Here is a 124,122-nt window from a genome sequence, read left to right as displayed (position 1 = left end):
ACATCAGAAAATATCTTTTAAAGACATTGTGGGATGAATAATATGAAGATTAAATTTAAATATCATTTTTACTTAAAAAAATAGATGGCGTTAAATAATTGAATGCATATTGTTGCTATATTTAATATCAAGAGCATTGATTAGTAAAATTTGTTAAATTATTAACTGTAATATATTCTCTAACTGTCAAATATGTCTGTAAAAGTGGAATTTTACCTAGTATTTTATAATTAATTCTATATAATAGAGTAAAATCAACTATATGTCTACTTATTTTTTAAATAAATTTCTTATAATTGTTTAAAATAAATTATTACCATGCTTTTATATTAAGGTATATACAATACATTATATTTTTAATTTATATAAACTAATAAAAATATATTTCATATTTGTTCCAGGCTTATTTTTTTTTATTAAACTATATATAGACTAAAGTAACCCGGCCGAAGGCCGGGGAAAGCGGGCCGAAGGCCCGCCCAAAAGAAGGTCTGGGGGCGAAGCCCCCAGTAATTTTTTAATTCCCTCCCCTTTATGAAAATCCTGGCTACGACTATGTTATACATGAAGCGCATACAGTAATCTTTCATCTTGTACTGTGAAAACATCAGTTTATAAGGCCTTTCTTAAATAAATCATTTAGAAAATAATGTGCATAGCCTAATATAAAACGATTGACAAGACAGGAAATGTGTGCTCGCAGTCAATCATTGATAAATTATTGTAACATTGAAAGCGTTTTAAACGGTAATAAAGAAATAGACCAGGACCAGACATTATAATTCTTATATACTATAAAAATAAGGATTAATTATCAATTACGGGATTGACGAGTGAAAAGGTCTCCCTGGTTTCTGATAATTTTAAAATAAATATATCTTGAGATTCATTATTTAAACTAAAATTCTGTTTTAATAATATACTAAAATTGTTTAAAGATTCATAAATAATTATTAAGTAAACATAACTTTTAAGATTTCAAGAAATTTTCTAATTATAGATAGCGTTTTACTAATGCTGATGAAATGTCTTTTAGATATATATATAACCACCCAGCGTCTACATGACAGGATTTAGTGTTGTTAAACGGCTCGTTCTGAGCCGATATTTAAAAACGGCTAACTCAATATTTTAGCCAGAAAAATAATGCCCAAGCCTCGAAATTTCGTTAATAGATGTTCAAACCTTTGTTCCTACTACAATCAAAATCTTGAGGCTTAGGAAATATTTTTCTGGCTAAAATATTGAGTTAGCCGCTTATAAAGATCGGCTCAAAACGAGCCGTTTAGCAACACTAACAGGATATTCACTGGATGTAAACCTCCTTCAAAAACCTTTGCCTACCCCCACCCCCCCCCCCCAATAATTCACGCTATCTTCGGCTGAGTTTTTACCTTTATAATTATATTAATACTCTTTTCAGAGAATTTATAAGGATAACTTAAATAAATCTATCTCTACTACCAACTATCAGTGGCGTCGCTAGGCGGGGGAAGGGGGCAGGGGCTCGAGCTCCCTGAAATATTTGAATAGCCCTCTGAAGTATAAATTTTTTTTTAATGGATCCTTAATATCCCCTTGAACTAAAAATAAATTTTTTTGATTTCCCACTGAATGATTTCTTTTATAATTCCATTAAGTAATATATAGATATAATTTTATTATTTAGAAATTAACAACTATTTAAATTTTTATTAAATGAATATTATTTTTATTATTAGATTAGATTAATACATATAAATTATATTTTCACTATGTCAGCTAGCAATCAAATTCTGTATTAAAAATATAATATCAATAACTCACTAAATATTAATTTAGCTTTAACAGTTGAAGTTTAATTGACTTTTATTATTTAAATTATTATTTAACCCTAATTAAATAAATATAATCATATATTATTTGAAAATTAACAAACTTAATAATAAAGTTAGCCGAGTTCATAATGACTAATCAACTGTATATTTATTTTGAAATTTTATTATCATACCTTAAAAATATTTTCAAGGTTCAAATAAGTATAAGAATTTTCTTTATAAAAAGTAAGTAGACATATGGTTTATAATCCTCTACTATATAAAGTTGTATATAAACAGGCTAGTTAACAGATCTTTTTAAAACGATCGAATCCCGATCACGATCTTTTCAAAAAAAGAGGATCGAAATCCAGGATCGACCTTTTTTTTCTATTTAAATTTCTGAGAAATTTTAGACCGATCAAAATTAACTAATATATGTTATAAATTTATTGTAATTGAATAATAATATAATATAACCGATGCAAAATTAACTAATATAAAAATAAATTAAATATGGTAGAAATTTATTGTAATTGAATAATAAATATAACAATTATAAAATATTTATTTAAAATTAAAATTAGCTTTTAATAATAAATTTTTTTCAAATTATCATCATTTAAACATCCGCGTCTTTCATTTAGAACATGTTTAGCTTTACTAAACAAGCGCTCCACAGGAGCGCTTGATGGCAAAGGTGTATTATATTCAATAAATATTTTTTTAAAATTAATATAAGTATTAAAAATATTCATGGTATCATCATTTGAATAAAAAAAATTTTTAAAGGAACAAGCATTTTGTACAGTATTTTTCCCAAAAAAAGCATCAATGTCATCCATACATTCATTTGAGGTATCCGCATATGGTTGTTCCTGCATATTTTCCAAATGGGCAACTAATCTTTCTTTTACCATCATATTTTGTGGCAGATTAAAATAAGGCCAATTAAGTTTAAATTTAGGGTGAATCATGGCTGCCAAAATGTTACTGTCTTCATACAGTGAAGGAAATCTATATTATGAAATGATAATTAATTTATTATTAAATAAGTGTTCATTTTATTCATATAAATCAAATCAAGTATCTGCAAAACTTAACCCTTTTAAATTTTACAGTCAAGTCTGGCACATCATCTGTATGGTATTTATTTATATTTGGGTCATATCCTTAATATACAAAGAAATTAACATTGTAATTTATTTACAAAGAATATTATTCAAAATATTAGCTTAAAATTCAAATAATCTAATAAATTTTTAATGTCTTTAAAGGCCCATTAATATTTTACTAGATATCAGAGGTTTAGTAGAACTGGCTTGTTAAAAATATTTTACTAAATTTGCCAATGCAATTTTTTAATATATTTTGCAGATATCTGATAATATAAAATAATTGCATAAAAAAATATTTTTTTATAAAGAATCTATATCTAGATTCTATTTCTGTAGGACCTGCTCAACTCAGGAATGTAATAAATTAAATTTAAACATGTTGACATTAAGATTATCATATATTAAAAATTTAAAAGAATTACTTGTAAATGTCTCTTTAAGTTCGAGGATGATATTTTGGAAGATGATATTATCTTCTTACAGAGACGGCATTTGGTGCTGATCATATTATAAGAGTTGCTTTCATCCATTTCACATAAAGTAAAATACTTACGTAATTTCAAAAATGGTAAAAGATTCTCATTCTCACTTATATCTGCTGTTACATCAATAGTATAAGCAATAGAATCTTCTAAATCTATAATTGACATTTACATTTACCTATTAAATTAAATATTAATATATTATTATAAATTTATATTAAATAACTTGTAAGAGCTCTAAATCTCGTAAAATTTAGGAAATGAATAAATATATCTATAAAATAAATTGTGGAATGGAAGTTGATAAAATATGAAGATAGATATTTTTTTTTAAATAATATTTTAATTTAATTTTCAAAATTTTTATTTTATTTATTGCTTTTTAAGTAAAAAATTAATTTTTAAAAAGATCGGGATCGAATTTTAAACAAAATGATCTCGATCCTCAATTTAAGTCAGAATCATAAATCTCGTAAAATTGACAAATATGCGATCGAATCCAGGATCGTCGATCTTTTGATTCTATCTTTTAACAACTCTGTCTATAAAATATTAGATATAATGCCACTTTTATAAACGTATTTCAGATTTGACAGTTATATAATATATTACAGTTAATATTATAATAAATTTTACTAATAAATGGTTTTGATAATAAATATAATAACAATTTGCATTCAAGTATTTAACGCCATCTATTTAGTTATAAATAAATTTTAAAATTAAACATTTTATTATTCATCCTGTAATAGATGTAATAAATTTGATATCTTTTCTTCTCTTCTTTTTACGTGTTTTTAAGAAAAATATTTTTTTCTTTTTCGAAAAACAGTCTTGAGTTAAATTTTTAATACAAGTATATTTTTGATATTATTACAAACTACTATTATTTTAAGATATAATATACCAAGGTGGTGCGACAATATATAAAATCTTAATTGTTTCATCATATCATCTGGTAATTTTATAGTTATAAAATGTTTCATTTCTAATATGGCATTGCCGTGTAACCAGGCTTCAATATATTTGCATAATTATTTCTTCCAAAGATTTTTAGTGTTTTTATTTTATCAATTTATCCAACATAATAAATTCTGATATTAGTTTAGATCGTGAGTATCATGGCTATTACTGGCAAATTAACCAGCATCCATTATTTGTGTTGCTAAGTAATTTAAGATTATTACTATAACGGCTGAGAGCATATAATTACATATTTTAGATAAACAATAATGGTCAACTGTGTAGTCGTTTATATATCATTTAAAATGGAAGATAATCTTTTAGAAATTTAATATCTTACAATAATTTTCTCAATTACTAATCTAGCCTCAATAATGTCATCTATATAAGAGGAAGCTCTAACCACCTATAGTTTTATGATTTGGATTGGTCGTTTATACTCTCTCCTACAAAAATTGTTGATTTGGTTTAGGCCTATAAATTTTTTCTTATTAGTCGATTCTATATAACATTGTCTAAAATGGATAGAAATACTAGTTTGATAACCTTTTGTCAATGTAAGTTGCTACGAATTATATTATTGCATTATGTGATTTTTTATATGCTAGTTTATTTTATATGCATAATATAATAAATGATAAATATGAAAATCAGAATAATTGTTCAGTCAAATTTTAAAAAAGTATAATATATTCATATAAAACCCGGCCGAAGGCCGGGCAAAAGCCGGCCGAAAGCCCGCAAGGGGTATCTTAAAATTTTTTTTAGTTGAGTCCCCTGAGTTTGTGAAGGCTAGCGACGCCCCTGCCAACTATCGATATTTTGTGAATATAAAGAATTTATTTTTTAGATAATAAATTCAATTAAAACCTCCATTATTTACAATGAATTAATTATTATGGCATTATGAGCTTGCTGATATATCTAAACCTTTTAAATTAAAAAGGATAGCAGAAAGTTTTATTTGGAAAACAATGTGTATAATTGTTTGCAATATATAGATTTGGTCGATAATTGTATTATAATATTTCTATAATAAAAGTAATAATTTTTACAGCAATAAATTTTATCCTATTTCATCTCAAAATTTAAAAGATAACCCCCAAAAAAATTTATCCTACCCCCATTAAAGCAGCCTACTCCCTCAAAAAAATAGGATGCAAACTGTTCCTACACCTCCCGCTCATATAGACGCTGTAACCACCTATTAGAAGATAGTAAATAATAAATATTTTTTAAAAATATAAATATTTATAACCAGAGGGGTATTGATTACAAAATTTATGGAGCCCCAATCAAGACTAGAATAATATTTTTCGCTCAAAAATTCGGTTTAACTTTATAATGGCTTCCAAACATGTTAAAAATGGAGCCATTTATCACAATCAACGTCTACATGAGTGAGGAATAATTGGAGACAACCATGCTTAAAATTTATATTGCGTGTACATACCATCCTTATCTTTCTTGAAGATTAGGGCAATTCATGTACATTCCAAAACTTTGTACATTTTTCCATAGCTCCATAGTGAATTTTTCTAAAAGACTGAGTTTGATATTGCAAAATGAAAAAAATAGCAAATAAGAATAATGTGCGTCACTTGCTTGTACTGATATGACATTCCGATATATATTGCTTTTACTAAAATTTATTTAAAATATTTTCCATAAAAATTTTTAAGATTTCAATTTGATTCAGAGCAAGCTCGTAACCAAATGGGGGAGGGGAACCCCCTCCTCCCCATTGAAAATTCGCCTGTTTTCATAAATAAAAATAATTTAATTAAGAATTTCCATTCCTCGTAATATGAAAAAAACTGGAAAAACAACCCGTTTGACGTTAATATTATCCAAAAATATTAAATTTTTCAATAAAAACATTCATTCACCTAGAGTTTGTCTACTGTGAAATTTCTAAATATCAGATTGTTCGGATTTCATCGTTTTCAGAAGTGGGTTCGGTTTTCCATTGCAAGTGGATGCTACAAGTGCAAATATCATATTAATCGAATTAGAATTTTAAAATTTAACATTTTATTTCACCAGAAGAATAATATATATTAAACTTTTTTCTTTTAGGATAAATCGAAATTCAATTGATATAATTATAAATCTCTCAATATCGTTAGTAATCAATTAAGACTTACACAAAGGAATTTAAACTTAAATCAGCCACTTCCCACCCTAAAAGTAATTAAATTATTCTAAAGTTCTCGGGTATAGGCTTTTGTTTTGCTCAACATTTATTTTCTTATCGTTGTGCGTACAGGCAGGCGCAGCCTGCCCACAAACGTGTAGAGGACTCCTCATTTTTAATTTTTCATCATAGATGGAAATGAGGAATACCTAACGTAGCTCTGTTGAACCTTCAACAATAGAGGGTATAAGCACTCTAAATCACGTATCACACATAAAATATTTATAAAATGAATAAACCTTAATGAGATGATAGATAAAAAGGCAATTTATTTTATGATTTAGTGTATTTCTAGTTATATCTATTATTATTTTATAAAATTCAAAATTGTTAGAAAATAATAATTATTTTTTATAATTATAATTATTAATAAATATCTATAATTATTTAAATATTGTTCCTCCATTTTCAGAAAAGAATAAATAGAAATACAAAACTTAAATAAGGCTGAGCATGAAAAAATTGAACAAATAAATAATACTTTCGATCAAATTAAATAACAAAATGGTAAGTATGTAATTTATGCTTAACTAAATTTTACATCATTATTCAGTTTCAGCATTTATAGAACTGATAAGATGATCAGAAAATTTTTACATGAAATTACTAGATGGCAAGATAGTAATGTGTCTTCAGATGCGATATCATTATTAAATTCTATAAATTAGACAAATTATTTTTACTAATTGCATTAATAAATTATTTTTCTATATCTCAATACTATGTAGCATATCAGGTCAATTCAGCAAAACTTTTATCGCGAAGCACTTTTTCGAGAAACTTTTAACGCGAATGTCGTTTACCGCAAAGGAATTTTATAGCGAATTTAATATCGCGAAACCAGTCCCGTGATTTTTTTTCCGCGAAACATTTATAGCGAAGACAATATCGCGGAGCCATTATCGCGATTTCCAAAACCTTAACCGTGAATTTATTAGAGCGAATACATTTTAGCAAAACTTTTATCGCAAACCTTTAGGGCGAATTTTTTACAGCAAATGTTTTTGCGCGAAGTCATTATCGCGAGCGCATTACCGCGAAACAATAAATATAATGCGAATGCATTTATAGGAAAACAACATAAACAATAATCTCTTTGTTATCTATTGTCCATTGGCGTAAGCAGCGGGGGGGGACAGGGGGACAAATCCCCCCCCCCCCCAAAGCCAAAAAATGCAGATGCCGGATTATATTTTTCAAAAATATTATTGTTAATATTAATTTATATTTGTTAATATTTATTCCTATCTCATATATATATATATATTTAATTACATTTATTTATCACATTCATCTACTAAGTTATTTTATCAATCAATTTCGATTTCATTCCTTGGCGTAATTTACCTATTATTTTCAAATAATATTTATCTAAATTTCTAGTCAAATAATAATTATCTCTGAAACTCCTTGTCCAACAGGGAGAAAGAAATTGCAAGCTTGTCCAACGAGATCGAGTCTCCGCCACAGTAACAGCTATTATGGAGTTAGAAGAGCCGATTATTAATGCTATTACTGAAATATCACAATGGCTTGAAAGAAATATTTCCTCAGAAGCAAGAAAATTATTGGATTCAATACTTATTCCAAATTTTTTTTCTCATTAGAATGTATTATTTAATTATACAACTATTTTATGTAATACTTTTCAAAAACATAACATTGACTTGATTAAGAAGATGAGAATAGCGGAGAGCATTTTATTAGAACTCAAGGAAATTAGAGCTAATGTTGTTGAAGAATTTCATATTTTATATGTTATTGTTGAGTCAAAAGCAGAGCTATACGTGTTTAATATTTGTCCCCCTCGACTTGCAGCAAGCAAGCTCATCGTCATAACATTAATATAGGATTAGTAGAAGAGTATTATAAAACAAATGTCCCCTCTCCCAACCTTTTTCATATGGTGATAGAAAAAAAATATAAATATTTGTTAGATTTTTATCATGAAGATGTTAAAATATCTTATGATACCTTATTAGCTGAATAACTATGATTAAAAGATTAACTATGGTTGATACAGTCCCAAAAAATGCTATGGATGCTTTTTATTTCAAACACATTTTAGATTATACTCCCAATGTATTAAAATGGTTATATATATATATTAGCTCTTTAGTAAACTAATGAGAGAACATTCTTTTATAAGAAGAATAACAGAGCCTTGTAGAGGTACCATTTGCAGGACACGGCCCAGATTTTTTTTAAAATTTTTTTCCGGCCCGGGATTTTTTTAAAAAAATTTTCAGGCCCAGCCCGGGTGTTTTTTTTTAAAAAAATTACGGGCCCGGCCCGGGTATATTTAAAAAAATTAAAATACGGTCCGGCTCGGGGGACGGGCCTGCAAGTCTGTTAAAAACATACCTATGAAATACAACATCTGAAAGTAGATTGAATGATTTGGATCTTTTGAATATTCATAGGCATTTAACGCCAAGCAAGGATTGATAATTGAAAAATTAGCTCAAAACATACAAAATACAATTATTCCTAAGAAACTTTTTGTGTATTAATTTATATTTCCAACATTTAAATTTTTTATACTTTATATATTTTAAAAGCTCAAAAAATTTAAATTTCAATTTTGGGTCATTTAAGTGATTCATATCATGGGTTATATTCACTTTATATTTTATAATTCACATTTATTTTATAGTTTTTCAATGCCGGTTTATATATATAATTTTTTTAATTCACATTAGTTTAAAATTGTGTATTAGAAAAGTTATTAATCCTAACCTAATAAATTTATGCTTAGTATTTTTAATTAACAATATTATTTCTTAAAAAAATTTATTTCCGCCCCCAGACCAAATTCCTGCGTACGTGCCTGCTATTGTCTATTAAGTAAGCATCTAACCTTAACCAATATCTTTTTGGGCTCTTCTCACTCATGGTTGTAAGTATGGAGGGGATATTTGGTTACCCCAATAAATTTACCCCCCTCCCCCTTAAACATAAATTTTTAAAATGTGCTTATGTCATAAAAGTCAATTTTAACAAATATTTTGAAATGCTTAGAAATTTTCCCAATCAAGGTAAAAAATAGTAAAAGCTAAGAATATTTGCCGATTTCTCAGATTATTCTTAAAAATTATTGAAGATTTTGATAAGTATTTTTTTAAATTTTCTCAGAATTATCTTATAATTTGGACACAGAATAATGATCAATTTGAAAACTCAAAAAAACATGCTTATACACTTAATTAAAATAAATAGTAAATATTTCTGAGCAATATATTATATTTTATAAGAAATTCAATTATAAGAAAATTAAAATTTTTACTTAGCAAATTATCATTTGGGAATTCGGTAAAAATTACTTTAAGTAGTTTTAATTCTAAGTAATTAAGGGAAAAAAATAATATATGCTGTACCACTAACCTAAGTTAAACATTACATGTTGGCTTAAACTATAGAATTAATGTATAAATGTTTGGCAAACTATTTAAGGCTGTGTCACAATATTAGATTTAGATTCCTATTAAATTTGGAACTAATATTTTACAGAAAAGATTATCTATAAAGATCGTAAAATCATACGATTCAAAATATTTTGAATTAGAAAAATCCCTTATTTCACGTAGATATAATTTATTTTTGAATCACCATTCAAAATTCGACGAATGAGGTCTATTATATAACTCTTGGTTACTGGCAAAACTGATTGATGAATTTTTATATATTAATGACTTCAGACAATAAATATTGTCGCAAACCAGATATCCATTTCGACAATAAGGAACGTGGTTTAGCTAATGAATTCAATGATTAATATAATAATAAAGCCTAGGTTCCTTTTGCGCGTTTTATAAAATAAAATTTTGAAGCAAAAAATATTTTATTCTAATTAATTTTATAAGTTTATTAAGGTTAAAAAAATTAAAAACTCTATCATTGAATAAATGTTGTACCTATTTTTTTAAAAATATTATTCAATTAATATGATCATAAAAATAAATGTTTCAAAATATAAGTCATTATTAGCAATTTGTATTGTTAATCGATTAAATTTAGTCTGCTAAAAGAGGACTAATAGTCAATACTCAATAGTCAAAAAATTAAAAAACTCGAGAGACTAAATTAGTCGATTAGTTGCCTAAGATGATCCATTTAGTCGGCTTAGTTGGCCCATTTAGTCGATTAAATCTAATTTTTGAGCCGAACTTGCATCACTGAATTGTCGGGGTAAATATAAATTGTAAACATGTTAAATTGGGATTTCAATGAAGATGAGCCATAGAAAAGTAACAATTGTCATATAAACTTTATTTTTTTAATTTTTTTGACCCAAATGGAAAAAAATAAATTGTAAACATGTTAAATTGAAATTTTATGGAAATGAACCATAGAAAAGTGACAATTGTTATAATCGTTACTATTAAACTTTTTTTTTAAAAAAAATCATGAACATGTTAAATTGAGATTTTCGGGAAAGATGAACCATATGACAATTGTCATAATCGTTATCTTTAAACATTTTTGAAGCAAATGAGTAAAAACATATATTATAAACATGTTATAAAATTTCAGTGAAGATGTACCATATAAAAGTGACAATTGTCAAAATTGTTATTTTTAAACTTTTAAATTTTTTGAAGTCATTGAGTAAAAATATAAAGTGTAAACTTGTTAAATTAAAATTTCAATGAAGATGTACCAGAGTAAAGTGACAATTGTCAGAATCTTTATTTTTAAGCTTTTTAAATATTTTGCTTAAACGAGTGAGTACACGCCCGCCCAACTAAGGGGCGGGAGAGTAAAATAATTTTATAAAACGGACGAGCGGGCGGATCAAATAATTTATTTACTAAATAAAATATTTTATTTATTAATACAATATTATAACTAAAAAACCAATTTATACTCTTTAATAAAATATGTTTAAAAAAATGTTCCTGTAAAATAAAAATTTTAATAAATATAGCATTCATGGCAGCATGGTGCTTGGTGCATCCGACAGTTACCTTTTTTCGGTGCCCACAAATTGTTATTATCATACGCCTCAATTTTGATAGGAAAAATGCAAATAGCACGAATAGATTAGGGTAGATTTTATCTTTCTTCCAATGGGTTAATTTCTAATATGTCCATATAGTTTTGACTTAATTCTTAATTTTTACAAAGTGTCCTAGTTCTGATGACGATAAAAAATATTTTAAATAAAAATTAAATAACAGGAAAAAAAAATTATTATTTGCAAGCGTATCTAAATATACTAATTTGGATATTTGTCAAATACACTATGTAAATCGTATACGAATGTGTTGTAATCTTTTATTTTTTTACTTTTATTCCACATCTATAAATCACTTTACAAATTTTAATAAACTATTTTTTCATTTTTAAAAATCTTTTTAAAGAATTTAATTTTCGAATCGAATGTTTTGATGAATCAAATCGAATAATATTTTTTTATTTTTCTATTGACTATAGAAACATAAACAGTAGTAGCATAAAATTAAATTATAGCAGAATAGCGATGTTTGACATAACTGTTTCTAACATGTCATATTCATGTGCCTTTACTTTTTTCCACTTAGTACAAAAGTTACTTTATAAATAGTATCATCTTTTATTATTATTACAATTTATATGTTAAGTGATAGATGGGGGGGGGGGGTTAAGCTTTCGTTGATAAAAAAAATTCTAAGACAGACAACAATATTCAATATTTTATTGGGTTACAAAACTAATACCAATACAAACCAAAATATAAAACTAATACCACTTAAGCCAATCTCAATAACTGATAAATTCATCTAAAAGTAGAGATATATACATGTTTAAAAGCAATGTCAATATTATTTACAATTATACGTCATTACCTATTGATAATATATTTTATTAACCCATTCAAATAAATAAACCAATGACAAGTTAAAAAATATATAAACGATGTCCAAAATAACATATATTTTAAAAAAGTAAAAATAAAAATTTAATTAATGCAAATATTTTATATTTTTAAATTTATTTCGGGTAAGTGTGAAAAATATTTCCTTATATATCTTACCCAATATCGCCGGGGTGGCCTAATGGGTAAGATGTAGGCTTGGAAACACGAGTGTGAACAAGGACGCGGGTTCAATCCTGGTAAGAACCATAAAAACTTTCAAGTTTTTCTTCGATGACTGATGTGTAAAGACATATGGTATGATGAATTTCGGAGCTTAGAGATGACACCCCGGTCACCGACAGGCCTGGACAGCAGGGTGCTAAGGATACCTGTCCAATAAACAAAATGAAGGACACAAATGAAAATATTAATATGAAAGCTAGGGCGTTCCCTCCATGCGACGCGCAGGGTGTAGACCTCCATCCTGTGAAAAAGTAAAGGTCAAAGCAAAGAAGACATGACTGGCAAGTTTGAATATTGGGACGCTTAAAGGTAAGACGAGGCATCAATGTTGAACAAGAGACGAAATGGAAAGGACAGAAAACTTTGATAATTGGAGATGGGTATAAATTGTACTATAATGGACTTGTTAGCAATAGGAACGGTGTCGGCATCATCCTCAGCCAAGATCTAACCTCTTCAGTAGAAGTCAACAGGATCTCTGATAGACTAATGAAGATAAAACTCTGCATTGGTCAATCAATACTACACATCCTATCAGTATATGCTATTCAAACGGGTTGCAAGGAAGAAGAGAAAGATGACTTTAGAGCTATCCTTGATGAAGCTGTAATGGAAATCCCTAAGGATGACCTAGTCATAATTGGTGGTGACTTAAATGCGCATGTGGGGAAAGCAAGAGATAGCTACAAAAGGCATCATGGTGGTTTTGGATACGGAGAAAGAAATGATGAGGGAGAGCACGTACTGAAATTTGCGCAAGCCTTTGACCTTGCCTTAACCAACACCTACTATAGGAAAAAAGACAGTCAATAACATATGAAAGTGGTACTAGGAAAACACAGATAGATTACATGCTAATCTCTCGCAGAAGATTAAAAGATGTAATAGACTGCAAAGTCATCCCAGGATATCGCCGCACAACACAAGCTACTAGTCATGGATTTGCACATCTCAAATAAATCCACTCAAAACAAGATAAAACTGGAACCATGCATCAAATGGGGCAAATTAAAAACAATGACAGAGCCTTTGCAATCAATGCAAACATTGAAACAATAAATTGCTCACAAGTCAGTGAAAAAATCTGGACAGACCTTTCATATAGATTAATAGACACTGCAAAATCGACGCTAGGCTTGACAAGAGGAGGCAACAAATCACACAAAGAACTATGGTGGTGGAATCAAGAGGTACAAACCGATAAAAAAGCCCTTTATAAAATATGGTACAAATCCAAAAATGCAGATGACAAGTCAAGATACAAAAAATCCAAGAGATTAGCAACAAAGGCGGTGGCTAGGGCCAAATCTATGGCATACGATGACATGTACGAAGATCTACATACCAAGAAGGGCAAAATAAAATATACAGATTAGCCAAACAGCGAGAAAAGAACTCTAGTGATATAAACGGAGCTCCGAAAGTAATCAAAAATAAAGATGGGAAATTGATAATAAAGGAAAAAGAAATAATGAATAGATGGAAAGAATATTTTCAGGAGCTTCTCAACTTTCTCCCCTTGTCAAAACCTTGTACAAATAATCACAAAAACAACAAAGCTAGGGGTCCAGACGATATTCCACTCAACTTTCTCCCCTTGTCAAAACCTTGTACAAATAATCACAAAAACAACAAAGCTAGGGGTCCAGACGATATTCCAATAGAAAGCCTTAAAGCACTAGGAGATGATGGAATTACATCTCCTCACAAATCTGTACAATAAAATACTTGGAAATGAAGAGGTTCCCCAAAAATGGAGGAAGAGCTATCTAGTTCCTATCTTCAAAAATAAAGGGGATCCACACAATTGTCAAAATTACAGGGGCATAAAACTAATGTCACACTGTCTAAAACTATACGAAAAAATAATAGAAAAAAGATTAAGAGATATAATCGAAATAGGAGAGACACAGTTTGGCTTTATGCCTGGAAGATCAACAACCGATGCTATCCATGCAATTAGGCAAATGAATGAAAAATACAGGGAAAAGTACAAAAAGCTACACATGGTCTTTCTCGATCTAGAAAAGGCCTTCGATAGAATCCCAAGAAAACTTATCTGGTGGGCGCTACGCCACAAAAAAGTTCCCGAAAAATATATAAGAATAATACAGGATATGTATATGGGACATACAACAATGGTCCGTAGCACAACAGGTACTTCAGCAGGCTTCACAATAGCCGAAAGAGTTCATCAAGGGTCAACTCTCAGCCCACTTCTCTTCATTACAGTAATAGATATACTAGCACAGTCTATACCTCAAACAGTCCCGTGGAATATGATATTTGCAGATGATATTGTGATACTTGCCGAATCCAAGGATGAAATGAAAGAAAGGTTAGTGAATTGGATAAATATCCTAGAAACGCACGGATTAAAAGTAAATAGAGAAAAGACGGAGTATATGGTGATAGGAGGAGATGAAACGGAGAGTATTGATATAAATGATTGGCAGATATCCGCAATTGAAAGCTGCAAATATTTGGGCTCCACTATACAAACAAACGGCACAATAGAAAAAGAGATAAAGAATAATTAATCAAGGGTGGTTAAAGTGGAGATCTTTATCTGGAGTGCTATTTGACAAAAGAATCCCACACAAATTAAAGGTATATAGTTCGGAAACATGGCCAACCAAAGAATCAGACGAGAGAAGTCTACAAACTATGGAGATGAGAATGCTGAGGATGATTGCTGGGGTAACAAGAAAGGATAAGGTGCGCAGTACAAGAATACTAAATAGTTTAAAGGTAGTGCCCACTAAGTTTGGTAAACAGACTTAGGTGGTATGGGCACACAATGAGAAAGCCTATGAACTACATAGGAAATAAAGTTGAAAGTTTGGAAGTGATGGGCAAACGTAAAAGAGGAAGGCCAAAACTTCAGCCAATATAAAGAAGTATAAAATAGATAAAAGAGATTGTATGAATAACATAAAGTGGAGAGAGATGTTGAAGGAGCTTACCACCAGAAAAGGTGAAAGCTAAAGAGGAAAAAAAAATAAAATATATAATTCATAAATGTTAAATAACTTATTTTTATGTTTTTAATTTATTATAAATTTATCTACAGTATTTGATTTTTTTGTGCAGGAATCTAAAAAAGTATTTATAAAAATTTTAACTTACATTGCCTATGAGATAACCTTAAAAAACTTATTTAATATTATATGTATTTATTATGTAAGTTTGTTTTTGTGCAGGAATCTAAAAAAATAGTATTTATTTTAACTTACATTGCCTATGATATAACCTTAAAAAACTTATTTAATATTATATGTATTTATTATGTAAGTTTGTTTTTGTGCAGGAATCTAAAAAAATAGTATTTATAAAAATTTTAACTTACATTGCCTATGAGATAACCTTAAAAAACTTATTTAATATTATATCTATTTATTATGTAAGTTTGTTTTTTGTGCAGAAATCTAAAAAAATAGTATTTATAAAAATTTTAAATTACATTGCTTATGAGATAACCTTATAAATAAGTTTTTTAAGGTTATCTCATAGGCAATGTATAAAAGTATAAAATGAAAGGCTGCATTCATAGTGGAGACGGATCCGTTTTTACATCCGTTCCGTCAAAAGTCAAACTCATTAAAAATGATATAAATGTTCATAGACTATAAAAAAATTGTAAGTAACGTTATAACGCTCTATAAGATTTGCTGGATCAAAAAGTCAAAATGTTTTGACTTCAAAATTTGCCGGATCCGTTTTTAAGACGGAAGGTATCGGAACGAAGCACTATGAATATATATATCATTTTTAATGAGATTGACTTTACGGATGTAAAAATCGGATCCGTCTCCACTATGAATGCAGCCTTACTGATGATGATGGTATCTTGTCTATGATGGCTTTTCTCGATGTGGTGTCGTTTTTTTGATGTAATTTCCTTGCTCGTAACTTGCCGTAAATAACTGGAAATAAGATGTGTAAATTGAAAGTATAAAATAAAATTTACTAATGATGATGATGTTTCTCGATGTGGTGTCGTTTTTTTGATGTAATTTCCTTGCTCGTAACTTGCCGTAAATAACTGGATATAAGACGTGTAAATTTAAAGTATAAAATAAAATTTACTGATGATGATGGTATCTTGTCTATAATGGTTTTGCTCGATGTGGTGTCTGTTAAAAAATATATCTAATTATTTACTAATGATGATGATGATGGTATCTTGTCTATGATGGTTTTGCTCGATGTGGTGTCTGTTAAAAAATATATCTAATTATGTTAATATTGTAATTATATTTATATTATTATATGTTTTGTAATTCAGTATTGTTTTTTTTTGAAAATGGCGGTTCGATTTGGTTTATGAATGCGTGTTTGATATGGTTAAGCTATGATGATTTTTATTGAATATATATATTATAGATTTGAATTCCTTAGCTCTTGTAGGATTATCTGCAAACATTTTTTTCATACTAATGTTCCTTCCTGCCTATTGCCTCAAAATACTTCTGAAATGCTTTCCATGATTTATAGGAGATTAAATCCATTTTGCTAATATGATCTAAATTGGCTTAAAATTGCTATGATAGATAGATAAATTATAGATATATAGAAAGAACAATATATTTGACATCAATTAAGTCAAAACATTTACATTTCCACTTTGAAATATAATGCTATTTAAAATAAAATATAATATTATAGATGTCGCTAAATAATATGGAGATTAAAACTACAATTTAGCATAACTTAAATACTTCAGAATTTGTTAATATTAATTAAATATTATTAAGAATCACTCTCTATTTAAGTAGGACAAACGTCCTATAATTAATAAAGAAGTTGATATTAACAAAATTATAATTGACTATTATCAGGTACAAATAATTGACTTGATAAGGTACGAATTTCTTTAAAGAATTCTATTGGCTAATCGTGTGACACAGTATATTTTAAGCCTTATTGGCTAATCGTGTGACACAATATATTTTAAGCCTTTTATTAATATAGATATTTTTATTTTACTCATCTTCAAAATCTCCAAAATTTTCATAATAATTGAAAAATAATGAATATGATTATTATCACTTTTCTATGGTTCATCTTCCCTAACATCTCAATTTAACATGTTTACAATTTATTTTTTTGCTCTTTGTAAAAAATAAATTCAAAAAGTTTAAAAATAACGATTATAAGATTTGTCACTTTCTATGGTACATCCTAATTTAAATTTAACATGTTTACAGTTTATATTTTTACCAATTTACTTCAAAAATATTCAAAAATTTAAAATTAACGTTTTTGTCACTTTTTATGGTACATTTCATTTAAATTTAACATGTTCACAATTTATATTTTTACCCATTTGCTTTAAAAATATTCAAAAAAGTTTAATAAGAATGATTATGACTTTTTATGGTACATTCTCATTTAAATTTTAATTTAAGATGCTTACAATTTATATTATTACCCATTTGCTTCAAAAGAATTCTAAAAAGTTAAAAAATAAGGATCATAACAATTGTCACTTTTATATGGTTCAACTTCCCTAAAATCTCAATTTAACATGTTTACAATTTATTTTTTTTACTCATTTCCTTCAAAAAAGTTAAAAAATAACGATTATGACAATTGCCACTTCTATGGTTCATCTTCCCTAAAATCTCAATTTATCATTGTTGCAATTTAATTTTTACACCGAGTATTCAGTGATGCAAATTCGGTTATAAAATACAATTTAGTCGACTATGGGTCAACTAAGCCTACTAAATTGATACTTTAGTCGACTATCGATTAATTTAGTCGCTAAAGTTTTTAGTCGATTTCCTCGATTAACAACACTAAAGAAGTATCACGATATTGACATCATGATACTAAATTCGCTAAAATATCTTGGCGATATATTTCGCGAAATAGTTTTCGCTAGTCTTCGCAATTTGGGTTTCGCGATAATGACTTCGCTATAAAATTTTCGCTGTTATTGATTGGCGATAAAAGTTTTGCAATAATGTATTCATTTTTACAATAAGGGGTTTGCTATAAGAAATTAGCGATATTGTCTTCGAGGAAAAGTATTCGCTAATGTGGATCAGCGACAAAAGTTTCGCAAAAATGTGTTTTGCATAAAAGTTTCGCGGAGTTGACATGGAACTCTATGTAGAAATCTACAAAAATCAAATTTAGATTTGGTTCAGATTGATTGGAAATATATACGAACGTATAAATAAAATAAGGATCAATGTAGATTCATATATTAATTATCTAGACGTTGATTCTAAAACTAAATTTTATAGCATTTAATTAAACCTGGTCTCGCATCTAGATTATTAAGATGAAATAAAAATGTTGATTCATTTAATGAATATTATAAAATATTAATTTTCATCCTATTTTTGCACACCTTTTTATCGCAGACATAAGAAAGCCACGTTTTTAACATTCTTCAAATTTTATTATCTAAAGACTTTTCCGCATTTTCTGATGCCATTATTGGTAAATAAATATTTAGCTAAATTTTATTCCCATGATGATACAGAAATCAGTTTAATCAGTGAATTTGAATTGTGGTATAAATATTTACTGCTTTTGGTTATTTTGTCTGAGCATGCAAATGATGGGCTCAATCGCTGTAAGGAAGCTTTGGCTCAATTTCCCAATATTTTGTTATATTCTTGCATGTTTGTCTATTACAACATGTACGAATGAAAAGATCTTTTCCAACTTAAGAAGGTTGAAAAGATTTACGAAATAGTACTTTCAAATCTTGGCTAAATGGTTTAGCTCTTTTAAATATCCACAGAAATATGATTCCTATGACAAATTAAATTCTTGATAAATTGGCAAACTCCCAATATTATAATTTAATATTTAATTAATTTTTTGTATAATATTGTATTTGATAAGAAGTTATAAAAACTTACTATTTTCTTGTCAATGTTATATACCCACTACAATTAGTATATTCAATAAAAAAAATTCTACTTATATTATGTGAGAATTTTCTAAGCTTTGGCTAGTTTTTAAAGCACATTTTATAAAAATAAATTACATCATTTAACTTATTTTACATTTACATAATTTTTTATTAAATATAATATACATAAATTAAAATAATAAAAAATTGGGTTATAATTATAACCTTTATTTCTTTTTATATGAATGATTTTTAGTAATCTAGTGTCAGTCTTAGAGTAAAAAAAATAATTTGAGGTGAAAATCTTATTACAAATATTATTGTCAAGGTTTTTTTTTGTGCGATAACATGGTTATCTTTTTACCGAAAGCATTACAACTATTAATGAAACTTCTGGCATGAGACCCCAATAAATTTACAAAATACACCTTATACCATATAAGTTGGTCCACCTAAATATCTAGATATTAATATTAAATTTCTTTTTATGTTTAAAATCCTTTTATGTTGTTATTCAAATATGAACTTTAAATCTATTAATAATATGAAAATACACAATTAGTAAATGAAACTATAATATGCTCCGCGCTGAATATAACGCGATAAATTTTGGCCACGCCGAATGGACATGTAATCTTAAAAATCGCTCATTTTATTAATGAACGATTTATTTTTTTCAAATGGATCTATCCAATTTACAAATACTACAATCTAGAAATCCTAGTTTGGTATATTTTAAAGGAATTAATTATTTAACTCAATTTTATTAAGAGGATATGGTAAGAGACCTAAATAGCGAGCATCAAAATAGCGAAAAATGAGAATAATCACAATAATACTCACCCTAAATTCATAGTGAAAAATTGTAGCGCGATTGCGATCGCGATTTAGACGCGATAAATACAAAATACAGTAAATATCATATCGCATTCATAGTTATCGATCGCGCGATTTGAATCGCAAAAGCAAATCGCCGCGATTTTTTCAAAACACAAATCATTTTGTGTTTATCGCGAGATTTTGAAATAGTGCTTCGTTAAATACAGATTTTGGTGAACATAGCTCAAAATCTTTGATTTTGTGCTACTTTTAAATTTAGCGCTAATTTTTTATTAATTGAAATGAATTCAATGACAACCTTTTATGATGATATAGAACCAAAGGATCAAGTTAAAATTATGATTATTTAAATTTAATTTTTTTTTAGAAAATAGATAAATCTTTATTTATTCTTTCAGTTAAAGAATATGAGTGCTTATATAATAAGCACCATCATTTATATAAAAATAATAATTACAAGAACAAAGTTTGGGTATTATTAGCTGAAGAGTATAAGACGACTGGTAATAATTATGCATACATATTATATTTATAAATTTTTAGTAACATCTCTCAAATCTCTGGAAAAATTTGAGAGATTGCTTCATAAAAGAGAGACAAAAATTAGTTAAATTGAAAAGTGGGTCAGGGTCTGACCATCAAATCACCTGGTCTTTCTATCATGATATGCTATTCATGGTAGAAACCATTACACCTAGGTCTCAAAAGTCCTCTTTAGATAAAGAGGACTCTAGTTCTATAGAGGTTCGTGATATTTTTAATGAAATGACAGGGGAGAATGATTGTAAAATATAGCATTTTAATTGAAAATATATTTATTATTTAGGTGATTTCATTGATACTGACAATACATCAGATGTTACAGTTATTAATAAAGATTCTGTAACACTAAATCTTAATGATTCTGGTAATTAATATTCTCTAAAAACTTATATTATTTATATTTAAGAATCTATACCCTGTGTTGCATCTTGTTCGTATTATAAAAATCCTAAGAGAAAGAATAATCATGGGTAATTTATATTTTTTAATTTTTTGATAACTTTTAAATAGATGAATACAGGGACATAATTAAATTAGAAAAAGAAAAAACATTAATGAAATTGGAATTGCTTAAAAATAAACCTATTGAATATGTATATGATGGAATATGTATAATGTTGCAACAAAAATTAGATATTTCTACCATACAGGAAAAAAAAGAGATATCAAAGAAAATATTTGATATTATAAACGATTAATGATTAAAATTATTTTGTAAATATTTTTGTATTAGAAATATATATTTTGTTAATATTTATATTATTTGAAATAAAAATTTTGTGAAATACATTGAATGATATAATTATTCCCAAAAGTCCTGCTATAATTAAACTTTGTACTGAGTTTGGTAATTAATAATGAAATATATAATATTTATAATGAATGATCTTTTTCATAGAGAAAGTTTAAGGACATTGGTTATTTTTGTTTACTTGCTTTATAAAAATATTTTGAATAGATGAATTTAGAACATCTATATAACTTTTTTAGTGACATATTCCTACAAATATATTTAATGAGTTTAGACTATAATAATAATAACTTTATTTTTATTATAATATATATAAACAAGATATTTATATAAAATATAAAATAAATATCTATAATATGGGATTTTTATATAAATATAAGCATAATAAATTTCTATTAAATTTTGCAATATTTGTTGCTGATTTAATTGATTGTGGTTTAAATAAATTTTCAGGGGGTGATTTTATTTTAGGATTAAAAGACATAAATCTTTCCTTATCAATAATAATATTATGCAATAATGTGCATGTTTTTATTATATATTCAGTAATTGATAGTTTTGTATCCATAGGACGATCAAAAATCATCCATTTAGCTCTCAAGATGCCAAATGCACATTCGACTTGTATCCTAGCACGAGATATCCGATAATTAAAGGCCTCTTGTTGAGGGGTAAGGATACCTTAAAATAATAAGGGAAACAAATTTTAACATATAACTAATAAAATTTTAAATTCCTAATAATTAAAATAATGGCCATTAATAATGCCCAAATAATTGCTTTAATATATTATATAAATATGATATAATTAAATTAATATATTCTTTTACTATACCTTTATAAGGCTTTAAAATATAGGACTTCAAAGGATAGGCATCATCAGCAAAGAAATGTGGGAAAAGGAGGCTGGAATTCGGCAATCTTTTAGAAGGAGGTAATTGTATCTCTCCATTTTCTATCATTTTGTATATTTTGGAGTTAGCAAAAACACCTCCATCAGATTCACTGCCAAAACTTCCTACATCGACTGTTATAAATTTGCCTTTGGCATCCACAATTCCTTGTTTTTACAATATATAAATAATATATTTTTTCAAAAATTATATTTTTGTAATTATCAAGTTTTCATTACAATGTTTAATTAATATGGAAATATTTAATTAGCATAAATAAAAAACAAATTCACAAACCTTGTAAAACCACAGAGAAAAAGTGTTTATAATTGTAGAACCCACTGCCAGAATGAGGTGGCTTTCTAATTCTGCAGTTTTTTCCATCAATACATCCCACACAATTCGGTAAATTCCAATTCACCTCAAACTCCTTTTAAATAATAATATATATAATATACACTATATTATACCTTTGCTATCCTCTCAAAGTAGTGTTGTTAATTGGTTGGTTGTGTAGAGCCCAGACCCGGGGTTTGGGTCGAAAATATCGACTAAACCAGCTCTGAGCACGAACCCCGAGCACAGACCCGGGGTTCAGACCCGGGGTCCAGACCTGGCACAAGAACCCATTTATTTTTAACTTTTTTTTGAACTTAGTAGGAAGGTATACATAAGATTTATTCATTAAAAGAACAAGCGTTCCCTCTAGGTCTCGCTCGATAGGCTAATATGGCTAGGTGTGTTAATTATATACTGTAGTCTACTATTAATCATAATTATTATTATGAATATTTTTAACAACAACATGATGATATTGATATTATATGGGCGTCAAATAAAAGGTGTTTTAATTAAATTTTGCTTTAATACTTATTATTATATTAATATTCTAAGTGGGCGGGTCTACTAGGTCTTATGAGGTCAGAAATATTTTTAACAATGGAAAATATTGATATGGGTAGTGTTGTTCGACTCAGTCGAAAACTGAGTCTAAGTTTTGGGTCGAAAATATCGACCCAAACTGACTTGAGTTATGAACTCGAGTCGTGAACTCAAGTCGACTCAAGTCGTGAACTCAAGTCTATATACTTGAGTCGACTAGAGGACGAATATTTTTATAAACTTGAGTCGTCGACTAGAGGACGAATATTTCAAATTAATTATTAATTATTAAGATTTGTTCTGTTTATTACTTTTTTTTTATTTTAGACTTCCAACTTGAGTTGCAAATAGGAATTATATACTTGAGTCGACTAGAGGACAAATAGTTATACTTATATGAACGTGAGTCGACTAGAGGACGAATATACACAGATCTAACTGTATATCGTTATGAATCTCTCTAAAGTGAATGAAAAGTTCTTTAATATTACATAAAATTAGCCTTTTCTGCACTTGATATTTTCCTATTTACATATAAAATTATTTTTGCCTGCATAAGTATTGTTGTTAATTGATTGGTTGTGTAGAGTTCAGACCCGGGGTTTGGGTCTAAAATATCGACAAAACCAGCTCTGAGCACGAATCCCGAGCACAGACCCAAGGTCCAGATCCGGAAAGATGGCACAAAGGTTTAGACATTATCGAAAACTCGATGCTTAGACAATTGTTTTCTGGTTAAAATATTGATTTAGCCGTTTTTAAAAATCGGCTCAAAAATAACCGTTTAACACTAATAGAAATCCTGATCACATTATTTAATAAATATATATTTTATTATATCATTGAAAACAAACTCCCTTTTTTGCTTAAAAATACAGGTAAAGCATTATAGGTAAACCGAATGTTAAAGACTCAATTTGGTGCCAATTTTTATTATTTTTTGATAGCCCTTTAGATAATATTTTTACTTACAATATGATATATAATTAGTTTTTGAGATAAAATATTTATTTTTTGTTTAAATAATTTAATTCCCAAGTCAAAATTAAATATAAACCCTCTTCCTCCCTCCCTCCCTCTTTTCTTTACTTTATTATTTATATCCTTGTTTATAAAAAAAATATAAGAATTTTAAATTTTCATTTCATAAATTTTTTAGAGAATTTTCTTATAAATAAACAAGAGTTTTATATAAATAAAAAAAACATTAAATAAATGTATCCCACCCAAATTTATAAATGGGGGTTTTATTATAAAACTATTTTATTCAATTTTTTTATTTTATATAACATTATTAATTCCTGATTTTTTATTTCAAAATATAATAAACAAGTGAAAATAAAAATAAAAGGAAAAAACAAGAAAGTTAAACTTAAAATTAAAAATTACAAAATTTTTTTTCATATATAATGCAAAGTAAAAAAAATAAGATGCAAATTATTTAAATTATCTCAAATAATTCTTGCTGCTCCTTGCACCCAGGTCTCAGTTGAGAGAGCATTTAGTGCATTAGCACTAACTGTAACCTCTCTAAGGACAAGATTAGACAAAGATATACTTGATGATATTTTAATTATAAAGTTTAATCGTACATTGTTAAATAATGTGATATTTTAAATCATTATTTATATAACCTATTTCATTATAAAGTTATTGTTTACATTGAAATTTTAATAAATAAAAATTCATATATATGACTGATTTAGATGATAACAATATAAATAGATTTTTTGTATGAATAGTATAATCAGAGGGGGGCGTATTTTACGGGATAGGTTCTAAATCGCTAAAACAAAAATTGGGAATTTGATGATATTTCTTTCATTTTAGCGATTTTTTTTAAATTTACAATTTAAATACAAGTGTTTAGTCCCCTAGTATCTATTAATATTAATATCAAATTTACTTTAAAAATTTTCTAGGAGATATAAGCCATGTTCCCAATTTTTAGCGATTGCGATTTAGAACGGGAACCTATTTTACTAGTCGGCTTGAGTTCACGACTAACGACTTCAGACTCTGAGTCGGAGTCGGGTGAACTCGACTTTTTAACAACACTAGATATGGGTATCAAAAAAAAGGAATTTAATTATATCTTGATTGTAATCTAAATTATTATTTAAAGTGGGCGGGTCTAGGAGAGTTAAATATTTATAAATAAAAATTAGGATGTGAAAGAAAGTTATTAATAGTATAATTATTATAAATATATTCTTATTTTTTCTCAAAAATATCATCATGAGATCAAAAAGATTATTTACCGGTTGACTAAAAAACGTTAGTAATTCTAAAACGCGTCATCGTTCTTTTTATGAAATCTATTTTATTAAGTGCCGATAACTGAGAATTATACCGTAGGAACAAATTAATTAAGTAAGTTAATTTAATGATATACTGGCCATCTGTCAAGATAAAAAAAATAAATCAGATATATTTTGACAAAGTAACTGCTAAGTATTTAGTATCTAGGTGACAATTGACAAACTTATGATATTAGAAATTTTGATATATATTTTTTATGAGAAATTATTTTTTCATGGTTAACATAAACATCTTAATAATCGCATAATGTGATATTTTATTATAATTTATTTAAACAAATATATATAATTATAGTATTATGATAAATATAATGAAATAAAAAATTATATAATATACATTTAAAAAATATATATATTCTCCAATCCAAACGCATATAAAATATTATGTTAAAAATTCGTATTCCGTTATATAAAATTGTCATATTCCTATTACGAGTGAGTCTTGCACGGTAGAGAGAACATACATAAAGCCCCGCTTCAAATAATATTTTAACAAATATGTAAATATTAATAATTTTATTGAGATAAATAATATTATTATATGACATGCATGAACATGATACTTAATATTCTTAAACGGCGAGAATTTAACCAAATAAATATTCGCGTGCCTGCACTTAGCTAAATTTAAATTTATGTTTTTAAAATTGACTGCATTTGAGACTTTTAACAACACGAATAATAAATTAAACTCAAAATAACCTATTAACATAAATATTTATTATAGATATTTTACTTAAATAAATTTCTAAATAAGTGATATTTTATATTTCTATTCTGACCTCTCTAATTGATGTATGTTTAATAATAATATTATTCCATAAACTGTTATACCTGAGAAATTAATGCCATATGTCATCACGAAGAGACATTATATCTGTATCCCAGGAAGAGAGTGACATACATTCCTTTAGCGTCGATGAGGCCATCCTGTTCCTCAGTTTTGTCATAATATTTTCGGCCAAGGAAAAAGCTCTTTCCGATGCCACTGAGGTTGTCTGTTGGCATAGATAGTCCCTGGCCATCATTGCTAAATGAGGAAAACGAACAGCATTTCCTCTCCACCAATCTAATATATTTATGATCTCGGACGCGAGTGGCTCATTGAGGTATGTCGATAATTGATTATTATCATTAGTGACACTTGATGCTCCTTTTCTAAATATGGATATATTTAAAATATCAAAAATTATGGATTAACATAGAACATTTAACAAATATACCTTTTTTTCAATCCCTGCAATATTGAAATAGTTTTAGAATTTGAGATATCGTTATTATTATCAAAATTATACGCATCTGGCTCTGACGTATATTTTGCAAAGTTTATTTTAAATATATCTAAATATTTATCTGCAACGTCATCCTTTAGATTTGTAATCAGAGTATTTTTGATCCTAGGATCAAGTAACGACGCTGCGTAATTATATGGAGTGAATATATTATCACTATATTCTTCAGCTTTCTTTAACATAATAGTGGCTGCTTCTTTTATTGACAAATCAGAATATGCCACGGTATGATTTTTTAAATTCTCCAATATATCATTGAAGAATAATAGGGTCATCCCGATTGTGGGAGAATGAGTGGATATTTCTACAGTTATTTGATAAAATGGTAGAAGAAATTCTTCCAACTCTAGGAAGAACGAGTATTCATCAGAAGATGGCGTAATATCCTCCCCTATTATACCTTGATCGCTCAATTCATGAATTGAATCAATATTCTAGATAGATAAAAGAAAAAGAATAAAATATACAATAATAATTATTACCTTATTGATGGCGGATATCATGAGGTACTTGCTGTTCCATCTTGTTTTAACAGCTAAAGGTATTAATGTAGCCCCACATATGGCTTTATATGATTGCATAAATTTGGGCGAGCTATGTAATTTATTAACTATATTTTCTATTTTTTCCAATTTAGCCTCAAAAAAATGAAGGCCCACCTTTACTATCAAATTAATGATATGGGCCATGCAGCGATGCCCATATAAAATTTTCGAGTATTGGGATTGATAATACTCTTGGAGCAGTTGTACTGCCTTGATCTCATTTGATCCGTTATCGTGTGTTATTGATATTATTGTATCACTTAATTTAAAATCATCTAATGATGACAAAACAATTTTACAGATATTATCTCCAGTGTGTGGGTGAGGAAACAAAATAATATCTAAAATCTTATTTACAATATCCCAATTATTATCAATATAATGGAACGTAATAGCACAGTAGGACGTGCTATTATTAGCAGTCCACAAATCTGTGCTTAAAGCTATCATATTACTGTTATTTTTTAATTTATCAATTAAATTTTTTTTGGCTATAGTGTAGACATTACTAAGGTTTTTTTTTAATGTTTGCCTACACCACAGCTTTATATTTTTATTTGTATAATAGAAAATTTTTTTAAAAGCTGGGTTTTCGATTATATTAAAGGAACAATTAGTTTTTATTAAAAAAATTAAAATGAGTTTATTTATCATTAAATTTTCATGAGATAAAAGCTTTCTCATCCCCGGCATCGAGTCAATGGAACCGTGTGAGTGTGACATCTCTTTGAATATATTTGGATGCACCGATTTAAGATGTTTTTTCAAATTCGCTAAATATATAAAATATAATTCATAAATTAGTACAGGAAGTTTTTAATAAATAATATTTTTCGGTCTAAATTGGTTGGTTGTGTAGTGCTCAGACCCGGGGTTTGGGTCTAAATCGACTAAACCAGCTCTGAGCACGAACCCCGAGCACAAACCCGGGGTTCAGACCCGAGGCCTGTGCTCGAGCAAGTATTAGCACAAAATTGGGTCGTATATTTTACGACCAAGCAAATTGACAACACTTAAACCGTGCTCAGAGCTAGCCTGAGCACTAATTAAGTTAAAAAGCTAAATTTTTTATTTCTCAAGCCGGCTCAGGGTTTAAGCCGTTGGTTCAGGCCGGCTCAAGAAATATTTAAGACAAAAATTTAAAATTATTGTTACTTTGGGAAGTTGAAAATTTGTAAATACTTGGGCAAAGATTACATTTTTTACGTGTCTTATTAGGAGTCATCGTAAATGAATTCCTAATGTCTATTGGTATGGATGACGATGAGGCTTCTTCAGAAAATGATTCTACCAATTCTTGTCCTATAGATGATTGAGACAAAAATGAGAATTCATTACTTGGAGATGGCATAGATTGGTCATCATTATCTGACCAATGAAAATGATCCTCCATATTAAATGTATTAATTTAAAATTTATTTTATAAAATTAAAATATAAATGAAAATGGAAATGAAGATGAAAAAAAATTTAGAATTTTTAAAATTTATTTTATAAAAAAAAATATAAATGAAAATGGAAATGAAGATGAAAAAAAATTTAGAATTTATTTACTTAATAACTTTCTTTCACATCCTAATTTTTATTTATAAATATTTAACTATATTTCCAATCCCCCTTCCATCTGTTTTTTTAATTTCGATTGTTCATAATTATACTTCTTTTCTTATAAAAGCTCCTTTTTCTTTTTTTTTAAATTTTGAACTTTACCTAAAAAATAAAATATGTACAAAAAATAATAAAATATTAAAAAAACAGGATGTATGTAAAATGTAACTTTGCCTTTTTTATTTATGGCATGGCAAAAAATAACATTATACTGTGCCTGGAATATAAAATATTATATAATAAAATATATATTTATTAAATAATGTGAACAGGGTTTCCAGTTCAAAATTTTCAAATTGCGGATAAATAGTGCATTGTTAAAAATATTCCTGAACCCTCCTAGACCCGCCCACTTTAAATAATAATTTAGATTACAATCAAGATATAATTAAATTCCTTTTTTTTGATACCCATATCTAGTGTTGTTAAAAAGTCGAGTTCACCCGACTCCGACTCAGAGTCTGAAGTCGTTAGTCGTGAACTCAAGCCGACTAGTAAAATAGGTTCCCGTTCTAAATCGCAATCGCTAAAAATTGGGAACATGGCTTATATCTCCTAGAAAATTTTTAAAGTAAATTTGATATTAATATTAATAGATACTAGGGGACTAAACACTTGTATTTAAATTGTAAATTTAAAAAAAATCGCTAAAATGAAAGAAATATCATCAAATTCCCAATTTTTGTTTTAGCGATGTTTTTTTAATTTCGATTGTTCATAATTATACTTCTTTACTTATAAAAGCTCCTTCTTTTTTTTTAAATTTTGAACTTTACCTAAAAAATAAAATATGTACAAAAAATAATAAAATATTAAAAAAACAGGATGTATGTAAAATGTAACTGCCTTTTTTATTTATGGCATGGCAAAAAATAACATTATATACGATTAAAAAAAAATAGGAACTTGTTGAAATTTATTTTTTTAGGTTATTTTTTTAAAATATGCTGGACAAAATGTTAAAATTATGAAAATGTTCTTTCTTTATCAGTTCCTATTAGTGCTTTGCTTTAACTAGTAGAGTAGCCAGTTTAAATATCAGCAACTAAGCCAGTCTTACGTCAATTTTTTAGAAATTTTATCAATATTTAATAATTTGTGAGTTATTTTAAACTGCACTGCCCGGCTCGAATTTCTTTAAAATATATTATAATAGATAATAATGGTTATTTAAAATATGTGGTTTTAAAATATAAGCCTGGCCCTTGTATTTAAAAAATAAAATTGAGGCTGGGTCCGGGTATATTTAAAAAAATTAAAATACAGCCCGGTCCGTGTACCCGAGCCGGATTTAAGGCTGGGTCTGATTTAATTGCGCGTTTTTTATTTCCCTGATAAATGTGAATTTACCAAATTTATTCTGAAGAGAATCTACTCTGAGAATTTCATATGATTATGCTAAAAAAATTTTGTATTTAACAATTTATAATGAAAATCCATATATAGGTAATCAAAATTAAGGTAAGGTGAAAGTATGATGGGTATTTTGTTCTATTTTTTGCATTTTAAATAATTAATTGGGTTCTTTAAATTTTTAATCTGATTTTGCCGGAACTGTATTCCATGTGTAGAAACTTTGATATTAGGGATTTATTTTTTTTATTATTTGAATTATATTTTAAAATAAGATCCAATAGAAGGAGGAATAGGATTTATTGCTTCTGAAATTTCCTGGCATTAATCGCATTCATTTTAGTTCCAAAACACTAATTATTGTTTAAATACGCCAATATTTTTAAAGAGAGAACTTAATATATTAGCAATCTATATTATTTGTAGTCATACTAAACTAACCCAATTTATTTTCAAACATTAATTTTTATAGAAAATGGCCGTCAATTTTGAAGTGAGAAATAGATATTATTATCAATCGAAATATCAATTTTATCCCAATTATTTTAAAACATCGATTTTCAAATGAAATATGATATCGCCAATGGTTTTGAATTCAAAAAATTATGTAGAATGCAGTCAATATTAAACAACGGTTTACCGTACACCAGGCTTAAATATTTTTTTTTAAAAACCTGAGATGATTTAAAAAAATAAATGGGTTTTTGTGCCTGGAATATAAAATATTATATAATAAAATATATATTTATTAAATAATGTGAACAGGGTTTCCAGGTCAAAATTTTCAAATTGCGGATAAATAGTGCATTGTTAAAAATAATCCTGGAATAATAATTTAGATTACAATCCAGATATAATTAAATTCCCTTTTATTTGACGCCCATATCAATATTTTCCATTGTTAAAAATATTTCTGACCTCATAAGACGAATATTAATATAATAATAAGTAATAAAGCAAAATTTAATTAAAACACCTTTTATTTGACGCCCATACATAATATCAATATCATCATGTTGTTAAAAATATTCATAATAATAATTATGATTAATAGTAGACTACAGTATATAATTAAAACACCTAGCCATATTAGCCTATCGAGCGAGACCTAGAAGGAACGCTTGTTCTTTTAATGAATAAATCTTATGTATACCTTCCTACTAAGTTCAAAAAAAAATTTAAAAATAAATGGGTTCTTGTGCCAGGTCTGGACCCCGGGTCTGGACCCCGGGTCTGAACCCTGGGTCTGTGCTCAGGGTTCGTGCTTAGAGCAAGCATGAGCACAAAATTGGGTTGTAAATTTTACGACCAAGCAAATTAACAACACTATCTCAAAGTCAGTGAGAGTAGGTGGTGGCATATGTTTACCTACCAAAGTTTGCCATATAGCTTGGCAGGTTGTGCTAATTATTTTCTGGACTGTAGATATGCCTATTTTGAAAGAATAGGCCAAAGTAGGGTATCTACAGCCTGTCTAAATATCTAAATAAAAAATATATTCAAATAATAAATTGCTTTATTTTTACCTTAAACAAATCATAAGCATATCTTCTACATTTATAGGATGTTTAATGAAATTTGTACGTTTAGTATATAATAATGGTTTTATATATTTTAGAATATAATAAAATGTCTCCTAAATTAAAATCCCCCCAGCGTCTACGTGAATGGGGAGGGGTAGTAACAGTTCACATCCAATATTTTGAGCAGGGTAAGGGGTAGGCGCCTGGGGGTAGGACAGCGTATACATGACAGGATTTTCACTGGATGCAAACCCCCTTCAAAAACCTTTGCCTACCTCCCCTAAAAAAATCGTCACCTTCGGCGGCGGTGTCTTTTTATCATTATTTTCACTTATTTATTTATTGATACTCTTTTCAAAGAATTTATAAAGGATAACTTAAATAATTTATCTCTACTACCAACTATCGATATTTTGTGAATATAAAGAATTTATTTTTTAGATAAATTCAATTAAAACCTCCATTATTTACAATGAATTAATTATTATGGCATTATGAGCTTTCTAAAATACCTAAACCTAGTTTATTTGGGAAACAATGTGTCTGATTGTTTGCAATATATAGATTTGGTCGATGAATTGTATTATAATAATACTATAATAAAAGTATTAATTTTTACAGCAATAAATTTTGTCCTATTTCATCTCAAAATTTAATAGATAACCCCCCCCCCCCCAAAAAAAATTTATCCTACCCCCATAAGAGCAGCTTACCCCCTCAAAAAAATAGGATGCAAACTGTTCCTACCCCTCCCGCTCATGTAGACACTGGGGTAGGATAAATATATTTGGAAATTATTTATTAATTTTTAGATAAAATAGGAAAAAATATATTGCTGTAAAAATTTATCCTTTTTTTTGTTTCAGTGATATTGTGGCAATCTATGTCTCTGAAAAATTTCTGGGCGAAAGTAAATTAATGATATTATGTAGTACTGTTGAAGTAAATGTTGTGTTTTTTTATTTTAGAGTTGAAGATCGTAAAATTGTAATATAAATGTTTATAATATAATAACAATAACCAACATCTACATGGTAGAAAATTTGATGGATGCAAACCCCTTTCCAAAATCTACCCCTACCCCCTAAAATATATCGCCCTTCGGTTGCGATATTTGCCAATCCACAATGCATTAGTGATATTAATAAAAAGAATATTACAGTAAGCCACCATATACAACCTTATAACTTTCTATTAACAATATTTTAAGCCTTAGGAGATAAGGATTTTGAAATTTGTAGGTTATAATTAATATGTTACTATCCTTTTTCTAAAAATAGGAAATAAATATAAATTTTAATAGTGCAATCATTTTATCATTTGGTTGATAATCACTTTATTTTTATATTAAGTGTTATAACGCATTTTCATTTCTATAAAAAACGATCTAAAATATTGTAAAAAATATAAGATGATTAATTTTTAAAGAGGTATATTTGGTTTATCAATTATTGGATTTAAAAACATCATAATACAAGTAAAGATTACCATTCAAAAATAAATACTTATCCCCAAAAATTAATGCCTACCTCCAAAATTTTAATATTGAAAACTTATAGTTATTATTAATAATAGATATATGTGCTCATTTATAATTTAAACCAATTTATATATTGATACATTTTATATAATAATAATATAATATTATAAGATAAAAATTATGTGTTATATACATTTATAATAATAGTTTTATAATAAAATAATAATAAAATAATTTTTACAACAGTATTAATATATTATAATTATGTAATAAAATGATTTATATATCTATAATTTTTAAAATGATTTATATATTTATAATTTTTAAAATAATTAACATTTTTTTTAAATATTATATTTTAGTATTTTTATGGTTTTCATTCATTTAATATCTCGCTATTTTGCTGCTCGCTATTTAGAGGTGGAACCGAGGATATAAATGTATCTGAAGATCAAACAATTTAAGAATTTAAATCTTAGTACATTAAAGTTTTTCCCAAATATATTAAAATTACTGTATATGTTGGCAACAATACAAATTAGTACATGCACAAATTAGAGGACATTTCCTCATTACGGAGAATTGAACATTATCTCAGAAGTAGGACGTTAGAAAATCTATTACATTATCTCTACTTAAATTACATCAAAATTTAATTTAACAAAAAAAAAATTATGTCAATCGCAAAGATAAATTTTATTTATGATATGAACAATATTTTGATTTTTAAGTCATCATATAATGTTTATCTATATTAATGTATATTCCTTTATTATATAATATTTCTAAAATAATTTAATTTTTATAAGTTATTTATATCATAAGTAAATTAATCTCACTTCAATTAATAGAGTTTATATCAAAATATTCAAATTCAAACACCTTAAGTAATAATATAATATAATTTTTAAATATGTTAAAACAAAAAATAATTTTATAAGATTATTTTCATAAAATAATAATATACCAACTTGCGGATTTAATATTATTAAAATTTAAAATGTAATTATAATTATTTTTAATATAATTATATTATATGATTTAAACTATTTATTATGAGATAAAACTATAAATGTATATTCCTTTATTATTGAATATATAAAATAATTTAATTTTTTTTCAGTTATTTATATCATAGGAAAATGAATCTCATTTCAATTAAAAAATTTTACCTAAGCATTTGCACCTAGGGATTTGCAATTCCAAAATTATATACCCTCGGCCCAGGTATATTGGCCTTTATGGCTTTTGTACCTGGATGCTTTATTCAATAATTCGAATTTTAGGGATAAGAGTGTAATAGATCACAATATATAAAAATGGTGGATCAAATATATATCAGAAAATAAATCAAAAAGAAAACAACAATGAAGTAATAGTGTTAAAACGCGATATATATATAAAATAATATCGTGGGGATGATTCGTTCTAATTGAATGGTTGTTTTAATGTTCGAATTATTAGATTAGATCTTCTGTTGATGGATCCATAATAGCGGTGGTTGTAGACGGTTCGGAGAGACCTGAGATAAGAGAGGGTGTTTGAATTGTTTCATATTCAAATAACGAGGTTTGTTGTTCTACCTGTTCCATAGCGGTGTTAACAGCATCTTCATCGATAGCAGGTCCAGTGAAGAGATCCATCTGGTCTCTTTCACCGATCCAGACCCTGGAGGGTTCGTCTGCCGGGTTTTTTCTGTCGGAGTCCATTGAATATTTTGGGCAACTGCAGTGAAGGTAGGGAGACCGAGCTTGACCAAGATTTGGGTAATGACGATTTCGATGGAGGGCGATCTAGATCCTCCTTTCCTATATACGTAATAAGCTACTGTAGAATCTTTAAATATCATAGGTGGGATTCCATATCTGTCCATGGCGAATAGTGATCATACACCTACTGCGAGTATTTCCCTGGCGTTGATATGCGTTATAGCGTGCATAGGAATACCAAAGAGGAGTGCGGCTTCTTGGAAAGTAACTGACATGTTATCAAAACCCCAGAATGAAATTCCAATAAATGAATCTCGTCGACATAGACCGGATTGCTGACATGATATCGAAGACTGAGGGGTTTTTCTAGGGCATCGATAATAATCTGGACCTTCTTGAAAGCTAGATATGTGTCTACTACTGGAGCGAGGGAAGAGTTGTGCATCGTAGTATAATAAGGTGAGAATAATCGGGACATACCTGTGATAATATAGGAAAAGTGGTTAACTACTCCTAGTACGCGAGCAGCTAATATCCTTTCTATCTGGAGATGTTGATAGGAGTGGCGCCGGAAGATTTCTAGGCATCTGGCTAATCTTCGCCTTGTATTGGTGTCAGCAGAGACGGTTTTTGCTTGAAAATCGATGGGGACCCCAAGGTAAGTTATTTTGGGGGTGGAGTCGATAACCGACTTGTTAATAGCTATGGTGAGACCCCATCCTTCTAGAGTACATCTTAACGATCGTTGACCATTTAACGTCAAATTCGCCATCTCCATATATGAGAATATCGTCAAGGTAGACATTATTTGAAGCTTTACGGACTGTTTTGGCGCATACATCCAATATTATACTTTGGAGACAGGGGGCTAAAGGATGCTCCCATGTGTAATACCTTGTATCTGTATTTGCGGCCTTATAATTTGAAACCAAAGAATTTCCTAACTTGCAAGGACAAAGGGATAGAGAAAAAGGCGGATTTAATATGAATTTTACAAGCGAATTTGGCTTTCTCCAAGTTGGTAGACATCAGTGGTATAGATTTTAGGGGGAAAGGATAATGTAAGAAGTTTTTGGAGATTTGGGAGAAGTCACTGATGACGCGTGGAGAGGCATCGGATATGGGAATTGTATACATAGGAGAGCATATTTGGTCGTGCTCTGCATCTTCAATTACTTGCTGGATAATTTGTTCGAAACTTTCGTCTTGTTCCCTTCTATGGGCTGGACGGAAGTACCTTCCTTCATTGGCTCTTATTCGTAGGTGGTCTAGTCTGGGCCTGAAACCCCTCCTAGCCACAGCCTTGGTAAAGTTTGACATCAAAGGTCCTACTGTGAGCTTAGCCTCAGCGATATTCAGGGTAGTTCCTTCGTTGAAGCCGAAATCTGCTGGGAAGACGCGGGTCCTAGTATTGGCGATACCGTTAAAGATGTCGTTAATTGCTGGGATGTCCACAGATCCTGCTTGGGGCGCACAAAAATCTTCATTCCCCCGGAAAGCACGCTTTCAAGAGAGCTGATGATAGATTCCGCATCTTCCAATTCATTAGAATGTGAAGAAATCCAAGACGCAGTTGAAGGGTTATCAATTCTCCATTCTTGAATACCAGAATCTTCCGATAACAGGGACACCACATCGGAGGAAGATTCCTGTAGTTGACTGGCATCGACGATACTAGGTGGCGGAGACGGTTGTCTGCCTTTCTTCTGATGCCCCTGTATCCTGGTGGTCTGGCGAGAAAAGATGGCGCCTCAATTCCTTTAAATATTTATTGATATTTTTGAGCCAATCTGGAAATTGCACTTTTCTGCCCTTCCGGGTCGGTGGTCCTTTAGCCGGGATATGGTTGTCTTCATTTTCCATATGTGGCCCTAAAAAGGGCCTGTCTGTCCCTATCGTTAGCTTTACATTTCGGCTCTTTGAGGCCTGAACGTAGTCTTTTCCATAATCTTGCTAGCTTTGCCACTTTTTCCACTGCTTGTATTTTCCAATATTTTATTATGTGTTCTTGTCATATTTTAAAAATGATAATGAGTAACCTAATCGATAGTGAATTCTGAACGTTAAAAAATGTATTAGATAATTAAGATGAAACTTATATCCTATTTTTTATGAAATGTTATGAGATGTGTTAAAAAGATATAAAAATATAATATTTGAATTTTTAAAACTTTTATATACCTAATTAATTACAAATTTTATATAATTTTTTAAATTATGCAAAAAAACCCGGAATGTAAGGCTCCGATTTTTATTTTTTTTAAAAAGAAACTTATTATAGGAACAGGATGAGTCAAAATCGAATAGCTAAGTTATCATTTATCTCAATTGTAAAAATGATTAAAAATCTAGCGATATTTATTATAATTGGTTTTGTTATAAATGGGAAAATGTTTTGTTTAAACTTATATGAAAGAAAAAGATATATTTTACTTTTTCGGGACATTCATTCACAACATTTTTTGTCGAATATTTTTTTTTTATATTAATAAAAAAATTAAAAGGTGATATTAAAATTGCTATTTAATATTCATGAGAGTAAGATTGTTAAAAAGCCCAATTCGGGTCGATTTTTAAAATTAGAGATTTTGCTGATATATGGCATAAAGGGTTTGATTTTGAATCATATTATATTAGGTATAAACGGCAAAAACTATAATTTATTGTATAAAAATCAATCATATATTTATTGCTGTATAGATTTTATTTAAGACAGGGATCCAAACCGAACCATTAAACCGCTAAAAACCGGTATTTTTTATCAAACCTAAACCGCTAAGCCGAACCTGAACCTCTAAAATGCCTCTGAACCGGTTCAAATCTCATAATTTTATGTATAAAATATGTTTAAGTTATTACTAGTGTATTGGAAAAATTTTAATTATATTCGAATTGTTTTAAAGATTATTATCAATCACATTTGATTGATAAGTGTCAGTCAGAATTTTTATAAACTTTAGTATATTGCCATTTTATAAATATTTTAAGCTTATAAACTATAATGCCTAGAGAAAAATTAAATCCAATATATAAATATTTACATATAGTATTATATGACACATCAAATCTCATATAATACTAGTAGTGCCGGCTACCCAAGTTAGTGTGGAAAGATGTTTTTCAACAATTAAATTTATATTATCTCCTTAATTTAAGCGAGACGAATTTTGAAAATATATTAAGTGTGCGGCTTAATAAAAAAATTTCAAGTAATTGTTTATATTAACAGTAATCATTGATATTTATTTGTTATATTTATAAATTAAATACTATTTTATAATGTGCAATTAATAAAAATGAGGGTTTTATATGTGTTTTTTATTTAATTACGAAATAAATAAAAACTACCCTATACATAATTCAAATGTAGGTTTGAATATAAAAGTGTTCAAACAGGTTTTTAGAGATTCGAACAGAACCGATATTTGTATTTTTTACGAACCGAACCTGAACCGTTATTATTATCCGAATCTTAAACGATATTGGTTTCGGTTAGGATCCCTGATTTAGGATAAAAGAATGTAATAAATACTAAGTCATATGTATTGATAGTATATACATATTATTTAAATTTTCGAACTTGTTTTATATGTCATTTTTATTATATTATTAAATTAATATACTAAATATAACTAGGCCTTGCGCCGAAGCCTCAATTGACCGAGGAGGTCTTTTAAAAAATTGTTCGACGGCGCGCCGATTTAGCCGCTGCCTAATAAATTATCGGCGGCGAGGCGCGCTATTTATTTCAAAATTTTTTAAGTGGATTCAATTTATAATTCAATGTATTACATTTTCTATAATTTATTTGTGCACTCTTAGTTCTAACACATTGTTAACATAGTTTAATTCATTTCATATATTTCCTCTCTCACTCCTATTTAAATGAATGTATTTTCTCATTCTCAGAAAAAGAGTAAGGAATTGCATTTTTACTCAGTCGCATTTAGTAATATTTCATTGATTTTTATTAAAACAAAGAAAATACAAATATGGAATGAGCAAAATATATAATAGGTATAAATCAGATTTAGTAAAATTATAATTGTCATGAATAAATAGTATTTTATCAAGATTCATAGGACATAAATAAGTCCTTTTTGCATTTAGTATTAATCCTGCAATAAAAAAAAATTCTTTCACTGGGTATACAAAGAACCTTCCTGCTATAAAGCCAAAATACGAATAGAAGATTATTATAAAATTTTCGATATATTGATAAATTTGAAGGGAAAAAATAATAGGATACGTAAAATAATGCTCAAAGATTCTGAGCTAAAAAAATATAGAAGAATATTAATACAGTAAACTAATATCCTCAAATCGTATATAAGCTCATTTAGATAGAAAGAAAAATACCTAATTTCTTTTATATGATAAATTTTACTAAATGCAGCCGAAGGCAGGAGTATGGTCTCCAGTTCAGTCAACGGATTAAAACTTTGACTGGGTGTATAAATTGAGTAAGTTGCCATAAATTTGAGGTTAAGAGATCAATTTACCTGCATTTGATAATGACCGTGTATGGCTAACATCGACAAACAATATCTAACAAATTGACAAATACTATACAGAACGGATTCCTTCATTTAAGTGGGTATCAATAGTAATCATCTGATGACCCGCCATAGGATACCCATATAAATTAATTACATTAAACTTTTTAAAAAATTAAGAATTTCATTCATGTAAAAAGTTATATATATATATGGAAAATAATCATGGCTTGGGACGAGCTGATTTATGTTCAATGGCGTTTAAAAATGTATTTCAATGAATGAATCATTAATCCAGCTAAGTATTATAAGTCATTGAGGGCTTTTCAACTTTCGGATCGACTCAGTTTTTTAAAAATTTGCAAAATAAGATAACGAAAAAGGGAAATTTTTAACTAAATTTAAAATATTTTAAAAGTCTCCAAAGTCTATAAGACGTTTGAACCTCCTGTCCACCTTGTCCTTCCCTCCAAATGATGCTATTCCAATCAGTTATACATAAAAATCTATTTCTGTTCGATTTTTTTATAACACGTAGACTTTCAATGATATGATATCCGATTTACATTTTATTTTTTTATAATTTTCAATGTACAATTTAATATATATAATAAGTTTCATAATAAATTAGTGCAGACCTTTCGTTTATATTTAAAAATATACGTAAAAATATTAAATATATATTTAAAAAGAAGAAGGATGGGACATCTGTTTTTTTTTAAAATAAATAAAATTATTTGTTTATTCTTCAACCGTTATATTATATTCTACAAGTATTTCTGTTTATTTATATTATCATTAGCATATAGCGTCAGAATTTTTATCCTTGTCTTCTTTGTTATAATACTCATGATTGATAGGTTGAGTGGGGAATAGATGCCTAGGGGAATCGGCGAAAATATATTTAAGCTTGTAAGCTTCGGCTAGAATCATGCCTATTTCCTTTTCGCTCCAATTTTTGGTGGGAAGATTTTGAACCAATAGCATTATGCCCTTAAAAAAAATTTAAATCGTTTATTTAGATATAATTTACTCATTTATATTTATAAAATATAACAAAAATTAATAAAATTCAATTCATTCAATTACATAACAGAATTATGCCATGACTAAACGATGTTTAATATAAAATACATTATTTTATGTATATCATGGTGATTTCTAGTTATATACAAAAAAACATTAATTTCTGAATGGCAGCTATGATTGACCGAGACTCCATCTCCGGCGGGAGATGTATTTTTTAAATCAAACTTACCGACGAGGTTAGAGTAAGATTAGAGAGATATGTTAGTAATATACATTTTAAAAAAGGGTTAAAAATTAAAACGTGAAATGATAGGCGTAATTTTTCTAAAAAGTCCATCAATTATAGTAATTTGAATCTCCCAGTCGTGGACAAGAATTATATTTAAAATAGCCATTAATCAACACCCGGAAGAGTCAGGATTTACATTATACTCTTTAGAGCTTTTATTTCAAAAAACACCGATTAATTATTAATGAGGGTTTAGCAAATCTTTTAAATTTAAATATTTTATAATGCGTGTTTTTTTAAAAAAATTTTAAAGACCTGGTTATACAGATACCGTGATCCCAGCATGTATAGAAGTAATATATTTTGTGAATTTCAGACAATTCTTGTATATAACTTTTTAATTAGCACTTCTTTATATAAATTTTAAAAAATAAAATTATGGGCGAAAATGTCTAAAAGCCAAGGTAGATTAATCTCTATTAGCTGCAAAATCCGGTCTTTCAAAATTAAAAAAATATACGTACTATAAAATGATTTAAAGTTGTATAATTTGTGCTGAACCAAGGATCTATGAAACTTACCTAATAATAAGAAGACCAAATTTGTGATCAAAGTTTATAAAATATTTTACTTTCGCTGAATGGTAATTATTCCTTGTTTTTTTTGTTGATATGTAACATGTTAAATTACAATAATTGACATTTCAACGCAAATAACAAATCGCAACAATTAAAAAATTGTAATTTCGAATATTATGTTAATAAAAAATAAATAATGTTTACCTGAAAATCTTTTTCCCTTAGTATACGGTCGGACCAATCGTTCAAGAAAGCAACGCAAACGTAAAGATGAAAATGAGAAAACCCGTTAGTTTCTGACTGATATTTTTGAAACCAAAAAAAATTTAAATGGATATAATATTATCTAAATATAAACTTGTTGGGTATTGTAATTTTAAAATCTAGAAAATGAGGTTACTTTTATATGAATTTTTATAGTACTTAAATCATAAAAAAAAATTTTGGTTGGGAAAATTAATTTTTTCCTAGAGGTTCGGCCACATCGAAAAAAAAATTGTTTCTTGCAGGTCTCGATCTGCCAGTTAGTTTATAAAATTTTGTTAAAATAAATTCGATTTATTAAATCAGAATCCTTTTTTTGTATAATTATATTATTGCTGTAAACATTTCTAAAAAATCGAACGCATTCGCGTTCAATGACAAGTTCACTTTCAAAAAAAAGCAACGCGTTCATGTTCATGAACCGTTCAAAATTTTATGCTAAATTTTTTTTTAAATTTAATTTAATATAAATAAATGTCTTATATTTTTTAACACAATTAGCCATGTTAAAAAATAATATAGTTTTATATTGATAATATAATTATAAATTCAATATTAAATTTTAATAACAATTGTTTTCCAAAATTTTCATCTGATAGACAGGAACACTTGGCAATATGGCATTAGCTATAATAAAAGCTCTCTACATGGGCAGATTAGGGGATTGCGGTATTATACTTAATAAAAAGTGGGTAATTTATTAAAAACATTTATTGGTTTGTCCTTTGCTTCAAAAAATTGAGATAAGTTATCCTCCTCTAATCCATTCTCTACTCGCTCGACAAAAAAAAAGGATATCTCGAAATCAACAGTTCTTGTATTATCAATTCTAGGTTTTCAAAATTTTCAATAACGATATAAGTTTATTTTTAATAGGTTCGTTCTGTGGAAGTTTTATCCATGGCCATTGAAGCTTGAATACTGGATGTATAATTGCAGAAAGAACATATTGATCTTCATATATATGTTCAAATCTTTTAAAAATAAAATATATGTAATTAATTGAGAGTGATAGGTTTAATACCTTTTATTAATCCCATTTAATACTGCGTCTATCAATGGTTGACCATATTTGAGGCCACTAAATTTTTTTTAATTTTAAAATAACTATCGTTATTGTTGGGGTTAAATATCCCAAATGCATTTTTTCTTCAAATTTAATAATTTTACATAGTTATATTATATAAAATAATTATTACAATCAAATATCGTTTTAAATTGAAACTTGAAGATTTTGACACTGATATAATACTTTTTGGGCATATTTTAGACTTGGTAAGCATTGAATTAGTTCTACTATAAAACATTTATCATATTTGGCCATGGTAATGATAATTCATCTGATTTTGGATTTTCAGAATCAGCTGATGAGGATAAAATAATAATATCCATTAGTGTTGTTAAATTGCTTGGTTGGGTCGAATTAGCATGATTTTTGGTTGGGTTTTTGGTCGAAAAAATGGACCAAAACCAAAGCAACCAAATTGGTCGACCTGGTCGACAAAATCCATAGACCCAAGCACCAACCCAAATCAACTTATAATAATTTATTGTTAATGTTTTGCTCAATTTTATGCATAGAGGACGAATATTTCAATAATAGTCTCTTTTCTAAAATTGTATACTTATATTAAAAATTAGAGGACGAGTAATTCAATTTCATATTAATTAAATAATTGATATGGAATTCGAAATAATTACCTACTAAGACCGGGAAAAATTTATTATAGAAATTTATCGATTTTTAGATATTTATAATTCATATATCATCGAAAAATGAGGATAATTTATGTTGATTTAATTCTCCTAAAGTTGTAAAAATTGGCTAAGGCTCAAACAGATTAGATATGCTGGCGCAGGAGTTGACATTAGTCACCTCAGGAGTTGACTCTAGTAGGCCGACTTTAATTTTAAGTTGAAATGCATTTATTTGTTGTTCAACTCTAATTCGATAATGGATATTACAAATTAATGTATAGCCTAAAATTGCCTTCCCATCAAAATATTTTTACATTTATCCAAAATATCCCTCTAGCGAGTAGTTCTAGCTGATCTTTGCTCACATATATCGATAGAAAGATTTTTAAGTGCACTACGAAGTAACCACATTATGAAATAAATTTGACAAATATACTTTAGACGATATTTTAATCATAAAACTTAATATAAATTTGTTAAACAACATTATCATTTTTAATATTCATTTTATTAATATTTGTGAATAATTTTATATTTGTCATAGAATAAATAAAATAATTTTAATGAAATTGTTACGACTTTTGATAGTTTTGAGTCTCACTTTTAGATACTTTAACCAGATTGAATTTAGAAAAAGAAAAGGAAAGAAAAAACTAATAATTACCCCCTATTTTTTATAAAAAAAAATCCATATTCATAGTTAGCTAAAAAATTATATTTTTTTTTGATTTATTATTTTTTTTATTTTACTATAAAACAAGGATATAAATTATTATTTCTAAAGTAAAGAAAAGAGGGAGGGAGGGAGAGGGTTTATATTTAATTTTGACTTGGGAATGAAATTATTTTAACAAAAATTAAATATTTTTATTATGGAATTAATTTTGGGGGGAAAAAAAGGGAGGGGAATAGAATTGGAAGTTAGTTATGCTATTATGGAAAAAACAAAAAATAAGTAAAAAATGGAAGTTATTAATATTAAAAAAAATAAAACTGAAATTTTTTTCGGCAAAAGGATTCAAAAGTAGAATAGAAATAGAATTGTTATTTTTTTCATTGAAAGAGAAAAAATTTTAAATCAAGGAAGAGGGGGGGGGGGGTATTTTTAAGAACAAAATTATAATACATACTTTTAATATTATATATATTTTTTTATTATATTTTATTCTAGGAATTTAATAAATAAATTTTAAAGTTTGATGCAATAAATATCATGAGATATTATATATCTCTTAAAAAAATTTCTCTATGTAGGGGAGACCGGGGTAAAGCGATTGACGGGGTAAAAATGTTAACGCGAATAACTTTTTAACCCTTGAGCACAAAGATTTTAAATTTGGTGTGAAGATGTATTTTTATATCTAATTTCTTACCTATGTTCATCTTTTATAAAACTTACCTGGTTTTATCTATTTTATCAAAAAACTGTTTTTTACCCAAAAAATATAAAAATCATTCTCTAGTATATTTTGCTTTTACTAAAATATACATATCCTCAGGATTCAAAATTTGACACACATGTTCCTTAATGTATTTGTTATAAAATAAAATTTATCTGACATCTATAGCTATACTAGAAGTCACGCAATATCGATGTTTATAATATATGTCACCTTGGGGTAAAGCTGTTATGGGTAAAACGGTTAAAATATATAATTACAGTAACACCAAATAATATATTAAACGGATTCTTAGCTTGTGGAATATATCCTTTAAACCCAAATATATTTACAGATCAAGATCATATCTGCTGTAATAATTAAAATGCTAGCTTAAATATTGAAATTGAAAATAATGAGGAAAATCTTACAGTGAATAATATAGAATTTATGACTCAAAATAATGACAGATATTTCTTTAAAGTATACTAGGAATTATTAGTCCCTTAATGGGCATGGTGGGCATAGTTTATTCCACTAACTTTAGGTGGGAATTGATTGTTTCTTATAGAAATTACTGCCTTAATTAACTATTAAACATGACGTTTATACTTTTGAAATTAATTTTATCACTTAAAATATTTTGGAGTATTTGACCGTATTTAAACAGGTCAAATACTCCTCCCGTCAATTGACTTAAATTGAACGGTCAATTGACCGACTTGCCAACTCTGATAAAAAGTATTCAAAAATCATCTTCAAAACTTAGTTTATGGTGTGTACATCCTATCTGTTTTTAATTAATTAAAAACGATGAAGGGCTATGTGTGGAATATGTAAGCAGAAGCTAATCTGATCATATAAAACTTAGATTGTTTCAATCTAATACGGGAGACCGGACCGGGGTTATTTTTATCCATAAAAAATAAGTGTTATAAATATAGACTAAGCAAATTTATCAAAATATAGAATTTTAAAAAATATCATGGTTTGTCAAGTGATTAAATCTATATTTTATTTACTTTTAATTTAATGACCCGTAAAAATTCCCTCAAAACTATCAAAAGTCGTAACAATTTCATTAAAATTATTTTATTTATTCTATGACAAATATAAAATTATTCACAAATATTAATAAAATGAATATTAAAAAAGATAACGTTGTTTAACAAATTTATATTAAGTTTTATGATTAAAATATCGTCTAAAGTATATTTGTCAAATTTATTTCGTAATGTGGTTACTTGGTAGTGCACTGAAGGATCTTTCTATCGATATATGTGAGCAAAGATCAGCTAGAACTACTCGCTAGAGGGATATTTTGGATAAATGTAAAAATATTTTGATGGGAAGGCAATTTTAGGCTGTACATTAATTTGTAATATCCATTATCGAATTAGAGTTAAACAACAAATAAATGCATTTCAGCTTAAAATCTCCTGAGGTGACTAATATCAACTCCTGAGCCAGCATATCTAATCTGTTTGAGCCTTAGCCAATTTTTACAACTTTAGGAGAATAAATTCAACATAAATTATCCTCATTTTTCGATGATATATGAATTATAAATATCTAAAAATCGATAAATTCCTATAATAAATTTTTCCCGGTCTTAGAAGGTAATTATTTCAAATTCCATATCAATTATTTAATTAATATGAAATTGAATTACTCGTCCTCTAATTTTTAATTTTGAATATAAGTATACAATTTAAAAAAAGACTATTATTGAAATATTCGTCCTCTATGCATAAAATTGAGCAAAACATTAACAATAAATTATTATAAGTTGATTTGGGTAGGTGCTCGGGTCTGTGCTTGAATCGGTGCTCGGGTCTATGGATTTGGTCGACCAATTTGGTTGCTTTGGTTTTGGTTCATTTTTTTAACCAAAAACCAGAGTCGTGGTCGTGTAAAACCAGCTAATTAACCACACTAATATCCATGCTTATGCTAATCTATTAAATTAAAATATAAACAATAATATTCAAATTAAACAACTATAATAATGGCGTGTTAAAAAATTGAAATATGAGAAGGAAATACAGCAAAAAATATAAATAATAATTTTTATAAATAAATTAGGATTAATATTTATTTTTTCAAATAAATAAAAATAAAAAGTATTTTTAAAATTGAATGAACGTTAAATTTTAACGCGTTCGCCATAAAAAATGAACGCGTTCACCTTCAAAGTTCGTCAAAAATAAAAGGAACGCCGTTCATCATTTTTTTCAAAAAACCAACGCGTTCGTTTACAACACTAAATTATATTGATGGTGAACAAACGATAATAATCAATAAATATTTAGATGTGCTACTATGATTACAATTTATTTTTTTTGATTATACGCGAGTTTAATAAAAACATTTAAGATATGCTTTTGATGACAAGGTACTGATAATAGTTCTATTTGAATTACAATATATATGAATTAAATATTTTTCTTTCTATATATATAACTTTTATGTATTATTACCAGATAAGTATCCCATAATCGGATGGTACATTTTAGAGGTATTTCTCGCATCAACAGATTGTTCATCCAGCGAAAAGCAAATTGGAGGTATTCGACCTCATTTTCCCGTAAATGATTATATAAAGGCACTATTTATATTTTTTTCATTAAATTCAAAATTATACTAGAGCTTACTTATTGAGGCTTCTATTGTAAAAAAATATATATTAAAATACAAGAGCTGCCATTTTAATTATACCATATCCGGCAACAGACCGGATTTTCTTTATCAGGATTCGATCGGTTCTAATAAATTAGCCTTTTTAAATACTCTGTATTAAATGTAATAATTTTAAAAAAATAAATTTACATTCTAAGTATAAGAAATAAGATAAGCTTATAATTTTTATAAGACCCGACACCGGTACCCAACCCGGTAAATAATAAAATTTTAGATCCGGGCAGGTTACTAATAAAAATATTAATCCAGTATATCTCTGATTTTTAAATATGATGAAAGAACCTATCATTCAAAATTGGACCTTAAAAAATAATTCGCCTTATAAAGAGTATAATAAAATGGGGGAAGGCGTATTGAAATATATATTTCTGCTTTGGTTTAAGCCATATTCAAGGGTTTATTTTGTATTTTTTTAAATGGATTAATTTAAAAATAGTTAGATCATTTTGGATTGAATATATTTCAAAATCTTAGTTTATTATTGCCACAATGGTATAATATCATATAATCTTGGGGTTGGATCCCAATTTTTGATTTAAAGGTAGCCAAGAAAGGTCAGTTGCATTTGCAGTTTGCATTTGAGTGAGAAGATTTTTTTATAGTCCAAGTTGGCTCGAAATAGAATAAAGTTTATTATTAATTTTTATCTATGTTACCCAATGAGAGTAAAAAAGCTGATGTGGGTCGCTTTTAAAAAACGACCAATTAGAATTTTAGCCAAAATAATATTACGTAAGACTCATGATATGGCAATAGAGGTCCCAAACTTATCTGCCATATATGAGTAAGATCTCCAGGCTTGCATAATATTATTTTGGCTAAAATCTTAATCCGATCGTTTTTTAAAAAATAAACCCGAATCGGGCTTTTTAGCAACGCAGTCATAATGACATATAATAATACCTAGACTGATATTTCATTTATTCAAATGCCTTTTGAAGCGTCATTTAATATAAATCAGTTGGTGGCACACCATTTTGGATTCCCCCGTATAAACAATTTATATTAAAATATAATGTAATTTTTAAAAAATAAAATGACAGTAAAAAAAATTATGAGAACCCAAAATGGCGTATCACCAGCTAATTTATATTAAACGACGTTTCAAAATAGTATTATGTCATTGATGCTACCTACCCCAGAATTTTTCGTAAGATTATAAAATCCTGTATAATTATTTAATTTTTAAAAAAAAATTTAAAAATGCGTGATTTTTGATTTATAAATTTATGGCTTAATATTTTATAGTTCCTTTGGAATTTTTTGTAGATTTCTTAGTTTTAATGGTAGATTTGTGATAATAAAGGATAGCTTTGAATTAAAATTTTAAAGAGGCATTTCAGTTTGGAAAAAGAAACATTTCAAACTAGATTTTAACCAAAACAGTTAAAACCAGAGGCCAATTATTTGCTAATAGATTTTCTTAAATAAAAGATATATTACAATTAAAAGTAATTACAAAAAAATGTCACCGAAAAAGCCCTCATGAAATATTGCCACAGGGGAAATATCCCCCCTCCTGCCCGGGAAAATAGTCGCAGGGAAGAAAACCCTATCAAATTCCAGAATAAAAATTACCATAGTCCCAGAAATAATATAAATCACAAACTAAACCACCCGAAAATTGAAAAAAACTCAGTCAATCAGCAAAATACAACCGATACCATTTTATTTCACTAATTTCTGGCCCAAACAGATTTTAAGGTAGCATGAAACGATATTCATAATAATAATAATAAACCATTTATTCTGGATACCAAATGCTTGAGAACGTTAACTTTTTCTTGAATTCCAGGTTGAGCAAAAGTGTAATTATCTTGGATTCCGTCTAGCAGATTGGAAACGCACCAAAAACTATCGGATTCCAAATCTTTCAAAATATCTTGGGACAGCTTGTCGATCACGAAATTATCGATACTCGTACCTTGTCAAATTTTTAAAATAATCTTTTGTTAAAAACAATTTTTTTTTGTATCTGGTCCAACCAAGATCTAAGGAGTGGTTTAGGAATGATACTTAACGAATTTGAAACTTTCTACAAGTTTGGAGAAGATACTTTTACAAATATATGATACATTTAGAGATTTAAAAAAAGCTATAATTTGAAAAATGATTTGTTAGGGTGTATCTTTTAAGCAAAAAACCGGAAGGGACGTATTCGGAAAGAAAAACGACGAAAAATGGCGTGACTAAATCGTTGATCCCTTGCACGTATCCGCTAGCTGGATGTCTCATGGCCCATATATACAATATCCTTTCGAACATCTGTAAAATAAATTTGAGGAAAATAACCATAGGTAAAAACCAAACCCGGAATCGAGTAAAATTTATTAAGATATTTAGAAAGGGAGCCCGTTTTCAAAAATATCCACGAACTCGAACCGATTCTAACAAAAAATTACAACTAGTGTTGTTAAAAACCTTGATTTAGACGATTTTTTTAAAAGGCTACTTTTTGGCAAAATCCTGAGACTTAGGTAATATTTATTGGCTGAAAATCTTGATTCAGCTGGATTTTTTTTGAAATCGAGGCTTTTTGACAATAATAGACATCTAATCTATATTGATCATCTTTTGCTGTTCATTTTAGAACGTTTATTTAGGTGTTTTAATATACTTCGATTTTTTAAAAAAATAGAGTTTGGGAATCTGAACACTAGCCTTTGAATCGGGTCAAATCTAACAGAAAGTGGAATAAAAATATTCAAAATGCGAAACCAGATATTGGAAAATATTTCAGAAATGGGAAAGGTACACTTTTTTAGCCTAGTTTCCCACCAAATTCTGATTAATAAGTATATGTTCGTGGTGATAGATAATATATCGCTACATTCACGCATCCGCGAGTTGTAGCCACCGATTTTGTTTCACGCTTTGAGGTTTAATGGAGTTACGATAGTAGAGAGGCTGTGCCGATGATCGGGGATTTGGCGTCTTTAAAAATATAGGATCGGTCCGATATTTTCGTTGTTTTTAGCTAATTTATGATTGTATGGATATAATTATATATTTTTTATTTTATATATAATTTTACAATAATAAATTAATAAAAAGAACCAAAATTCAGTTTATTTCTAAGAGATAGGATTCTAAATCGCTAAAACAAAAATCGCTTTTCTTCCATTACAAGTGTTTAATTCCCTAGCATCTTTTAATATTTCAAATATACTTAAATTTTTTTTAGGAGATATAAGTAAGATTCCCAATTTTTAGCGATTTAGAACGGGAACCATTTCTAAGAATTATTTTAAGATATGAAGTTAAAATTTGATATTATTTTTTGTTATATTATCAATTAGAAAAGAATTTAAAATCATCTAACGAGCCATATTCATTAGTGATGCTAAAAGCCCCAATTTAGCTGATTTTTAAAAACGATGAGCTTAAGATTTTCGCTAAAAGTAAATTATCGAGCCTAGGCTAAAATCTTTATTTAATCCATTTTAAAAAAAGGCTAAATGGAGCCATTGAACAACATTTTTCTTTCTTTTAGCCATAAAAAATAAATTTTTTAAAAAAATGCACTAAATCATTCGTGAAAGTTAGTTGGTTTTTTTAAATAGAAAATGTTATGATTTTGGTTCAAAGATGTAAATAAAAATTCATATAAATATCGGTTAGGTATCGGTTTTGTAGTAATATCATATAGGAAATTTTTTTGGATCGACACAGCCCTAGGCGATAGCGACAGTGGCATTAGGTATAATCTTAAATGTTTATACGTACATCTTGAACGGTTGGTTGTTGAAAAAGGTCGATAAGTGGATTCATTCTCGGAATGTCAATATGTATCTGTGTAGAATATACAAAATTAAATTAAATTTATTATAATTTAAAAAAAAAATATATATAAATTTTGTATAACTCACTCAAATAAAAATGTCTTTTAAAATCGTGATAAAATAATCATTTATTAAAATGTATTTAGAAGTGCATTTGAATATAAATCAGCTGTGACATGCCAAATTCTCCCGCATGAGAATTTTTATACATAAATGAAACAGAGAAATTTTTTAAAAAGTTTGAAACCAAAACAGCTGATAATGATAAATATTTAAGTTAATGAATCGTCAGGACATAAAATAAATAAAAAAAGGAGTAAATAACTTTGCATAACAAATAAAAGTCATGGTTCGAACTAAGTGTATGGATTTTTTGGAATATCGGATCAGCCCTATCATTCGTATTCTTTGCGAATATCGGTTATCGACAGATATTTTAATGATCCGATATATCAAAATGGCGAATAAAATTTCTTATAATTATTTTTTTTTTTAAATTGAATATCTCCCATTTGTTTAGACGCACGCGCATATATTTTATTTGTATATTTTTTGTTTGATTTTATTCCCTATATATACAACCCCCCTAATGTCATTATTTAAAGGATAGACGGATATTAGTAATCGTTTTAATGATTAGCTGATATCTTTAACTGAGCTAGGACGGGGTATAAGAAATACATCTCTCGTTCGAACCAAGGGTTGATATGTCAAAACATCGGTTCATTAGCCGAATCAAAATCGAACCGGGTGGGATACCGTCTATCGGACGGGCCTGTTGTCCTGGGTGTGCCAGGATCCATAATTTTAAATAATAACAGGCTTCTAATTTACGAGATAAATGCATGTAAACAACGAAATTATTTATTTTTATTCAAAACTTGTCTATACATATCTTTGTGTATTTCCTCGAAGCGGGATGGATAATATTTCACGACGAAAGCAAAATATTCTTTCCTCTTCCGGTCGAGCGTTTCTTTCCTCCGTCCAACGCATGTAGGTATATAATGCTTTTTTTATTATAATTTAAATATATATATTCCTTTCTTTCTTTCTTTAATTCTTATTTACTTTAGTAATATAATTTATGTCTTATTGGGTTGGGATATGGAATCTATGTGGATTTCGGAAATCTTTCAATTATAAATCCTTTATTGAGGGGGGGGGGGTCATTTTTTTTATTCGAAAATTTCAATTTGATCGGAAATTGATTTCAACATGGGTAAGAGTACCTAGCCTATGAATTTTAAGACAATTTTCGCCATGTATTATTAACTTTAAAAAAAATTATTATGAAAAATATGTAATATAAAAATATATAAATTAAAAGTAATTCAAAAATTCACGGCAAAAATTATCCCGAAATTCATAGCGGGTACTTTACACATACTAAAATAAATTTACGTTCAAATTAGAATTCTTAAAATTAAAAAAATAGCCTTCATTAGCAAATTATTTAAATTCGGAGCTCCAAATCCCTATGAATTTTATTTCCCAAGGCGTACATTTAATCAAATACAATAAATAAACAATTAATTTCCTAAAAAAAATTACGTTAAAAATAAACGTTCGGAGACATAGTTCTTATATTTTTATTTTTTTTTATTTCTATATATTTAGTGTTGTTAAATGTCTAGTTTTGAGCCAATTTTTAAAAAAGGCTAACTCAATATTTTATCCAGAAAAATATTACGCAAGCCTGAAGATTTTGTTCATAGAAGGAACAATGGTCTAGACATATATTATCGAAATCTCGAGGCTTAGACAATATTTTTCTAGCTAAAATATTGAGTTAGCCGTTTTTAAAAATCGGCTCAAAACGAGCCAACCCCTAAAAAAAGGAAGGAATAAATTCAAAACTAATTACAGAATTTTTGTAAATTCTAAAAGGATTTTGAAAACTGCTAAAAATCAAAAAAAATCTAAGATATTTTATAGCGAATTTTTTTTGAGAATGAATGTTCTAGCTTCAAGTAAGATTTTCCCAAAATTCAAAATTTTTTTGTATTGGAATTTTTTACTCTGGATAATAGAAATCACAAATTTGTTTTTTAAAAAAAATTCAATTTTGTTGATTTTTAAAATTTTGGACGAAAAAACTTCAAAATGCTAATTTGAAGATTTTTGTTAACTCCCTGGCCAGAGTTATACATTTGATCCAAATAAAAAAAAATCAAAGTTCTCGATCTTTGAATATCACAAAATTTGATGATTTTTAATTTAATTTTGAGCAACGATCTTTTAAGATTGAGATCTTTGAAGATAGTAAAATTTAAAGATTTTTTTTTAAAAAATTTTGAGCAACGATCTTTAAGGATCTAAATCTTTGAAAATTTTATTTAAAAATATTTTTGATCAAAGATCTTCATCTGCATATTATTCAATATATAGTGTTTCTAAATTGGGGTCTGAGGGTACCCCATCTATTTTCTCGCGTGATTTTTTTCCAATGAAAGGATATTAATGTACAGCTTCCAAGTTTTGGACATATAGATTCGCAATAGCTCGATGAGCCATAAGCGTATGATTTCCAGGTCTGCTTACATTGATTAGTAGCCTGCCACCATTTTTTTTAAAAAAAATCAAAATATGCTACACTAAACTCATCACAATCCTACAAGATTTTTGAAAATTCTGAAGTATACCATAAAAACTAACACAAAACCCACATTCTAATTTTTTTAAAAAAAATTCATTTTAACCCATTTCCACATATGAAGAAAAATCACGCGAGAGACTAGGTGGGGTACCCTCAGACCCCAATTTTGAAACACTTTATATTAAAATCAAATTTATTTGTAGCTTTCATATTTTAAAAATATATTAATAAAAATTTTATTTATGTTATTTTATCATTTTATGAGAACTTTTGTCAAGTGAGTCAAAAATATTCTTAAAACTAGCACAAGTTATTAAATACCATAAAATGGTATCAAAAAATGAAATAATGATCAAATCATGTTTATCTAAGTTTCAAATATTATAGGGTTAGGGTTTAGAATATTTATTGATAAAAATTATGTATAAAAAAAGTGTATGTTAATTCTTAAAATAACAATGCCAAAACAGATGAAAGAAAGTTACACGGATGACTAGGGGTTGACCTCAAGCTCCAAAAAACCCTTATAACTCTCTACTTAAAAAAATCAAAATTAATTTTGCACACATTTACCTAAAAATGTTAAGCTACATCGAAAAAATTTCAAGTATTAAAGTTTTTAAAATAATTGGTGTCCGCATCCACCTTTGCAATGAAGAGTTAATTTTTTTTATCATGTTTTTGAAAATTTTATATAATAATATCATGTATTATGCCCAAATAAAAATAAATTTCAAAATCAATATATTTAATTCCGTCTTTCTATTGAACCCTCTGATCTCAAATTTACAATGTTTTGTCTGATAACCAAAAAAAAGAGGGGATTTTATATAATTTATGGCCATACTAAAATTGTATGAATTTTAGTGATATCATCATTAAAATTTTTAAGAAATCCTCCATCATAATAAAGATAATGAAAGCAGAAGATAAATGGGCAAATTTTTTAATGATAAATGTTGCAAATTTTAAAAGATTTGCAATTATATTTTTTCATTATCTCATTCTGTATGCAAAATGAAGTTATAATTGATTTATTATCAATTATGAAGGTCATATTAAAGATCTGTAAATCACGGCCCGGGCTTAAATTTAATTTTTAAATAAGATATTAAATTTTGTAAAAAATAATATATTTTGATATTCTTGCAAGAAACCAGACGCTAATTGTAGATTATTATTTTTACAATCAATAAATAAATTTTTCCATATTTAAATTTTTATTTCGTGGTGGGCTATTCGGGACAAATAAAAAAAAATTTGCTCAAGATCTGGCCGGGCTGAACAAATTTTTCGAAACAATATACCTGCCGGGTCGGGCTTGAAAATTAGGTCTGATGCAGATCACTAATTGATATAATCAGGGTTGGCAAGTCAGTCAATTGACAGGTCAAATTCAATCAATTGACCGGAGGAGTATTTGACCTGGTCAAATACGGTCAAATACTCTAAAAAAATCTAAAGAAAAAAAATTAAGAAAGTTTAAAAAAGGAAAAAACGATATAAATACATGTGACACAATGTTGAATATTTTTTTGGGTCCCCAATATCAAGAGGAGCATCTCACTAGTAGTGAATTCAAAGAAGTATGTGACATAATTCATGAATTAGCCATTTTAGAAGGTGGTGATTACCAAAATATTTTAAGTGACATAATTAATTTCAGAAGCAAAAACAGCATGCTTAATAGCAATTTATGAGGAAAACATTAATTTCCATAAGAAACAATCAATTCCGACCTCAAGTTAATAGATTAAATTTTGCCCACCATGCCCATTAAGAGACTAACAATTCTTAGTTCTACTTCTTCTTTAGAAAGAAATAGGTCGATTTTGGTTAATGTTAAAATAGAAATCGACTGAAGATCTCGACAACAGGAAAATTGATTAAAAAATAAAAGAAAATATTGAATATGAATCAGAATAGGAATCTGTTACGGTGAGCTAAACGTTAGTTATTGAATGACAATGAATTTATTCAAAATAAAGTTAATATTGACTTTTGACCATATTTGATCCGTCAAATATTGGTCAATTGACCGAAACGTATTTGACCGGTCAAATGCACAACCCTGGATATAATAATGGCTCAATAAAAGCATGGATTTTACCGTACATTGTAAAATCTTTATTAAGCAGGTCAGTGGCGTATCCAAGATTTTCTTATAGGGGGGGGGGGGAATTTTTTGGGGGCTTCGCCCCCAAACCCCTTTTACCTGGCCTTCGGCCAGCTTTCCCCGGCCTTCGGCCGGGTCTTATTTAGCTATAATTATATTTCTATTTTTAACTATTATTTACTAATTCGTGCTTATGGATAGGATATTACAAGCCTCTTTTTTATTATTTCAAGTTAGGTATATTATATTTAATAAAGTTTTTTTAAATGTAAAGGTTTATTTATGTGTAAAGGTTTATTTATGTGTAAAGTTGAAATATAGTGTAATGTCATTTTTTTTTAAATTTGCTTTAAAAACTAGCCTCAGCTTAAATTCTCATACAATATAAGTAGAATATAATTTTTTTTATTGAAAATATTAATAGTAGTTAAAAATATTGACTAGAAAATAAATAAATTAACAAGTTTTTTTTAACTTCTTATCAAATACAAGATTTTTAATTATTTCGTTTGTCTTTGGAACCAAATCTCTGTGTATATTTAACAGAGCTAACCCATTTAGCCGAGATTCAGTACTTCGTAAATATGTTTTCAACCTTCTCAAGTTGGAAAAAGTCCTTTCATTCGTACATGTTGTAATAGGCAAACATGCAAGAATATAAAACAACTTCGAAATATTAGGAAATTGAGCCAAGGTTTCTTTACACCGATTGAGCGCATCAATAGCATGCTCAGGTAAAATAGCTAAACGTATAAATATTTATACCACAATTCGAATTCACTGATTAAATTTATTTCATTATCAATCTCATAGGAATAAAATTTTTCTAAATATTTAATTTTACCAGTAGTGGCATTAGAAAATGAAGAAGGATCTTTGGGTAATAAAACTTGAAGATTGCTAAAGACTTGTTTTTTATCTAAAACCCGTACTTTTATTTGCTATAAAAAAGTATCTAAGAATGGGATGAAAATGGATATTTTATAATATTCTTTAGTTGAGCCAATATTTATTTTCATCTCAATAATGGCCTAGGTGCTAGACGAGGTTTAATTAGTATTATATCATAAAATTTAGCCTTCGATTCAACGTCTAGATAAATATTATGAAAATATTTATCTACATTCATTCTTATTGTATCTACCTGTTCATGTATATTTTCCAATGTTCCGCCAAATCAATAACTTGAACCAAATCTAAATTTGGTTTTTGTAAATTTCTACAAAGTAGTGAGCTAAAAATAATTTATTGATGCAACTAGCAGCAATGATAAACTCTGATTGATCAATTGAATTCAATAATGATATCGCTGCTAACGACACATTACTTTTTTTCATGCTCAGCCTTATTTATAAATTATCGTTTGATTTCAATCTCTTTGACTAAATATTTTTCCATTTTATTAATATTTTTGAATAATATGTTAGAAAATTGATATTCAAATATTTGTAAAATTTTGATTGGTGGGGGGGGGGGAATCTGGGGGGTGGGGGTAAAATTTTTATTAGCTTAAAATGATATTTATGAAAATAGTCAAATTTGCGATGGGGGGGGGAATTTCCCCCTTTCCCCCCCCATTGGTTACGCGCCTGAAGCAGGTTTTCTAACATAAACAAAGTTGAAGCTTAGGTGCTCAAAATTATTTATAACCATTGAAAAAAGATATGATTTTATTTTTATATAAGGCTGTGTCCTAAATATCAAAAATTGCATAAAAATTATATCACGCAATTTGCGCGAATCTAGCGAAAAAAATAATATAAGCCATTTTTAATGGAAAATTAAAATGTTGGCCTAAATGATTTTTTCGATTTTGCGCAAATTACGTAAAAGTTTATCATTTTGTCATTAAACTTTTGCAAATTGAGGGAATAAAAATGGCTAACGAATATCAATTGATGGAAAATATAAGACCTTATAGACAGTGGTGGTGTAATAGTGACCTTAAATATAGAGATACAGCTGCAAGTAAAGTCAAATGGGAAGAGATTATATAAATATTATTTATATGTTAGGTTTAGGTGCTGCTATGATGAACAGCAAGCACCTTAAATTTGTTGAAAATTTTTACTGAAATGTGGAGGATAATATGTAGGCACACTGAAGCAAGTTTCAGTTTGAAACAATCTAAGGATGCTATTAATGTATAAATATCTCCAAATGTATTATAACATGAAATTAGAACTATATAATAATCTATATCTTAGGATTATGAGCCAAACATCCAAGATTATAACATCAAATTAGAACTATATAATAATAATCTATATCTTAGGATTATGAGCCAAACATCCAAGATATGTTAAATGTACAAATATCATCACAAGTATTATAACATTAAATTAGAACTATATAATAATCTATATCTTAGGATTTAGAGCCAAACACACAAGATATGTTAAATGTACAAATAACATCACAAGTATTATAACATTAAATTAGAACTATATAATAATCTATATCTTAAGATTTAGAGCCAAACACACAAGATATGTTAAATGATAGTCAATCAGAAACAAATTTTTGAATTTAAAATGAAATTTTCTTTTCATATTTATAATTTTCTATATTATTTTCAAATTTATAATATTGTATATTATCTCATATTTATAATTTTGTATATAAAAATTATTATGTTTAAAAATTTTTTATAAAATGTGATTTAAGTCATTTAAGCAGTTTAAATACAAATCAAATCAAAACTTTTTATTGAATATTTATAAATAGATGCTATAACTTCGACAAATTTAAACATTCATAAGAAATATAAGGTAATGGTAATTAAAAAATAAATGTATATAAAAATTTTGGATCAAGGGTTTCATAATTAATTTATGCACAATGATTGCCCTCAATAACAATAATATTTTGTAATAAGCAGTCAGCCTTAACCATTTGTATAGTATTAATAATATTAGTTTCTGAGGATTTATATATGTGTTTAAATTTGGAACTCGTGAACATGATTATCTTCAAATAATATAAAATATAGAATTAGTAAATCCTTCACATCAAACATTTTATATATTATAAATTGAAAATAAATGTATGATTCGGGACATATTTCGTACCTCTCAAAACTCACGAAAGTTTTGCGAAAACTTTTGTGAAATTTCTAAAGACAATTAAATTAATATTAAAAAAATAAATATATAAAAAATTACATAAATAGACAAAATAATAATAATTTATTATTCCCTAGGTGTCAGCTTAGGGGAGGAAAAAAAAATAAAAATATACAAATTTATAATAAAATAAAACTAAAAAAGTTTTTAATGTTAAAAAGCCAAATTTATTTTTAAATATACGTGATACGTGATAAAAGCGTTTTCGCCCTCTGGTTGTGGATACAACAGAGCTACGCTAGGTTTTCCTCAAAAATCCATCAAACTGGATAGTTAATTTAGGGGAGGAAAAAAAAAATGAGGAGCCCTTCACACGTTTGTGGGCAAGCCGCACGTACTTGTACGCGCAACAGTCCGGGAACTGTCGCTTAAACGTCTATAGGCTAATCAACAAAAGAGATGGGCAAAAACAAAAGCCTATACCCATGAACTGCCTAAATAATTTAATTACTTTAAGGGTGGGTGGTGGCCAATTTTAAGTTTAACATCTAATGTAAGCCTTGGTAGTTACTAACAAATAATTGAGAATGTGTTCATATCAATTGAGATTAGAATTTATTCATGAAAATAAGGAAAAGCTAAAATGGGTTTACCACAAATTGTTTAAAAGGTGAAAAATCCAGTGAATAGGCAAAAACTAGTCAGTAATCGGTTTATGACTATCCAGCAAACGAACACCACACAACAAACGGTTATTTTTCCTTTTTCCAGAGAAACAAAATACTCTATGGAGTGATAGATAGATTATATAGCGAAAAAGGTCTTTGATAATGATAAAGATATGAGAGAAAGGAAACTATGACGCAGAAATAGGAGCCAGCTCCGTAAGTTTTAGGAAATTGAAAAGTAATTGTTGGCCAGGATTAACAAAGGCATTTTGGCTTGATTGTTATATGATAGTCTATCATTCACGGAAAACTCTACCAGCAAAACATATTTACAAACCTCGCCACCCCCCTGTCGACTGGTTTCTCCATAAATGAAGTAACAAGCGAACAAAGACTAATGAAAAAAAAAAACACTAAGAGAAAGCAAAAGCTCCAGGGCCAGATAATATCACAGCAGAAAAACCAAAAAATAAATAGCATCTATAACAATATCGCTACCTATTTGCCCTCATTTAATAGAAATATGGGAGAGCGGAACTACTGCAGTGGGATGAAATCAAAAATCCTACCTAAGTAACTACCCAAAAACTAAGACCACAAGAAAATTAAGACTTATTGAGCTATAGCCATCACATCCTATAGCATGGAAAAAGCATAACACCCACACCAAAAATACATAAGTATATACAGACCAAGAAAAGAAAATACTGGATCCAAAATTAATTTAGAAAAATAATCATGCAGAAAAACTAAGTACAAAACCCCTTCTGCTTTACATTTGTGAATTATAACAGAGCTATTGATAATGTTAACCATGCAGTTTTTTCAGAAAATAAGATAAATAAAAGCTGAAGTCAGTGAAGTAAGTAATTCACAGAATAGGTGAAAGACAAAAAATCAAGAGGTAAAATTTAGAGATGAAGAAATTAAATAACCTGAAAAATACAGAAAATAAATTATGGGAGGTTTAGGTAATTCGATTTAATTTTTAGTAGTTTTTTTATAGATTTTTTGTTTTTATTTAGCCTTAGGAATTGCTTCAAATTTAAGTTTAGATCCATTATGTCCTTCAAGGCTCTGTAGAACCATAATGTCTTATATTTGCAATATGTTTTCCCATTAAAGGAGTATAACCAATTAATGGCATCAATAACAAGGCTATTGTTACTATGATTTCTTAAAATATGGGCAAAGAAAGTAAGACGTTTCTTTTTTAAAGATACGTGAACCTGGGTATGGTTAGACTTCTTCCAAAGATTTTCATTTGAGATAATATTTGGATAGAAGATTCCATTTATTATTCTAAGGCATTTATTTACAAACGTTTGTAATTTCCTAGTTTCGGTCTTGGTAATCTCCCATGTATCACCGCCATAAAAGAGAATCGGGATGATGGTTGAGTTAAAAATACAGAGTCTTGTGAAAACGGATATCTCTCTAGCTTTCCACAGTTTAAAAAATTTATAAAAAGCCGCCCTAGCATTTTGTAAACGAATTTTTAGTTCTTCTTTACAACTACCTTTATTGTCAATGGTTACACCTAGATATTTAAAAGAATCTACCACCTTAACCAACTTTCCCCCCACCACCAAATTATTCAGAAGAGGCGCCTGGGACGAGGGCATTATCACTGTTTTATCAAAGTTAATGTCCAAGCCAACCTTAAGACTAAAGGAGTTTAATATAGCGATCAAATTTTGGGTTTCTTCCAAACTTTTTGTTATCAAAACTATGTCGTCAGCATAAGATATCACCCTATTTTCCAAGAAAAAAGACTGACTGGAACTTAATTCTAAGAGATTCGCAGTAGCCAGCGTATCTACTATGATTTTATTCATAAGTATATTAAACAAAAGCGGGGAAAGAACACATCCTTGTTTTACCCCTTTTTTTGTCCTAAAAGATGGAGAAACCTTATTATAAATTTTTAAGGAGGCAAAAAGACTACTATAATGTGTTTTAAGGATCCTTATAATATTAGAGTCAATGCCATATTCGGTTAAAATCTTCCAAAGCTCATCATGGTTAACATTATCAAAAGCCAAATTTATTTTTAAATATTATTTATAATCTAAAAGTTTTTTTATTTTTCTAAAAATAATATTTTTATTTTTTTGCTTAATCATCGCCGTTCCTCGCATTTTTTATTTTTTTTTTAAATTCATTTCCCAAAAAATATAAAAATACACCATATATTATAATCATAATTTAATTTCTTCTTTCAAATATATTTAGTATTTTTCTTTCTTAAATAAAAAAAGTTAAAAATAAATAAATTATTAATCATGAAGAGAAATTTTATTATATCGTTTTTTTGGTTACTGCCACTCTCTAGGGGTATATTATTTTTTTTTAAATTTATTTTTTTTTGTTATTTTTTTTATGTTATTTTTTTATATTTTTTTTATCAATTTTTTATTTTTGAGTTATATTTTTGAGAATTTTGCAATACAAATTTAATTTTTTTGTGGTAAAATTTAGGAATTATTATTTCCGCATATTTAAGTTATATTTAGGAGAATTTTGCATACAAATTTATTTTTTTTGTGGTAAAATATAGGAATTATTAATTCCGCATATTTAAGTTATATTTAGGAGAATTTTGCATACAAATTTAATTTTTTTTGTAGTAAAATATTTAAATTATTTTTATAGGAGAATTTTGCCTACAAATTAAATTTTTTATTTAGGTCTACAAATTTTTATTGACCCCACCTTTGAAGTTTAAGTGATTTTTAACCTTTCTAGTGAAGGGTTAAATCGAAATATAGTATTAAATGACGCAATTAAATATAGTATTCAAATTTATACACGATATATAGTATTAAATACTCAATTTTATTCATTGAATAAATATATTATTAAAGTTAATACAATCATTTATAAAATGAATGAAAATGTCAGAACGATTTAACAATCTAAAATATCAATATCATGAATATAATCGCGATCCCCATGTCTTTTGTAGTTTGTTTTTAGATCCCGCCATAGCCTTTCGACTTTTTGGGTGTGGATGGATCTGTCATTAGGATCAAAAAAATTTCGAGAATGAATGACTTATTACCTACCCCCTCTCTCCCCCATATATAAACGATGCGGAATTAAGAATTTCTATATTTTTTTACCCCTAATACAACATTTTGTAGAAAAAATAATTTAAATATTTTACCACAAAAAAAACGGTGGGTCTATTTATCGCTCGGCTGAAAATAAAGCTCGGCTAGAAAATATCGCTCGGCTAACCACATAATAAATCATTTATTACTAAATATCGCTCGGCTAGTAAATGTCGCTCGACAAACCACATGATAAATTATTTATTACTAAATATCGCTCGGCTAACCACATAATAAATCATTTATTACTAAATATCGCTCGGCTAGTAAATGTCGCTCGACAAACCACATGATAAATTATTTATTACTAAATATCGCTCGACTGGGAAATATCGCTCGGCTAACCACATAATAAATCATTTATTACTAAATATCGCTCGGCTAGTAAATATCGCTCGATTGGGAAATGTGGCTCGGTTAACCACATAATAAATCATTTATTATTTAAATTACGCTCAGCTAATTACAGGGTGGGTCTATTTATCGCTCGGCTGAAAATATCGCTCGGCTAGAAAATATCGCTCGGCTAACCACATAATAAATCATTTATTACTAAATATCGCTCGGCTAGTAAATGTCGCTCGACAAACCACATGATAAATTATTTAACTAAATATCGCTCGACTGGGAAATATCGCTCGGCTAACCACATAATAAATCATTTATTACTAAATATCGCTCGGCTAGTAAATATCGCTCGATTGGGAAATGTGGCTCGGTTAACCACATAATAAATCATTATATTACGCTCGGCTAATTACATAATAAATTTTTTTTTACTAAATATCGCTCGGCTTATATTTATGTATTAAATTTCCAAACATTTTCCAGTGGGTTTTCACTTTCCTAATATTAATTAAGAATTAATTAGTTTATAAATAAGATAAAGGTTTGGACAGGTGTAAAAAATTATCTATTAGATATTTTAGCTTCAATACTTTTATAAAATTAAAATTGCTCATAACATTTTTTATTTATTAAAGTAAAAGAAATAATATTCTATCCGCTAGATGGCGTCTTTAAATTTTTTATTATAAAATTTAAAAATAATATTTTTGAATGTGTTTAATAAATTTCGCCATATTCTATTAAATATTTTTAATTTTTTTATTATAAAATATAAAAAATTATTTTTGAATGCGTTTAATAAATTTTGCCTTATTGTATTAAGAAATTATATAGGATAATCATAATTATCCAATATTTCTAGAATATCGAATATATTTCATCAATATATATCAGAGTTGTAAACCCCCCTTCTAAAAAATGGGTTCGGGTGAGAGTTCAGTGAAAAATCTCTGAATCCGGTTCAGGGTAGTATAGTTAATTAGTCGAGTTTTATTGACCCTGAACTCGAGCCGTAGTCGTAAAAAACGGCTCAGACTAGTGCAGCTCAATAAGCCGTTTGAGCCGATTCTATATTTAAAAATATTTTATATATTATCAAATTTATAAAGAATTATACAAACTATTATTTTATATATATGATCCCCAGAGTTGTTAAAATACACTTTTTTTTAAATGGATCTAGATGCAAATACACCCATTTTTTAAGTTTTAAATTAAATATAGGGGAAAATAAATCCTTGAAAAAAAACCGGAAAAAAATTCCCAAATAATTTTTGTTTAAATTTTCAAAAATAATTCTGCCGCTAAAATAACGGAAATATTTCTAAAAAATTATATTCAGTATTTTCTGAAAGTTGAGTATTTATTCTCGACGTTTGAGGATTTTTTTTAGCATTATTTCTGTTTTAATTCTAAGCGATATAGGGCAATCTCAAAATATGAGAATTGATAAATCGGTTGGTAGCTTTGATACTTTATAATTTAGTAGATAACATAAAAAGTATAGATTTGTGACATCTTGGAAAGAAAACATGATAGATTTTTATAGAAATAGATGAAAATTATGATTTCAACTTTTGAAAAAAAAGATGGAAACAAATAATATTTTTATTATTTAATTTCTTTTGGGGAAAAAAAGGAAAGGGAGGGAAATACAATTGAAAGTTATGCTATTATGAGAAAAAAAAATATGTAAAAAACGGAAGTTATTAATATTAAAAAAATTAAAACTCAAATTTTAAGATGCCAGCCAGGTGGCAAAAGGATTCAAAAAGTATTAATAGTTAAAAATTAAAATAATATAATATCAATCACAATTCACTTCAAAATAATCATTTATTACACATCATAAATTTTTTTTTCGAATTCATATTCACAAACAATTCACTTCAAAATATAATCATTTATTTATTACATATCAATTTTTTTTCGAATTCATATTCACAATCAGGGTTGCCATGTCTCCCCCCCCATCAGTGGGAGTCTCCAACAATTTTTTTGTTTACCCACATACATCTCATACCCACAAAACTCCCACAATTAGAAATCTCCCACAAAAAGCTCCCACAATTTTTTAATTTCTCCCACAATTTTTTTTTAGCATTTTAATGTTTTTAATATATAAATAATAATTTTGAGAGACAGTATTTGATTATTTTTATATTTTTAAAATAAATTTTAAATTATTATTCGAAAAATATGTCTAGTTCTTTTATTTTATTTTTCCGCTCTAAAATATATTTTTTATAAAATTCTCCAATTCTCCACTCGACATTTTCAAAATTTTTGTGTTAGAAAGAATAGAAGTTAGAACAGTATGTATAATTATTATAAATATATTTTAAATTACTTAATATATTTTATATCGTTATATAGAATTGCAGTGCTCCACTCAACATTTTCAAAATTTTTGTGTTAGAAGAATAGAACTTTTAGAAGTGGATATTATATCCCATATCCAAACAGATATAAGTAATAAAATGTTCTATTTTGCTAAAAAAAATTTTCCAGGATGAAATGTCAGAAGCATATTTGGGATTAGTTTCACATGTAGGAAATCTACTTCACGTAGTTAATATTCAGTTGCAATCAGAAGATTTTTTATTGATAAAAATTCACAAAATCATGCTACAACTCTGTTCATCTCTACAGTTAAAAATAGATAATAAATTTTATGGCGCTTTTGCTAAAAATATTATATTAAAATGTTCAAATATTATTATAATTAACGTATTTTTAAATGAAGCAAATATTTTTATTAAGACAATTTTGGAATATTTACAATCAAGATTTGATTTTAATAACTCTATTTACAAGTGTATAAATATTATGACCTTGGAACAGAAACCATCATTTTATGGTTTTTGTAATTTAATAAATATATTAAAATTACCGATAGACATTGAAGCCTTGTTTGAAGAGATTGTAATTTTTCCATTTTTTATGATTCGCCAGAATACTTAAAGTTAGATGGTCTAAAAGCAGAGGAGAAATGGGTGGAATTTTTTCGTAATAACGATAAATCCCCATGCTTGGAAAAAATTTGCGAGTATGTTTTCTCCTTACCTCATTCTAATGCCTCATCGGAGCGCATTTTTAGCCTGCTGAGGACTGCCTGGAGAAAGGAGAGAAATCGAATTGCTTTAACAACATTAGAGGCCGAGTTAATGGTTAAACAAAATTATAAAATGTCATGCCAGGAATTTTATAAATATCTTAATAACGACAGTAAACGTTTAGTTCCATTATTTAAATCGCAAATAAAATATAATTAACTATTACTTGACTTTCTATATTTTATAAAATTTTATTTATACATTTGCATAAAATCAAATAAATTTATTTTTTACATTGTAAAATTAATATTTTGAATATTTTGGCAAATCATAAAAATAAAGAAGCATTATAATCTCCTCAAACATGACATCATATTAAATCTTATTAATAATTATCCGATAATAGTAATAATATTCTTACTTTGGTATTTCTGCAGCATAATTTAGTGAACTTTTATTAAATTATATTCTTATGATTGCAACTGCATATTAACAGCATATAGTAGATTTCCTATATGTAAAATTCCTAAATATACTTCTGCCATTTATTTTTGAAAATTTTTTTCAAAATATTAGGACAGCTTTTATAATCTATTTATTTTTTAAAGGTTTGTAAAATTTTAAAATTCTATGATGGCGCGTATTAGGAGGAACCTGTCAAGCAACATTATGCTGACTCAATTCTGTAAATACACTCTGGTTTTTGCCAAATTCATTGAGAATTATCAGACCAGAAAGCTGCCATGCAATACATTGGTAATGCCAAATCTGCCATATTTAACATTATATATGGTTAGCTATGTCTTTGGATATTTCATATCTGGAGAAATTTTTTTTAATAGTTTTATTGAATGAAATTAATTTTGTTGAAATAGGGGAGGATCAAGGGAAATGTTTTGATATCTCCTTATTAGATGCATCTGTTTGCACATCTTTCAAATCGTCAAGAATTGACCTTCTGGATTTATATCCTAAAACATTGATGATAGCCTTGCTCATTTGTGTTCTACAAAGTATACTTTTCATTTATATTAGTCGTTAAATATTATGGGGAAAGATTCTACCAACATTGTGATGTTAAGTAGCTCTCTGAATGTTGTACTGCATGATAGGTATTTACCATTTCCGCAACTGTAGTTGCATCTGTATTATTTCTTATTTTTGAAGAATATTTTTGTTTTGCAATAGATGTTGATAGACTGCCCTGTACTGATTTATGATTTGAAGATTTTTGATGCCTCAAAATATCATATTCCCTTCCCCCATTGTATTAACTAAATACTGTAGAACAACTTCCCCGCACTGATTATAATTATTTTTTACATTGTAAATTTAAAATTGTTTGTTTTTTTATAAAATCTTATTTATACATTAGCATAAAATATATTTTTTTACATTGTAAAAATAAAATTTTATCTTGTTTACATTCTTTTGTATTTAAAAAAGATCGTTGCTTATTATTTTTAAACAAAATTAATATATTATAATAAATCAATATGTTATTTTAATAATAAAGATAGTATTTAAGAAATTTTGTGTCGTACTATAATTACCTATTTTGAAAAATAGTTGCGTATTTTATTTTGGAAAATAGTTACCTATTTTATTTTGAAAAATAGTTGGCTATTTTATTTTGAAAAATAATTACCTATTTTATTTTGGAAAATAGATTCGATTTTATATTTATAAAAAATAATAAGCGGATACCGCAAAATTTTTTTTTAGCAATTTTCATATTTCTCCCACAATTTTTATATTACTCCCACAAAATACCGAATTTCTCCCACAATTTGAAAATTTTGACCTGGCAACCCTGTTCACAATGGAGGATGCTATAATAAGGTTAATATTCATTTACTCTTCATATTTTCTTTACCTATGAAATGATTCACAAAATATAGTCAATTATTTTATTATGGTTTTTACTTTTTATTCAAATAAAGATACATAGGTTGTTACATGCTGTGACCCTATTAAAAAAGGGTTCGAGTTTATTTGCAAAAAATATCTGAACCAAGTTGGGATTCAGGTTCGGTGCCCAGAAAAAACTTAATTTAGTTAAAATAACAGATACAAATTTTTTATTAAAATTAATCTTATATTTAGTTTAAGAATTCACCGTAAAAATATTTATCATTTGGAGTTCTGGTGACCATCATTTAAAAAAACAATATGGAACTATATAATATCATTCTAGGGCCATAATTTAATAAAATTTGACAAATCGCTATTTTTATTAGGAAATTAGACTGGTAGGGTAGTTTTTGAATTGTTTTAAAAAATATTAATATAAATATTAATTTTACCCAATGTTGTGTGCCGACTCTGAATATTCGCACAAGGGTTCAGACAGCACTCACATTTTCATACATCCAAATTGGAAATCAAAGATTTTGGCAATTTTATTTGATATCAAGAAATTTTATTTAGTGAATTTTAATAAAACCTTGATATGGTTACATTTTATTAAAATCTTATTTGATTTAGGGTTATCTTCGTTCTTTTTATTTACTCAAGATTCATCACTTGAAAAAAAATTAATTTTTTCTATTTTTGCAGATTAAAAAGAGATCCAGCTATGGCCTTAATAGAAAAAAATAAATTAAGAGAGCCACAACCAATAACGTTAAAGAAAATATCAAAAGATTCTATAAGTGAAAAAATTATACAAATGGCGCAATCTCCAATCTTAGAAAATTATATTCCGCAGGAAATTGAATCTGATGGTAATTGCTTTTACCGGGAGGTTTCAATGTCGTTTAATAAACCACAAACACTTCATATTTTTTTAAGACTGATAACGGCAATAGAAATAATTATAAATCCTCAATATTATGATAAAAACCATCCTGATTTTTTCCAAAACTATAAAATTAATCCAAATATATGGGTGAATGAATATTATGAGATACTCGATTCGGCTCTAAATATAAATGTTTGGGCTGAGCAAATTCATATATGCGCATTAAGTGCTGTACTTGGCAAACCAATGCCCATCAAATTCATTAAAGGCTTTTACCGATATCCTTTATGGCAGGGGTGTAAGCCAGAGTTTAAAGCCTCATATTTTAATCATGTGGACATCTACCATATGTCCAAATGATATATTTAATATTAGAATCAATCACTTTGTATCTCTCATACCAAATAATTATATTAATACATTAACAAAAAAACCCCAACTGTCCAACAATATCATAAAAGATTTATCATTTTCGATAGAAAATATTCTAAAAAAACCATGTAGCGAAGATATCCGATTAAAATCTTTACCTTTTTTTTAAACAATATTATAGCCGAAGGAGGTCATCCAAACTATGAGTTTTTTTTAAACATTGTAAAATCCATAAAAATTTTGCTTTCTCCCAATAATATATTGCACGAAATACCTTTAGGTATAAAATATAATATGTATTTTTTAATTTCTAATAATAATTTTACAAATTATAAGAATAAAAATTTATATATAGATGATTGTGGGCCATGGACAGGCTCAAAATCAAGCTCAAGAAAATTATATTATAATATATATAATGATATTGTTCAAGGTCCGTATATTTTTAAAGATGGCCTATTTAGGCAGGACACTCATCTAGGTGGTTCTAGAATTTTTAAAAAAATAGAACCTCAACCTTTAACCAAAAATATAATTGTTCTTTATAAATACTATAGTATTTTAAAGAGAAGTAAAGAGTATAAACGCCGAATTTTAAAAATTAATTTTATTGAAAAGCCTAATTACGATTTCAAAGATATATATTTAGTTGAATATATAGGACAATGGCCAGGTCCCGCTTGCCATGGGAATTCCAAAAAGTATGTAAATCCTTATGTACGGACTTCAAATCAGTTATTATCAAACATTAGAAATCAAATAAAGGACAATCAAACATGTCGCAATATTTATAATAATTATATATTTCAAAAAGACCCAATTAAACCAAAAAATTTAAAACAAATTTATAACTTAAATTATAAACTTAAAAAAGATACAAAAGTACCTCTAAATTTTGCGATTAATATTTTACAAATTACTAATGATCTACATATTTCGCCATTTATCCAATCAATAATTCACATCAAAGAGAAAACACCATCGATAATTTGTTATACTCATTTTATTATTAAAACTATTAAGTTTTTGTCAAACCAATCTGACTTCTGTATATTGATAATACATTTAATTTGGGTGATATACCTAACTGCTATAGTATTTAAATATAGCAGTTAAGAGATATAAAACAGATGAATCCCCTATATTTTTAGGAGCAATATATTTGCATGGAGATTCTGATATGACCACTTATCATACTTTTTTCTCTCATTTGCATTCTGTATTTTTAAAAAATAAAATAAATATTAAAAATATCATATTTGGTAGTGACCAAGAAAAGGCTATAGTAAAACCTATTCAGGAAATATTTAAATTTAATACTCATTTAATATGCACACGTCATTTAAAAGACAATATAAGAAAATATTTGTCGGAAAAACAAGGTGTAAATGCTGTTATGTCTAAAAAATTATACAGGATATTTTTTCTTTTAATGGGATTTTATTTTCTCGGAATGACCAAATATATAATGAAAAATTAAACGATTTATACAATTATTGTAATAATGAAAATTTAAATATTTTTTTGCTATATATAAAAAATAAATTTCAAAAAGTAATTTATGAACATGTTTACATTCCCCTAAAAAATAAAATAATAAATTGTTTATGGACAAATAACAACTGCGAATCTATGAACCTATTTTAAAATCATATATAAACTGGAAACAACGTCCTTTAAAAGAATTAATCGAAAAAATTAAGGATATCACAATGTTACAAGAAAAAGAATTTAAAAGATCCTTCTCAGGAAAAGGAGAATATTTTTTAAATAATGAATAATCGCAATTATTTAATACCCGAATCGATAGATTGTCGTGATACATTAAATAATTTACTTAATAGTCAAAGCAAAGATAAATTACATTCATTAGATAAAACTTTATCTGTTTTAAAACCAAAAGGCTCAAAAAAACCACATCAGAGACGTATAATTAAAGCAGAAAGGACTCGACAAAATATTTTTTATAAATTTTAATTCCTTATTTTTCCCCAATTTTCCCCTGCTCATAATCTATTTCATCAATATATATAATTTTATTATCCTAAATGTATATTTAAATCTTCTCTGCCGAACAAATTATATTTTATGAACGCAAAAATAATTATGATTTATATATGAATGAATAAAATGAATTACCATCGTTATTAATTTATCTGATTAATAAAAATTGCAAAATTTAAAAAAGATTACTAATTTTTTACCAAAATATAGATAATGCTATAAAAAAAATCATAAATATTTTAGTCATCATGATAGAATATGGCGAAATTTATTAAACACATTCAAAATTATTTTTAAATTTTATAATAAAAAATTTAAAGACGCCATCTAGCGGATAGAATATTATTTCTTTTACTTTAATAAATAAAAAATGTTATGAGCAATTTTTATTTTATAAAAGTATTGAAGCTAAAATATCTAATAGATAATTTTTTACACCTGTCCAAACCTTTATCTTATTTATAAACTAATTAATTCTCAATTAATATTAGGAAAGTGAAAACCCACTGGAAAATGTTTGGAAATTTAATACATAAATATAAGCCAAGCGATATTTAGTAATAAAAAATTTATTATGTAATTAGCCGGTGGGTCTATTTATCGCTCGGCTAGAAAATATCGCTCGGCTAACCACATAATAAATCATTTATTACTAAATATCGCTCGGCTAGTAAATGTCGCTCGACAAACCACATGATAAATTATTTATTACTAAATATCGCTCGGCTAACCACATAATAAATCATTTATTACTAAATATCGCTCGATTGGGAAATGTGGCTCGGTTAACCACATAATAAATCATTTATTATTTAAATTACGCTCGGCTAATTACATAATAAATTTTTTATTACTAAATATCGCTCGGCTTATATTTATGTATTAAATTTCCAAACATTTTCCAGTGGGTTTTCACTTTCCTAATATTAATTGAGAATTAATTAGTTTATAAATAAGATAAAGGTTTGGACAGGTGTAAAAAATTATCTATTAGATATTTTAGCTTCAATACTTTTATAAAATTAAAATTGCTCATAACATTTTTTATTTATTAAAGTAAAAGAAATAATATTCTATCCGCTAGATGGCGTCTTTAAATTTTTTATTATAAAATTTAAAAATAATATTTTTGAATGTGTTTAATAAATTTCGCCATATTCTATCATGATGACTAAAATATTTATGATTTTTTTTATAGCATTATTTATATTTTGGTAAAAAATTAGTAGTCTTTTTTAAATTTTGCAATTTTTATTAATCAGATAAATTAATAACGATGGTAATTCATTTTATTCATTCATATATAAATCATAATTATTTTTACCAAATTGATATATAATGTTATTATAATATAATTATTGCGTTCATAAAATATAATTTGTTCGGCAGAGAAGATTTAAATATACATTTAGGATAATAAAATTATATATATTGATGAAATAGATTATGAGCAGGGGAAAATTGGGGAAAAATAAGGAATTAAAATTTATAAAAAATATTTTATCGAGTCCTTTCTGCTTTAATTCTACGTCGCTGATGTGGTTTTTTTGAGCCTTTTGGTTTTAAAACAGATAAAGTTTTATCTAATGAATGTAATTTATCTTTGCTTTGACTATTAAGTAAATTATTTAATGTATCATGACAATCTATCGATTCGGGTATTAAATAATTGCGATATTCATTATTTAAAAAATATTCTCCTTTTCCTGAGAAGGATCTTTTAAATTCTTTTTCTTGTAACATTGTGATATCCTTAATTTTTTCGATTAATTCTTTTAAAGGACGTTGTTTCCAGTTTATATATGATTTTAAAACATGGTTCATAGATTCGCAGTTGTTATTTGTCCATAAACAATTTATTATTTTATTTTTTAGGGGAATGTAAACATGTTCATAAATTACTTTTTGAAATTTATTTTTTATATATAGCAAAAAATTACAATAATTGTATAAATCGTTTAATTTTTCATTATATATTTGGTCATTCCGAGAAAATAAAATCCCATTAAAAGAAAAAATATCCTGTATAATTTTTTTAGACATAACAGCATTTACACCTTGTTTTTCCGAAAATATTTTCTTATATTGTCTTTTAAATGACGTGTGCATATTAAATGAGTATTAAATTTAAATATTTCCTGAATAGGTTTTACTATAGCCTTTTCTTGGTCACTACCAAATATGATATTTTTAATATTTATTTTATTTTTTAAAAATACAGAATGCAAATGAGAGAAAAAAGTATGATAAGTGGTCATATCAGAATCTCCATGCAAATATATTGGTCCTAAAAATATAGGGGATTCATCTGTTTTATATCTCTTAACTGCTATATGTTTAAATACTATAGCAGTTAGGTATATCACCCAAATTAAATGTTTTATCAATGCCTAATATACAGAAGTCAGATTGGTTTGACAAAAACTTAATAGTTTTAATAATAAAATGAGTATAACAAATTATCGATGGTGTTTTCTCTTTGATGTGAATTATTGATTGGATAAATGGCGAAATATGTAGATCATTAGTAATTTGTAAAATATTAATCGCAAAATTTAGAGGTACTTTTGTATCTTTTTTAAGTTTATAATTTAAGTTATAAATTTGTTTTAAATTTTTTGGTTTAATTGGGTCTTTTTGAAATATATAATTATTATAAATATTGCGACATGTTTGATTGTCCTTTATTTGATTTCTAATGTTTGATAATAACTGATTTGAAGTCCGTACATAAGGATTTACAATCTTTTTGGAATTCCCATGGCAAGCGGGACCTGGCCATTGTCCTATATATTCAACTAAATATATATCTTTGAAATCGTAATTAGGCTTTTCAATAAAATTAATTTTTAAAATTCGGCGTTTATACTCTTTACTTCTCTTTAAAATACTATAGTATTTATAAAGAACAATTATATTTTTGGTTAAAGGTTGAGGTTCTTTTTTTTAAAAAATTCTAGAACCACCTAGATGAGTGTCCTGCCTAAATAGGCCATCTTTAAAAATATACGGACCTTGAACAATATCATTATATATATTATAATATAATTTTCTTGAGCTTGATTTTGAGCCTGTCCATGGCCCACAATCATCTATATATAAATTTTTATTCTTATAATTTGTAAAATTATTATTAGAAATTAAAAAATACATATTATATTTTATACCTAAAGGTTCGTGCAATATATTATTGGGAGAAAGCAAAATTTTTATGGATTTTACAATGTTAAAAAAAAACCCATAGTTTGGATGACCTTCTTCGGCTATAATATTGTTTAAAAAAAAAGGTAAAGATTTTAATCGGATATCTTCGCTACATGGTTTTTTTAGAATATTTTCTATCGAAAATGATAAATCTTTTATGATATTGTTGGACAGTTGGGGTTTTTTTGTTAATGTATTAATATAATTATTTGGTATGAGAGATACAAAGTGATTGATTCTAATATTAAATATATCATTTGGACATATGGTAGATGTCCACATGATAAATATGAGGCTTTAAACTCTGGCTTACACCCCTGCCATAAAGGATATCGGTAAAAGCCTTTAATGAATTTGATGGGCATTGGTTTGCCAAGAGCAGCACTTAATGCGCATATATGAATTTGCTCAGCCCAAACATTTATATTTAGAGCCGAATCGAGTATCTCATAATACTCATTCACCCATATATTTGGATTAATTTTATAGTTTTGGAAAAAATCAGGATGGTTTTTATCATAATATTGAGGATTTATAATTATTTCTATTGCCGTTATCAGTCTTAAAAAAATATGAAGTGTTTGTGGTTTATATAACGACATTGAAACCGCCCGGTAAAAGCAATTACCATCAGATTCAATTTCCTGCGGAATATAATTTTCTAAGATTGGAGATTGCGCCATTTGTATAATTTTTTCACTTATAGAATCTTTTGATATTTTCTTTAACGTTATTGGTTGTGGCTCTGTTAATTTATTTTTTTCTATTAAGGCCATAGCTGGATCTCTTTTTAATCTGCAAAAATAGAAAAAATTAATTTTTTTTCAAGTGATGAATCTTGAGTAAATAAAAAGAACGAAGATAACCCTAAATCAAATAAGATTTTTATAAAATGTAACCATATCAAGGTTTTATTAAAATTGACTAAATAAAATTTCTTGATATCAAATAAAATTGCCAAAATCTTTGATTTCCAATTTGGATGTATGAAAATGTGAGTGCTGTCTGAACCCTTGTGCGAATATTCAGAGTCGGCACACAACATTGGGTAAAATTAATATTTTTTAAAACAATTCAAAAACTACCCTACCAGTCTAATTTCCTAATAAAAACAGCGATTTGTCAAATTTTATTAAATTATGGCCCTAGAATGATATTATATAGTTCCATATTGTTTTTTTAAATGATGGTCACCAGAACTCCAAATGATAAATATTTTTACGGTGAATTCTTAAACTAAATATAAGATTAATTTTAATAAAAAATTTGTATCTGTTATTTTAACTAAATTAAGTTTTTTCTGGGCACCGAACCTGAATCCCAACCTGGTTCAGATATTTTTTGCAAATAAACTCGAACCCTTTTTTAATAGGGTCACAGCATGTAACAACCTATGTATCTTTATTTGAATAAAAAGTAAAAACCATAATGAAATAATTGACTATATTTTGTGAATCATTTCATAGGTAAAGAAAGTATGAAGAGTAAATGAATATTAACCTTAATATAGCATCCTCCATTGTGAATATGAATTCGAAAAAAAATTGATATGTAATAAATAAATGATTATATTTTGAAGTGAATTGTGATTGTGAATATGAATTCGAAAAAAAATTTTATGATGTGTAATAAATGATTATTTTGAAGTGAATTGTGATTGATATTATGTTATTTTAATTTTTAACTATTAATACTTTTTGAATCCTTTTGCCGCCTGGCTGGCATCTTAAAATTTGAGTTTTATTTTTTTTAATATTAATAACTTCCGTTTTTTACATATTTTTTTTTCTCATAATAGCATAACATTTAATTGTATTTCCCTCCCTTTCCTTTTTTTCCCCAAAAGAAATTAAATAATAAAAATATTATTTGTTTCCATCTTTTTTTTCAAAAGTTGAAATCATAATTTTCATCTATTTCAATAAAAATCTATCATGTTTTCTTTCCAAGATGTAACAAATCTATACTTTTTATGTTATCTACTAAATTATAAAGTATCAAAGCTACCAACCGATTTATCAATTCTCATATTTTGAGATTGCCCTATATCGCTTAGAATTAAAACAGAAATAATGCTAAAAAAAATCCTCAAACGTCGAGAATAAATACTCAACTTTCAGAAAATACTGAATATAATTTTTTAGAAATATTTCCGTTATTTTAGCGGCAGAATTATTTTTGAAAATTTAAACAAAAATTATTTGGGAATTTTTTTCCGGTTTTTTTTAAGGATTTATTTTCCCCTATATTTAATTTAAAACTTAAAAAATGGGTGTATTTGCATCTAGATCCATTTAAAAAGTGTATTTTAACAACTCTGGGGATCATATATATAAAATAATACTTTGTATAATTCTTTATAAATTTGATAATATATAAAATATTTTTAAATATAGAATCGGCTCAAACGGCTTATTGAGCCGCACTAGTCTGAGCCGTTTTTTACGACTACGGCTCGAGTTCAGGGTCAATAAAACTCGACTAATTAACTATACTACCCTGAACCGGATTCAGAGATTTTTCACTGAACTCTCACCCGAACCCATTTTTTAGAAGGGGGGTTTACAACTCTGATATATATTGATGAAATATATTCGATATTCTAGAAATATTGGATAATTATGATTATCCTATATAATTTCTTAATACAATAAGGCAAAATTTATTAAACTCATTCAAAAATATTATTTTTATATTTTATAATAAAAAAATTAAAAATATTTAATAGAATATGGCGAAATTTATTAAACACATTCAAAAATATTTTTTTATATTTTGTAATAAAAAAATTAAAAATATCTAATAGAATATGGCGAAATTTATTAAACACATTCAAAAATATTATTTTTAAATTTTATAATAAAAAATTTAAAGACGCCATCTAGCGGATAGAATATTATTTCTTTTACTTTAATAAATAAAAAATGTTATGAGCAATTTTAATTTTATAAAAGTATTGAAGCTAAAATATCTAATAGATAATTTTTTACACCTGTCCAAACCTTTATCTTATTTATAAACTAATTAATTCTTAATTAATATTAGGAAAGTGAAAACCCACTGGAAAATGTTTGGAAATTTAATACATAAATATAAGCCGAGCGATATTTAGTAATAAAAAATTTATTATGTAATTAGACGAGCGTAATTTAAATAATAAATGATTTATTATGTGGTTAACCGAGCCACATTTCCCAATCGAGCGATATTTACTAGCTGAGCGATATTTAGTAATAAATGATTTATTATGTGGTTAGCCGAGCGATATTTAGTTAAATAATTTATCATGTGGTTTGTCGAGCGACATTTACTAGCCGAGCGATATTTAGTAATAAATGATTTATTATGTGGTTAGCCGAGCGATATTTTCAGCCGAGCGATAAATAGACCCACCCTCATAAAAAAATAATAACATAAAAAAATAACAAAAAAATAATATACCCCCCGAGAGTGGCAGTAACCGTTTTTTTATATGACCGGCAATATTTTTGCAACATGCAGCTCATGCCATAAAAAACTTAAATCAATTCCATGTAAGATATTTTATTTTTATTATGGTTTTTATACAACCCAAATTTTTATAATTTTATCATTTAAATTTATCTTTTTTGACAATTAGGTTATAAATATTTTTTAAAGCTAATCATTTAAAAGGACTTTGGTCTATTTTAAAAATTTTGCAAATTTCTGGCCATTTCCATAGAAAAATCTTCACAAGCAATATTATATTCCCCAGTCCGTGATTGGTATCCAACTATAATTAAATACATAGGCGTAGCCAGGGGGAGGGCAAGGGGAAATTTCCACCACCCCTTCAGAAATTTATCACTTTTTGTAAGTATCATTTTTAGCTAATAAAAAATATCCCCCTTTTTTAATTCCCCCCCCCCTTATGAAAATCTTGGCTACGCCTATGATTAAATGAAAGTTAATAAATGTGAATTAATAGACAATTAAAAACGTGATTCGTATCCAACTATAATTAAATAAAAGTTACTAAAACAAAATCTTGTGAATTAATAGACAATTAAAAAGGGGCTTATATTATTTTTCTAATTCTAAAGTAAATCAGTTCGGTAACAATTATATATACTTTTATAACAACTACCAATTGTTTAATATTTCGATTTGGTCTATCTAGTTTAAAAATGATTTAATAACCTTCTAATTCATATACATGTGCATTTTACAGCTAATCGTGAAAGACATATTTTCAGTCAATATCCTAATATTGCAGCTAATTTGAAGTCAGATAGTGTTAACAATTGTGATATACAGCAAGTTCGCAGTTAAACGAGAAGACACCCCAAGCAATTAAAATCGTCATGAGCAAATCGAAGGTATTTTAATATATACATTAAACAATAAGTCACTATAATCAATACTTTTGTTAGTAAATCGTATAATTAAATTTATTAAAATATTTTTTGACTTGGATTTCATTTATTTTTCAGACTAATATATTAAAAATAAATAAAAAAATCTGATTTGCTTTGATCTGAAAGTAGAATTTTGCAGGACTCTATAAAAATTATTAATTTTAAATCTAAGTAATTTCTAAAAAAAATTTTAGGTTCACGAATCGGTTGGGGGATTAATTGCCATTAACAACTTGCCAATTAATTTAGTAACATGAATTATTCAGGCTATTATAAAATCCAATAGTCCCATCGTAGAATATGACTATAAACAAACACAACGTAATTGATAAAATAAAATATTTGAGATAATGCAACAAGTAAAAAAACTTATTTCGTTGAAAATAGATACGGCAACAAGATTTCAAAAAGAACCTTAGGGATGTTAAAAATTGTAAGACGCACACGGCATCCAATTTAAAGGAAGAAATTGAAAATTTATTAAAAAAGTATAAAATATGTTTGAGCCAAATATACAGTATCACCTTTGCAATGGTGCGAATATGATTAAAACTGTTGAAATGTTAGCTGAGGACTAATTACTCATATTGATCTTTTTGAAGATGCCTTATTAGAATATTTGTCCCAAATGGATGATAATGAGTCATCGCCAACCAATAAAGAGTCTTCGCAAACAATTAACGATTCTAAATGATATAGATCTCGCAGCAAAATAGCAGCGTACATGATAGTGATTCGTCTGAGGGGTATACCTTATATATGATCAAATAATGTTTATGATAACTTAAATTTTCAACACGGATGAAGAACCAGTAAATGATAATATGGAAAATTTATTAAATGATCTAATAAAATCATTTGGGCTCATTTGTGTGTGTTGTTGTGCCCATACAATCCAATTAGGGGTTAATGATTTTATAAAAAAAATTCCTAAAGAAGACCTCGATGAAATAAGATCGATTCTTAAATTGTTTAAATCACAAAAATATAAAAAATTTAATTCCTTTGAAAATTTGCAAACAAGTGTTGGACACGGTTACTAGGGAGAATAGCACCTATCGAATGTTAAAAAATTAAAATAATAAAGATATTTACATAAAAATGGGAAATATATTCAGAAACCTTAATTAATTCACTCCTGTGGGATAGAATTCAAGCTTACCTCCAGTATACATATGCAATGCATTATAAAATTACAAGAGAAATCTTGCATAATAGATTTTTTTATATAAATTGGATTTAGAAGAAATCAACAATGAATATTCTACGGCAGAAATATCTGTTTGATAATAATGTATTTAGAAGTGGGATCTACATGGATCCTAGATTTAATTACCAAAATGGAATCTATCCATCCGAAAATGATAAATTGCTGATAGGGTAAATTTATAATATTCTACTTAAATAAAATAAATTCATTTTATTTTAAGACCATTTGATGTCTACATGGTGACAAATTACACACCTCTGATTGGCTCTCCTGCTATTCCTGTCAGTTGTAGTAAAACGAGGCTGGATATATATATTTGGAGAGAGAATGCGCTAAGGCTCCAATGTACCAAAATATTTGAGAGCATGGATATTAAGACGAAAATTAATCATTTAATATATAGCCAAAAATTGCCATCCTATCAAAATCTTTTGCACGATTGGCCATCCTAAAAATTTCAAGATCCCGAATTATACACCCTCTCATAAGTAGTTCTATCTGCTTCTTGCTTGCAAGTCTCTACCGAAAGATCCTTCAGTGCGCTAGGATTGATTGTAACACTCTTACGAACTAGATTAAGTAAATCTCCTTTAGACGATATTTTATTAATCAAACTTAATAAAAATTTGTTTAACAACGTTATATTTTGTGTTTTGATTTTCACTTTTATTTATATAAAATTTTTAATTGTATATTTGTAAATATTATATATTGTCTTATTTGAATAATGAAATTGTTACAAGGTTAAGGGATACTAATTTTAAATGAAAATTAACTGAAGCACAAAATAAAGTTGTATAATATGTATGTTGTAAGAATGGAAACCCAAAAAATGTTTTTAACACATCGAAAAAATAATAATATAAAAAGACTTTATAAAGGTATAAAATAACTATTAAAACAGAATTGAATTACATTGCTTAAATTTTCATTTTTTCCTATGAATTATTAAATGAACTTTGACTTCTTAAAATTTTCTCATAATAGTATGATTATTTTAATGCAGAATAGTTGAATAAAAATAATATCCGGATGCCATATTTTTTTATCTTTACTTCTCCTTATTTTTTATAAAAATTATTAAAGAGAGATTTATCAATTTATTTTTTCAACCCTATAACAGGGATGTGAACCCGGACCCTGAACCCTCGTATTTTGGCTGAACCCGGACCCTTTTAAAAAGTGGAGGGTCCAAGGGTTCAGGGTAAAAAATTTTTAACATAAACATATTTTTTTAAAAAAATAATGTAAAAATATTATTTGTAAAAAATAATATAAAATTTTTATAATTTTATTAATTTTTTTCGTGGAATCATTTATTTTATCTTGGCGTTTTTCTTTCGTTTTTCTTCCTGAACTTCATTTCATTTTATTTAGAGATTGATATTGATACCATAAATTATTTAGTGTAAGTAATAATATTTTATAATGAATCGAAAAATTACAAGCAAAAATAATAAAAGAAACAAAAAACAAATTAATTTCATTAAAAATTAATTCCGCCCAAAGATTAGGGAGAAATATTCTAGGAATAAATATACAGTATATAAAAGGAAATAATATAATATTAAGAAATTTAGCTATGAAGGAGACTAAAGAGAGTTCAACTTCTGAAAATATAAAAAGAATGATATTAGAAACATTAAATAAATTTCACATTCCTCGTTTATACAATTACTACGGATAATGGTGCTAATCTAGTAAAATCAACCAAATTATTAAATGAATGTTCACTAAAAGAAATGGATGATATAGATGATGATGATGATAATTATGAGGACATAAGTGAAATTGATTTACAGGAAATAACAAAAGATTTCTCCACAAAAATATACTGTATCAGATGTGCAGCCCATACGTTACAATTGGCTATTAATGAATCCCTAAATAAAAAATAATCACTTTAAAACTATAATTGATAAAGCAAGGGATGTTGTAAAATATTTAAGAACTCCCACAATTGTAAGAATATTATAATCTATGAAAAGGCTAATGGCAATATTAGATTGCACAACACGTTGGTCCTCTATTTGTATGATGCTAGAGTAATAAGTTCGAAAGATTTCTGTTATGATTTTATTATAAGAGCATGTGAAGTATTTTGTCGGAAGATGATTGGAATTAAATAAAAAAACCTTACTATTTGTTGGTTCCTTTAAAAATAACTACATTAAGATTGCAAGCAGAACAGTTATGTTTATCGGATTTTTATGGCATATGGATAAGATGTCGATTAGAGTTAGAAAGATTTACAGGTTCTTTTTCATATGAAGTATTAGAAAATATGAAAATTAGATAGAAAAAATATTTACAAAATAGTGTTATATATGCTTCAATATATTTAGACCCTCGATATCAAGTTTTATTAAGTATTGAGCAAAAACAAAGGGCTATAGACCATCTTGAGGATTTATGGTATACCCAAATCTCTATTATTTACAATATATTGGAGGCTACGACAATATCTACTGGTTGTAGCAATAACAATGATAATGATAACAATATTGATCATCTGGAAATTTTACTATTAGATAGATAACAAAAAATCAAATTATCATCAGATAGAAAGGAGCAAAAAATAACTATTGTATTTTTATTAGAAAAGTTCTCAGAAGTTAAGAGAATAAATAGAGATACATTTTAAAATTCTGGGAGGAAAATTCTTCAATATATCCAGAATTATATACTTTGTCTAGTCGTCATGGGTGTAGCGACACAAGTACAATAATTTATGTATTATAAAAATGACTATCTATTTTGGGTAAGTGTAGAACGTGGATTTTCATCGTTGAAACATATATTGTCAAATTTACGTGAAAATCTGAATAGAAGATATCATGATTGTGCTATTGAATAAAATATTTAAAATATAAATTATTTCATTTTGAATTATGAATGTGTATATATTGAAGTATAATAAAAAATGAATGAAAAAAAGTCTTATTTTGAGTCATTCTTTTTATGTTCCCTGAACCCGAACCCTGGACCCGGGTCCTTTTTAAATTATTACTGGACCCGAACCCGGACCTGGACCCTTTTTTTTGTCGAAGGGTTCACATCCCTGCCCTATAATATAAAGTATTTTATATTTAATTTATTAATACAAGATAATTAATTCGATGTTAATATTGAATTGAACTTCTAGTCCTTTCATAACATATATTCACGATCGAGACTTAAGTTGATAAGTAAAGTAAAAAATATACAATATTTGCAAATTAAGAAGAGAACAATGTAAAAATCGAAACTTATTAATATAAGATAATTATTTTTTAAAATAAAAAATCTTCTAATTTTACTATCTTCAAAGATCTTGTCAAAAATCTTTATGTTCTCTGAAGATTTTTGGACAACTTTGACCCTGGGTCTAAATAACATGTATTATAAAATTTCAAATAACATTCCCTATCGTAATTATATCAATTAATTCTTGAAGTGACGCTTCGATTTGATAACCCGCTAGTGTGGTCATGTGGATGAGGGCTGCTCATTCTCAACATAAATATATTAAATTTGCTTAAGCAAGCTTTTTATCTTAAAAAGAGCTGTTTTGTTAAAAACCTCGATTTTTAGCCAAACAAATATTACCTAAATCTCAAGATTTCGCCAAAAAAGGGTCACCCATTATTTAATGAAATAGAGGGTTAGGGAATATTTGTTTAGCTAAAACCTTGATTTCGCTGTTTATAAAAAAAATCAAAATTCAGGTCTTAGATTATTAAATATCATAAACCTGCAAAGTTGAATTATATAAAACCTGGGCTGAAACCGCAAGGTTACCAAATTTTAAAACCCCAATTAGGGTTAGAAAATTTATACTTTTTTTGGCAAACCCAAGCCAGGTAGATCGCAGCACTATAGAAACAAGCACCCAGGATTTTGCTAGAGGGGAGGCTCTTTCCCCATAAATTTTATCGAAGATTTTTAGATCCATTTATTGTAGACTTTTGGCTATATTAGATTTTTATAAAAATATAATTGGGTTTTCATTTTTTTTAAAAAAATTAAAATTATAGCCGTTATTTTTTTTTCCTTCATATTCTTCCTATTGTGATAAATTGTATGCATTTTTTGGTAAGAGGGGGGTGGGGGCGTGTAAGGGAGGGGATTTTTATTAGCTTAAAATGATATTTACGAGAACAATCAAATATGCGATTATGCACCACTGTGTAAATAAAAACGAAGTAATTTTATAAATATTAATAATATATTGTTCACTATATTTACCGATAAAATCTTCCAGGTTAAAGGGCGGTATTTTGGATGAATTCCAGACCAACTCAATTTTATCAACTCATCTTAAAAAGTTATTTTTGAGTAGAAAGTTTTTTTTAAAAATGTATGGGAGTTTTTTTATTAAAGTTAATGTACCTATATCCAAGTTTTCTGAACTCATAAGCTTAGAGAATTTCTCCATTTTAATCGATTCTTGTTCAGAGGCCAAAAATTGTGAAGCGGTTCTATAAAGGTTTTTGTCTTCACTAATCCTCAAATTACTGATATTTGTTGTGTAATCAGAAATGTAATCATAATTTTTTTCGGCATTCAATCTTTTACCCAAGCCGGGACCAGCATGTCTATGGGATGTAGGAGCTGGCAAATTCGATGAATGCTCTGATTTTTTTTTTCAAAAAATAATAATTTTGATTTAGCTTGACATAATACAATTTTTTTTAATAGTAGTGATAAGAATATCATATCCATTATTAAGCCTTATTTAAAACCTTTACCCTTCCTAAGTTTATTTTTTAACCCAAAATTAATGAGGCTATTTAAAGTAAACAAAACTATTATGAACAACACTTATCTTAACCCTTCAATATTTCAGTGGGGGTTATAGCACATCAGACATGATAGAATTGGTTTTATATAAAAAAGATTAATTATTAATTTTCAGTATAACTTCATTAAATATACCTTAAATATATATTCCAAATTTTATTTATTTTGGTAATTTTTAAGATATAAGCATTTTGTGACTGATCAGTGTCTATGAAACCCCACTAGTGTTAACATAAGTTTTTTTCCAACTATAGTTAAGATAAAGAAAAAAAAAATTTTTTAAATTTCATTTTATTTTGATGAATAAATATTAATTTTATGAAATGTCTTGGTTTGATATACAATCATTTTTTGTACATAATATTTAGTTAAGATTTACCTTTTTTAAAAAACTTTGACATAAATTATAAATATTTTCAACATTTCTCAGCCTAATAAATTCAAATAAATAAATATTTTATATAGATTAAGGTTAGTTCTATCTTATACAAAAAAATCAATAGAAATGGAGATATACATATTTTAAATTGGGATTTATAAACCCCACTGGAGCACTTTTGTTATTTTTTTCACTGTATTGAAGGGTTAAAGGTACAAGGCTATATTAACTAGCTGATATATAAAATTTTAGATTAAAAAATGTTATTCAACACATAACAATTCAAATGATTATTTAACTTACTTTTATCAACTTTGTTTATTTTTATAAAATTGTCATTGTTATAATTTTTATCATCATTATTAGGCTGAATACTTAAATTGTGTAAGGAGGGATATAGAACTGGCCCTTCAATCTTGGTTTCAATATCTAACTTTTGCCCCAATGTATGGCAACCTAGTAATATGGTGTTATCATTATTTTTATGATTTATATTCATATGGGTGTGTGATAAGAAATTTGTGCCATCATCATACACATAATTTATGTTTGATTTTATATTATATTTTTCAGTATCTAAACACTCATTTATGTCAACAATATCCCAAGCATCATCAATTGATTTTTGAAAGTCATTAAATCCTGGGTAAATTGATATAATTTTAGTAAGTATATATAGTCAAAAATTTACCATTTAGGTGTTAAAATAATTTTGAAGATTTTATATTATTATAGGAATTATCATCAACATCATAATTTAATTTTTTTTTAATTTTTAGTAACCAAGAACCCTAGAAACCAAGACAAATTGAGAAACTCTACCCTCTCTTAGCTCTAAATATTATGCAGACCTCAAGATTTTGTTTAATGAGCAAAATCTCCAGACTTATAAAATGTTGGCAAAAATATTGGGTTAGCCATTTTTAAAAATCATGATGTTTAACAAAATATTCCATACCAGTTCTAACAAAGTTATATATATCAAATGTTCAAAATGTTTATACAATACTTTATCAGTTTGCTAGAACTAAAACACTTGGAATCATGTCAAATACATGAACCAAAACCCTATTTTCAATTCTTTTCTTTATCAATTAGTTTACTAAAAAAATATATAAACCTTTCCAAAAAATATAAAGGAAACAATCTATCGATTGCAGAAATATTTTAAAAAATTATCAATCAAAAAATTTGTATTTTATAACATAACAATACAATTATAATACTATTTTTTAAGGATCCATGTTTATGCTTAAGAGGTTGTTGAGAATCTAGGTTGCTGTATGAAATATTTTAAGAAGTCAGAAAAAATATAGTATTCTTACTTTAATAAATGGGCTAAGGGTGGATGTTGAGCACCATAAATTATGGATTGGATGCTATGAAATAAAGTAAAACAGATATATTTTATTCAGAATACTTTCCAGGCTTAGATTGGGGAGATGATATAGTATGATTTGATAATGACCTGTCGCTTGAATTTGACTGATCTTTATTGCCTCCTCTCATTCTGGTGCTTCTTAAAACATATAAGTGAATGTATGCATATAGTTTTCTAATAATTAATTTTATTTATTGCACATCTCTCAGTCAGTACTTCATTATAATCAGTTATCGTGACACCTACAATGGCGAGGGTAAGAACTGGGGTACCTTTTTCGAAATTATCTTTATTGAAAAAAAACAAAAAGGATTATAATCTAAATTATATTAAAATAAATTGCTGTATAATATAAATATTCTCCATGTAACCAAAAAAAAATATCGATATAAAAAAATTAAAAAGAAGGTTATAACAAATGCTTATCAGTTATAGTTGATGAAACATATAATGTTCGAAATCATAATCAATAGCCTATGGTCTGTTAATATATTTTACTCTATCGTTCTAATTTTTGCTTTCTCTAATTTTTCAATTGCTCAGTGGCGTCGCTAAAGGGGTGGGGGTGCAAGGGCTAGAGCTCCCAAAAAAATTTTAATAGCCCCCTGAAGCAAAAAAATTTTTTTAATGACTCTTTAATATCCACTTGAACTGAAAATAAATTTTTTTGATTTTCCACTGATGATTTCTTTTGTAATTCCAATAAGTAATTTATAGATTTAATTTTATTATTTAGAAATTAATAAGACTATTTAAATTTGAATTAAATGAATATTATTTTAATTATTATATTAGATTAATACTTAAAAATTATATTTTCACTATGTCAGCTTGCAATAAATTCTATATTAAAAAGGTAATATCAATAACTCACTAAATATTAATTTAGCTTTAACAGTTGAAGTTTAATTGACTTTTATTATTTAAATTATTGGTACCGTCCACTATATAGAAAGGGTATACATCATGTATAGGATCTATATACTAGTGAATATACATGGTGCACGCTATAACCCCTGGTGGGTGATAAAATTTGCACTTGCGCAATTTCTGGCGTGGTAATGAATGAATTTAACCCTAATTAAAAAAATATAATCATATAATATTTGAAAAGTAACAAATTTTATATTGTAATTAGCCAAGTTCAATATGACTAATCAACTGTATATTTATTTTTAAATTTTATTTTCATACATATTCATAAAAATATTTTCAAGGTCAAAATAAGTATAAGAGATTTCTTTATAAAAAGTAAGTAGACATATAGTTTATAATCATCTACTATATACAGTTGTTTATAAAATATTAGATATAATGCCACTTTTATAGACGTATTTGACAGTTATATAATATATGACAGTTAATATTATAATAAATTTTACTAATAAATGGTTTTGATAATAAATATAATAACAAATTCAATCAGGTATTTAACGCCATCTATTTAGTTATAAATAATTTTAAAAATTAAACATTTTATTATTCATTCATCCTGCAATAAATGTAATAAATTTGATATCTATTCTTCTCTTTTTTACGTGTTTTTAGGAAAGCTATTTTTTTCTTTTTCTAAAATCAATTTTGAGTTAAATTTTTAATACAAGTATATTTTTGATATTATTAAAAACTACTATTATTATAAAATATATTATACCAAGGTTGTGCGACAATATATAAAATCTGAATTGTTTTCTCATATCATTCTGGTTTTTATTTTATAGTTAGATCATTTCTAATATGGCATTGCCGTGTAAATAACTCCAGGCTTCAATATATTTGCATAATTATTTCTTCCAAAAATTGTTTTTATTTTATCAATTTATCCTAGATAATAAATTCTGATATTAGTTTACATCGTGAGTGTCATGGCAATTACTGCAAATTAACCAGCATATATTATTTATGTTGGTATGTAATTTAAGATTATTACTATAACGGCTGAGACATATGATTGCATATTTTAGATAAACAAGGTCAACTGTGTAGTGGTTTATATATCATTTAAAATGGAAGATAATCTTTTAGAAATTTAATATCTCACCATAATTCTCTCTATTACTTTGCTAGCTTCCATACTGTCATCTAAAAGGAAGCTCTAACCACTATATAGTTTTATGATTTGGATTTGTCATTATACTCTTTCCTTCAAAAATTGTTGATTTGGTTTAGGCCTATAAATTTTTCCTTATTAGTCCATTCTATTTACCATTGTCTAAAATGGTAACAGATAGTTATATAATTTGATAACCTTTTGTCAATGTAAGTTGCTAAGAATTATATTATTGCATTATGTGGTTGTGGTTTTTTATATGCCAGTTTATTTTGTATGCATAATATAATAAATGACAAAATATGAAATTTAGAATAATTGTTCATAGTTAACAAATTTTAAAAAAGTAGAATATATAAATATAAAACCCGCCCGCGGGCAAAAGCGAGCCGAAAGCCCGCAAATTGGGGGATATGGGGGACGATTGAGCCCCTGACAAATATTTATTAACTATTTCCACTAACTCATGTACTGTTGAAAGGGCCATGCGTAAAATTAAACTAATAAGGCTTCGAAACAATTAAATATTGACGAAATTATAAAATATTTGGCTTTCTCTATCCCTAATTTGTATAAATTATTCATTTAAAATTATTTTTTAAATTATATATTTTTTATATTTACATTATATATTAAAAATTCATGCAATAAAATTCATTTTTAAAATTTATAATTGAGATTGGGAGTTAAAATAATTAACTGCCTTTTTGAAGGGAAGTATTTCCCATAGGTGGGGAGGGGGGGGGGGTGTATTCTGCTTCCATCGCTCAGAAAATGCAGGTTCCACGGATTATAATATGTGTAGAACTTTTAATAATCTAAATATAAAATATAGATTAAACTAGGAATTTTTTCCTGACGAGAAAATTTTAAAGTTTTGACCCTAATGACTGTATTATCTATTTTATAATTATGAATTTTAATACTAGCGTTATTAATTATATTAATATTAGGGTGAAGTAAACTGAGTGCTGATACCTCCTAAAATAAAGATTTTAGCACCCTCTAAAAAATTGAGCACACTCTAAGTTTAAATATTCATTCCTTAGGCATGCCATTTCATAACCTTGAAGGACTGAAGCACCAAATTATATTTTAACTATATGGATCTCATTACCCATTTTATTATATAAACTTATGAAGTGCCTTAGAAAATATAAAAATAATAAGTAGTTATTAGTGATTTACTTGTTTTTCTCACGGGATATTAAGCATTTCTTGTAAAAAATATTATATTGCAAACACATAATTTATTCATCCATATAACATTCAAAAAAGGCAGGATATAAAAATATATAATAAAAGTTTCTACATTCTAATAATCTTAAACAGTTAAACAGACGGTTAAGCAATACCACCCTAAATTATATATAAATATATAATTATTATAAAAATCTAATTAACGAATATACTAATTCATATTTTACCTGCATTGATCCCATGACTCCATCTAATAATTCCCATGATCCCCTTAACAGAGCCGAATCTCTAAAAAATATAAAATACTAACACCTAATGTGTGATAACCACTTTGTTCCCATAGCAGCTACATCAACCTGCTCTTTTGGACAAGCGGCTTTAGATCTATTCAAAATAATATCTAAATCAATAAAAAAATCATACCTTTCTCCATTTTACAAACTCAAGCAGAAAATCGCGGTATCTCTAATTAGATCTAATTATCAAATATTTAAAACATCATGGCCGACCTCGTCATTTGATATTTTTTTTTAAACTTAAACTGATATACATATTTTATTATATTCTCTATATTATATAATTTTTAAATAATAATATTTTATCATATTTGTATATGAATTTTAATAAAAAATTGAATTAAAAAAAAATATAATTATATAATTAATAAATTGATTATTAATTATTATAATTGTAATCATTTAATTATATAATTTAATAAATTGATTATTAATTAAAGACATATTTGATTAGAAGCAAAGTATAGTTTAAATTTAGAAATTCGAATAAATATAAAAGTTGGGCTGACTTATAAACGTTACTATCGATCTGCTGTTTCAGTTTAATTAAAATTATCTCACTTGGAAATATCGAATTTTACAAAAAGTAATATAGCAGATTTTACTATTTGTATGAAAAGCTATAAAATTCAATTTCATAATGGAAAAATATTTTTATTAGTAAATTGTAAAAAAAAATTAAATATTGGCTAAATATATTTTATAATTATTATATATATTACAATGGTAATCGGAAAAAAAGACTGTAGAAAAAAAAACTCGAATGAAAAAACTGCGAAAAAGATCTGACGGAAAAAAACTGCGGAATATAAACCTGCGGACTTAAAATTTAGGCTATCGGAACTTCGATTATTAAGATAGATTAAATTTTCGTTTCTTTTATAAAATTAAATGATAAAAATTTGTTATTACAGATATATTTATTGTATATAATTATTATGTGTGATGTAGATATTTGTAACAATCAATTTATTTCAATATTTTAAATTAAAATTATGATAAAAATTGAAATCAACAAAATTTAGCTTTTATATAATATAATATACAATCATTATATAAAAATTAATCCAAAATAATTTCCGAACGTAATTGTAGCCTGTAGGAATCATTCTTAAGCCTTGAATATACTTGCACAAATTTTTTAAGAAGAGTTTACTTTCTAATGTTACTGGTTCTTTTTCTTTGGGTATATTGGTTCAGTAAATTAAGCACTTGTATATAAATTGAGTTTTAAAAAAAATCGTTAAAAATAGAGGAAATATTATCAATGGTAATCAAATTTGGAGCAATTATAATATTTTCTCTATTTTTAGTAATACGGGAACCAGTGGCGTAGCTAGGAATTTTCCTTAGAGGGTGTCCATACATATAAAAACTGGGGGGCTTCGCCCCCCAAACCCCCTTTAACGGGCCTTCGGCTGGGTTTATCTTACAAATCATAACTATATCTTCGATAATATATAATAAATATATTTTTTAAATGCATCAATAATATGTTATTATAATTTAGTAGATTATTCTCAATGACTTTATAATAATACTATCCAGAATAATTTCAATAGTAATATAATATCCTTCCACAAACATCAAAACCAGAATAATTTCAATAGTAATATAATATCCTTCCACAAACATCAAAACCAGAAAAATATAATTGATATAAAATCACTTTTAAGTCTTTTGAACGTATAATCTAAAAAAAAATTTTGCTCTGGGAGGGGTCCAAACCCGAAAACCACCCCCGTAGCTACGCCACTGACGGGAACCTTAATATTGAATTTGAAAATAAATATTTCAAACATGGGAAAAAAAATTTTCTAAAATAATATTAATTAATTTGTTATTTGATTTTGTTCCTTATTAAGGCATATTTATAAAATAGTTGTAGATTATAGTTTCAATTAACCATTAATTTGACTTACAATGATTTGAGAAGGCATCGATCATACTGCAACCTTATTGAGCGTTTCCGTTTTGTAATCAAAACGTAATCAATGCAATTCAAAATGGTATCGTGTAAAATGGAAAATAATCTATAAATGTTAATAAAACTGCAAGCTGGTTTTCTTTTCTGCGAAAACACTCAACTAAGTAGCACTATTAAGCTTTTTCCTCCAAACCGTTTTCTCAACAAATAATTCAGATAGATTATCCCTGTTTCCAACCTCAGGTTTCCAAACCTGAATTTATCTTTCTTTTCTCTTGTTGGTGGGTTACTTAACCATTAATTTCGCTTCCAATGGCATAAGAAGAAGTCTATAAAGCACTTTTCTCCAAGCAGTTATTCCTCGTAAACACTTTCGGGCCCAGCGAATACTTTTGGCAAGATAATTTTTTAATCAATTTATTTTAACATTTAAAAACAAATTTATGCTTTTTGGATTATTAATTTACAAAACAATATTTATTATTTTGTATTTTATCATGAATCTGTCAAAACTATTGTTACTATATCAATATAAGTTTAAGGTTGAGTATTTACGCACCAAAATTTTAATACATTTAAATCGATTGCCATTACAGATAAATGTATATAAATCAAGGGTATGTAATATTTTTATAATAAATTATACGAGTATTTAATGCTAAAATCCAATTGGCAATTTATCATGCAACTTTTTCCATAAATTTTTTTTATGAAATATTTGAAATCTGATATAGAGAGCATTGATATAGATTATTTCTCATTTAGGAAGCTGCTCGATGTGAATTTAAGCAATATATTCGATCAAAACCCCATAAATGGGGAATAAAAATTTTCGCATTAAGTGGATCATCTGGAATTCTATATGTTCATCCACAAATATAAAAAAATTACTTGGATGAGAATTAGCAAAGATATTGTTATTAGGCTATTAAAAATGTCCCACCAAATATAAATCATAAAATTTATAAATAAATTTATTTTCTTTGTATAATTTAACAGGCCCTATCAAAGAAAATGGCTTTATCATGTATAGAACCCTAAGATCTAATGGTTTATTAGAATACCATCTGATTGATGATAAAATTTAAAATAAAAGCGGGTATTTTGATTATAACAGACTGATTCTAATAATATTATTATAATATGCATACAAACGGTTATAGCCATATTGTTATTTATGAGTATAAATCCCAAATCAGGAACTAAAAGATGGTCAACGTCTGATATCTCAATGTCAAAATTCCTGGGGTGTGACCACTGATCTAAATAGGGCTTAATTTCCCAAACCCGGTAAGAATTTTATTTTTAAAAATTCCCGACCTGAAATTTTTTTATAAATTTGGGCCCGGCCCGATTGTGAATAAAAATTTTTTATTTTTCCTGAAAAGCCCGACTCAAAATAAAAATTATTTGTCCATCCAGCCCCAATTTATTTAAATAGAAAAAATGTAATGATATCATATTTAAACATTTAAGCCCGGCCTGTCCCGAAATTTTTTATGAATTTTATAAATTTATTTTAAATTCCAGACCCCCTTATCCCTATACTCTTCCACTTAAAGAAATAATTTACATTGAAAGGATATTTTAATTATCCATTGATAGCCATGTTGATAAAAATATTCCAGCCCCAAAAGACCTAGACCCATCCACTTGAAATAATAATTAAATTTACAATTAAAATATAATAAAATTACCTTGACACCCATGTCAATTTTTTGAGTTGATAAAAATATTTCTGACCCCTCAAAACCTAGATCCACCCACTTAGAATAATTTTTATGATTACAATCAAAAGATAATAAAAATACCATTTATTCGACACCCAAATAAATATTTTGCATTGGAAAAATATTCCTGACCCCTCAAGACCAAAAACTGCCCACTTAGAATAATAATGAATACAATCAAAATATCGTCGGCCTAGAATTGGAGTGCTCCACTTGGGCAAATATAATGAGAAAATCAACAAAAATCAATAGGAAAAGCTTATTCGATTTAATTAAAAATTTCAGAGATAATTTATCATACTGTTAATTAATTACTGCCTAAAAAGCTTTGCTCAAAAAATTTAAATATAAAATTTATTTGATAAAATCAAAATGCAAGTGAAGCAAATATAACACTTTATGTTTATTTTTTTGATGTTCAAAATGCTCTATTTACATTTTTTTTATTAGAATTTAATAAATATATTCAAAATAATAACTTCAAACCATCGAAATTAACACTTTCTAATTTATTCATGTAATAATAATCTTTAAAAGGAATTCATGAAAATTCATCACATTTTTTAGAATATAAATCATAAGGTATTTTATAATTGAAACTTACCTCAAAGTACTCTATTGAAGAATCTTTTTGCCTGTAATGTGAATACTCTTGGAATGGTGTTTATGTGATCAATGATAAAATCTTTATCTCTATCATAAATAACATTTTTACCTTTTCTAGAGAGATAAATCAGTTTCAGTATTTTGGTATAAATTTTTAAGGAAATAACTAATATGTTTATTACTTATGTCAAGTGTTTTTAGGAAAAATTATCAACAACTCTAACTTTAACATTCTCCACTACAAAAAAATATAAGTATGAATAGTTTTTATAATTTAAAGAATCTTTTACCCTTCTCTTATATGGAGTCCAAACAATAAATTTGCTTTATAAGGATCCTTTAATTTCATCTGCTAAGCTCCAAAAAGCCTCATGAATAATTTTACTCTGATCTGCATTAAATTTTTATGACATTGAAATATACATTTATTAAAATGATCATTTTTAACCATCCATGCTCTTTTCAAATAGATAAAGTAAAATAATAATTATTTCTATATTTAATGAGCAAATAATGCTTAATAATTATTTAAATTATGAGCAAGTAGATTATTAAAAAATTGGGATAAATTTTAAAAACAATTATTTAACCAAAATTTTATGTATCTTTATTTAAATTATGAACAAGTTAATTATTAAAAAATTGTGATAAATTTATTTTGATTAATTTTAAATTCAATTTATGTAATTTATTTAAAGATTACACATGAAAACTATATTAAGAATACTTTAAAATAATAAAAAAATTTACCTTGATATTAAAATAATTTGGAATAGATATGGAATCAAAATATTTAACAATTCAATATGGAAAGCAAAAAATTAAAAAAGGAGGGAAATACAATACGTGATTAAAAATATAATAGGGTAGGCCATGCATATGAAGCAAAAATTACATAGTTGTAAACAGCGCAAAATTGACAGAGCTATAACATTGGCAAAAATTAATATTTTTTAATCTAGTTTTTATTTTATATATATTGGGAATTGTTATATAATATGTACTATATTAACTTTTATTTTTATTATTACTCAATTTATATTACTTTTAAATTGTTAATATGAGTTTGCAGCTATGTTTTATAACCATAATTGATTTACATTTTATAAAAAAATATATATTTTTTTTATATATAAAGCTCACATTATATTTAATTTAGTTTAAAACTGTTTTTTACTTGATTCTTATATTTAAATTGAGCTAAATTCCTAATAGTAATATCCATTCTACAAAGCAATACTCTCAAGACCGATGTCTAATATTCTATTTTAGACAAGACTTTTCCCCGCTTGTCTTTTTGGTGAAGGATAGGGGCACCAGCTATTGGAAGTTAGTGCGGAGATTGAATACAACCTATGTGCGCCTGGTATGGGTCTGAAATTAAAGAGACGTTTTCAAAAGACTGGATACCACCCTTGCGCGGTTGGTATGGGTCTGAAGATGAAGAGACGGTTGTGAAAAGAATGATTCATTTTTCTCGATGTTAAAAAATTTTATATTCTCATAATTGCGAAAAATTTTGTAAGCACATTTTTGTTTTCTCATAATTGCCAAAAATTTTGTAAGCAAATTTTTGTTTTACAATCAAAACAGTTTTAAAAGGCTCTATTTATTTTTTTTGTTTAACATTTAAATTTAATTTAATTTTTAATAACAATGATTAGTATTTAAAGTAATACATTACTGGACTGTGGTGATATAATAATTAAATTAAAACCAGTATTGGTTATTATTATTATTATATTATTCCAATTATTATATTATTCCAATTAATATAGTATAAGTTATACCTTTCTTATATATGTCTAAGTCAAGGGTATAACTACGAGAAAAAAACTATTCTATTTTTATGTTGGTCATCCCCATTGGCGTACGCAGCAGGGGGGGGGGCAAATCCCCCCAAAGCCAAAAAATGCAGATGCCGGATATATTTTTTTTAAATATTAATGTTTATAATAATTTATATTTGTTAATATTTATTCCTATCTCATATTAAGGCTAATGTTGATGAAGAATTTCAATTTTATATGTTATCGTTGAGTCAAAAGGAGAGCTATACATGTTTAATATTTGTCTCACTCGATTTGCAGCAAGGCAAGCTCATCGTCAAAACATTAGTATAAGATCAGTAGAAAAGAACTATAATCCAAATAAATGAATGGTTTTTAATTCATCATGCAGCACTTACCAATCTGCAGATATTACTTCTACAAAAGCCTACCCAATCTTTTTCAGATGGTGATAGAAAAAAAAATAATATTTGTTTGATGTCTTATTAGCTGAATAATTATGTTTAAAAGATTAACTAAGATATAGTCCCAAAAAATGCTATGGATGCTTTGTATAATTTCAAACACATTTTAGATTTTATTCCCAATGTATTAAAATGATTATATATATATATATATTAGCAACTCTTCCCATTAGTAAACTAATGAGAGAACATTCTCTTTTTTAAGAAGATTAACAGAGGCCTGCAGAGATACAATTTGCAAAGCACGGCCTAGATTTTTTTTCAAAATTTTTTTTCGGCCTGGCCCGGGTTTTTTTTTAAAAAAATTTTCAGGCTTGACCCGGCTTTTTTAAATTAAATTTTTCAGGCCCGGCCCGGATATTTTTAAATAAATTATATTTATTTTTGATTTTTATATCTAATTTCAAATATTTGGTTTTAAAATATATAGCCGCGCCCGGATAATTTTTTTAAAAAAAAAATCAGGCCCAGCCCGGGTGTTTTTTTTAAAAAAAAATTTCGGCACTGCCTGGGTGTATTTAAAAAATTAAAATACGGTCCGGCCCGGAAACCGGGCCTGCACCTCTAAAAACATACCTAAGAAGTACAACTTCTGAAAGTGGATTCAATGGTTTGGATCTTTTAAATATTTATAGGCATTGACGCCAAGCAAGGATGAGTAATTGAAAAATTATCTCAACCCCAACGAAGATTGGATTTTACATTGTAAATATAATACAAAATACAATTATTCCTAAGAAACTTTTTGTGTATTAATATTTATATTTCTAACATTAAAATTTTTTACTTTATATATAAATTTTAAAGGCTCAAAAAATACAAATTTCTATTTTGGGTCATTTAAGTGATTCATATGGTGGTTATATTCACTTTATATTTTTTAATTCACATTTATTTTATAGTTTTTTATGTGCCGGTTTATATATATAATTTTTTTATAATTCATATGATTTAAAATTGTGTATTAGAAATAGTTATTAGTCCTAATTAATTTATGCTTGATATTTTTAAATAACAATAATATTTCTTAAAAAAATTTATTATCCCCCCCCCCCTCAAACCAAATTTCTGCGTACGCGCCTGTCATCCCCATTATACATATATAGTGTAATTAATATATAATTAAGAACTATTATGTATAACTACTAGCACAATTATAGTGTAAATTATACCCTTCTTAATCTTATATGTATAAGTCAAAGGTATAATTACGGAAAAATACTATATATTTTACTATTTCTCCCTAATATCTTCTTCTCAATTTTATATAACATCTGTGTCATACATACCCCGTAATACAAACAGGGTTGCCATGTCTCCCCTCATCAGCGGGAGACTCCCGCAATTTTTTAGTTTACACGCAGACATCTCTCTCCCGCAAAACTACCGCAATTGGAAATCTCCCGCTAAAATCTACCACAATTTTTTAATTTCTCCCGCTATTTTTTTATTTAGTGTTTTAACGTTTTTAAAATATAAATAATAATTTTGAGAGACATTAATTGATTATTTTTATATTTTTAAAATAATTTTTAAATATTTATTGAAAAAACATGTCTAGTTTGTAAATTTTTTTCTATCCTGTTTTATTTTTATCCAATAATAAATCTTTCATTCATATAAGTCAATACAGGGGAGTATATCTACATCGATTGCAATACAAAAATATTCTCAAAAATAATAAATAATACGGATGCAACTACATTTGCGGAAATCGTATACAATCATCACAATGTGGGTCGAATCTTTTTCTCATGATATTTAACGACTCCAATATAAGTGCAAACCTTACTTATGGCAGAACAAAAATGAGCAAGGCTATCACAAGTGTTTTAGTACCTGAATCCTAGAGGTCAATTCTAGACGATTTGAAAGATGGGATCCATATGCAATTTTAACAGATGCATCTAATAAGAGAAATATTAAAACATATCCCCCTTCGCTATTTCAACAAGAATAAGAACATTTCAATAAAACTGTTAAAAATTTTTCCTCGGATAGTGAAAAAACCAACAATGTTGATAGCCACATAATGGTAAATATAGCTGATTCAGGGTTATCAATGATTTGCATGTCAGCTTTCTGCGTTGATAATGCCTCTGTAAATTTTGGCAAAAACCAAAGTTACCGAATCGAGGCAGCATAATAATGAATTATTACCAATTAGCTGTATATACTACATAATTCTTGCAAGAAGGCAATGAATGTACTATCTGTTGATGTCGAAATAATTGTGATGAAATGTTTTAACGAATTTAGTTTATCAACTAAAAGAGTTAATGAATTAAAAGAGTTGGTGAAGTGGTCTGACTTGGAATGGTGTGAGTTGTTGCGATATATACCTATCAGGTGGTTGTCATTAATACCTGCCCTCGATAGAATTTTAAAATTTTACAAACTTAAAAAAACTTCTTAAATATTATAAATTTTAAAAGCTGTCCTAAAATTTTTTCGAGTATGAAGGCAGAAGCATATTTGGGATTCGTTTCACGTGTAGGAAATCTACTTCATGCAGTTAATATTCAGTTGCAATCAGAATATTCTTTATTAAAAAAGATTCACAAAATCATGCTGCAGCTCTGTTCATCTCTACAGTTAAAAATTGATAATAAGTTTATGGCGCTATTGCTAAAAATATTATATTAATATGTTCAAATAATATTATAATTAATACATTTTTAAATGAAGCAGATATTTTTATTAAGACAACTTTAGAATATTTACAATCAAAATTTGATTTTAATAACTCTATTTACAAATATATAAATATTACGACCTTAGAACAGAAACCATCAATTGATGGTTTTTATAATTTAATAAATATGTTAAAAATACCGAAAGACATTGATGTCTTATTTGAGGAGATTGTAATTCTCTCTATTTTTTATGATTCGCCAAAATACTTAAAGTTAGATGGTCTAAAAGCAGAGGAGAAATGGTAGAAATTTTTCGTAATAACGATAAATCCCCATGCTTGGAAAAAAATATGCGAGTATGTCTTCTCCTTACCTCATTCTAATGCCTCATCCGAGCGCATATTTAGCCTGATGAGGACTGCCTGGATAAATGAGAGAAATCGGATTGCTTTAACAACATTAGAGGCCTAGCTAATGGTTAAACAAATATATAATATGTCATGCCAGGAATTTTATAAATATCTCAATAACGACGGTAAACATTTAGTTCTATTATTTAAATCTCAAATAAAATATAATTAAGTTTAGCAATGGCGCTATAAAATTTATTGTCAATTATTTACTGTAAAGATGAACACATCTGCAGCATAATTTGGTGAATCTTTGTTAAGATTCTTCTGATTGCAACTACACATTAACAGCATTTAGTAAATTTCCTACATGTAAAATCATTCCTAAATATACCTCTGCCATTCATTATTGGAAAAAAATTTTCAAAATGTTAGGACAGCTTTTATAATCTTTATTTAAGAAATATTTTTTTAAAGGTTTATAAAATTTTAAAATTCTATCGGTGGCAGATATTAGGAACATATCCCAACCAACATTGTGCTGACTCAATTCTGTAAATACACTCTGTTTTTACCAAATTCACTGAGGCATTATCAGATCATAAAGCAGACATGCAATTTATTGATAATCTCGAATCTGCTATATTTACCATTATGTCTTTGGATTTTTCACAATTTGAGGGAAAAAAATTTAATAGTTTTATTGAAACTACCTTAATTTTGTTAAAATAGCTAAGGATCAAGGTATTTTTTAAAATATTTCCCTTATTATATGCATCTGTTAGAATTGCATATGTATGCCCATCTTTCAAATCGTCGGGAATTGACCTCCTGGATTTAGGTCCTAAAACATTGATGATAGCCTTGCTCATTTTTGTACTACAAGTATAGTTTTCATTTATATTAGAGTCGTTAAATATTATGGGAAAAAGATTCTACCAACATTGTGATGATAAGTATCTCTGTGAATGTTGCACTAAAAGATAAGTGATTAAAATTGCCACCACTGTAGTTACATCTGTATTATTTCTTATTTTTGGAGTACCTTATTATGTATTTAATGATACGTGATAATTAAGCGCCTATCCCTATAATGTTATACACACACACGGTAGATTTCCAATTGCGGCCGTTTTGCGGGACATTCACATAAAATATATTTTTAATTGTAAAATTAAAATCGCTTTTTTTAATAAAATTTTATCTTGTTTACATTCTTTTATATTTAAAAAAGATCGTTGGTTTTTTTTATAAATTAATATATTCTAATAAATCAAGACGTATTTTATTTTGAAAAATAGTTATCGACTTTGTATTTATATAAACTAATTATAAAAATAATATGCGGATAATTAAGTCAGGCCCGCAAAAAATTTTTTTTAGCAATTTTCATATTTCTTCCGCATAATACCAAATTTCTCCCGCAATTTAAAAATTTTGACCTGGCAATCCTGAATACAAATGTATAATTCTTGTCATTATATTTTATCACCTACTTTTCATAGTTTTTATGATTTCCCAAAATTAATTCCCATTACCATTTGTCCCTCGATACTAAGTTTTTTTTATTATTTTTTTTTTTTTTTGGGGGGGGGGGGGAGTGATGCGTGTTACATAATATGTACTATATTAACTTTTATTTTTATTATTACTCAATTTATATTACTTTTAAATTGTTAGAGTTTGCAGCTATGTTTTATAACTGTAATTGATTTACATTTTATAAAAAAAGATATTATATTTTTATATTTAAATCTCATGAGAAAATTACATTTATATCAGTTAATTTTACATTATATATAATTTTGTTAATTTTATATAAAAATAAAACTGTTTTTTACTTGATTATTATATTTAAATTGAGTTAAATTCCTACTATTAATATCCATTCTACGAAGCAATATTCTCAAGACCGACATCTAATTATTCTATTTTAGACAAGACTTTTCCCCGCTTGTCTTTAGGAATAAATAAGTTATTATCCACTTTTAACTCAAAATTTTGAAAATGTCGAGTGGAGCACTCGAATTCTATCCCCACGATATAATTAAATTACATTGACACCCATATCAATATCTTACATTATTTAAAATATTTCTGACCCCTAAAGACTTAGGCCAACCCACTTAGAATATTAATTATGCTTACAGTCAGAGTTGTACATTTTCTCAAAATAAAAAGATCTTCAGTAAAATTTGAAGATCTTTTATTTTTTAAAAATTTTGTGTAACGATCTTCAAAGATCTTTCTTTTATGTTTTATACCTCTCCTCCTGCCTTGATGAAAATTGAAAAACATCTGGCTTTAAATAAAGGGGTAAAAAAATAATTATCATGAAGATCTTTAGATCGTTACACAAAATTTTTAAAAAATAAAAGATCTTCAAATTTTACGATCTTCAAAGATCTTGCTCAAATTTTTGAGCTAGATCTCGCTCAAAAATCTTCAAAGAAGATCTTTTGTACAACTCTGCTTACAGTTAAGCTCAGGATATAATTAAGACACCTTTTATTTGATACCCATATAAAAGGCCTATTCAAAAATGAATTCGAATAATTTACTATTCGTATTCGTACAAATAATTAAATCTACTATTTGAATTCGATTCGAATTATTCGAATAATTGAAATTAATTTTCTTAATAAAATATATCATGCTCAAATATATTGACAAATTTTTTTATTGCAAATTTCAAACAGAAATAATTATTATAATAATCTGATAATAAAAAATATGTAATCAATAATCTGATGATAAAAAATATGTATCAAGTTATAAACAAAATTAAAAATTATATTAATTTAATTCATAATTCTAAGCCAATATTTAAGGCAGAGTTTTTCTTATATTTTCTTCCTTATATGACATGCGATTTTTTGACAACAAATTAGTTCCAACTAAGAAAAGTCTTTCGCAAACAGTTGATGTTCCTTGTATACAGTGGCGTAGCTAGGAATTTTTCTTAGAGGGGGTCCATACATATAAAAGCCTGGGTGCCATTAACGAGTCTTCGGCCCTTTTCCCCGGCCTTCGGCCGATTTAATCTTACAAATCATAACCATATCTTCTATAATATAGAATAAATACATTTTTTAAATGTATCAATAATATGTTATTATAATTTAGTAGACCATTCTCAATGACTTTATAATAATACTATCCAGAATAATTTCAATAGTAATATAATCCTTTTACAAACATCAAAACCAGAAAAATATAAATATTAATGGCATTTATTTATTATAAAGTCACTTTTAAGTCTTTTGAACGTATATTCTAGAAAAAAGATTTAGCTCTGGAAGGGGTCCAAACCCGAAAACCACCCCCGTAGCTACGCCACTGCTTGTATAGATAGGTAATACCTAGGTGTGAATGAACCTATTATAATGATTAATAAGAGGGGATGTTGTTTTGTCTTTACATTTTATAATTCTCTATGATTGCAAGCAGCCTTATTGATCTGATATTGATCCCATATAATCTCTCTTTTTGTGAGGAAATTTTGTCAAATTAAATATCAACCTAACTATTTCATCAGAAGCATTCTCCTCTAACATAATTAGGCTACTAACAATAATTTATTTTAGAAATGTATTATATTTTTATATGCCATTGGTTTGTGTAATTTTTTAATATAATTTTAAATATTGCTTTAATTTTCACTTCAGAGATTTTTTAAATTTATGCTAGTCTTTTTATAAACACATTACCTGTGAGATTGGAAGGTCATCAAATAGAAATGACAATGTTAGATTTATTAAAAGCAATTTATTAAATATACCCAATAATTATTTTTATTCGAATCGAATAAATAATTATTTTTATTTGGATAAAATAAATAATTTATTATTTGTATTCGTAATTATTCGATTATAATATTATTTGAATAGGCCTACCATATAATTATCGTGTTGATAAAAATATTCCTGACCCTCCAAGCCCTATATTAGCCCATTAAGAGGAAACACTTGTCCTCCTAATGAACAGATCTTTTGTTAACTCTCGATTGATACCTATATTGAACATATATACTTTCCTAAGTTCAATTAAAAATAAATGGGTTTTCTCTGGGTCTGGACCCCGGTCTGATCTAGGGGTTCATGCTCAGAGCTCTGGGTATAACCAACCAATTAACAACACAATTAGGCCCAACCCAAAATAGTTTTTTTTAAATAGACCTATTCAGCCGTGATTTGCAGATCTCCAGTTCAGTTTATAATGGTGGTATGGGTGGGACCAGGATATCTTGATTTAACTCTAAAGAACTTACTTAAAATGGAATTTTGTACATATTTTCTTACAATTAAATTCCTGTTGTGAATTAGTGGTTACTCTATAGATGCTATATGGAAAAAAAAATAGCAAACACATGTCTCCTTTAGTATTTAAAGCTAAGATAACTAAAGGATTGAGGATAGTTAGAAAGGAAAATGATAGAAATTTAATAGTTTTTATCCAATAAAATATATAAGATTTGATAATTTACCATCAGTAGATAATAAACAATGCAAGAAATGCATAAATGGTTATTCCACATTTGAATGTATAAAATGTAGAGGTTTAAATAAAAATCACAATTTTATTACTTATCATTCAAAATATATTGTAATTTTTTTAATATGAATGTCCCAATAATTCCAAATCACAACATTAATTTATATAAATACATATCATTTAATAAAAACGTCTAATAGCAAAAAGATCAGGCACACAAAGGTAAAGCTGAAAATATGTTAAGAAATTTGAGTGAGAGCAGAAATTCTTAATTAAGGATCTGTCATTAAAAATTGAAAGCCTTTTGCCTAAAAATCTGTCAATTAAGTGATTTTTTAAAATATATTATCTGCTATAAGTTACAATTTTCCCCATATAAAATTCCATTGATATGTACAAAATATAAAAAGATTTTTAAAATTATCATCATAAAATATTATATAAAAATGAAGAGCAAATATTTCCAATCTCCAAATTTTTTTTAGAAAAATGAGAGGAAGAATAAGTAAGAAATATAACATTCATATTTTAAGGCCATGAGCTTATATTAATTGATGATATTATCACCATCCTGTAGGTTTCTGATTTGAATTTACATATTTTGTAAAAAAGAAAAATTAAACAGTATATAGAAGTAATATAATAATTAAAACAAAATATTCTTTTAAAAAACAAATTTTTAATAATAATTACCATTTATTATTTATCTGTTATCACACAGAAATTAATTAAATCAAAATTTTTATTTGTCTTTTAAATAATATAAAATACTATTTGGCAATTTTTTTTGGATATAAATTAACAATTTGTCAAGTCATAAAAATTAATTAATAATTAGTCTAGTCAAATAAATCAATTCTGTTAGTCTTCATAAATCATGCTCTGATCAATTTTATGCCAGCTAACTAATTCTTCAGCTCTAAACCATAGATTAATCTCCTTATTTGCACTTTCAACAGAATCACTACCATGTATAATATTCCTTTAATATAATTTATTAACAAATATTATATATATAGAAAATACACCTTCCAACTTGGATTGCAAAATCTCCTCGTATTGAACCAGGCAATGATTTTTTAGGATCAGTTTCACCCAACATAAATCTAGCAGTTTTTACCACATTTTCACCTTCCCATACCTGAGAATTAAATATTATATTATTTAATAAATTCTACCATAGCCACAACAGGCCCTGATGCCATATATTTGACTAATCCACTGAAAAAAGACTTATCTTTTAAGTCACGATAATGTTGATATAATAATTCTTCAGGAGCCTACATATATATATGTAAAAATTAGTGGAAATATAATCTTATTACTTGAATAAATTTCATAGCTACTAATTTAAAACCTTTTTTTTCAAAACGAGATACTATTTTACCAACTAAACCTCTATGCACACCGTCAGGTTTGACAGCAAGAAATGTTTTTTCTTGTTTATTTTGAGATGTCATATTTTTTAAAAAATGAAGAGGAAGGGAAATGAATGATTTTTTTTTCAAGTAGACAATAAATAGTTTTTCAATATATTAAAAATTCTTTTTTTTTGAATGGGTAATATTTTATTTAAAAAAACAAATTTTTCATTTACAAATTATAATTAAAAATATATATTGAAAAACAAATAATATATTAAAAATGAATTAAAAAATATATATGTATAGAAGAGAAATGAGATAAAAAAAATAAAATTTAAAAAAAAGGGTACAAATCACCCTAGAGGAGAGTGAATGCTTAAAAAATTGGACCGGTAGATTTCTAAAATCCTTCATTGGGATCCCCTGAGATCTGCCTCATTTTTTTCCCTATAGTTATGATGAAATTGAGAACATCACTTCCGAACATGCCAAGGGTATTGGTAACGATTGGGATAAACACGGTATTGATGAGGCAAGCATATTTTTTTTTTTAGGATTTCGATCTTTTCGATGGCAGAAAATGAGAGGTTGAACTTGACGGCAAAATCGACACAGGTATAGTCCCAAGCTAGTGGGAGACCATTGGTCCAGGGAATGAGAGATATGCCATCGGGGTGTATGGCGTTTTTGTTTGAGAGGCCCACTGGTTCGAGGGTGGGTGTAATATTAACTTTTTTAATAGCTGCTAGGAGGATGTTGTTAATGATTTAAGACTCGGTTGTCGTCCATATGAGAATTTGCAGTGCAAGGGATGGTAAGCTTTCGATTCGATGGGATGGCCACAGTCAATGCAAATTGAGGGAACCACGACATTACAGAATCGGAGGGCTATGGAAATGTTTAGCTGTTCGCCAGTCAAGAGGAGGCCAAGATTGGAACTGGGGATGGCTTCCAGCTATTAGTAACCTGAGCTTGCATATAATACTAAATTATTGGGATTGTCCTCAAAGGGCCTGTTCGAAATAAGGTATTCAACGGAACGGGGGATCAGAGGTGCATCCCAGTCTTTCTAAATGATGGAAAAAGATACATAAATCTATTGTTAATATTACGTTATATGTGATTTATAGCGCTTATGCCCTCTATCGTTGAAGGTTCAACAGAGCTGGATTAAATTTAGTTGAGGGAAAAATTAGAAATGATGAGCCCTAAAAACTTTTGTGGGCAAACCGCATTTACTTGCACACAACAGTCCGAGGACTGTTATTTAAAGTCCCTATTCCTAGACTAAGAAAGGAAGAGTTTAGCAAAAACAAAAGCCTATACCCGAGAACTTCAATATAATTTAATTACTTTAAGGGTGGGAGGTAGCTGATTTTAAGTATAATTTCCTTATTCTATCTTAAATGATTATTATCGATATTGAGAGATTTAATGTTTATATCAATAGAATATTTATCCTAAACAAGAAAATTTTAATATATATTATTTAGCTTCTGGTGAAATAAAATGTTCAATTTTGATATTCAAGTTCGATTGATATCGTTAAAAAGTTCAGTAATAACTTTTTAAACTTGATATTCTATACTTTCATTTGTAGCACCCACTACCACAAACATAGGAAAAAAAGAATCTTTTTTTTTCATAGAAATTTATATTCTGGCTGTAAAGTTCTCTAAAATATCTACATAAAAAAATCTGAGAATGATCAAAGAGGGAAGCCTTACTTGCAAAAAATTGGTTACGAATATTTTAAGATTTAATTTTTGTTGTCTCAAAAATAACATTGTATTATAATCGTGAAATGATAATACTATTGTCATATTAGATATTTTTTTACAAAATAAAATAACTGTTGTGTCTGTCATTTGCAAGAGACAAATATTGACATTAGAGATCTGCAAAGTTAGAACCCGGCCCTAGTCCGACCCGAGGGGGCTTCGGGCCGGGCTCGGGCCTAATTTTATTTAAAATAATCGGGTTAGGGCCGGGTCTAATATTTTTGAAAAAATTCAAGCCGGGTCGGGTCGGATTTTGGAATTTTTTTTAAATATATCTAAATTTATCAATTTTATATTGAATTTTTATGTTTAATAAAAATTTTTGATTTTATTTATTGAAACTAAATGCCATATAACATATGTCTTTTATTTTGAGTAATTATAAAATTAATTTCTATATTTAAATAAATTAGGGCCGGTAAATATTTTTTAAAAAAATTTCGGGTTCGGGCCGGGCCTTCAAATTGTTTTAAAAAAATTTTGGGTTCGGGCCGGGCCGGCAAAACTTTTTTAAAAAAAATTTCTGACTGGGCCGGGCTTGAAAAATTAGCCCCGATGCAGATCACTAATTGACATTGACTTATGAAATATTTTCGAAAAAAGTGAGTTCGTTAAGTCAATGTATTTATTTTAAATTTCTTTATTTTACGTGTGGGATTGCAAAATAATGGCACTATAAATTCTTTATGAACTCAAAGATTTTAGAAATCTTTCTAATCTCTAAAAATCTTAAATAGTCAAAGTTTAAAAAAAAATTTTCCTCATAGACTAAAGTATAATATAGTGAGAACTTATTACTAAACCCAATGGTTTTAGAACTTCTTTCTATCATCAAAAACTTTTTATTGGGCTCAAAACATAAATAAAATATTTTTTATATTTCTACATTTTATCCGGGAGTTAAAGATATCGGCACTAAAAATATCTCAATAAACCCAAATGTTTTAAAAAAATATTTAAAAACTTTTAACCAGACCTATAACAATGTTTTTTAATTTTTTCAAATTTTTATTTTCCTCATAGATTTAAATATAATGGCAGTGACAACTTGTTACTAGACCCAATGTTTTTAGAACTTCTTTATAATATCAAGAACATTTTACTAGGCATAAAACTTAAATACATAATTTATTTCTCCATAATACGTGTGGAGGTAAAAAAAATAATGACACTGGAAATATATTTATGAACCCATGGGTTTTGGAAACTTTAAAAACTTTCAACTAGACTTACAACAAAGTTTTTTAAAATTATCACATTCTGATTTTTCTCGTGGACTAAAATATAATGCAGTGACAATGACAACTTATTACTACACCTAATGGTTTTGGTACCTCTTTCTCATATCAAAAACTTTGGCTCAAAACATAAATATATATTTTTTATATTCAACATTTACATGTGAAGTTAAAAACCAATGGACCGGGTTTGTTCGTGGTCGATTTTTCAACTCTGACGTGGGGTTGGGCCGATTTCTTTGAATACGACTAGGGTTTTAGGTAAAAAAAACAATTTAAAAACACTACTAGTAATAATATGGATTACATTGCGATTATTGATTATGTTTTTTGTTTATATATTATATTGATATTTTTTAAGGATCACTGGATTATAATTGATTTTTATAAAATCAGATAATTTTTTTCTTTTGTATAATTATTTGTTAATCATATTACATATATGATATATGACATTTTTACAGTAATAATAACTCATTTTACAACATATTTAATTTTTTTTTATCACGACTTAATATAACTTAAATAAATCTATTATTTAATTAATCTCATTATAAGTTCAATTCGTTCTAGATTTCTTTCTTTTCATATAGTTTAAAAATAAATAATATTATTATTAGTTTTCTTTCATTTTTTATAGTTTTAAAACTGATGTTATAATTTTCTAATTTTCTAATTTGGTTATTCTCTTTTAGCTTTAGTATTGTTAAAAATCCTAATTTGAGTCGATTTTTGAAATGACCGATTAAGATTTTAGCTAAAATAATATAATATTTTCTAAGCCCGGTAATTTTGCTCATAGATGGCAGAATGTTTTAACTATTATTTGCCAAAACTCGAGGCTTAATTATTACTTTGTTAAAAATCTTAATTAGGCCGTTTTAAGATAGACCCAAATCATCGGATTTTTTAATCACACTACATGACGTAACTTAAAATATTACTAGTAGATAGCCAGTCAAAAATGACGGAGAATGAGAATTTTATTCGTTTTTTAAGAAAGATGTTACCTTTTATTTAAAAATCATATCCAATTTATATAATTTTTAAATCCCCCCCCTCTCCATTTAGGTCAAGTCCAAGCAATGTCATTGAGTCCAACCCATTAGGACTAAGAGTGGAAACTATTATTTGAGTCAAAATATATTTAAATGAGCTTGTACCCAATACCAAAATTCTTTGTAAATATATTACTGGTTACATAAGACTAACATTTAACATTAAAAAATTTCAAGCCAGGTCCAAGCTCATAATATTTGAAAAAATTTCCACGCGTTCAAGACCTTATAATTTATAAAAAAAATTCTCAAATCTAGCTCAACCCATAATAATTTTGAAAATTTTTTCCTATCCTGGCCCATAATAATTTGTATAAGATATTCCCAAGTCAGGTGCAAGCAAATATTAATCTTGAGGAATATTTTTTAAGCCCAGTCCATCACATATTAAGTTTCAAAACTATTTCCCAAACCCGGAGATAGTTAAATTTCTAAATAATTTATCAACACATGAAGGGGAAATCTCGGATTTACCAATTAGTGGGTTAACTCCTTTTATCAAAAAATTTGATAAGGGCTATCTAAATCTTTTGTACAAAAAAAAGCTATCTATTTAAATTACAAAAATGCCATTCAATACTAATGAAACTTATATGCAATTTATTTATATATTTTTTAAGAAATTTGTTTTTCTTGCCATATAAATTTAGGTATTTTTTTTAAAAAATGCTGAGGATTAATTATTACTCTGTGTATCTGGTAATAATAAGAGCAAATCCTTTATGACATTTTAATTTTTGATGGAAAAAGCGACAAAATAAATCTGGGCAGTCGTCTGCAGAAGAAAAAATTAATGTATAATATCATCCCATTTAGGGTTGTAGGTGAAAGTAATGAATAATGACGGATTACCAAAGCAGTGTACAACACCCATTGCATCCTGATAAAGCTGAGGAGAAGAACGCGAAATGATATTTCTGCCAAAGTGTCAATTTTGGTATACCCCTCTAAAATAGAATCATGAACGACATTGTCAACTCAACCATAAAACGGTCGTAAGTATTGTTATAAAGGCCATGACAAAACTACCGCATATTTTCCCATTAATAATGTTAATGAAATTGGCTGCACTACACATTCACGTTTGAACATCTCTCTAAATATTCATAAAAGTTCCTCAGGGAATCGGATAAAGTATTATTTATAATAACTCCTAATGAGATGAATGATAGTGGAATTAAATGCTTATATTTGTTAAAAATTAGGCAGAGGTGGCATAGGGATTGTGGTAGTGGTGATAGAAATATCATTTGGAGGCAACTGGGTGTATAAAATAAACATATAGATATAAAACATTAGATAAAAAAACAAAATAAACCTCCAGAGGAGTTCACAGTGCCTTATTATCTTGGCCACCAGTAACTCTAGAACGGGTAAGGCGTTTGTTGAATCGCCATTTTTTCCTTTGCTTATCTTTAATAATAGATTCATCATGTTTGGTAGCAATGTGAGGGATTAGGGTTAGCCTAGACAAATAAAGAAATCAGGCAAAAATATAAATATACTATTGTTGAAATAACAAACATTAAAATAATGTAAAACCGGTAGAAGGGTCAATATTAGATGCATATTTCTAATAAGTTGGAGGGCTATCATCAAATAAAATTTTTGGGGGATTTATCAAGTCTATTATGATATTATAAAAGTTAAAAAATAACATGATAAATGTAATGTTATTAAGATAAAGATTAATTAATTGTAAGGTAATTAAAAAATTAGATTAAAAAAGGGGGGAAAAAGAAGGTATAAAAGATTATATTATATTATATAAATTAAAGGGATAAGGTTTTGAGATATAGTGGTTAATAGATAATAGAGATAGAAAGAAAAGAATGAGATAATAAAATTTAGTGATAAATAAAAATGTTTATTTTTGTTAAAAAATAGGTGGAGGTGGCATAGGGATTGTGATAGTGGTGATAGAAATATCATTTGGAGAACTGGGTGAAAATAAAATAAACATAGATATAAAACATAAGATAAAAAAAAACCTCCAGATGAGTTCATTTCAAGCGTAGTTCTTTATTATTTTGTCTACCAGTAACTCTAGAACGGGTAAGGCGTTTGTTTATTCGTCATTATTTTCTTTGCTTATCTTTAATAATAGAATCATCATGTTTTGTAGCAATGTGAGGGAATAAGGTTGGGTTAGCCTAGACAAATAAAGAAATCAGGCAAAAATATAAATAAACATTATTATTGAAATAAAATGAAGATTTTTTGGAATAGATATAAAATAATATATAATATTATTTATAATAAAAATAATGTACTATGTATATTTTTTTGTGCGTTATACAAAATAATCAGCAGGGATAATAGAGCAATGGTGGATCCGACAAAATGGTAAGCTTTTAAAAAAGTAGGATCCTTAAAAATTGTTATATTCATTTAGTTAAATTTTAAAAATGTACTTTGATATAATTTTCAATTAGACAAAATATTCATCAGAGATAAAAGGGCATATTGAGCGGCCTGACAAAAGGATGCTTAAATAATATAAAATTGTTTAAATTATAAAATAATATCATACTAAGTAATGTTCATTCTTATTCGTATAAACCGGGATTAATCGGATATAACCTCATGATATACCACATTGGTAGTAGTCTTTGTTTTATCATTGGTTATAATCTTTAATTTATGAGGAGAACAAACTCGAGACATAGCCACATATAGCTGTCCATGTGAAAAAACAGGATGAGGTAAATAGATGCCAACTTTGTTCAACGTTTGTCCCTGAGCTTTATTAATTGTCATGACAAAAGCAGGTCTCACGGGAAATTGGCGGCGCTTAAAGGAAAATGGCAAGCCAGAATCTGTAGGGATTAAACTTATTCTAGGAATGAGAACTTTAGTACTGAGAAAACTACCAGAAACAAATTCCGCCTCAATTATATTTGGTAGCAAAGAAGTTATAATCAATTTAGTCCCATTATTCAAACCAGAAGCAGAATTTAAGTTCATTAATATTATAGGTACCCCTACTTTGAGTAAAGGTTTGTGAGGTGGTAATCCTGATATACTTAAAGAGTTTAAAAATTCAGTGGGATAAAACGTCGCTTCATCCTCGGTTATGGTTTCATCAGCACTTATGTATGTAATTAAATCTCCCGGAATTTTGTTAATCAATTTAATATTTATAGAATCGACATCTACGTTTTTAGGGGTCAGGATTGCATTTTGAGCAAAGGATGTTCGGTTAAATGATGAATTGTCTTTGTCTATATCGTAAACAAAAGCAATAAGATCCTCGATATCATTGGAAGCTATACAACAATCTTGAGGAATTTTTATTTTATCCCTGGAGCCATCGAATGTTTCACAGCCTTCACCAACTCTTAAAAGAAATTGTGAGTATTTATTATTAATAAGATAATCATTTGCTTCCTGAAATTGTAGAAGTCTCATATTAATACATAACCTTAATGGCACTATATGTGACCATAAATAGGATCGTTTTAAGGTTGAGTTAACAATGTCGCATCTTCCACCACGTTTAATAACAGGTAAAATCTGTCTAAAATCTCCGCCAAAAATAATAATTTTACCACCAAACGGTTTGTCTAATTTCATTATATCCTGAAATGACCTATCCACGGCCTCGAATATATGTTTATGAGTCATTGATATTTCGTCCCATATTATAATTACCGATTGTCTTATCAATTCAGCTATTTGGCTTTGGTAAAGGAATATTACATGAGGAACTTTCATGAATACTTAAGGGGATGTTGAAACGTGAATGTGCAGTACGGCCATTATGAAGAAGAGTTGAAGCTATGCCAGAAGATGGAACAGCTATAGCAATTTTACCTTGAGCTCTCAAGTTAAATAATATTGTATTTAATAGAAATGATTTTCCAGTACCACCAGGACCATCTATAAAAAATAAATTATGGGATGGAGTGGAGGGCAAGGACATAATTTTGGCATAGATAATATTTTGATCCCGATTAAATAAATTGTAGTTAGCCAAATATTTTTTATATATCATCAGTATCGTAGGAAATTTCCTCCCGAATAAGGTGACACCTAATATTAGCTGTAGCAGATGGAGATTGGGTGGATAATAAAGGGATAGGCATTCCCAAAAAATCCTTAAGAGATTTACCATTTTGAATCAAAATTTGATTGATGTGGCATAGCGCGAGATTTTCGGTGATAAGGTTATCCGGCTCTGGTGATATTTTCTTGGAAAAATCTTCACAAAGATAAAATTTAAAAGAATTCCATAGACCTAGAGGATCTATCGGCTCACAATGTAATAAAATAAAAGAAAATAACTGGCGCAATTGATATGGCATCTTAAATGAAAGACCTTCCTCTAAACAATGGTTCCATTCCGCATCATCTGATAACAGACCACGTCGAATACATGCATCTTTAAAAGTGTTACTGATAATTCCATTAAAAGAGCGTAGATCTTCAAAGCATGTAGGCCCAGTAACATAATTAAGTAATAGTCTTAAATAAAAAACCTCACCCTCTTTAGGAGAAACTGTGCGTATACGGCCTATAACTTTATTACCACCCATTTTTCGTTTTAATCACTGTTTAGATAGAGGTTTCCACACATAATATCTTACAAAATCTGCATAAATATAATGTCTGGCATCTGTGTCAAGTTGATTAATTTTAAAACATTCGGTTAATTTTGTACCAGGATTTTTAGTTAAGATATTATTTATATCAGTATTTGATTGAAAAAGGATTATATGTTGATTGGGTAGATGAAGGTCTAAACGATAGACTGCAGGAGAATGATCCTGCATTTCAAAATCCAAAGTACGCCATAGCGATTCTATGGCGGATATATATCGAGCATCAATGAACTGGGTAGTTTCATCAACATTATTAATGGAAACGGAAGCAGTAGTTCTGTCATGGCCTTTGTAACAATACTTATAAAGGTATTTTATGGACTGGACAGATGAACAAATTTCTACATTTATATGTGCATTATATTTTTTTGATAAATGTTTATTATAAGGAATAATCCAACGGTTGTTAAATATAAATCCGTTTAATTTTTTTTTGGAAGGTAACGCCATCATTTCGTGGCCTATATAAAGGATAACCATACTTATCAATAGAAGAGGTATCCACAAATGATTTAGGATATTTTTTTGAGCATTTTCCATCAATCATGCAGGGACTATTAGGAAATGTAATACCACATGGCCCATGTGTATTAAAATTGCTAATAATTTGAAACAGCTTAGACTCAGTTATTTTGTTAGGAATTTCAGAACAAACTACATCATCATAAGTATCAGCCGTTGGTAGCCTATGAGATTTATCTAGTATAAGGCACATATGACAATGCAAACCTCTTTTCTGGAATTCTATGACATCTATATAAGCGATGACTTTGCCAAGAACATGATAATAGAGCAAATCCTTTTTTAGACATTTTAATTTTTGACGAAAAACGCGACAAACTAAATCTGGGTGGTCGTTTGGGGTCTGATGAGGAAATAATTCACGCATTATTTCATCCCATTTAGGGTTGCAGGTGAAAGTAATGAATAATGATGGTTTACCAAAGCAGCGTACAATAGCCATTGCGTCCTGATAAAGCTGATGCATATGCCTCCTTGAGCCACCGGTAAAAGAAGAAGGCAAAATTATTCTTCTGCCAAGATTGTCAGCATTAGTATCTCCCTCTAAAATAGAATCATGTATGCCTTGATAGAGTTCGGCGCGTAATTTGGATTGATTATTACGTATAAAATTTAATCGAAGCGTTTTCTGTTTGGCATAACTGTCGACAATAAATTGGTGAAAAAGACGTTTGGATCTTAAAATAACATTCTCATCATCCTGCCTGACCATAAAGCGATAGGTATAGTACTCTCTGCAGGTAACATATTTATTAGTTGAGTTTCTATAATGAATGGATGGATGGTATCCAATATCGCCTCTGGGAAATAGAAGAACATATTGCAAGGGATCGTATGAGGAATGGAGCTCATTAATACGTCTTAAAGGACCAGATAGAGTTTTTAAGATAATATCTCTATGGGCTATATGATCACTGCCATCACCAGGTAATAATACTGCTATTTCAGATGAGGTAGGTTTATTGCAATAACGTACGTCAAAATTTGGAGTAGATTTTAAGTTTAAGGATATGTTAGGAACGCCAGTAGCGATCATAGAAGATACTCTCAAAAATTGAGAAGCAAAGGGGTTGTAGGTGTGAACAATATCCTGCAATTCCATTAAAAGACAACGATCTAAAAACGGAACCTGGTTATGTCTGTTTTCTATCTCATTTATACTATCATGTATATATAATTGGGCAAATTTAGGAGTTTCCCCTAATGTTGGTAGGAGTGAACTAATGCGATGATGAACCTGTCCATTAATTTGAAAGGTATAATTACCTGATCGCGAATTGGATAAATTATTATTTATATTAATTCCTAGTGAAGTGAATGACAGTGCGGCATTATATGCTCTTATGTTTGTTAAAAAGTGGAATGATGAACAATGATTCCCTGTAAATAAACGTAATAAATTTGGTGGTAATTGGGAAATTTTAGATAAAAATACCTTCCCATTCAAACAACATGTAGAAAACTGAATATTTCTACATGAGCTTTTTGATAATTTTTCTCCATTCCACATTTTAACATTGCAGAAGGCGCATATTTCTGTCATATTTCCGATATCTAATATAGGTGAGTGGTGGTCATCAAATATATGTCGAAATATACATGGTAGAGGTGCCATAGGGAATGTGGTAGTGGTTATAGAAATATCAGTTGACGGTATCTGGGTGATTAAAAATAAACCTATATATATAAAACATTAAAAACCTGCAAGGGAGTTAATATCAGGCGTAGGTCCTTATTATCCTGCATACCTGTAATTCTAGAACGGGTAAGGCGTTTGTTGAGTTGCCATTTTTTTCTTTGCTTATCTTTAATAGAAATATCATGTTTTGTAGCTATGTGAGGGATTAAGTTTGGGTTAACCTAAAAAAAATAAGGAAATCAGGCATAAATATAAAACATTATTATTGAAATAAAACGAACATTAAAATACTGTACTGAACCTGTAAAGGGGTCAATATATGCATATCTCTAGTAGTTGGGAGGCTATCATCAAAAAATAAAATTTGTCTAGTTGGGGACTTGTCAAGACTATCGTGTTTTTCTGAACATTTATTTTGTATTTGTTGATTATTAATGGTAGATATATCATTATTTAAACAATTATAAGGAGGAAAAAGAAGGGTTTGTTATCTAAAATAAAAACAGAAGAATAATTATAAAATATAAATGCATTGAACCTGAAAAGGAGTCAATATAAGGTTCAACTCCCTAGAAATAGTGGGGACATTATCAGAAGCTAAAATAGATGTATTCTATAATATAAAAGAGTATAAAAAAATATATATATAAGGCTAACTTTATTTTGAGTTGTTAGTAGATTTTGTAGGGCCTCGCTATCCCTAGTACGTTTCTTTTTTTGATTGATCTGCCATCTTTTTCTTTTATTAATGATGGATAAATCACCACCGTACAATCAATAACTGAGGTTAGGACATGGCTTGTTATCTAAAATAAAAACAAAAGAATAAATAAAAAAATAAATGCATTGAACTTGATGAGGAGTCAATATACCACCTGTACAATCATTAAATGAGGGTAAGACAGGGCTTGTTATCTAAAATAAAAACAAAGAATAATATTAAGAATATAAATGCAATGAACCTGAAGAGGAGTGAGTATTAGGTTCAACTCCCTAGAAATAGTGGGGACATTATCAGAAGCTAAAATAGATGTATTCTATAATATAAAAGAGTATAAAAAAAATATATATATAAGGCTAACTTTATTTTGAGTTGTTAGTAGATTTTGTAGGGCCTCGCTATCCCTAGTGCGTTTCCTTTTTTGATTGATCAGCCATCTTTTTCTTTTATTAATGACGGATAAATCACCACCTGTACAATCATTAACTGGGTTTAGGACATGGCTTGTTATCTAAAATAGAAACAAAAGAATAAATAAAAAAAATAAATGCATTGAACTTGATGAGGAGTCAATATACCACCTGTACAATCATTAAATGAGAGTAAGACAGGGCTTGTTATCTAAAATAAAAACAAAGAATATAAATGCAATGAACCTGAAGAGGAGTATAAAAAATGAACAAAAATTACTTCTTCTGATTTCAGAATTTGGTATGAACATCTGTTTATAAAAAAATCAACAAATAAATAAATAAATACGTACCGATGACATGACGTAGCGATGACATGACGTAGCGATGACATGACGTAGCGATCACATGACGTCACGATGACGTAGTGAGGACATCGGAAAATTATAAGATTTTCTTCTTTCAATTTGAAAGAAATGTTTATTTGGAACCTTATGATTTAAAATAAAATATGTATTATATATATATATATTAGAGATTTTTGTATGATTTACTTTTTTTGGATGTTCAATAAAATATAATAATAAATGCGTTGCCAATATTTCTTAAACCTTGGCAGCTACCTTATATATAACAGTAAAATTTTATTTTATAAAAGCTTACATCAACTTTCTTATTCACATGATATATTAATAGTTGAAGATATAGATGTAGTGATTGTTTCTGTATTGAAGATATTATCGAAACTTGAAATTGTAGGAGTTGGTTCCATATTGATGTTATTAATAAGGGCAGGATAACAAGATGGGGGCATAATAGATTCATTATTGTTAAAGTAAGTCCCAGATGAAGGACAATTGATACGTTTAACATGACAAATAATTTTATTCCCTTTTATTATGGATACATTGTTGTTGCATGTGGGACATAACACCATTATATGAAATTTATATTATTTTTTATAAATGATTATGATTATAGCATACTTTGTATTTGTTAGATATAAGTTTTCATTTTATTTCAAAGATATTTATTTTATACCTAAAGGCAATAAAAGATTTTTGTTTCTTAACTTAAAAAAAATCGTTTATATTATTATTTTATTTTATCGTTACAATTTACATTTTTTATTAAAATCAATTTTAAAAGAAGAACATTTTATTTTTCGTTTTGCGTAACTTAATAATTGATTTTTTTAATGATTATTTATTTTTTTTAATGGATATATAAAGAACATTTTTTTTAAACTTCAGAGATTATGTATTGTGTATTATGAATGATTCATGTATTTTGCTTACTTCGTTTACTTTGGATTACTCTTTATTAGTGTTGTTAAACGGCTCGTTTTGAGCCGATTTTTTAAAACGGCTAACTAAATATTTTAGCCAGAAAAACATAGCTTAAGCCTCAAGATTTCATAAAAGATGTCTAAACCTTTGTTCCTTCTACAAACAAAATCTTTAGGCTTGCGTAATATTATTCTAGATAAAATACTGAGTTAGTCGTTTTTAAAAATCGGCTCAAAATGAGCCGTTTAACAACACTACTCTTTATGTACCTATGATTATACATTGCCTCTTATGTCCTATTATTTGCTATTGAATAAAATACAGAAAAATATTTTAGTCTACAATTTTTATATTAATTCAGCATGGTGGCAAGCAGACTCCGGCGGTTCTTCCTTTTTCTTTGAATGTACACGTAAACATTTATTATCATAGCAGATTGGTACTTATCAGAGATAAAGGACATATATAAAGTAAAAAGATATTTATAAAATCAAAATATTATAAAAAATAAAATTAATAAAGAGTTAAAACGAATAATAAAAAATATAATGAATAAATTATTTTAACTTTTCACATAAATATAATAAAAATTTTTTTATAAAAAGTAAATTAATTAAAATATTTAACCAAGTCCACTAAAGTTGACTCTGAAATAACCATCAGTTTACCTAAAGGGCGAGACAGAGGCCTCCTTGTCTTTTCCAATATATCGGCGATATGCATTATTATATTCCTAAGGTTAAGGATATTCGAAACTAGTAAGCTTAGCAACAGAAATAAGGGTATTTCTATTAACTAATAATTTACCTGAAAGGATTTACCAAAAGATTAGGGCCATTTCAACAGATGAGGAGTTTACAGACAGTTATAAATAAGCTTAAGCTTTTATTTCCATCTAAAATTAGGAATAAAAAAATTATTGAATTCTATAATACTACACAAGCTAATTGGAAAAGTTAGCCGACTGGGTGGCAAGGATTTATAAATTAGAAAACGAATGTAATTTTAATTTTGATAGATCGTTAGAAAAGATTAAAGTCTCATCTTATTACAAACCATTAGATATAAATTAAGTGAAAAAGTACTTATACAATATATGAATTAATAAACATAGGTAGTAAATTATAAGATATCTAGACAGATACTGAGAATAGTGTATCCATGGAAATAGATAACAAATGCAAAGCCGAAAAAGATGGTAAATATGTTACGAGTGCTATGAATAAATTTTATGTAGACAAACAACTAGTACAGTATTGACATTCGCCACGTTTAATAGTGGGCCCTCACAATCTGGTTCTGAAAATCTAAGGCTTAACAATCAATACAAAAACTACATCCCACGTTACCAATATTAAAACAGACACAATTATCAAGACAGGTTTCAAACTTATCAAAGACCGTACTATGATGATCACCAAAGATACGACACAAGTTATGGTAATAATTTTAATCAATAATAATAACCAAACTAATGACGGTCAAAACAATTATTATAGCTACGAAAATTTTAATAATAAGAACAGACAAACTAATGACAGTCAAAACAATTATTATAGAAATGAAAATTTTAACAATAATAATAGACAAACATATGACAGTCAACAATTGTCATAACAGATCGAACCAAAGATTCAACAACAGAGTGAACAATATATACAATAATAACTATAATATCCATAGAAATCAAAACAACACACAATATAGACAAAACATGAATCAACAATACTACAATAAATTTAATGTGAAAACAACATGAATCCTATACTAATACACAATTAATTTTGACAAAAGTGACGACATAAACAAAAATTACGATTTACTAAACATAGGTGTATTTAGTTTGAAAGAAGGTCTGGATGACAAAAAGAAATAGGCATATGAGGTGACACTTAAACTTAATGACATAAGCGACGGCGATGCAAGTAAATACAGGCACGAGATATACAATTATACCACATTTTGTAGCTAATAAAGTAGGCACCAAAAACGTGAAGCATCAAATTAATGGGTTATGACGGGAATAAAATATCTTGGCATTGCACTCATTGACGTAAATTATTAAGGCACATTAATATAATTTGGAGGCCTACATTGAAATGAGTACGAAAGGTCCGTTGCTAGGCAAGGTGTGGCTTAACGCGTTCAAAGGCATTTTGAAGTTCATGGGGAATATTTATAATTAACGATTCTGAGTTCAAAATATCTGTTACTAAACCAAATATGAAAACTGCTATAAATTTACGTTTAAAACATGATGCTCAACCTAAAATGGTACCACCAAGTAGGGTACCATACTCAAGGATAGATATGGTAAGTAAAGAAATCAACAAGTGGATCAAAGACAAAATCACTGAGCCTATTCAAGACGTTCGATGGGTAAGTTTATTGACCCCAGTCTTTAAAGATGATGGAAGTCTCAGGTTGTGTGCCGACTTCAAGGATACTGTCAACCCGGCGCTTGAAGACTTCGACTATCCCATATCGAGAATAATTGATTTGATAGCAAAAATTGTCAAAAGGGAAGAAGTTTAGTAAATTGACTTTAAACAAATAGATAAGAAGTCAAGAGACATATTAACAATAGCCACGCATAAATGCTACTACAGATTCACAAGATTACCTTTTGACTTAAAACCGCTTTGGCTATATTTCAACAAACTATGAACCAAATTTTCGGAGACATGAAAAATGTTATTTCCTACATCGATGATCTTTTGATCACGAGCAACGATGATGAAAAACGTCTAGATAATATAAACGAGATATTCGAGAGAATCATAAGATTTGGTTTAGTTCTTAACTTTAAAAAAAACATGTTCATGCAAACTAATGTAAGATTCTTAGAGCACAGCATAGATGTTATAGATATATCCTAAGAAAGACAAATTGAAAGCGATGATCAATATTGCTGAGCCTAAAACAGATGAGAAGCTCATAACAACTCTAGGTATGGCCAGTTATTACAGAAATTTTTTTTAACAATTTCGAGGATTTAGCTGATCCATTATTATATAAGGTGATAAATATAAAAGAATGGTCATGAAAAAATGAACACAAGAAAAGTTTCAATTAGTTAAAACTATTGATAATTTAGCCTCCGAAATTAACTTACTTTAATCCTGAATTGCCTATTGGAATCGCTGCCGATACCTCTAAAAGGGGACTAGGAGCTGTTCTATTTCACTTTAAATATGCCATGTTTGCTCTATAGAAATGTTGAAAGCAGAGTTAAATTACACTAACATTGAACGCGAGGCACTAGCGGTCATTTTGCCATAAATTTTTTTATGAGTATTTGATTGGTACGAAATTCACAATAATTAAGGATTACAAGCTGTTAATATATTCTTTCAAAAGGCTTAAAAGAGGACACATTTATATCCATGATGTTGCAGAAATGGAATATAGCTATAGAAACTTATAATGTTGATATAAAACATAAGGCGGGCAAATACAATAATGTACCGTTGAACTTTGAAAAAATCGCAGCGGGAACTATGGATGACAAAGAATTATCGCAGGTTATAAATGATGTGAGTAAAGGCGACTTAATAAAGAATACGACTTATATAAAATAGAAAATGAACTGAGTATAGGTCTCTACAAAACGGATATAATAGTGGTTCCAAACAACACGAAACCATGCTCCAGGATTTGCATATTGGACTCTTGGGAACAGGTGAAAAAGCATTGGCAAGGAGTTACATATGGTGGCCTGACATGAACGCGGAAGATTTAAATGTTAAAAACTGCGAATTATGCGATATGCGATCAGATAACCGGAAAACTATACAACATTTATAGGCTCCAACATTTAAACCGTTCGAACGATTTCATAATGAATACGCAGGTCCGTTCTATCAAAAATATTGGCTAATAGTAGTGGATGCGTACAGCAAATATCCTATTATCACCTCGGTGAAATCTTTAACCACCGAGAGAACTTTAAAAGAGCTCATGAAAACAATAAGTTTGTTCGGGATACCAGAAACTATCGTCATAGACAACGGCATTAATTTCGCCAGCAAATTATTTGAAAAATAGTTGTGACCACGGTATAAAACATGTTTTAACATAAGCTTACGATCAACAATCTAATGGGCAGGTGGAAAGGATGGTTAAGACATTTAAACTGAGTATGAAACGCAATTTGGAAGAAAAGAATACAGGTACTGATATAGCGTTAGAAAAGTTTTGGTTTAATTATAAAAAAACCCCAAATACCCCTACGAGTTAGAGGTCTGCATTGGGCGGGGTTTAGGCCCACCTGCCCATCTAAGTTGGTAAAAAAAATTTTAAGAACGGGCAGGCGGACGAGCTTGTTAAAAAATTTAACTATGGGTGAGTGTGTGAGTGGGTTAAGAAATGTAAACAATTGGCGGGCGGGTTAAAAAAAATTAAAAATCATTTAAGTAAATATTAATAAAAAATTGTTTCTATTAACTTTTTGGGATATTAAAAATTAAAATGTCCTTTTTTGGTATAAAAACATTTTTCTTAAAATAACTAAACTTTTTTGGTATAAAAAAAACTTTTTTCTTAAAAAAAATATACTCTTTTGTTATTTAAAACTACTTTGGTGGAAACGACAAGGAAGAGATTTGCCAAAGCTATCAAGATTAGCAAGAAAAATATTGGCAATTGCTGCAACTAGTGTTTCTTCTGAACGAGAATTTAGCATTGCTGGAAGGTTTTTAGAACAAAGAAGAAGATGTTTGAATCCAGAAAATGTCTATTCATTATTATTTTTGCATTATTAATTACATATAATATCAATTTTATATTTATATTTGTAGTAAACAAGATTTTGTACCTAAAAATAAAATAGAAGAAAATTAAATAGAAATTCTAATTCCTTTATTAAATATATATAAATTAATCAATTATAAATTAACATAAAAGGAAAAATTAACAAAAATTAAAATAAAAATAATATAAGAAAAAGTAAAAAATTTTAGAAATTATTTGTGAAAAATAAAAAGTGAATAACTCCAATTGTTAAACACTTAAAGTATAAAAAATCTACAATTATCACGCGTTTTCATCTCATTTACATAGACTGGGATAAATAATAACTTAATAATTTTAATAAAACATTATATTTGTTTAACTTTCAATA

At 27.5% G+C, this 124,122-nt stretch overlaps 5 protein-coding genes and 3 long non-coding RNA genes across 11 annotated transcripts; all 8 read right to left on the bottom strand.

The window, feature by feature from the left end:
- Positions 1-21,998: 21,998 nt before the first annotated feature.
- On the bottom strand, positions 21,999-32,529 carry LOC135922330 (uncharacterized). The gene is made up of 6 exons (XM_065456716.1): positions 32,524-32,529; positions 31,881-32,016; positions 23,013-23,032; positions 22,840-22,972; positions 22,485-22,709; positions 21,999-22,330 (listed from the first exon to the last, which is right to left on the bottom strand). The coding sequence occupies exons 1-6, from the start codon at positions 32,527-32,529 to the stop codon at positions 21,999-22,001; spliced, it is 852 nt and encodes a 283-aa protein (XP_065312788.1).
- Positions 26,088-27,109, bottom strand: LOC135922183 (uncharacterized). The gene is made up of 3 exons (XR_010570770.1): positions 26,969-27,109; positions 26,580-26,898; positions 26,088-26,220 (listed from the first exon to the last, which is right to left on the bottom strand). It is a non-coding gene; the product is annotated as an uncharacterized LOC135922183 (long non-coding RNA).
- Positions 32,530-40,386: 7,857 nt separating the features above from the next.
- LOC135931137 (TBC1 domain family member 22B-like) lies at positions 40,387-87,000 on the bottom strand. Of its 3 annotated transcripts, none has more exons than XM_065468037.1 (13): positions 86,871-87,000; positions 86,776-86,829; positions 86,677-86,729; positions 85,754-86,092; positions 84,661-84,903; positions 84,517-84,587; positions 52,291-52,419; positions 51,354-51,419; positions 49,772-49,892; positions 49,369-49,551; positions 47,408-47,535; positions 41,791-41,886; positions 40,387-40,743 (listed from the first exon to the last, which is right to left on the bottom strand). In XM_065468037.1, the coding sequence occupies exons 1-13, from the start codon at positions 86,957-86,959 to the stop codon at positions 40,549-40,551; spliced, it is 1,767 nt and encodes a 588-aa protein (XP_065324109.1). In that variant the 5' UTR covers positions 86,960-87,000; the 3' UTR covers positions 40,387-40,548. The 3 variants fall into 3 exon arrangements, with proteins under 3 accessions (XP_065324109.1, XP_065324110.1, XP_065324111.1); XM_065468038.1 differs by having other exon boundaries at positions 85,826-86,092; XM_065468039.1 differs by lacking the exon at positions 85,754-86,092.
- An 18,115-nt stretch (positions 87,001-105,115) lies between these two features.
- On the bottom strand, positions 105,116-106,016 carry LOC135922642 (nucleoside diphosphate kinase A-like). Of its 2 annotated transcripts, none has more exons than XM_065457064.1 (4): positions 105,700-106,016; positions 105,554-105,654; positions 105,403-105,510; positions 105,116-105,356 (listed from the first exon to the last, which is right to left on the bottom strand). In XM_065457064.1, exons 1-4 carry the CDS (start codon positions 105,832-105,834, stop codon positions 105,236-105,238), a joined length of 465 nt encoding a protein of 154 aa, XP_065313136.1. In that variant the 5' UTR covers positions 105,835-106,016; the 3' UTR covers positions 105,116-105,235. The 2 variants fall into 2 exon arrangements, with proteins under 2 accessions (XP_065313136.1, XP_065313135.1); XM_065457063.1 differs by having other exon boundaries at positions 105,124-105,356; positions 105,403-105,515; positions 105,553-105,654; positions 105,700-105,975.
- Positions 106,017-110,977: 4,961 nt separating this feature from the next.
- Positions 110,978-111,962, bottom strand: LOC135922876 (uncharacterized). The gene is made up of 3 exons (XR_010571063.1): positions 111,807-111,962; positions 111,134-111,281; positions 110,978-111,075 (listed from the first exon to the last, which is right to left on the bottom strand). It is a non-coding gene; the product is annotated as an uncharacterized LOC135922876 (long non-coding RNA).
- Positions 111,963-112,123: 161 nt separating this feature from the next.
- LOC135922361 (uncharacterized) lies at positions 112,124-112,430 on the bottom strand. Its single transcript, XR_010570866.1, has 3 exons — positions 112,349-112,430; positions 112,230-112,304; positions 112,124-112,185 (listed from the first exon to the last, which is right to left on the bottom strand). It is a non-coding gene; the product is annotated as an uncharacterized LOC135922361 (long non-coding RNA).
- A 21-nt stretch (positions 112,431-112,451) lies between these two features.
- LOC135922319 (ATP-dependent DNA helicase PIF1-like) lies at positions 112,452-113,532 on the bottom strand. The gene is made up of 2 exons (XM_065456709.1): positions 112,547-113,532; positions 112,452-112,494 (listed from the first exon to the last, which is right to left on the bottom strand). The coding sequence occupies exons 1-2, from the start codon at positions 113,530-113,532 to the stop codon at positions 112,452-112,454; spliced, it is 1,029 nt and encodes a 342-aa protein (XP_065312781.1).
- An 833-nt stretch (positions 113,533-114,365) lies between these two features.
- Positions 114,366-116,043, bottom strand: LOC135922305 (uncharacterized). Its single transcript, XM_065456702.1, has 2 exons — positions 114,897-116,043; positions 114,366-114,760 (listed from the first exon to the last, which is right to left on the bottom strand). Exons 1-2 carry the CDS (start codon positions 116,041-116,043, stop codon positions 114,366-114,368), a joined length of 1,542 nt encoding a protein of 513 aa, XP_065312774.1.
- Between the last annotated feature and the right edge of the window lie 8,079 nt (positions 116,044-124,122).

The sequence above is a fragment of the Gordionus sp. m RMFG-2023 genome, chromosome 1, assembly GCF_954871325.1.
Source record: "Gordionus sp. m RMFG-2023 chromosome 1, tfGorSpeb1-WG-v2, whole genome shotgun sequence".
NCBI classification, from domain to species: Eukaryota; Metazoa; Nematomorpha; class Gordioida; order Chordodea; family Parachordodidae; genus Gordionus; species Gordionus sp. m RMFG-2023.
Note: the sequence above shows the minus strand (reverse complement) of the source record. Positions and strands in the feature narration are given on the sequence as shown.

Coding starts and splice junctions, on each gene's coding strand:
- LOC135922330 (XM_065456716.1), bottom strand. Junction 23,033..31,880: donor GCCACCACCTACTCTCACTG/ACTTTGAGATAG, acceptor ATTAACAACACT/ACTTTGAGAGGATAGCAAAG. Junction 22,973..23,012: donor ACTTTGAGAGGATAGCAAAG/GTATAATATAGT, acceptor ATTATTTAAAAG/GAGTTTGAGGTGAATTGGAA.
- LOC135931137 (XM_065468037.1), bottom strand. CDS start 86,959: ATGAGAGGAGGCAATAAAGATCAGTCAAATTCAAGCGACAGGTCATTA. Junction 86,830..86,870: donor CCCCAATCTAAGCCTGGAAA/GTATTCTGAATA, acceptor TTTATTTCATAG/CATCCAATCCATAATTTATG. Junction 84,588..84,660: donor TTCAGAAAACTTGGATATAG/GTACATTAACTT, acceptor TAACTTTTTAAG/ATGAGTTGATAAAATTGAGT.
- LOC135922642 (XM_065457063.1), bottom strand. CDS start 105,834: ATGACATCTCAAAATAAACAAGAAAAAACATTTCTTGCTGTCAAACCT. Junction 105,516..105,552: donor CAGGGCCTGTTGTGGCTATG/GTAGAATTTATT, acceptor TTTAATTCTCAG/GTATGGGAAGGTGAAAATGT. Junction 105,357..105,402: donor TTTGCAATCCAAGTTGGAAG/GTGTATTTTCTA, acceptor ATTATATTAAAG/GAATATTATACATGGTAGTG.
- LOC135922319 (XM_065456709.1), bottom strand. CDS start 113,532: ATGAAAGTTCCTCATGTAATATTCCTTTACCAAAGCCAAATAGCTGAA. Junction 112,495..112,546: donor AATAAAGCTCAGGGACAAAC/GTTGAACAAAGT, acceptor TCACATGGACAG/CTATATGTGGCTATGTCTCG.
- LOC135922305 (XM_065456702.1), bottom strand. CDS start 116,043: ATGGAATTGCAGGATATTGTTCACACCTACAACCCCTTTGCTTCTCAA. Junction 114,761..114,896: donor CTCTTCTATTGATAAGTATG/GTTATCCTTTAT, acceptor ATATAAATGTAG/AAATTTGTTCATCTGTCCAG.